This window comes from Aethalodelphis obliquidens, unplaced genomic scaffold, assembly GCF_003676395.1.
Source record: "Aethalodelphis obliquidens isolate GAN/ISIS:26980383/991018 unplaced genomic scaffold, ASM367639v1 scaffold71, whole genome shotgun sequence".
NCBI lineage: Eukaryota > Metazoa > Chordata > Mammalia > Artiodactyla > Delphinidae > Aethalodelphis > Aethalodelphis obliquidens.
The window spans coordinates 9,459,387-9,593,957 of NW_020838015.1; the positions used below are offsets into that span (position 1 = coordinate 9,459,387).

General features: G+C 48.6%; 6 protein-coding genes, 2 long non-coding RNA genes and 1 other non-coding gene across 25 annotated transcripts; 6 read left to right on the forward strand and 3 right to left on the reverse strand.

Moving 5' to 3' along the window:
• Nucleotides 1–4,820: 4,820 nt before the first annotated feature.
• Nucleotides 4,821–16,979, forward strand: SUV39H1 (SUV39H1 histone lysine methyltransferase). 3 transcript variants are annotated; one of them, XM_027091237.1, is made up of 6 exons: nucleotides 4,821–5,014; nucleotides 7,147–7,292; nucleotides 8,581–9,243; nucleotides 14,332–14,478; nucleotides 14,561–14,690; nucleotides 15,432–16,979. In XM_027091237.1, the coding sequence occupies exons 1-6, from the start codon at nucleotides 4,996–4,998 to the stop codon at nucleotides 15,563–15,565; spliced, it is 1,239 nt and encodes a 412-aa protein (XP_026947038.1). In that variant the 5' UTR covers nucleotides 4,821–4,995; the 3' UTR covers nucleotides 15,566–16,979. The 3 variants fall into 3 exon arrangements, 2 of the variants coding, with proteins under 2 accessions (XP_026947038.1, XP_026947037.1); XR_003429630.1 differs by lacking the exon at nucleotides 4,821–5,014 and adding an exon at nucleotides 15,010–15,125 and having other exon boundaries at nucleotides 7,022–7,292; nucleotides 15,432–15,548; XM_027091236.1 differs by lacking the exon at nucleotides 4,821–5,014 and having other exon boundaries at nucleotides 7,025–7,292.
• A 45,073-nt stretch (nucleotides 16,980–62,052) lies between these two features.
• On the reverse strand, nucleotides 62,053–83,706 carry LOC113611991 (uncharacterized). 8 transcript variants are annotated; one of them, XR_003429680.1, is made up of 6 exons: nucleotides 78,735–79,085; nucleotides 72,420–72,516; nucleotides 72,226–72,326; nucleotides 70,237–70,338; nucleotides 63,178–63,251; nucleotides 62,053–62,669 (listed from the first exon to the last, which is right to left on the reverse strand). It is a non-coding gene; the product is annotated as an uncharacterized LOC113611991 (long non-coding RNA). The 8 variants fall into 8 exon arrangements; XR_003429681.1 differs by lacking the exons at nucleotides 62,053–62,669; nucleotides 63,178–63,251 and adding an exon at nucleotides 68,184–68,481 and having other exon boundaries at nucleotides 78,735–78,884; XR_003429682.1 differs by lacking the exons at nucleotides 62,053–62,669; nucleotides 63,178–63,251 and having other exon boundaries at nucleotides 70,216–70,335; nucleotides 78,735–78,856.
• On the forward strand, nucleotides 62,171–72,058 carry GLOD5 (glyoxalase domain containing 5). The gene is given in 5 exon segments (XM_027091534.1): nucleotides 62,171–62,233; nucleotides 66,961–67,098; nucleotides 70,153–70,271; nucleotides 70,273–70,303; nucleotides 71,580–72,058. Coding segments are annotated over 5 exon segments (480 nt in total). The 3' UTR covers nucleotides 71,709–72,058.
• GATA1 (GATA binding protein 1) lies at nucleotides 77,353–84,255 on the forward strand. Its single transcript, XM_027091532.1, has 6 exons — nucleotides 77,353–77,505; nucleotides 81,257–81,495; nucleotides 82,002–82,379; nucleotides 82,489–82,634; nucleotides 83,168–83,293; nucleotides 83,740–84,255. Exons 2-6 carry the CDS (start codon nucleotides 81,276–81,278, stop codon nucleotides 84,106–84,108), a joined length of 1,239 nt encoding a protein of 412 aa, XP_026947333.1. The 5' UTR covers nucleotides 77,353–77,505; nucleotides 81,257–81,275; the 3' UTR covers nucleotides 84,109–84,255.
• A 34-nt stretch (nucleotides 84,256–84,289) lies between these two features.
• On the reverse strand, nucleotides 84,290–91,199 carry LOC113611992 (uncharacterized). The gene is made up of 3 exons (XR_003429683.1): nucleotides 91,091–91,199; nucleotides 85,246–85,509; nucleotides 84,290–85,116 (listed from the first exon to the last, which is right to left on the reverse strand). It is a non-coding gene; the product is annotated as an uncharacterized LOC113611992 (long non-coding RNA).
• Nucleotides 91,130–110,216, forward strand: HDAC6 (histone deacetylase 6). Of its 8 annotated transcripts, none has more exons than XM_027091525.1 (29): nucleotides 91,130–91,307; nucleotides 92,327–92,491; nucleotides 92,576–92,704; nucleotides 92,840–92,928; nucleotides 95,279–95,363; nucleotides 95,452–95,492; nucleotides 96,445–96,541; nucleotides 96,688–96,785; nucleotides 97,776–97,880; nucleotides 98,005–98,073; nucleotides 101,654–101,780; nucleotides 101,877–101,942; nucleotides 102,034–102,093; nucleotides 102,172–102,261; nucleotides 102,775–102,881; nucleotides 102,971–103,038; nucleotides 103,282–103,453; nucleotides 103,547–103,675; nucleotides 103,847–104,015; nucleotides 104,326–104,459; nucleotides 104,992–105,060; nucleotides 105,170–105,362; nucleotides 106,858–107,007; nucleotides 108,332–108,506; nucleotides 108,617–109,083; nucleotides 109,167–109,271; nucleotides 109,405–109,551; nucleotides 109,649–109,777; nucleotides 109,993–110,216. In XM_027091525.1, exons 2-29 carry the CDS (start codon nucleotides 92,381–92,383, stop codon nucleotides 110,059–110,061), a joined length of 3,450 nt encoding a protein of 1,149 aa, XP_026947326.1. In that variant the 5' UTR covers nucleotides 91,130–91,307; nucleotides 92,327–92,380; the 3' UTR covers nucleotides 110,062–110,216. The 8 variants fall into 8 exon arrangements, 7 of the variants coding, with proteins under 7 accessions (XP_026947326.1, XP_026947327.1, XP_026947329.1 ...); XM_027091526.1 differs by having other exon boundaries at nucleotides 92,351–92,491; XM_027091528.1 differs by lacking the exon at nucleotides 91,130–91,307 and adding an exon at nucleotides 91,323–91,477.
• Nucleotides 110,217–111,053: 837 nt separating this feature from the next.
• On the forward strand, nucleotides 111,054–114,724 carry ERAS (ES cell expressed Ras). Its single transcript, XM_027091471.1, has 2 exons — nucleotides 111,054–111,691; nucleotides 113,936–114,724. The coding sequence occupies exons 1-2, from the start codon at nucleotides 111,559–111,561 to the stop codon at nucleotides 114,679–114,681; spliced, it is 879 nt and encodes a 292-aa protein (XP_026947272.1). The 5' UTR covers nucleotides 111,054–111,558; the 3' UTR covers nucleotides 114,682–114,724.
• Nucleotides 114,725–115,906: 1,182 nt separating this feature from the next.
• On the reverse strand, nucleotides 115,907–121,482 carry PCSK1N (proprotein convertase subtilisin/kexin type 1 inhibitor). Its single transcript, XM_027091317.1, has 3 exons — nucleotides 121,269–121,482; nucleotides 116,623–117,095; nucleotides 115,907–116,235 (listed from the first exon to the last, which is right to left on the reverse strand). Exons 1-3 carry the CDS (start codon nucleotides 121,380–121,382, stop codon nucleotides 116,043–116,045), a joined length of 780 nt encoding a protein of 259 aa, XP_026947118.1. The 5' UTR covers nucleotides 121,383–121,482; the 3' UTR covers nucleotides 115,907–116,042.
• Nucleotides 121,483–129,898: 8,416 nt separating this feature from the next.
• Nucleotides 129,899–129,970, forward strand: TRNAE-CUC (transfer RNA glutamic acid (anticodon CUC)). Its single transcript has one exon. It is a non-coding gene; the product is annotated as a tRNA-Glu (tRNA).
• The last annotated feature ends 4,601 nt before the right edge of the window (nucleotides 129,971–134,571 follow it).

Sequence of the window (134,571 nt, forward strand, 5' to 3'; positions counted from 1 at the left end):
ATTCCCATTTCATTTATTTAACCTTATAGGTATACATTCATTTATTCCCTCAGTCATTTAGCCTGTACTTCTTTGTTTCCTTCTGCCCTTTTTTCTTTCCACAGATATTTATTACCAGGAACTACTTTAGGGGCTAGGGATAAGGCAGTGGGGAAAAAACAACAAAAATTCTTGGTCTTGTGAGGTCAACATTCTAGGGCAGAAGACACACAAGAAACAAGGAATTAAATCGAAACAAAAGATAGTTATAGGACTTCCCTGGTGGCGCAGTGGTTAAGAATCCGCCGGCCAATGCAGGGGACACGGGTTCGAGCCCTGGTCCGGGAAGATCCTACATGCCGCGGAGCAACTAAACCCGTGCTCCACAACTATTGGGCCTGCACTCTAGAGCCCACGAGCCACAACTACTGAGCCCGCGTGCCACAACTACTGAAGCCCGCGCACCTAGAGCTCGTGCTCGTCAACAAGAGAAGCCACCGCAATGAGAAGTCTGCGCATGGCAACGAAGAGTAGCCCCCACTCGCCCCAACAAGAGAAAGCCTGCGTGCAGCAACAAAGACCCAACACAGCCAAAAAATAAAATTAATTAATTTTTTAAAAAGATAGTCATAGATCATGATAAGTGCTATGATGTGCTGAGGGGAAGTGACATTAAGATGGAATGTTCAAGGAAAGCCACTTGGAGGAGGTGACCGTTATTCTGGATCTAAAGAGAGTGGAATCAACCATGTGAATATTTGAGGAGAAGGGCATTCCAGGCAGAGGAAACAGCCAGTGCAAAGACCCTGAGGTGGGAAAAAGCTTGGTGTGAGGCTGAGTGTGGTGAATGTGTGAGAGAGTTATTTGTTCAATCACTTACTTATTTTTTTTAAAAGTTCAATCAACATAATATTAGATCAAGAGAGTACTCGATGGTCAGACTTCCCCATTCTCCATGCACACAACTCACACACTACGATCCTGATGGGCAGGATCTCCCTCTCAATTTTAAAATTTGGTTCTGCCCAGTTCCCAGTGCAAACCAAGTCCTGGCCAATGGCAATGGAAGAAGCAAAAACTTAATAATCAGATAGATCTGCTCTAGAACCCGGGCAAGATGCCTCACCTCTGAGCCTCAGTTTCCTCATCTATACAATGGAGGCAACAATATGTAACCTTTTCCAACTGGGATCCCACTGGGTCACCCTCGTTCTCTAGAACTTTCTCTCCAGGAAAAAAAAAAAGCACAACTCAAAACTGTCCGTGGTGTTTAAAGCTGTTTCCAAAGGAGTAATTAGAAACTCTTGTACATCAAAGCCTAGAATAGAGGTGGCTACTCCTTCCCATTTCTGAAACCTGGTGGATTCAAGATCTCAGATTTCCTACCTTTAGAGGAAGAAGAAAGCGGGGAGGAAGATAAAGGTGAGGAGGAATTCAAAGAGGGCAGACTTCTTCCATCTGCAAGACTAGTGGAAGAATTTCTGAACCATCCAAGGGCAGCTTGAGGGTTTAGGGGAGGGCAGAGGTGTGGGGAGTGGAGCTGGCTTTGCCCCTTAAGAATTCTCCCACAGCCGTGGAAGCTGGAGAAGGGGGGAGCCTCAGGTTCCCTTTAATTCTTTCATTACTCTTCATCCCCTACTCCACTACCCACCCAACCCTGGTCGGTTCCCGTGGCGAGCACTGAGTCTAGGAAGGGCCTATCATATCACTTCTCCCCCACCTCCCCTCGCCAAACCCAGAGTTCTGTAACCCCTTGGGCAGGCTTTGTCCTGGAAAAGACCTTACATCACACAACCTCTGAAGCCCCAGGAGCACAGGCTAGAGCAAGCACAGACCTGTGGTAAAAGAGTTGACTGTGGGTGAGTTGCTTGACCTCCCTGGGACTCAGTTTCCTCAGTCTTTAAAATGAAGATAAAAATTAAAGTAGATGGTGTCTGCAAAGTTCCTGCCTCCTTGTAGGCATCTATAAGCATCAGATGCTGCTACTGCTGTTGTTACTATTGTTATTACTGGGTGTCCCTGATCTTGAGTCACCATTGATTACAAAATGCATCGTTATTCTATGTATCGCTAAGAAAGACAAAAAAGTACTGCCAATTAAATTATGACCCATCAGCGCTTGTAAGACACAGCCTGATTCCAGAGATGTTAAAAAATTAAATGCTTCTGGAGCCCTGGCTGGTGATGTTGTTCCTTAACCTGCATTCTGGCTCCACATGTATGTTCACTTGTGAAACTCATGACATGGGTCACCCATGGTCTATGAGCTTTCTGTATGTGTGGTACAGTCCATGTGAGGTTTACATTAAAAGCAGGTCAAACTTGTGCAGCTTGGAATGGATAAAACCTTGTGTTGGCCTCACACTGGGAGATGCAGTATACACAGCTAGGCACTAAATTAATTCTGAATGAACAGACAAGTGGCTGGGAGTAGGACACAGTAATAACAGGGTAGCCTCTTACTTTGAGGTCTCTTGAAAAGGTGCTAGTCCAGAAAGATTCATTTTCTTTTGTTTTATAAATTTGTTTATTGTATTTATTTTATTTTTGACTGGGTTGGGTCTTCGTTGCTGTGCGCGGGCTTTCTCTAGTTGCGGCGAGCAGGGGCTACTCTCTTCATTGCGGTGCACAGGCTTCTCATTGCAGTGGCTTCTCTTGTTGCGGAGCACAGGCTCTAGGCACGTGGGCTTCAGTAGTTGTGGCACGTGGGCTCAGTAGTTGTGGCTCGCGGGCTCCAGAGTGCAGGCTCAGTAGTTGTGGGGCACAGGTTTAGTTGCTCCACGGCATGTGGGATCTTCCCGGACCAGGGCTCGAACCTGTGTCCTCTGCACTGGCAGGCGGATTCTTAACCACTGCGCCACCAGGGAAGCCCCAGAAAGATTCATTTTCTAGATGAGTAGGAGATGCCCACCCAAGGTCATTCATCCGAGGTTTTACAGATGCAGAAACTGCCTAAGGTCACACACTTTAGTAAATGGTGGAGCTGGGATTGAACCCAGGTACTTGGGCTCTAGAATCCAAGCCTTTACCCACTACACTGTACTGTTTGGGGAAGACCAAGGGATGCTTCCCAATACCCATAAACCTCTACATTTTCCCCTAGATTCAGGCAGAAAGAGGTCATGCCTTAAACCACTTTCGTGGGTTGGACAAGCCTCCTGGACTCCTGGGATTGGGAGGGTCCTGCCTGCCGGGGGAGACTGGGGGCATGTGAGGACCAGCATCGGACTCTGTTCTAGAAGGAATAAGGGAGGGAAGGGGAATCTATGGTGGGACTTCACTGTTAACTGTTCCACTCACGGCAAGCAGGGACTAATGGAACCTCAGTCTGACCAGCCATTTATCCAACCGGTGCACAGGTGGACTGGCAGGCACAGAATAACCGTTTGGTTAACTGTATAACCGTTTGGTTGACTACATAACTCATGGACTGACAGGGAGAGGGGCAATTTGAGGAAATGACAGTGCAGTTTCCTGACACTGTGAGCTACTGAAAATCGAACTGAATTACAGCCCGCCTGGGACAGGCTGGGGCTGGTGACCTGATGGTGCAAAAGATGGGCAGCCTCCTGAGGGACTTACAGGCTGGCTGACTGATGATCCACGCTGCTGCTGCCTGCCTCGGTGGCAGGATGTTGCAAATGGCTGACTTGTTAGGAATCACACCCAGCCCGAGGGGCTGTCTGGATGTTACACTGTCTGGCGATGTGTAAAGGAGATCTACCCTGAGGGAATTTCAGGCTGACTGATGGACAGATCTGTGGCCGCCTGATAGGCAACTGTATCTGGTGACTGACTGTCTATCCTGACCAAATCACAGCATGCTTGACAGACTGTGTGGCCAGTCGGATGCTGAGAATGGCTACCTGGCTGACTGATATGAGGGGCAGACTGAACGAGTCACAGACCAGCTGACCCACTGAAAGATGAGTATAGCTGCCTGACCCCATGGCTGTCCATGGATAGAATCACAGCCGCCCCAAGAGGGCCCCGGGGTCAGAGGCTGCTGACTGACCGACCAATGGGGGGCATGCCTTGCCTGAGAAATGACAGATTGTTGACGACTGACAGGTTGCCTGGAGGCTTTAGCTGCTGTGACTACGTGCTCTGAGGGAATAAAGTGCCTGATCATGGTGTGAATGAGGAGGAACCTGAGGGAATTACAGAGTGACCAACTGACAGTGGAGAGCGTGACTGCCAGGGCTACATTAGATGCTGACAATGAGAGCCTGTCCTGACATAATCACAGCAGCCCGAGGACCCGGCTGTGGCTTCCTGGGCGGTGGTGAGATGATTCTCCCCAGAGGATTCGGAGCTACTCCCAGAGCCAGGGTAGATAGAGAGCCCGGCTGCTGGACCGACTGTCGGTGCTATGAAGGGACAGTCTAAGGGAATGACAGGCTGGCTGACGAGCAGCGAGTAGTGTAGCTGTTGTCAGAGCCGTGTGTCTGCCTTGAGGGCCTCGCAGCTGGCCCGAGGGCACGAATGGATGCTGCTATTGACAGACTGACAGCGTGAATGGGGGGCAGAGGTCTGATGAGACAGTGGTCGTGGTGATTGTCTGATTTGAGTCGGGTGACTGACTGAGCAAGCTGTATGTGGAGGTAATCCACCTGGGGAGTCACGGCCTGCTTGGGGTTAAAATGTGGTGACGGACTGACGGCGGTAATTGGGGGTCTGACAGGACGGAGAATCCCCCAGTGCAGCTGGCTGACAACATGATTGGCTGACAGCGTGACAGACAGACCGGCTTACGGGCAGGGCCTCCGGCAACCTCAGCTGCCGCCGCCGCCGCCTCCGCCTCCCAGACGCACTCTGGGAAAGCGCCGGCGAGCACCCGCCTTCTGGACCGAGCCGGGAGGCGGGGAGGGATCCGGTCACGGCTCGCCGGTTGGTCCGCGCGGGCGCAGCTCGCGGCGCGGCGCGGCCAATAGGCTGCGCGTTCTCGGCCACGCCCGCGCGAGCTCTCCTCTCGCGAGGCCGGTTAGGCCCGAATGTAGTTAGCCGTGGGGAAAGATGGCGGAAAATTTAAAAGGTGAAGCAGTGGCGGCAGCGACGTGGGCCCGCTGGCCGGGCCGGGTGGGCTGGAGGGGTGGCGTCGCTGGCTCGGGGCCCCGGCGTCCGAGGCCACGGGGTCGGGAGCCGGAAGCTCGGCGCCGAAAGGCTGGAGCTCGGGGCGCGCGGGCCTGGCGCGCGGGGCTGGGCGGGGCTGAGGGGAGGGGGCGCGTGCCTCGGAACGCGGCGGGCAAGGGGCTAAGTGGGGACACGGGAGGGGCGCGCGCGCCGCAGGTCGCGACCGGACGGCGCGCGCACGCACGGGGGTTTGTCTGGGAGGCCGCGCCCGCGCGCGGGAAAATTGGTCGCCGGTGACCGTTACCCTCTTGGTGTCCACGCGAGACGCCGGAAGGGGAGGGGAGGGAAGGGGACGGACCTCCTTTTCAGAGTTAGGGGACGGGGGACTCTTCTGGGTGAGGGTATCTCCTCGCAGCGTGGTGGGGGAGGGGTTTGCGGCAGAGAGGGCTCGCCCAGGAAGAGGGGAAGGGGGCTTCCCTAATGGGAGAGCTGGACTCCCCCATGCGCGGGGAAGGAGGGGTGACTCAGTGTGTTGGGGAAGGTGGGCCCCTCTGGGTGAGGGAAGCTGCGGGGAGGATGGGTTCCACAGGTGTGAGGGGGAGCTCTGAGGGTAGGAGAGTCCATCTGTGGTCAGTGCGGAGACAGCAGCTGATGTGAGTTGGGACCACGTTAGCGGGGCTTCAAAAGCAAGTTAAGGATTTGAAAGGGAGAGGCATCACAGGGAAAGGAAGGCGTGGGTACAGGCCGAGTCTCCACTAGGCCTGCCTAAGTGGAGGGGGGGAAATGCACACGTAATAATTTTGCAAAGCTCTTGTACATTTGTAGGTTGACATCTAGAGTATTTCATCATGAGTTTAGATGTTTGGTTTTTGTAATGGAAGGTAGAAAATATTAAACATTTTTAAAAGATGAAATAGGATAAGGACTGACTGACTATATTTGGAATAAGGGTTTTGTGAAATGATTTGATAAAATGGCTTCTAAAGCACAGTAATCAAGAATATGCCTTGAACCGAAAGAAGCCTTTTTAAGTAAAAAAATCTGTGTGTCCTGAAAACTTTTGGTAGCCCCCCAAAACATTCCAGGTATATTTAAAGTAATTACTGTCACTAACCTATATTGTTCTGTCTGTTCTTGAATTCAGAGCACACCCCTTTGGGCCAGCTTTACCCTTCACAGAAATGTGGATGAGACAGAGAAAATCAAAATGCAGTGTGAAAAAATATACCTTGTGGGTTTAAGGCACCTGCACTAACCATTTGGGGAAGCTTCCTGTAATCTAATACCACTCCACAATCTCTTATTCATAATTCTGAAATCCAAAAAGCCCTGAAAACTTAAATTTGGTATCATTCAGTGGTAAAACTAGGCTAGATGGAGGGACTGTTCAGTGCCACTATCTTGCAGCTTTATTTCTTCTATGTTTGTGAAAATTCAGACTTTTGCTACAGAACTATTAATGTATTTGATTATGTCTTGATGCCCTGACCACACTAGGGGTGTGTTAGGGAATGTATGGGATATACCTAGAACTGCACTTGTAAAATCTAAAAAAGAAATTTGGATTCCAAAACATCTGGCCCCGGGAGCTTCAGATAAAGGATTATGGACCAGTCTTTCTAGTTACGCCTTTGTTTGGTGCCCTGGAGGTTTTAATCCCATCCCTACCCACACACCTTGGAGAAATGCACCCTACTGAGATGGAGGGGGTTGTTCTCTTTCTTTTGCAAAGTGGGGAGAAGGATGATTAGGTCTTGAACTCCAGGCAGGTTTGCAGGCAGTTTAAGGAATGGTATAGAGGGAGCTGGAAGCTCTGGGAATAGATTCCTTTAGGACAATCCATGCAGCAGATCCCACTTGGAAGTCTGCTGCTCCAGGGAAAGCCTTGGACAGTGAGCATTGAGATGGGAGTGGCACATTTTTGTTGTAGAAGGGTCTTAGCATTGGGAAGGCCTGTGGGAAGGCCTGTGGATTAAATTTCACTGACTCTGAGGTAGTCCTTTGGAAGTCCCAGGGAAGATTTGGGGTCCTCTTTGACCCCTGGCCTTGCCAGGATGCCCAGCAATAGTTCCTTCATGGCCCCCTTTGTTCTAGGCTGCAGTGTGTGTTGCAAGTCTTCTTGGAATCAGCTACAGGACCTGTGCCGCCTGGCCAAACTCTCCTGCCCTGCCCTTGGCATCTCCAAGAGGAATCTCTATGACTTTGAAGTCGAGTACCTGTGCGATTACAAAAAGATCCGCGTGAGTCTGGGGTGACCATGGCCGGGGCAGGGGTGACTCAAGGAAGCTGGCTTCCTGCCCCCTTACCCCCAATTACCCACATCTGTTTCCAAAAGTAATTTTCTCCTCTGATCTTAAAAAAATAGGATTAGTAGGCCCTCTTATCATCTCCATTTTACAGGTGGGAAAACTAAGTGGCTTTCCGAGAGGGGCAGGAGCCAGAATGAATCCCCAGATAAATCTCTCCTCCCACCTCCCTAGGAATACAAACCAATTGCAAAGATTGAGATGTTGACCCCAGTAGTGGAGATAACGACAGCTAATGGTTATGAGCACTTTGCCTGCCAGGCACTTCCTTTCAGAAACTCATTTAATCCTGCCAGCAACATTGTAAAATGGGAACTGTTATTGTTGCCAGAGGAGGTAATGGCAGGATGGTTGAGAGAGCAGCCTGGAGCCAGCATGCTTGGGTTCAGATCCTGGCTCTGTAACCCCGGGATACTTACCCAAATTCTCTGTACTTAATTTTCCTCATCTATAAAATGGGTATAATTAGTAGTATCTACCTCATATAGAGTTGTGAGGGTTAGATTAGTTAATACATGTAAGTTGCTTAGAACAGTACCTGCTACATAACGAATGCTAGAAAAATGTCAGCTTTTTTTTTCTTATTTACAGATGAAGAAACAGGCCCAGCAAGGTTAAATAACTGCCTAAGTTTACACTGCTAGGGAGCGGCAGTTTCAGGATTTGTCTAGTTGTAGAATCTGTGTAGTTAAACTCTATCCTATAGCTGCCGCTCAGCAAGAAAAGATCCCTCTGGCTGCTGTGTGGAGAACAGACTGTAGGGGCAAGGGTGGAAGCAGGGGGACAGGTGAGGAGGCTGCTGCACTCCAGGCGAGCAATGACGGTGGTGACGGTGACAGAGGTGTGAAGTGTAGGATTCTGGATGTAGCTTGAAGGCAGGGCTGACAGGATCTCCTGAGAGTGGATGTGGGGAGTGTGAGAAAAAGGAGTCAAGGATGACTTGGAGAGCTGGACTGAACAGCTAGCAGGAGGGAATATGTTTGGGAGATTAAATTAAAAGTTGGGATTTAGACAGATAGTAAGCGGGAGTGAGGGATTTGAACCCAGTGAGCCTCACTCTAGAGCCCATGCTTTTTAACCACTGCACAGAGTCATTCCAGGAAACGGGGGGAACAGTTTGGGTGTTGTCCACAGGCGTTGGGATGGAAGTCCCATGAGGGCTGGCCCAAGGGTCTCGTCTATCACTTACAGTGACCTCATCCCTCCCCACCCCACCCCCCAGGAACAGGAGTATTACCTGGTAAAATGGCGTGGGTACCCAGACTCAGAGAGCACCTGGGAGCCACGGCAGAATCTCAAGTGTGTGCGCATTCTCAAGCAGTTTCACAAGGACTTGGAAAGGGAGCTGCTCCGGCGGCACCACCGGTCAAAGCCACCCCGGCACCTGGACCCAAGCCTGGCCAACTACCTGGTGCAGAAGGCCAAGCAGAGGCGGGCGCTCCGGCGCTGGGAGCAGGAGCTCAACGCCAAGCGCAGCCACCTGGGACGCATCACCGTGGAGAACGAGGTGGACCTGGATGGCCCCCCACGGGCCTTCGTGTACATCAACGAGTACCGTGTCGGTGAGGGCATCACCCTCAACCAGGTGGCTGTGGGCTGCGAGTGCCAAGACTGTTTGTGGGCACCTGCTGGAGGCTGTTGCCCTGGGGCGTCACTGCACAAGTTTGCCTACAATGACCAGGGCCAGGTGCGCCTGCGAGCCGGGCTGCCCATCTACGAGTGCAACTCCCGCTGCCGCTGTGGCTATGACTGCCCCAACCGCGTGGTACAGAAGGGCATCCGCTATGACCTTTGCATCTTCCGCACGGATGATGGACGTGGCTGGGGTGTCCGCACGCTGGAGAAGATCCGCAAGAACAGCTTCGTCATGGAGTACGTGGGAGAGGTAGGGAGACGGGGCTGTGCGCAGCTCTCCCCACGTGTGTTCCCACCGTGCGCGCCCAGCTCTCCCCACTGTGTGCCTGCAGCTTCCCTGCTTTCCCTGTGGGAAAGGTGTTGAGGGGGTTAACCTGAGTGTGAGAGGGACATCCTGGCAGGGGCGAGTATTCCAAGCTGGTAAAGGCACGTTGAAATACCTCCAGACTGGGTTGACTTCATAAGGGTACCTAGCAAAGAGGAAAGCGGGAACTGAAATCCAGGCAGCGTTCCTTTTAACAGGCCGTGTGGTCTGCACAGGATTGCGTCACCTGAAAAGGCACTTCCTCTTCTCATTTCACGAGGGTCCAGCTTATCACCAAGCTGTGTCTACCCAGAAGGAGCACCTTTTACTTATCTGCACAAAAGGAACACAGTCTGGAGTAGGACATAGACATGCCTTGGGGAGGTTGGCTACCTCCTCTTTTAGCCGCGCAGGACACTGGGGAAAGGCGGGCTGTGTCCAGCAGGCTAGCCGCTGGACCAGACGAGCCCCACATCTTAATGGCTTTGCATGCTATAAGTCCGTTTGCTCTACCAGTGTGGGCATTTGGGTCGTATCCTTCCACACGACGGCGTGGCCACCTAGGTTCTTTCCCTCTTGTGCCTGTGCCATGCCTTAGAGTCGCCTCTGATCCTCAGCATTGCCTGGCAAGTAGGCTGGGGGTTGCAGAAGGGGAGATTTCTGAGAGGCCAGGCCTGGACGCGGTGCATATCATGTCTGCCCGCACCTACTGGCTGGAACCGAGTCACTGGCCTTACCTCAGTGCAAAGCAGCTGTGAAGTGTGATTCAGCCATATGCCCAAGTGGAAAACAAAAAGGGATTTGGGTGAATAACTAGCAAGTATCTGCAACAGCAAGTGTCATCTTCTAAGATGGGACGTGGTGGGCATTTGGAGTGGGGCAGTTCTTTGTTACGTAGGACCGTCTCATGCATTGGGGAACATTTAACATCCCTGGACCTTGACCATTTAAATCCATGAGTGTGCCTTGTCACGATGACAACCCCAAACACCTCCGTATTTCTGTGGGTCTCTTAGGGGTATGACATGGCTGGGAAGTGACAGAATTGGCCTAAGGGACGCACACCTGAGGATGTCTACACTGTAGTGATAACACTGATGAAGAGGAGAGGCTCCTGCTCTGAGGAACTGTAAAGTAGAGAGGGTCATAGCCCCCGGGGCTGGGAGCGGGGCAGAGACCGTCTAGAAGCAGAGCAGTCCACACTGCAGAGGACCCTGACAGTCTGGACAAGGAGATGTCCACACCCCAGATAATCCCAGTGGTTGGGTGGAGGAAATGTCCACATGTTGAAGGACCTGACAGTCTAGAGGAAGAAGGAGGTGACCACAGCCCAGAGGGTTCCTGACAGTCTAGAGAAGGGGGGGTCCTGACAATCTGTAGGAAGAGGTGTCCATGTCCCAGAACGACCTGAGGAAGAGAGCAGGCTCTCCAGAGGACCCTGGCGGTCTGACTTAGGAAGTGTCCACACCCACACTGCCCTGACACTCAGGAAAGTGAAGTGTCCTCACTCCAGAGGGATAATGACAGTCTGAAGGAGCTCAGGTCTACACCTAAGAGACTCTGACAGCCTGGAGGAAGTGTCCACACCCTCAGCGCCCTGACACTCTGGTGGAGATGTCCAGACCTTAGAGGGACAGTGACAGTGTGGAAGAGATGTCACACCCCAGAGCTATGTTAGCAGTGCAGGGGGTGAGGTGTCCACACCCACAGGAGTCAACAGTCCTAGAGGAAGTCCAGAGCAGTGGGTATCCCTAGCTTCACTGCACTGACAGTCTTTGGAGGAGCTGTCCACAGCACAGGAGAATCCTGACAGGCAAGGAGGAGGAAGAGTCTTCATCTCACTGGCACCCCAAGGTCCCCTGGGCCCAATACTTTTCCCACCATTCTTCCTTAGTGTCCTTACTCCTCCACGCTGTAAACATGGCGGTTTCTGGGGACCCTGCGGTGCTGTCCTACCGGGTGTTATCAAGGGCATATCCCCGACCCGTTCACCACACTGTCCTCCTCCAATCTGGACCTCCGTTCACTCTCCACCTCTGCACTGACAGTCCTTCCACGTGAGCTGCCCTTCCACGTTCTGTCAGAACATCTCCACCCTCACCCAGCAGAGAACATAGCCTGTTTTATCAATTCTGAAACATGCACTTTCTTCATATTTTAACAACTCTGAAATGAAAGTGAGTCTCGCTTTAGTTTAATTAAATGATGGCATATCATCATTTAATTAGCAGCAGTTTTTCCTTTCTCGGGAAAGGGCGCACAAAATCAGGGAGCCTGTTAGATTTTGACAAGCTACGGTACTCATAACCACTCCTAACACAAAAACAAACAGAAATCCCTCTCACATCTCTGATCTTGTTGGATTTTGACAACAGCCCCTATCAGGTTGGGATGATTGTCACTGTCATCTCCATTCGACAGATGAGAAAACTGAGGCCCAGAGAGGTATAGTAAAGTGCTCAGTCACCAAGCTAGTAAAGTGGGTAAAAAAGGCCCAAATGTCTAAAACTGGTGTGCTGCCAAACCTGGTGGAGTGTTGTTTTTTGGATTTGGGGGGGCGGGGTTGGCTGAGGAAACAGGGGCAGGGAGAGAACATTCAGGATCCCATATCTGGGACGGGGCAGAGCAGCAACTGGACTCTGAGTCTTCTGGTTCCCATTCCCATCAAAACCCTTTCCCGGCTGCCAGCTTCTAGCCCATCTGTCTTCCCCAGTCACTCCAGAGAATTGCTGGGGAGCAGGGAAATGGACTGATTTGTTCTCAGGTTTTCAGGGTGGACCACCCCTTACAGAGTGGGAATGAAAAGAAGACAGAGAGAAGGAACCGTTTGTGCCCTGCAGGGTTTGCAGTGTGACTCACTCCTGGGGAGACTGGGGGAGCAGGTAGGGGCAGAACAGGCAGGAAGATGGAGACTGAGGAGGAGGTGGGCATTCCCTCTGGTTGGGGAGGGGCCCAAAGGGAAAAGCTGGCCCAGACACCACCCAGTATGCTCATGAGCCCAGGAGAGGCTGTCCTTTGATCCCAGGCTTCTGAAGGCAGCGGTGGGTGGGGATTGGGAGCTTCAGGAAGGCTGCACAGAGAAGTGACATCTTTGGGAGCTGATGTCACAAGGAAGAGTATGTGGGAGGTGGAGGGAAACTGACCTTGATATACTCTTCCTCAAAATGCTTCTGTGGCTCCTGTTTTGTCCCTCAGGAGAGTCCCCACTTTTCAATCTGGTCAAAGTCCTTGTGTGATCTGCAGTTTGCTTTCATGGTGTATCTTTTTTCCACTGCCCCTTAAACTCTAAGCACTGTGGGTGTCTGAGTCCATCTATGTTACCAGATAGTGACCCACGAGGGCCAGACTGGACCTGGTCCCTGTGACTTCCCCACAAAATTGACCCCTGAGGGCCAGGACAAAGCCTGGTTCCTGTGTCTCCCCCACCCAACTGTAACCCCTGAGTACTGGGACCAGGCACAGGGTAGGCCTCATGAAAATCCACTGAATGAATGAGTGAACAAACAAAAATTGAGGGTATGGGGGAGCCAGGTTCCTCACGGAATGGAGCTGGAGTATGGGGCAGTGAGCAGTGCGGCCTGAGGGATAGGCCTTGGTCTTCTAAGGGGGTTGTTGATTGGCATTCAGCACGGAACAGAGGCTGGAGGTGATGGTGGAGGAGGCAGGGAGGAGGCTAGAGAAAACGGAGGCTGGTCAAGACCAGAAGTAGGAAGAGCAAGGTCACTGGCTGGCTTGAGGATGAGCAAGGAAGGAGGCCCGGGTGGGTCTTGGGCTTATGCCCAGTGTGGCAGGAGGGTGGTGGTGGGCAGTGGGTCTCTGATGAAGGGAGAAGGAAGGAATAAGGGGTGTGGCGAGAAGAGAGTGCCTGAGTTGCCTATAGAACCACTGCTGGACAGAGGTCAGGTCTCCAAGCTAGAAAGCAGGATACAAATAATGGGCATCTGCTGTGTGTCTGCTGTGTACTGTGCTGGCACTTGTGTCTGAGGGCCGGGCAGAAACCCGGGAGTGGAGAACGAGGCCGGCCCTGGTCTAGGGGCACCCAGGCTGAGGAGGGGGCAATCTTGGCTACCGCGGGACCTCACCCAGAGGCATGGGCCCAGAAGAGGGGACATGAGGGATGGAGAGGAGGGATGGAGTGTGGCAGGGGCTGGGGTGAGGAATCCGTCACCAGCATTTGGGAGGCAAGGACAGGCTGGGCTAGGATAATGGTCCAGTTACTAGGACAGATGGGGACCCATCTGGGGAGGAGGAAATGCCTACTGCTGTCTTAAATACCAGTTGTTGGCAGTGTGCGGTGTCAGGGCTGAGCGAGGTGCTCTACTCTGTGCTCTGGTCCCCTTTCTTTCCTCTTCCATCTCTGAGTTTTTGGCCTTGGTCTCTTTTTTGTGATCTCAGACTCCTTGGGGTCTTGGGCCTTTTTTCTGGACCTGGATCTTTTGCATTAAGATTCTGTCTGTTTCTAACTCTCTGGCTCTAGCTCTCTCTTCTGAGTCCCTTTCTCATTCACTCAGTCTCCCTTTTCCCAGGCCTCTCTCTTCAGCTTACTCTCCATGTTCCTTTTGCTGTCTGCACCGCCCTGCACTGGCTCGGTTCTCTAGTGCTGGATCCTGCAGCGCCTCAGGCTCTCTCGCCCTGGATCAGTCAGCCTCTCTCACCCCCACTCTCCCCACCCCTCTCTGTTGAGTACTGGGTCTTCTTCTTTCTCACCCTTGATCTGGGTCCCCTCACTATGTCCTACTATGGGTATCTCACTATGGGGACCTCTGTCTGTCACTCCTGGACCTTGTGGCCGCCCTCCGCCTACCGTTGAGACTCCCAGTGCCCTCCAGAGGGCTGAGAAGGGCTGACACACCCTGTGCGTCACTGCCTCGCATGTGTCCACACCGCCCAGCCCCGCTGAGCCAGCTGCAGGGTGCGGGTGCCTCCTTGCTCCCTTGTTCTCCTCCAGGGGGGCCATGCTAGGGGGTCGGGAGCTGTGCTGGCTTTCCTGAACCTTCTTGGCCAACCTCCCCTCCCCTGTGGCCTTCTCCTCAGATCATTACCTCAGAGGAGGCAGAGCGGCGGGGCCAGATCTACGACCGCCAGGGCGCCACCTACCTCTTCGACCTGGACTACGTGGAGGATGTGTACACCGTGGACGCCGCCTATTACGGCAACATCTCCCATTTTGTCAACCACAGTGTGGGTACCCCGAAGGCGGGCGGGGGGTCGGGAGGAGCAGGCTGGGCCCCTCCTCACCCTCCCACTGTTCTTTTTTGCCCAGTGTGACCCCAACCTCCAGGTGTACAACGTCTTCATAGACAACCTTGATGAGCGGCTGCCCCGCATTGCTTTCTTTGCCACAAGAACCATCCGGGCAGGCGAGGAGCTTACCTTCGATTACAACATGCAAGGTGGGGGTGGCAGGGGACCGCGGGCAGGGACACACGATGACGTGGGGCACAAGGACCCTTCCCCAAGGAACTTTAAGATGTTCTTACTCCCAGTCTCATATCTGGACTCCTGGACCCCTGCCTACCCTTTGGGGGTCCCTTAATTCCCAGCCACTGGACCCCAATTCTGATACACTCATGCCACCTTCTCCCAGGGCTCCCGGGGGAGGATGTTTGGCTCAACAGTTATGACACTCCTCCTGACTCCAATCTTGTCTGAATTTCCCCAGTCCCCCAACCCTCCCCACTCCTAACCCCCTTTGGCCTTCCTCATTCTAAGCCTCTGGACACCCTTGTGGCCTCCAACCAGTCCCCTTCTTGACCAACTAGCCACCTCTGAGACACTCGAGGGGGGATCTTTGGCAGGAGAGTTCAGATGCCCCTCTGGATGCCCAGGTGACCCTCCATTCCTGACCCCTGCCTGACACAACCCTCTTGGTTGCCCCTGACAGCTCCCTGACACCCCTCCTCCAAGAACCCCCAATCCCTGGCCATCTTCCTAATACCTGAACACCCATCTAGTGCTAAGCCCTGGCCCTTGCCTGAAACCACCAACCCCATGACCCCTTCCTGACCCAGACCTCAGACCTGCTCCCATCCCCTAAGATCCCTGGGTCCCGTGGTAAAAAGGGCAGTGGGACAACTTCATCTAGGCCTTCTATCTAACAAGTACCCCCCCCACCCCCGGCTATGACTCCACAGTGGACCCCGTGGACATGGAGAGCACCCGCATGGACTCCAACTTTGGCCTGGCCGGGCTCCCCGGCTCCCCCAAGAAGCGGGTCCGTATTGAATGCAAGTGTGGGACTGAATCCTGCCGCAAATACCTCTTCTAGCCCTTTGAAGTCTGAGGCCAGACTGACCATGGGGGCCTAAATATGCGTACCCCACCCACCCACTGCTGCCCTCCTGTTGAGGAACGACTGCCAGGGCCTCCTGCCTGCCTCTGCCTGCCCCCACCTGCCCCATGCTCGGCGCTGCGGGGCCATGGGGAGGACAGACTACAGGAGTTCCCTCTCCCTGTCCCAGCCCCATCCGTGGGTTGCACTTACCCCTGCCCACCTTCGGAAGTGATTTTTCAGCACCAGGACTTTCTGCAGTTGGGATTTCATCGCCTAGCAAGGAGGTCCAAGGGCTGAGCCCCAGCCCAGACCCAGAATAGAAAGACGTTTGTTTTTGCACCTGCTTCTGCCTGGAGCTTGAGGGGTCTGTTGCAGGCCCTCTCCCCACTACCCCAAGGGTGTGGGGAAGCGGCCCCAGGACAGGCTGATACCAGAGCCCAGGGTTCCCAGCCCACTGTCTCCCCTACCACAGAAACGTTGTGCTAGTGAAAGAAAGGGGGTCTCCAAGGCTGGGGTCTGAGGCTGGTTCCTGCTTATGCTTGCATGCTCCTAGTGTTGGCCTAAGAGCCGTAGGGTCTCTTTTTCAGGGCTGTGCGTCTGAGAAGTGGACACCCACATGCCACTGGAAGGACAGTGGATGCCCATGGCCTGTTGGCCAGTGAAAGGCAGTCCAGACTTTCCCAGCCCTTAAGGTGGGCTGGGACTGAGCTTTGCCTTTGGGAGTACATAGAAGGTGCCCAGGGCTCTCAGGAGCTCAAAGGGTGCTGGGAGCTCTAAACCTGGGGTGCGACGACTGCTGGGAGTACCCAGAGCTGGAACTGAGACCTGGCTAGGCTGTAGATAGCACTTAGGACAAAATGTGCATTGATGGGGCGTTGATGAGGTGCCAGGCACTGGGCAGAGCACCTGGTCCATGTGGATTGTCTCAGGGAAGCCTTGGAAACAATGGAGGTGGATCCCAGGAACGGGCCCATGTGGCAGAAGGCAAAGCGCAGGCCAAGAATGGGGGTGGGGCTGGCTTGCCCACGAGGGTGTGGTGAGGCGAGGGGAGCCTCTGCTGCCTCCCAGCCCTGGCCCTTTGTGCTCACCTTGGGTCCACTGGTCTCAAAAGTTACCTGCCCACAAATGTACAAAAGGTGAAGGCTCTGATGGCTGCCTCGCCCCTTGCTTCCCCTGTGAGGTCTTCTCTAGGAAGCCTTCCCTGACTACCTGTGCGTAGTGTCCCTACGTGACATTGTGTGCCCTGCCACCAGATCTGTGTGTCCGTTTATATGTCCGTCTGTGTGTCCGTGCTCCCACCCCAGACTGACCTTCAGGCATGGACTGAATCTGATTCTTCTCTTGTATATCCCTCAGCCCTACCCAGCCTGGGATGGGCATCAATAAAACAAATTATTGACTGAACAAACCAAGGTGTGGGGATTGAAGACCTTGTGTAGGTGGGGGTTGGGGAGGTGAGAGGCTGGGAGCCGGGGGCGCCCAGGAACGCAGTCCTCCAACCTCAGCCATTTGACTAACACTCCCCACAGTGCACCACTTGCACCGTCGTCTACATAACATCCTGACCTAAAATAAGCTTGCTTTATACTTAAATTTTATAATGCACTGAAAAAGCAAACTAAATCCATTGCTGTTTAAATGGACAAACCATTATCACTGGCCATAAAAACCAGAGAAATAAATACAGTGGAGATAGATACAGAAATAAGACACAATTCTAGCTGGATCCTCCCTGCTCTTCAAAGTTTTGAGCCCAAAGTCTGCCTACTGCATTCAAAGAGAAAAGTTTGTGTGTGCTGGGGGAAGGTTTTTCTGCAAATATTTATTGAGCACCTATACGTGCCAGGGTATAGAGCAGATAACAATGAGATGGTGTTTCAAGTATATGTACTTGTTTTTATCACCCCTCAACCTGAACGTGAGCCAGTGCCCTTTGGTTTTGCTCAGAGACTGCACATGCTGTGGCACATACCCAAAGATTTCAAAGACCTCACACACAGGTGACAGAATCCTCAACAGCTCAGAGACCTCAGGGCACCTAGGGCATGAGCCTCCAAACAGCTCATAGACCTTATACATTGGATATTGACCCCAAACCTCAGGGACCTCACACCCTGGGACATACATCTCCCTACAGCTCAGCAATCTCATACCTAGACACAAACCCCACATCACTGAGGCTGCACTGAAGCCAGGGGACACAGACTTCCAAAGAACTCCGAGACCTCAGATGCTGCCTCATACACTGCATTGGATTCATGGGCTAGAGATGCACAAACATCTCAAATACCTCACAATCTGGAATACTGCTCCCCAAGCTATTTGGAGCCTTCACACCCTGATCATCGAGTCCCAAACTGCCCAGAGGCCTCATAGCCTCAGATAACCCCCCCAAAACAGCTGAGATGTGACACCCCAGACATGGACCGCCCAAACACCCGAGAGACTTCATACTCTGAACACAGATCCCTAAGTTATTCCAAAACCTCATACCTTAGACATGGACCCCCAAGTTGCTGAGACACCCCGGAACACAGAGCACTAAACACCCCAGAGCCCTTGCTCCCTAGAACACAGTGCCGCAAACAACTCAGACTCAAGTCTTGAACACAGACCCCAAAGAGCTTAGAGATCTCAGAGCCCAGAAACAGACACAGTTCAGAGAATTCCCACTCTGGGAAACATCTATACATGGTTCAGAGACCTCACACCTTCTGACACAGACCTCTAAACAGTTCAGAGTCAGGGCATCCTAGGAAAGACTACCAAGCAATTCAGAGACCTCACGCTTTGCAACCCACATACATACCCAAAGAGTTCAGAGACCTGAAAATCTCACTACAGGCCCCCACAAAGCTCAGAGACTTCACAGCTGGTGATAAAGACCCACCAACTTCTTGAAGAACTTACAAACTTGGGTAAAGATGGAGAAATGGTTCAGAGACCTCAAACCCTCTTCTCAGACCACCAGACAGCTGAGAGACCTCACAACACGAACATGATGCTAGACAGCACCAAAATCACATCCGCTGGGACACGGGACCTAACCCAGCTCAGCAACGTCACACTCTCGACAGATTCCTGTTCAGAGATGTCACGTACTGAACACAGATTTCCCCCAAATAGAGCCTTCAAACACTGAGACAGACCCCCAAACAGCTCAAAGGCCTCTTATTCTAGTTCACAGAAGAGCTCAGAGATCCGAAGATCTGGACATGGATCCTTTACACAGCTTCTAGACTTCAGGTCCTGTGATACAGACCCCAGATAACTCTGAGGTCACACGTCCTGGACACAGACCCCAAACAGCTTAGAAACCTCACATCCTAGGCTAACATCCCCAGCAAAAATCACAGACCCGCAAACGACTGAGAAATAGCACACCTTGGACTCAGACCTCAAAACCACTCAAGGAATTTGCACTTTGTACTCATATCCAGAAAGATTTCAGATACCTGACCTTTATGGACACAGATCACCAAACAGCCCAGAAACCTCACAAACCTGGGCAAAGTCTGCTACAAATGGCAGAGAGACCTCATAACTGGGACACAGACCCACAACAGCTTGGGGACCTCGCATCATGGAGGCACAAAAACGGCTCAGACACAGCACATCCTGGCTACGTGTGCCCACACACAAGCACCTCACATTCTGGGACAGAAACCCCCATAGAGTTCATTAACCTCACAGCCTGGAAAGTAGACCCACAAACAGGCCAGAGACCTCACATGCCAGACATACAACACCAAAATGCTCAGAGTTAACAAACCTTACACCCTAGGAGACAGACCCCTACACAGCTCAGAAACATAATAACCTGGACACGGACGCCCAAACACCCAAGAGACATCATAAACTGGTGACAGAACCCCAAACTGCTCAGAGACCTCAAACCCTGGAAACAGACCCCCTAGTAAGTCAGAGGCCTCACATCCTGGGACAGAGACTCCCCCAACAGGAGCTACCTCACCCTTGGAAACATACCCCAACGGTTAGGGATCTCAATATCAAGGGATACAGAGATCAGAGATCTCACACTCTGGGACACAGAGGTCTGAACCAGTAGAAAGACCTCAGCAGAAAGACCTCAAACTCTGGAAGCAGATCCTGAAACTGCCCCGAAAAATCACACCCAAAGACAAAACCCCCAGCATCAGAGAGAGCTCACTCCCTGGGACATGGGCTCAAAACGGATCAGAGGGGTGACACCCAAACAGCTCAGCCACCTCTCCCCTGGAACGAGAGACTTCTAAGTAGTTCAGAGACATCATACTCTGCACAGAGACCACTACAGAGTTGAGAGATTTCACACACCGAATAAAGACCTCCAAATAGCTCAGAAAACTCACTAACCGGCACCCACCCACCCCCATCCCCCCATTAAAAGCTCAGAGAACTTGACCCTGGAACAAACCTCTAATGAGTCAGATAGCTCACACCCTGGGACTGAGGCCTCCAGAAAAGAAGACTTCACACCTGAAAATATGTCCCAAACGGGACCACAGACTCTAGGACAGTCACCCAAACAGCTCAGTGAACTCACCCCTGGAATGTAGACCAGAAGAAGCTCAGAACCCCCAAATCCAGGATTCAGAAATCCTTCTGAGACTTAGGATATAGACCCTAAAGTATAATTCAAAGAAAATATGCTGGATGCAGAACATTGAATAACTCAAGAGACCTCAAATTGTGAGACATACACACCCAAACAGATCAGGAAACTCACGCCCTGGGACACACGCACACACACACACACACACACACACACACACAAACAGCTCAGAGAATTCAAATTCTAGGAAATCATGCCCCGAAAGAACAGACCTCACATCCTGTGACATACTCACATAAAGATCAAAAACCACACAGGCTGAGATATACACCCACAAACATTTCAGAGAAACAGCATCCAGGGACATATAACCACAAACAGATCACAGACCTCAATCCCTGCAACATTTGCACATAAAAATACAGACACGTCGCATGCCGGGATACATGCCAACAAACAGATCAGAGCATTCATATCCTGGGAAATACACCAAAGAATGGACAGACTGGGTACTCACACCCACAAAGAGACCAGAGACTCAAATCCTGGGACACAAACCCAAAACACCTCTGACACTATGGAGAACAGTATGGAGGTTCCTTAAAAAACTACAAATAGAACTACCATATGACCCAGCAATCCCACTACTGGGCATATACCCTGAGAAAACCATAATTCAAAAAGAGTCATGTACCAAAATGTTCATTGCAGCTCTATTTACAATAGCTAGGAGATGGAAGCAACCTAAGTGTCCATTATCGGATGAATGGATAAAGAAGATGTGGCACATATATACGATGGAATATTACTCAGCCATAAAAAGAAACGAAATTGAGTTATTTGTGGTGAGGTGGATGGACCTAGAGTCTGTCATACAGAGTGAAGTAAGTCAGAAAGAGAAAGAGAAATACCATATGCTAACACATATATATGGAATCTAAGAAAAAAGTCATGAAGAACCTAGGGGTAAGATGGGAATAAAGACACAGACCTACTAGAGCATGGACTTGAGGATATGGGGAGGGGGAAGGGTAAGCTGTGACAAGGTGAGAGAGTAGCATGGACATATATACACTACCAAACGTAAAATAGCTAGCTAGTGGGAAGCAGCCGCATAGCACAGGGAGATCAGCTAGGTGGTCTGTGACCACCTAGAGGGGTGGGATAGAGAGGGTGGGAGGGAGACGCAAGAGGGAGGGGATATGGGAACATATGTATATGTATAACTGATTCACTTTGTTATAAAGCAGAAACTAACACACCATTGTAAAGCAATTATACTCCAATAAAGATGTTAAAAAAAAAAACAACCACCTCTGAGACCTCACATGCTGGGACAAAGAAAGACAGGTCAAAACCGTGTGACCTGGGACACAGAGTCCCAAACAGGTGAGACACCATACACTGTTGACGGACATACAAAAACAGACCCTCACATCCTGAGACACACCACCACTAGGGATCAGGTGTCTCACGTCTTGAAGTACACCCACAAACAAATGTGACAGCCGGGGACAGGGACCCCCACATGGATCAGAGAATTCACACCCTTGGACATACACCCACAGACAGGTAATAGACCTTGCAAGCTGGAAATACACACAGCACTAGATGAAATACCTCTCATGCTGGGACATAGACCCTAAAAGAGGTCAGAGAACTTATGTCTTGGGACATATGCCCACAATCACAACAGAGACCTCAGACCCTGAGACACAAAACATCAGACAGAGAGCATACACCACGGAATGTACACCCACAAAGGGATCAGATACTGCCCACCCTGGGACATACATCAAAAAAGACCAGAGAGAGGCACATTCCAGGAAATATACTTTAAAATCCTGGGAAACAGCAAAATGTACACGCAAAGTGGAGAGAGACACACATTCTGGAATACTCACCCACAAAGAGATTAGAGACCTCAAACACTGGGACATTCGCCCACAAGCAGATCAGAGACCACACAACCTGGGACACATACCAACAAACAGTTTGGGATTTCACATCCTGGAATAAACAGCAAGAAACAAATCAGAGACCTCAAAAGCTTGACAATACACATGAAGATATCAGGGCTATCACATACTGGGACATATAGCGACAAAATGTTCACAGACCTCACATACTGGGAAATACACACAGAAACAGATCAGAGGGAATCCCCTGATGGTCCAGTGGTTAGGACTTGGCACTTTCACTGCCGGGGCCCAGGTTCAATCCCCGGTTGGGGAACTAAGATCCTGCAAGCTGCGTAGCGTGGCCAAAAAAAATAAAAATGAAAGAAAGAAAGAAACAGATCAGAAACCTCGCATCCTAGGACACACACCCTCAAATAGATCACAGACATGAAATCCTGCAAAACACCCACAAACCATTTACAAACCTTGCATCCTGGAACATACAACAAATCAGAGACCTCACATCTGGCGACTACACCCAAAGAGAATACAGATAACACATCCTCAGACAGACACCCAGAAGCATATCAGTGACCTGAGGTTCTGGGAAGACAACAACAAACAGATCAGAGACCTCGCATCAGCAAAATAAACACGCAAAGTGGAGAGAGACACACATTCTGGAATACTCATCCACAAACAGCTCCCCCAAAAATCACATATTGGGAAATACACCCACAAACACCTCAGAGACTTCACATCCTTGGACATTCACCAACAGACCAGACACATCAAAACCTACAAATCAGGCTTCCCTGGTGGTGCAGTGGTTGAGAGTCCGCCTGCCAATGCAGGGGACACGGGTTCGTGCCCTGGTCCGGGAAGATCCCACATGCCGTGGAGCGGCTGGGCCCATGAGCCATGGCCGCTGAGCCTGCGCGTCCGGAGCCCATGCTCCGCAACGGGAGAGGCCACAACAGTGAGAGGCCCGCGTACCGCAAAAAAAAAAAAACAAAACCCTACAAATCACACATGGAAATCAGTCCTCATATATAGGGGGATACACCCACAAATAGATCAGAGGGCTCAAGTCCTGGGATGTACATTGACAAAAAGATTAGAGACATCACAACCTGGATACAAAACAAACAAACAAAGACTTCAAAGCCTGCAACATCCATCCACAATCAAGTTAGATACTCCATGAGCTGCAAAATACACCCAGAAAATACACCGGATGGCAGACGGGACATCTCGTGGTATAGCCCACAAACAGGTCAGAGGATCCAAGCATTGTAACTTCAAATCTCTCTCTCTGACCTCACAACATCTGCCATCACATCACCTTTTGTGACTTTACTTATGTCACCACATAGTCCTCCCTGTCTCGACACACACAGTCACTTGGTCTTCTCTGATCCTGAAGGTTCTGCCTCTCTCATATAAAGATTATACTGTGACCATACTGGACCCTCCTAAGTACTCCAGGATAACTGCCCCAATCTCAGGGTGCTTACTAATACATATCTGCTAAGTCCCCTTTTCCAGGTAAGACAACACATTAACAAGTTCCAGGAATGGGGTGAGGACATATTTGATGATCCATTATTTGAGCAAACAGAATATACATGCACAAACAAAAAGAAACCTCACATCCTGGGACATACATCCATGAAGTGCTCAAAAAATTCACATCTGGAACCACTCACCTCCAAAGAAATCAGAGACCTTCCACCCAGGGACATACATGCAAAAGATGAGAGAGCCGCACATTCTTGGTGCTGTAACAAATCACCATAATCTTATTGTCATAAAACAACACAAATATGTTATACATTTCTGCAGATCAGAAGACTGGCAAGGAGTCTTACAAAGTAAAAGTCAAGGTGTCAGCAGAGCTGGCCTCCTTCTAGAGTTCCTAAGCGAGAATCCAGTTCCTATAGGCCGCCTGCATTCCCGAGCTCATGGCCCCTTCCTCCATCTTCAAAGTCAGCAGTGTTTCATCTTCAAATGTCTCTCTCTTTGTATTCATCTATCTCTATCTCCATCTCTCTTTGATCTCTGCTTATGTCATCACGTCACCTTTTCTGACTCCACTTCTGTCACAACATTGTGTTCTCTGACTCTTGCCTTCATGCTTCCCTCATATAAGGACACTTGTGATTACACTGGGCCTACCCAGGTAATCTGGGATAACCTCCTCATCTCAGGATGTCTAAATTAATCATACCTGCAAAGTCCCCTTTTCCATGTAAATTAACATAATCATAGTTTCCAGGGATTAGGAAGTGGACCTCTTGGCGGGGGGCTGTTATTCAGACACCAAAGACATACATGCACAAACAGCTCACAGAGCTCACGCTCTGAGTCATACACTTCCAAATAGATGAGACACCTCCCACCCTGTCATATTCCTCCAAAAAGAACAGAGAGACATACATTTTGGAACACATACCCCAAAAGTGCTCAGAGTCCTCAATCACTTGGAATTAAACTCACCATCTGGGACATACACACACAAATTGCAGAGAGAAACACATTCTTAGACATAAACCCACAAAGAGCAGCAAACTGAACAGACCTCACACCTTGGATAAACCCACACAAAGAGATCAGGCACTCACATACTGTGACAAACACTCACAAACAGATCAGGGACCTCACAACCTGAGATAGATACCAACAACCAAATCAGAGATCTCAAATCCTGCAATATACACCCACCATCAAGTCAGAGACCTCATATGCTAGGAAAAAAAGGACCAGAAACCAATCATAGACCTGAGATCTTACAACATATGCCCATTAAAAGGTCAGAGAGCTTGTATTTTGGGACATCCTCCCAAACAGGTCAGAGGTTTCAAAACAAGGGAAATGACCCACCGGAAGCTCAGTAACCTCACAGCCTGGACATACACACCTTCAGATCAGGTAAGTATATAGATATAGACATAGATATAGATATATAGACACAGACTCACACATATATCAGCAAACAAACCAGAAATCTCATAAGCTTGGAAGTATCCTCCCCAAATATCAGAGATCTGACAACCTGGAACGTGCACACCCCAAGAGCTCAGAGAACTCACATCCTTGGGATGAACATTCATAAAGAGTTCAGAGACCGAACACTTCCTAGGACAAGCCAAAAGCAAATGGACTAGAGAACTCAGGTCCTGGGAGAACACCCTCCTACAGGTTGGAGACTTCACACTCTGGTTCACTGGCCAGTGAACACATCAGACATTTCACACCATCAGATGCTACCCACAAACAGATCAGGGCATTCACATCCTGGGACACAGACCAACAAAGGGATTACAGACCTCACCACCCGGACATGTAGCCACAAACAGATCAGAGACCTCAAACAAATAGTTCAGAGGCCTCACACCATGTGATATACACCATCAAACAGATCAGGGAGCTGAAATCCTGGGATATGCATCCACACACAGATTAGAGACCTCACAACCTGCACATGAAGTCACAAAAAGACCACAGACTTCAAACTCTGCAACGCATACCCACAAATAGATCAGAAACCTCAAGCCCTGGATCATATATAACAAACAAATCAGAAAGTTCACATCCTGGGATATATTCCACAATGTTGAGGTCATAGATACCTGAGACCCACAAATGGATCAGAGACCTCAAGTCCTGCAACCCACAATCACAATCAAGTCAGAGATCTTTCAGGGTAAGAAAACACCAGAAACAGATCAGAGACCTCACATACTGGAATGTGCTCCCCAGATCAGCTCAGACACCTCACATCCTAGGACACGCACACACAAAGAATTTGTGGAGACCTCACATTCTGAGACATATCCCCACAAACAGCTACAAGACCACAAGTTCTGGGACACACATCCTCAAACATTCAAAGACCTTTCAATATGGTTCATACACCCGCACACAGATCAGAGACCTCCCACCATCAGACACACACTCACAAACAGATCATGGAGTTCACATCCTGGCATGTGTACCGACAACCAGATAGAGACATCACAACCCGGCACACTGTTCATTTCCTATCGCTGTTGTAACAAGTCACAATCTTAGTATCATAAAACAACACCAGTTCATTACCTTACGTTTCCACAGGTCAGAAGCCAAAAAATGGGTTTCAATGGGCTAAACTCAAGTTGTGGGCAGAGCTTCATTTCTCCTGGAGGCTCTCTGGGAGAAGCTGTTTCCTTGCCTTTTCCAGTACCTGAAGCTGCCTGCGTTTCTTAGCTCGTGGCCCCTTCCTCCAACTTTAAAGCCAGCAGCGTTTTCATCTTCAAATCTCTCTCTCTGATTTCTATTTCTGTCATCACATCTGCTTCTCTGACTGACCGCTCTGTCTCTCTCCTATAAGCACCCTTGTGATGACACTGTGCTCACCTGGAAAATTCAGGATAATCTCCTCCATCTCAAGATGATTACTTAATCACATCTACAAAGGACTTTTTAACTTGTTCCAGAGATTAGGACATGGACAGCTTTCAGGGACCTTTATTCCACCAACCCCAGATATACTTCCACAAGCAATTAAAAACACCCCATCCTGAGATGTATGCGCATAAGTAGCTCAAAGACCTCACATTCCATGCCATACAATTCCAAGTAGGTCAGACACCTCCCAACCTTGGCCATACATCCAAAAAAGAAGTGAGGCACACGTTCTGTGTCATCTACCCACAAACAGGGTAGGGACCTCACAAACTGGTACATATAACCACAAATAGAAGACATCTCACATCCTTGACAAACACACACAAAGAGATCAGAAACAAATACTGAGATAGAAAGGCAAAAACAGAACAGAGACCTCATCTGAGAAATGCGCCCACACACAGAAGAGAGACCTTGTATCCCAAGGCATACACCCACGATCAGATCAGAGATCTCAAGTCCTGCAACACACACCCACAATCAAAGAAGAGACCTCACATTCTAGGAAAAACACCTCGAGGCTGACTGTATACCTGACATCTTCACAGAACACCCACAAAGAGTTCCGAGGGTTCATGTCTTGGGACACAGACCCACAGAAAGATCAGAGACCTCAAGCCCTATGAAATACAGCCATAATGAGCTTCAAACCTCACACCTGGATATACACAGCGAAACAGATCAGAGACCGCTCATCCTGGTATGTATATATGCATATACATATGTATTTTTATATATGTATATGTATATATGTGTGTCTATATATGTATATACATACATCACCAAATGAATCAGAAATCTCCTATTTCAGAAATACCTGTGAAACATCCAAGACCTACCAACCTAGACATAACTCACAGACATCTCAGAGACCTCATATACGTACACACAAAAACAGTGCAGACAGACTTAGAGAGCAAACTTATGGTTACCAGGGGGGAAGGGTGGGGGGGGTGGGATAGTTAGTGAGTGTGGGATTGACATGTACACACTACTGTATTTAAAATGGATAAACAACAAAGACCTACTGTATAGCACAGGGAACTCTGCTCAATATTATGGAACAACCTAAATGGGAAAAGAATTTGGAAAATAATAGGTACATATATATGTATAACTGAATCACTTTGCTGTACATCTGAAACTAACACAACACTGTTCATCAACTATACTCCAATATAAAAGAAAAAGTTAAAAAATAATCAGTGCAGAGACCTCATATCCTGGGACATGCACTCACAAACAGACCAGAGCCCGCATGTCCTGGGATGTACACCCACAGAAATCTCAGAGCCCACAATTTTAGGGGGACACACACTCTCAAACAGGTCAGAGATCTCTCGCCCTGGTTCACACAGCCACACACAGTTCAGAGACCTCCACCATCAGACACACACTCACAAACACTGTGGAGTTCACATCCTCAGACAGCCAGATAGAGACACTGCAACCCGGGACACCGTATTCGTTTCTTATTGCTGTTCTAACAAATCACCACAATCTTAGTATCATGAAAAAACACAAATTTACTTATTATATTACATTTGTGTAGGTCAGAAACCCCAAAATGGGTCTTACAGTCCTAAAGTAAGGTGCAAACACAGCTGTCTTCCTTCTGGAGACTCTAGGGAGAATCCATTTTCTTGCCTTTTCCAGTTTCCAGAACTGCCTGCATTCTTGGTCCCTGGCCCCTTCCTACACCTGCAAAGCCATAATCACTTCATCTTCAAATCTCACTGATCTCTGACTCTGCTTCCATCATCATATCTCCTCCCCGATTAGGGCTCCCTGGTCACATGCCCTTTGCTGGGACCTATTATTTGCCCAACTACAGACATATGTGCACAAACAATTAGAAATGTCACATCCTAGAATATACTCCCAACAACAGCTCAAGGACTTCACAAGCTGGGACACATACCCACAAACATCTCCATCATGAGATCACTGTATCTGACCTGGCCCATGTCATTACTTTGTGTTCCTGACAATAACCATCCTGTCGCCCTCATTTCATTGGATTACATTGGACCCACCTAGAAAACCTAAGAAAATCTCCCCATCTCAATATGCTTAATTTAATCACATCTGCAAAGTACCTTTTAACACATAAGGTCACATCTTCACAGTTTCCAAGGATGAGAACATGAGACAAGGATTACGACATCTTTAGGAGGCCTTAAGTCAGCAGAGCAGAGACATACACACACAATTAGAGACCTCACATCACAAAACACACACCTCCAAAAATCTCAAAAAGCTAAAATCCTGGGGCATGCACCAGAAATAGCTCACATCCCTCATCCGGAGTCACACATCTAGAAAGTAATCAGAGACCTTCTACCCTCAGACATATATCTGAAGAGAGCAGAGAGATGTACATTGTGGGACACATACCCACAAACAGACAGACCTCACACCCTTGACTAACACGCCAAAGAGACCAGAAGAAAAAACTTTACATACTGTGATACACACACAAATGGATCAAAGACCTCATCTGAGAAATACAACCAAAAATGGCTCAGAGACCTCAAACCCAGCAATAAGAACCTACAACATGTTAGAGAGCTCATATAAAGTAATGAGCTCATATAAGTAATTAAAGATACTTGACATCTTGGAGAATATACCGACAAGGAGATGAGAGAGCTCAAATCCTAGGGCACATATCTGCAAACAGATCAGAGACCTCAACCCTGAGATATACATCCAAAAAGAGCTTGGAAACCTCATACCTTGGATATACACACTTTAACACATAATAAACCTCTCATCCTGTTATATGTTTGAGCATATAAATCAGAAATCTCATACGCTTGCAAATAACACCAAAAGCATCAGAGATCTAACACCCTGCGGTATACAACCTCCAACAGCTCAGGGAACTCACGCCTGGGATGTACATCCACAAAGGGCTCCGAGACCTCACGTCCTAGGACCTGTATTCAGAAACAGATCAGAGAACTCACATCCTGGGAAAACATCCTCAAACACATCAGAGTCGTTCTAACCTGGTTCATTTACCAGAAAACAGATCTGAATCTTCACACCATTAGACATATACCACCCCGCCCCCTCCTGACACACACACAAAGATCAGAGAGTTCACATCCTGGGATACACCTCAACAAACAGATTAGAAACCTCAACAACCTGGACATGTAACACAAAGAGACCACAGACCTCAAACCCTGCAACCTATGCCTTCAAAAAGATCAGAGAGGGGCTTCCCTGGTGGCACAGCGGTTGAGAGTCCGCCTGCCGATGCAGGGGACATGGGTTCGTGCCCCGGTCCGGGAAGATCCCACGTGCCGCGGAGCGGCTGAGCCCGTGAGCCATGGCCGCTGAGCCTGCGCGTCCGGAGCCTGTGCTCCGCAGCGGGAGAGGCCACAACAGTGAGAGGTCCACGTACCGCAAAAAAAAAAAAAAAAAAAAAAATGAGAGATCTCACACTCTGAGAAATATACCAACAAACAGAACAGGGGACATCACGGGATATACTCCAGAACACATCAGAGACCGTATACAACCAGACACCCACAACTAGATCAGAGATCTCAAATCCTGCAACGTACACTCACACAAGTATGTCAAAGACCAGACATGCTATGAAAAAGAGCCAGAAATAGATCACAGAACGAATATCTTGTGACATATACCTGCAAAGAGATCAGAGAGCTCATAGACAAGGACAAGTATTCACAAGAGATCAGAGGATTTGGGCCAAGGGACGTACACTCACAGCGAGCTCTTTGAAACCTCACAACTTGGATATTCATAACTAAACAGATTAGAGACCTCATATTCTGGTAGATGTACCACCAAGGAAAGCAGAAAGTTCACTATCATCAGAAATACCTCCAAAACACACCAGAGACTTAATAACCTGGAATGCAAACCACAGACATCTTAAAGACCTCATATACTATGGGAGTTCCCCAGCAGTCCAGTGGCTAGGTCTCAGTGCTTTCACTGCCATGGACCTGGGTTCAATCCCTGATCTGGGGAACTAAGATCCCACAAGCCACAAGGCTAAAAAAAGACCTCATATACTGGACATACACCCTGAATCAGCTCAGAGACCTAGCATCCTAGGACACATACAGATTAGAGACCTCACATTCTGAGACGTAAACCAACAAACAGCTCAGAGACCACAAATTTGGGGACACACACACTCACACCATCAGACGCACATTCACAGATGATGGAGTTATCATCCTGGGATGTGCACTTACAACCAGATAGAGACATCACAACCCGGGACACTGTGCTCATTTCCTATCACTGCTGTAACAAATTACTACAATCTTAGTGTTGTAAAACAACACTAATTTATTATCTTACATTTCTATAGGTCAGAGACCCAAAACTGAGTCTTACAGAGATAAAATCAAGTTGTTGGCAGAGCTACCTTCCTCCAGGAGGCTCCAAGAGAGAATGCACTTCCTTGCATTTTCCAGTTTTAGAGGCTGTCTGCAGTCTTTGGCTCATGGCCCCTTCCTCCATCTTCAAAGCCAGCAGTGTTTCATCTTCAAATGTCTCTCTTATCTCTTTGCTCTCTGCTTCAGGTGTCATATCTCCTTCTCTGACTCTGCTTCCATCATGACATCACCTTCTTTGACAGCTCGCATTGTCACAGTGTTATTTCTGACTCTCACCATCCTGCCTCCCACACGTAAGGACCTTAGTGATTACACTGGGCCCACCTGGATAATCCAGGATAAACTCCCAGCATTAAAGTGATTAACGTAACTGCATCTGCAAAGTCCCTTCTGCCAGAAAGTTAACATAGTCACAGGCTCCAGGGATTGAGACATGGATATCGCTGAGGGCCAGTCTTCAACTGAACAGAGACATACGTGCATAGACACATATCTTGGGATACACACATCCACAAACTAATCAGGGAGCTCACACCTGAAATACACACCCACAAACAGATCAGGGACCTAAAAACCTGGAAAATATAGGCATAAAGAAATTACAGGGACTTCCCTGGTGACGCAGTGGTTAAGAATCCGCCTGCCAATACAGGGGACACGGGTTCGAGCCCTGGTCCGGGAAGATCCCACGTGCCGTGGAACAAGTAAGCCTGTGCACCGCAACTACTGAGCCTGCGCTCTAGAGCCCATGCGCCGCAACTACTGAGCCCACGTGCTGCAACTACTGAAGCCCATGCACTACAGCCCGTGCTCTGCAACAAGAGAAGCCACCGCAATGAGAAACCCACACACCACAACGAAGAGTAGCCCCTGCTCGCTGCAACTAGAGAAAGCCCACGTGCAGCAATGAAGACCCAATGCAGCCAAAAATAATAAATAAATAAATAAATAAGAAATCACAGACCTCAAATCCTGCAACATAAGCCTAAAAACAGTTCAGAGACCTCACGTGCGGGGTAGTACACCCAGAAATAGATTAGCGTTCTCACACCAGCACATATACTAACAAACATGTGAGAGTCCTCAAAGCCTGGTACATACACTCATAAAGAGTTCAGATATATCACTTGCTGGAATTCACTTCTAAACAGATCAGAAACCTCACAATATATACCCACAAACCCATCACGGCCCTCCCTCCCTGGGACATACACACACAAAGAGCTCAGACACCTCACTCTGGGACATTCACCACCAAGCAGATGAGAGACTTCAAGTCCTGGAATATAAAACAAACAGATCAGAACACCCACAACCCCAAAAAAATTCGTGAGCAGACATCACATACTGGAACATAGGAATGAACAGAGAAGGGACTTCATACCATGAAACACAACCACAGAGAGGTCACAAACCTTACACTCTCTGGACATACACACCCTAAGAGATCTAAGACTTCATATGCTATGGTATGTACCCAAAAACAAATCAGAAATCTCAAATCTTGGGAAATAATCCTCCTAGCAGATCAGAGAACTCACAGCGTGAGATGTACACCCATTAAAAAGTAGAGAGGGCTTCCCTGGTGGCGCAGTGGTTGAGAGTCTGCCTGCCAATGCAGGGGACACGGGTTTGTGCCCCGGTCCGGGAAGATCCCACATGCTGCGGAGCGGCTGGGCCCGTGAGCCATGGCCGCTGAGCCTGCGCGTCCGGAGCCTGTGCTCCGCAACAGGAGAGGCCACAACAGTGAGAGGCCTGCGTACCGCAAAAAAAAAAAAAAAGTAGAGAAACACACAAATGATCAGAGACCTTAAATCCTGGGAATTAGGCCCACAATGAGATCTGAGACCTTACATCCTGGGATATGTACCCTAAAACAGATTAGAAATCTCACCCCTGGACAAACATACCCAAACAGATCAGAGACCTCACATCCTGGGACAAATGCCTACAAACAGCTGGGGTTCTTACATCCTGGGACATAAATGCACAATCAGATCAGGCCTTACACCCTTGATAAACACACACAAACAATCAGAGACCCCCATTCTGTGATGTACACCCACAAAGAGATTAGGAACCTCACAACCTGGGACATACATACATAATATACCAGAGAACTCAAATCCTGCAGTATCCACCAAAAACAGATCAGAGACCCCACATACTGGGAAAAACATTCAGAAACGAAGCAGAGTCCTCTCAAATTGGAATATATCACTCAAAAGAGAGGAGACAGCTCATATCCTGGGAATACACCTACAAATAAATTAGGGGCCTCACATCACAGGACATACACCCTTACACAGGTGAGAGACCTTACCTCTCTCATTGGGGAAATACATTGAGGAATAGATGACAGCCTCACGTCAAGGGATATACACCCCTGAAAAGATAAGAGACATCACATGATGGGACATATACTTGCGAACAAGTTGGCAATGTCAAACTCTAGGAATTAAACCCATAAATCAGCAACCTTACACCCAAGGACTCACAACCACAGATAGGTCAAAGACAACATTTTTTTACACACACCCATGTAAGAGACCTCACATATAGGAACATACAATGACAAACAGTCACAGACCTCACATCCTGGAACATACAATGACAAAAAAGGTCATAACCCTCAAAAGGTCATAAACCAGTAAATAATCCCCCAAACTGATCAGAGACCTCACACCATGGGACCTATACCCAAAAAGACCTCATAAGCCTCACACACTGAGACATAACCCACAAGAAAAAGAAACCTTACCACCAGGTTCATTCAACCCACAAACATATCAGAGGACTTACATTTTTGACATACACCCATGAACAATACCTCACATACTGGTAATTATAGTGACAAGAAGATCACAGATCTCAGATCCCAGGACCTATATGCACAAACAAATCAGTGACCTCTCACTCTGCGACAGACATCCACAAACATATCAGAGCTCTCCCATTCTGATGAATATACCCACAAATAGATCAGGACCTCACAACTGAGACCTACACACACAAAGAGATTGGAGACCTCACATCCTGGGATATTGCAGAAACAACCCAGATACCTAAAATTCCAAGACATAAAGCCACAAACACAACACAGACACACCTCGGAATTATAACCATAAGAGATGAAAGACTTCAAACTCTTGATACGGCTATGAAAAGATCAGAGACCTTACATACAGAGACTTATATGGACAAACAGATCAGGGACTTCTTACTGTGGGACATACACCCAGAAACAGATCAGAGTCCTCATGCTCTGGGAAATACACCCACCAACAGACCTTGACATACACCAAGGAAGACAGACTTACACAGTAGTGTACAGCAACAAAACAGATCAGAGACCTTACATTCTAGGAAATATACCACCCAACAGACCAGAGAACTCACACCTTGGGATATATACCAACAAGGAGCTCAGAGACTTTTCACCATGGGACACACATGCCCAAAGAGGTCAGACACCTACATCATAGGTCATACAGCCACAAACATACTTGAGAACTCACATTATGCAACACCCCCCAAAAAAAACACAGGTCAGAGACCTCATTCCCTGGGACATATGAACACAAAAGTATCAGAGAGCTCATATCCTTGACATATACCCATGAAGAGAGACCTCACATACTGAGACATATACAGGGACAGAGAGATCTGAGACCTCATTCTGGGACATATACCCAGAAATAGATGACAGATTTCACATTGTGGGACATACACCCACAAAGAGTTCAAGGAACTTACATACGGGGAACTATACCCACAAACAATTTAGAGACCTCACACCCACACCCACAAACACAGCAGAGACCTCACACTCTGGGACATACACCCTCAGATAGAATAGTCCTCATATCCTGCAACACACACTTAACCAACAGATCAGAGTACTTATACCCCCAGAAAACCACAACCAAAAAAGCTCAGAAATATAACAACCAGGGAAATATATCCACAAAGAGCTCAGAGACCTCATATCTTGGGACATATATCACAAACAGATCAGAGAGCTCACACACAGGCACATATACCCACAAAGAGATCAGAGCTCTAACATCCAAGGGCATAATCCCCAAAAACAGATCAGAGACTTTATACATTTGACATACACCCAAGAAGAGAGATCTCACATCCTGTGACATACAATGACAAACAGATCAGAGGTCTCATACCCTGAGATATATACCCTCAAGCAGATCAGAAACCTTATACCATTGGACATATACCCACAACAGAGCAAAAACCTCATGCCCTGGACATATACATCCAAATAGATCAGAGAACTCACATCCTGGAATATACACCCACAACCAAATCAGAAATCTCTCATCCTGGGAAACAAACACCCAAACAGATCAGAGAGACATCATAACCTGAGACACACACTCAAAGAGCTCAGATACCTCACACCCCGGTATATATACCCATGAACAGAGACGTCATATACTGCAACATTCAGTCACAGTCATGTCCGGGATCCCACACATTTGGGACGTACATCCACAAAGAGCATAGGAACCTTATAACACCCATAAACCGTTTAGAGAGCTGAAGCCCTAGGACACAGATTCCCCCTGCCCTCAAAATCAGTAATATCAATATCTGGACACAGACCCTCAAACACCACAGAAACTTCATATCCAGGCCCAAACAGCTCTGACACCCAGTGCCCTGGATGCAGCCTCTAGTCACCTTGGTGATATCGCTTTCTAGGATATAAAAATCCATATAACTCAAAGAAGAAACAAAACCTGTACACAGTCCTTCAAAGAGTTCAAGGCTGTGAAACCTGAGACACAGACTCCCAAACACCTCAGTGCCCTCATATCCAGAACAGACTGCTAGAGGGCTCAGAGACTTCAAATCCTGGACCCAAGTACAATGTATTTTAGAGACGTCATACCCTGGGATTAAGGATCCCAAATAGTTATGATCACATTCTAGACATGAACAGAAAAACAGCCCAGAACTCCCTTAATTTTGGACCTAGATCCTCAAATAGTTCAGAGATCTAAAACACAGAGAGAGAACCCAAAGAGATCAGAGACCTAAAAATGTGAAACACAGAATGCTTAAAACATGCAGATATGGATACAGGTTACAAAAAACTCAGGAAACTGGAACCCTGAACAGAGACTCTCAAAGAGCTCAGAAACACCACAAATTACCCCAAAATTTAGCAGCTTAAAACAATGGTAAGCATTAATTATCTCACACAGTTTTGGGGAGTCAGGAACTCAGAGCAGCTTAGCTGCATCATTCTGGCTTTGGTCTCTTGGGCTACAGTCATTTGAAGGCTGGAGTGGGGCCAGAAGCTCCACTTCCATGTTGGATCACTCACATGGCTGGTGAGTTAGTGCTGGCTTTTGGCTGAGGTGCTTCAGTTCTGTGGTACAGGTGTCTCCCCAAGGGGCTGCTTGAGTGTCCTCACAACATGGTGGCTGGCTTCCACTAGAGCAAGAGATCCAAGAAAGAGCAAGGCAGAAGCCAAAATGCCTTTTAAACTTCCCTCTAAGTAAACACTGCTCTGCTGCATCCACAAATTGGTAAATTTTATTATCATTTTCATTTCATTCAAACTATTTTTAAAATTTCTCTTCAGGCTTTTTTGACTCACTGAGCCTCTGCACCCTCCCCCTCAGCCCCTGCCTCTTGAATAAATGCACAAATCTGTCTCTCTTATAACCAGACTTACAGTTTTCACAAAAGGAACAATGTTTTTTCCTCACTGTGTACCCTTGCCTCATGGTATACAGCCTATTATGTCTGTTCTCAAGAGAACAGCTGAAGTAAAATTGTGGATTTCGTAGAGATGGAGACACAATTCTGGAGAGTGTCTACTCTTTCTTGAACCCAACATACATTTATAGTAAATGATATGTGCACGTTACTCCTACATTCCAACTGAGACAATCTCAGACCCACACTGGCCCCTGGCCAGAGAGGGCACTTACCTGGATTGCATCCCTCCCCTGGCCCCTGAATTCTGCTTTCAGAAGTCAGGGGACCGTAGGTGCGTGGATTGTACATCGTCCTATTGACTCAGAGAAGTCTTGTAAAACCTCAGCAAATTAAGGTTTAGAAAGATGATCCAAAAAATTAGACTCTCCTACCATCCAACCAGGACTTGGGGGTTCCAGACTCTGAAATAAGGTCTACCAGGCTCCAAAACCTATGGGTACTGGGTGTGAACTGGTAGTACTAGGTGTGAACAAGGCCTGAGGGGAGATGGACCCCAACATCCATATGAGCAATGTCCATCCTGAGAGACAGGGGTCTCCACTCTGGGGCTGATGTCAGGAGACACAACAAATACCTCCCTATAATATGATCTCCACAAAGAGTGTCAAAGGAGACCCTGTGACCTCCAGAACAAAGGGCAAGACAGGTTCTGAAGGAAGCCGACCACCTATACTTCATGATCCAGACGAGGAAGCTGGGCTTGCTATGAATCCATGTGAAGGAGTTCACAACCAGTCACGTGACCCCCACCTCTCACTGCCTTTATGAAATGGCCAGGGATGGTGGGGGTGCCACAAACACCTCATGTCTGGATTTTGGTACATGATGAGGTCACTCATTCCTGACACAGCACCCCAAAAAGCTCAGAGCTTTCAAACATTGGGGCAGAGACCCTGAGACAGACCAGAGACTTCCCATCATGAGACACAGATCCAAACATCTCTCAGAGAACACAAACCTCAGAAAAAGACCCCTAACTGCTCAAACACGTCACACCCTAGCCCCCAGGGAATATGTGGCAATATCTAGGCACAGTTTTGGTTGTCAAGGCTGGGAGGGCAGAGGTGCTACTGGCATCTAGTGAGTGGAGATCAGGGGTGATGCTTGTCAGTGCTCTTTAGCCAAAGACCCCCACCCCCAGGAACATACCTGTAGTTAAACAAGTTGGGCTTATTACTCATTGCAGTGAAGAAGAACGTGGGGAACCATGGGACATCTTGGTAAGAGGGTGTTCGAAAGAACGGATCACAGAATCTGGGCTTCAGTTGAGTGGTTTGGGGGAGGGTCTAAGGAAGTGGGGGCTCACTCTAGATTGGAGGCTGTCAGAAAGTGAGGGAAATTTTGATTGGGTATCTCAGTAAACCTTTAAATCTATGGGGAGGGAAAACTAGAGTAAGGATAAAGCTGAAATTGATAGAGGAGTAGCAGTCACTCATTTTAACCAAAAGAGGGGAATATTTGGTATCTTGTGGGTGGCAGAGCGAACTTGTTTTTGTCTGTGCTTAGATAACATTATAAAGTGGCTTTGCTTTGTCTCATTTTAGCATGGTCTCAGAATAACCTTGTCTGAGGTTAGTATTCTGTGAGATTGTTTATGTCTAATAAGAGAATAACATAGCCTAGCTGTGAGTGCCAGGGTAGCTTCTGAATGTTGGGGGCTGCTCCCTCTCTCTCTCCCTCCTTTCTTTTCTTTCTCATGCTAAACATCTGTTATGGGTTGAATTGTGTCCCCTCAAAATTCACATGTCGAAGTCCTAATCCCTAGGACCTCAGAACGTGATCTTATTTGGAAATAGGGTCATTGCAGATGTAAGACGAGGTCATACCGGAGTGGGGTGAGCCCCTAATGCAGTATGACTGGTGTCTTTATAAAAAGGGAAATTTGGGCACAGAGACACACACAGGGAGAACGCCATGTGAAGATTAAGGCAGAGATCAGAGTGATGCAGCAAAAGCCAAGGAATATCAGACTGCCAGCAAACCACCAGAAGCTAGGAGAAAGGCATGGAACAGATTCTCAGCCCTCAGAAGGAACCAACGCGACTGACGCCTTGATCTCGGACTTCCAGCCTTCAGACTGTGAGAAAATAAATTTCTGTTGTTTGAGATACCTAGTTTGCGGTACTATTTTTTACGGCAGCCCTAGCAAATGAATACAACATCCTACAATGCCCTCCGTAAAGAATTTTCCAATTCAAAATGTCAGTAGTGCGTGGTGATCATTTTGTAATGTATAGAAATATCAAATCATTACGCTGTACACCTGGAACTAACATAGTGTTGTAGGTCAATTATACTTCAATTTAAAAATGTATTACTTAACCGCTTATTCTTTTTTTTAGTGTATTCGTCTTTTTTGTTGTTTTTAAGTTTAACGGTTGTTTTAATTCTGCTTTTAATAACAGAAATCTATTCACACTGGCTTAAAACACAGAGGTTTTTTCTTATTCTTTCACACATTTTAGTTAGTTTTTTAATTTAATTTTTTATTTTATATTGGAGTACAGTTGATTTACAATGTTGTGTTAATTTCAGGTGTACAGCAAAGTGATTAAGTTATACATATACATATATCCATTCTTTTTCAGATTCTTTTCCCACATAGGTTATTACAGAATACTGAGAAGAGTTCCCTGTGCTATACATATCCACTTATTCTTGATTTGGGGAAAATTCATCTAGAATACCATAATCCAAACATTCATGGTCTGAGTTTTCACTTACATAATAAATTTCAGCAATATCCAAAAAAGAAAAACACAAAATTGTCAATAGTGCGGAGGTTGAGAAACCCTGCCTTAGATACAGAACCCGAAAGTACTTACTAACCTCAGAATCTCTGATAAAGACCAATAAAAAGTAACTGAGAGTACACACAGCTTTGGACATAGACCCCCAAAGTGCTCAAAGACCTCACACCCTGAATACAGAAGCCTAAACAGCTCAGAGAAGACATGCCCTCAAGAGACCCCTAACAAGTCAAAGACAACATTCTCTGGGGCAGAAACCACCAAGAAGATGAAAAACCTAGCATCTAGAAACAGACATCAAATGCTCAGAGATATCATAGCATGGGACACAGATCCCAAGAGAGCTCTGGGTCTAAAGAGCTCAGATATTTCACACCTTGGACACACAGCAAATAGGTGAACAACACCTCATGAACAATAGTATCATTCATTTCCTGCTTTTAAAATTGTATTATGGTTATGTAAGTTCTTTACATTAGGGGAAGCTGGGCAAAGGGTATACAAGAACTCTGCACTATTTTTGCAATTTTTCTCTAAGTCTAAAATGATTTTAAAATAAATTTTTAAAGAAAAAAAAGATCAAAGAACATAAAAGGGAATTTATAAAACTTAAATACATCTTTCCACAAGCTCAGAAAACAATATTAAGCCCCTTTAGTAGTCAGAGAAATGCCAAAAACAAAAATGAAATTCAACTTTAAGGAAAAAAAAAACCCCGGCATACCCAAGGACAAAGACCCTCAAAGAGCTTAGAAACTTCACACCCTGGGACAGAGATCCACAAACGTCTGGAAGACCTAAACCCCTGTGATGCAGACCCCCAAAACAGCTGAGAGAAATTTCGCAGTCTGCTCATAGATGTCATGCCCTGAACTGAGATTCCAAAAAATGAGATTTCACATTCTGGACACAGTCCTCCAAACTGCACACAGCATATAATAACCACCTTATGAGTTGACTGAATTGAGAACCACTCTCCTCCTACTCACACTCAGCCAAACACCTCCCCTGCCTGATGCTTAAAATCCCATCATTAAAAAGTTTACTCCTTTGACTTAAGACTTGCCTCCCTTCAAAATTCTCCTTTAACTGCCACACATCCCTCTATCCTAGAGCATGAAATCACGCATTGCTCTCTAGTCATTTATGGCCCAACCCCTCACCCTACTCCTACACACACACCACCATCACACACCCCAGTCAGGCCTGGTCCAGAGGGGGCAGGAAACCTCCAAGTCATCCTCTCTGCGGGGAGGAGGGGATGGCTTGAAGAAGGATCATGAGATCGCCTTGAACCTTCGCTGCAGGGCTCAGACCTACAGAGGCAGCCTGATACAACGATGTCATGAACCCTGGAGAAGAATTTTTCTCAGTGCTGTTGTGAATGGTGAATGGATCCTCTAATCAATATAATGGGATGTAATAAGCATTGTTTTAAAAAGAGAAAGAACAGGTAGAAGAGAATAGAAAAGATTACCCGACACATTCTGTGCCAGCCAATAATGCCAGCTTCTTTTACAGGTGCGCAAACTGAAGTTCCTAGATAGGATTCGAACCTATAGTCTCCAGTAGCCAAAGCCCTGCCTCAGCAACCCCGAACTCCAACCCGGGAACCATAGCGCCTGCGCCGAACCAGCAGCCAATGGCAGCCCGGAGCCGGAGGACCCAGCTCGCAGCCTATACGTGATTCCGGAAAACCTCGGTACCCTGGAAGAGCTTGGGTAAACAATCTAGCGGCGGCCAGTCAGAGACTCAGAGCAGGACTTGATCCCGCCCTACTCACCCAGGAGCCAATCACCGCTCCGCACCCTTCCACCCACTCCACACCCCCGCTGTTGATTAGAATCGGTAGAGCCAACGCAGGCGGGACCAGACGGCGGCTTCCAGATAGGTGGGGGCTCTATGCTGAGGGTGGGGTTACCCCCACCCTGGCCCCCGGGGCCAAGGCCAGTCAGGGCATCGCCATTCTCTCCGTCTGGGGTAGGGGCCGATCCACGCGTGGGATCTTTCGTGTCCCCAAACATACAGTGGTTTCTTCCAAAATACACGACCCCTCACCTCCGTGGTACCTCCCAGAGCAGACTGTTCCATCTTCGCATCACGCAATAGTGTGTCCCGGAGCTGCAAAGTCTCATCCTTAACTCTTCATTCCCAACCCTCATGCCTTTCGTGTATGCGATCTAAGAAGGGCTGTTTCATGTCAATGTCCTGAGGGTCATTCAAACTTCGGTTCATGCCAAAACAACTAGACTCTCTCTCTTTTTCATATCTTCCTCTCCCGGCCCATGTTCCATCCCCGTCTCCCTCTTACATATCCCTCGATAGACTGTTCCAGCCCCATAATCTGATGATCTTGTTGAGAGCCATGCCAAGGGATCCGACCCCTTGCTGCAGAGCAGTGGCCTGTAAGAAGGCATTCGTTCCCCTGATGCCACTGATGGAAGTGTGAATTTGTGTGCCAGTATCTATCAAAATAAAAAAATGACACCCCCTTCCCACTAGAATGGCAGTACCAGCAGGGTGTATATGGATTTCTAGTTCCCCTGTGTCTCCGCAGCACCTAAAACTGTACCCTGTACACAGTAGGTGCTCAAAGGGGGGGTTGTTGAATAAGTGACTCCTTTGACCCGGCAGTTCCACTTCTAAATATGTGTTCTAAGGAAATACACATGCACAGGTCTGTGTGCACAAGAATGGGAGGAGCACACAACTGGCGGGGAAGGGTGATTCATCTTATGCCATGGAGTACGGGCTGGCTGTGAGACAGAATAAGACCCCAACACTGGAAACATACCCCAAATCGCTCAGGGTTGTCACATCTTTGAACACAGAGCACAGAAGAGCTTGGAGAACTCACACGATGAGGCATAGATAACCAGTTAGTTCATAGATCTTATCCTCCAGTCACAGACTCCTACAAACATCTCAGAGACTTCACTTCCTGGGACACCAAAACACCTCAGGGATCCTCCACACCGGGACGTGAACCCCAAATAGTTCACATACCTCATACCACGGACACAGGCCCCAAAACAGCTCAGACACCTTGCCACCTGAGATTTACATTAAAAATATGGACAGGACTTCCCTGGTGGCGCAGTGGTTTAAGAATCCGTCTGCCAATGCAGGGGACACGGGTTCGATCCCTGGTCTGCGAAGATCCCACGTGCTGCGGAGCAACTAAGCCCACAAGCCACAACTACTGAGCCTGCGTGCCACAACTACTGAAGCCCGCGTGCCTGAGCCCGTGCTCCACAACAATAGAAGCCACTGCAATAAGAAGCCTGTGCACTGCAACAAAGAGTAGCCCCACTCGCTGCAACTAGAGAAAGCCCACGTGCAGCAGTAAAGACCCAACACAGCCAAAAATAAATAAATAATAAATAAATAATTTTTTTTAAGAATCTGGACAAAGACCTCACGCTCTTGACATACACCACAAAACAATGCAGAGGCCTGGACACAAACAGAATGAGGGTGCCACACATGTACCTGCAGGAAGGACTGTCTAAAGGACATAATGTTAATGGGCAAGCAAGTGGGAAAAAAACGCTCAAAGATATAAGATGAGCACGGCCCTACAAAGTGCTCTGAGACCTCACACCCAAACAGCTCAGAGAGCCGTGACACAAACTTTGTGCCCCAAATCATAATCACTTCAGTGATCCCACTTGCTGTGATATTGACCCCAAACATCTCAGAAAGGTGACATCCTGCACATAAGTTCCTAAGCAACTCAGGAGCCTCACACCCTGGGACAAGACACAGAACCAAAAATAGTACAGCAAACTGAGACTCTGGAAACAGAGCTCTGAACAGCTAATGAGACTTTATACTCAGGAACACAGACATCCAAACACTCAGAGACCCCACACCCTGGAAGAAAGTTTCCAAAACAGTGCAGAGACTTAATACCCTCTAACAAAGGCCCCTAAACATCTCAGATACCCCAAAACCCTGAGACACAAAGTTTACAACAATGTAAAGACCTCATATCTTGGACGCAGACCTGGAAACATTTCAGAGACCTTACAACTTGGCACACAAGTTAGATAAATAAATAGATCAAAGATTTCAGACCCTAGAAACAAACCCCAAATAGCCTATGAGACTTTATACTTAAGCACTCAGACACTCAAAAAACACAGACACCTCACACCTGGGAAAAGGGACACTGATACAACTCAGTGACCTCACTGCTTGGACACAGACCCTAATAGATCAGACATATTACTCTCTGCAACCGAGACCACCAAAAAGTTCAGAAACCTCATGCCTGGAAACAAAACCCAAATTACTCAAAAACGCTACATCGTGGAACTCAGGATGCACATGAGCTTGGAAAACTTGCACACGAAGACCAAGAATCCCAAACCACTCACAGATCTCCAGACACAGGTGCCCAGAACCTGATAGACTTTATACACTAGACACAGGCCTCTAAAACATTTCCCAGATCACACATTCTGGGAAAAAGACCTGCTGAGAGAATAGAGATGCCCTACCTAGCATGACACATCCCCATAAATAATTTTGGAAACTAACCCCAAATAGGGCAGGGACATCACAATCAAGAAAGTAATCCCTACCCTCCTACACTGTTGGTGGGAATGCAAATTGGTGCAGCCACCATGGAAAACAGTATGGAGGTTCCTCCAAAAACTAAAAGTAGAGTTGCCATATGATCCAGCAATCCCATTCCTGGGCATATATCTGGAGAAAACTCTAATTCGAAAAGATACATACACCCTGTGTTCATAGCAGCACTATTTACAATAGCCAAGACATAGAAACAACCTAAATGTCCACTGACACGTGAATGGATAAAGAAGATGTGGAGGGAGACGCAAGAGGGAGGAGATATGAGGATATATGTATATGTATAGCTGATTCACTTTGTTATAAAGCAGAAACTAACACACCATTGTAAAGCAATTATACTCCAATAAAGATGTTTAAAAAAAAGATGTGGTATATATATATACAATGGAATATTACTCAGCCATAAAAAAGAATGAAATAATACCATTTGCAGCAACATAGATGGACCTAGAGATTATCATACTAAGTGAAGTAAGTCAGAAAGAGAAAGACAAATACCATATGATATCACTTATATGTGGAATCTAAAACTTACCTACGAAACAGAAACAGACTCACAGACACAGAGAAGAGATTTGTGGTTGCCAAGGTGGGGGTGGGGGAGGGGTGGATTGGGAGTTTGGGATTAGCAGATGCAAACTATTATATAGAGAATGGATAAACAAGGTCCTACTGTATAGCACAGAGAAATATATTCAATATCCTTAATAAACCATAATGGAAAAGAATATGAAAAAGAATATATATATATATATATATAAAACTGAAACTGAATCACTTTGCTGTGAAGCAGAAATTAACACTGTGAATAAACTATACTTTAATAAAATAAATTATTTTTTTAAAAAAGGAAGTAATCCCTAATAGGACAGAGAAACCATGCCCTGAGACTGACATCTCTGAAAGGAAAAGAAATTTCACATCCCAAACGAGCTCAGAATCCAAAGACCTTGGACACCTCACACCCTGGAACACATAGGCTGAAACAGCTCTGGGGACTCACACCTTGAACACAGACCCCAAACAGCTCAGAGACTTCACACGTCAGGACACAGACCCTGAAACACCTTAAAGGCATCACACCATGGCATGACACACTCAACAAAAATACCTCAGAAACCCCAGGCTCTGGAAATATACCAGAAATAAATACAAGACCTCATTCTTGTAATTGAGACCCACACAAACATCAAAGACCTCACACGTGGAAACATCTGCCAAAAGGCTCAAAGATTTCACATGATGGGATTTAGATCCATAAGAGTTATGAGGTCTCATATCCTTGACAGAGACTTCCACAAAGTTCAGAAACCTTAAACTCTGAACCCACATCCCCCCAAAACCCAAATCCTCACATGCATGGGGAAAAATACATCCCAACAGCTCATAAAACTTACACTGAGACAAAAAGAAATACAAACACCTCAGCAATCTCATTCTGTGGTACTAGACTCCCAGACCACAAAGAACTCACACACTTGGACACAGAACATAAAACAATTCCAAGTCCTTGTACACTGATTCCCAAGAAGCTCAGAAATTTCATAGGCTGGGACAATGACTCAGAAACACTGCAGGGAACTCACACCCTGAGACACAGTGTCCCAAAGAGCGCAGAGATCTCACACTCTGGGCATAGCAGAAAACATTTCTGAGGCCTTAAGCTTTGGACCTGGACTCTCTCCACCCCCTACTCCCACCCAACCTCACAGACCTCGCGAGTTCACAGAAAATCCAGAACAGAGATCTCACATCTTGTCACACAGAATACTAATACCTCAGAGACCTTCAGACCTGAACACATACCCCAAAAAGGTTTGACAACTCTTACCCTAGGATACACAACCCCCCAAGGGCTCAAACAATTCACTCTGGGGCATAGATGGAAAGTACCTCAGTGATCTCATCTCCTTGAGATTCAGCTAACCCAAACAGCTCAGAGGACATGACACAAAACCCCAAACAGCTCAGAGATCTCATGCTCTGGAACCCCAATCCATGAACAGACAGTGATCCCACACAGTCACACAGATGGCTAAATAGACCCCATCCCTTGGAAACAGAATAGAGGTCAGAGACATCACACCCTTGACAGTGACTGTCAATAGGAACAGACTCTTCACACCTGGAAACATCCCAAATGGCTCAGAATTCCCATCATGTGACACAGAACCCCAAAGAACACAGAGACTTCATAGCCTGAACTCAGATCCCCAAATATTAGAAAGTTCACATCCTGGGACCCAGACCCCAAACAGCTCAGAGAACTCACACCCTTGGACACAGGCCACAAAACAATTCAGAGACCTCAGGCCATGAACACAGATGCCCATGAGTTCACAGACCTCATGTGTTGGGACCAGGATCCAAAATTTCCCAGAGATTTCACACTATGGGGTACATGCCCCCTAGAGAGTCTTTGCAGCCTAGACATAGTCACCAGTCACCCAAAGTGTTCAGACATCTCACACCTTGGACACAGACCACAAAAAAACCCACAACAAACAAACCTATTCAGAAACCTCCTACCTTTGTAACAGATTTCAAACAGGCTCCTAAATAGCTCACAAACTTCATGGAAACCAATTGGCAAAGAAATCTCCAACTTGAGACATAAACCTGATCAAATTCTAACAGACCACTTAGTAGTCAGAGGCATCACACCCTTACAAAGAAACCACCAAAAATGTGAGAGACCTCACACTTTGGAACATACCCCAAGTGACACAGGGATTTCATGGCATGGTACACAGACCCAAAGGAACTCAGACACCTCATACCCTTCAGACAGTTCAGATCCCCAAACAGCTAAAAGACCTCATTTCTTGGACCCTGACTAAAAAATAATTCATAATCATCATAACATTAACAAACAACCCAGAGAAACTCAGAGACCTCATGTGTTGGGACACAGATACGGAACCACTTCCAAGACAGCACATTGTGGAACACACCCAGGGACTCAGTAATTCAAACAGCTCAGAGAGCTCATATCTTGGGACAGAGTCCCCCACCCCAACGACTCAGTGGCCTCATGCTATTGGACAAAATCCTACACATGCTGTAGTTCAGAGACCTCAAACTCTTAAGAAAAAATGCATAAAATTTCAGATATCTCATACTCTGGACACACATTCCAAAAGAGTTCAGATACAACATACCATAAGGCACAGAGCATCAGCCTTGGAATTAAGATTTTCCAAAAGGAACAGAAACATCATGCCTAAAAGCATACCCCAAATGGTTCAGGAAACTCACACTATGCAAGACAGATGCCAAAGGAGTTCTGAGAATTTACATTCTAAGATCTGGACACCAAAATAGCTCAAAGACCTCACACCCAAGTATACAAATTACAAACACCTTAGAGCTGTCATTCCTTGGGATTCTGGCTCATAAATGGCTTAGAGACTTCAGTCACTAGAAACAGTACTTTAGTAACATCACACCCTGGGACTGATACCCCGAAATGGAAAAGAAACTTAACACCTGGAAATATACCCCAAACAACTTAGGGAACTCACGTCACGGGATACAGAAACCAAAGGTTCTCAGAGACCTCACCCACTGGACAGACACACACACATAGTTCAGAGTTCTCAAATTCTTTGCCACAGGTGCCCAAATAGTTGAAATAAATCCTAATTCAGATAGAAACCCCCAAAGAGTTGAGAGATCACATATTCCGGAAAATGATCTTCAAACAGTGTAAGGATCTTCCACCTAGAACCATGATACCCAGAACCACAATACACAACTGTAATCTGAAGAGTGTGGGGAGGAGTTGGGGTGGGAATCTCTGGGGACTTGTTTTTCTTTTTTCTCTCCTGGCTTTCCCCCAGTGGTGGCCCCAGCCCAGAACCATATGGCAGTAGCGTAGGCAGCTAAATCTCCAAGAGAAATGACATCATTCCGGCCAGAGGACCAGGAAAACAGGCCCCTGAAAGCTGGAGAATGTGGAGGGCAATGCCATAGAAGAGAGAGCTGGAGAAAGGAATCCCCTAATTCTGTGCATAAACTTACACAAGCCTCCAGCTTGCTCCTGCGCTGTACATGCATAAGCAGACCCAAACAGGATAGCAAAGCTTTGAAAATGGAACTGACATCAGAACTACTGTCCACAAAAGGCGAGACAAAACTTGTGGTTTGAACCCAAACAAGGGGATTGTCTGGTAAAAGAAATAAATCATTACTTTAAGGAACTTAAGAAGACCTAGGGACTACCCTCATGGTCCAGTGGTTAAGAATCCACCTTCCAATGCAGGGGACATGGGTTCGATCCCTGGTCTGGGAACGAAGATCCCACATGCAGTGGGGCAACTAAGCCCACGCGCCGCCACTACTAAGACAGCACGCCACGACTAAGACCCAATGCAGCCAAATAAAAAAAAAAAAATTTTTTAAAGTGACTTCCCTAGTGGCACAGTGGTTAAGAATCTGCCTGCCAAGGTAGGGGTCATGGGTTCGATCCCTGGTCTGGGAAGATGCCACGGAGCAACTAAGCCCGTGTACCACAACTACTGAGCCTGCACTCTAGAGCCCGCGAGCCACAACTACTGAGTCCGCGCACCTAAAGCCCGTGCTCCACAACAAGAGAAACCACCGCAATGAGAAGATAGAAGAGTAGCCCCCACTCGCCGCAACTAGAGAAATCCCGCGCACAGCAACAAAGACCCAGTGCAGGCAAAAATAAATAATATAATAATAATAAAATAATTAAATTTTTGAAAAAGATTATGAAAAACCTTTATCAGATAAGATGTTTTTATCTGCAAGTAACAGAAACCAACTTGAACCAGCTTGACCAATAAGAGTCAATAAGATCAGCTCACAAAAGAGCAAGTGGGCTTTGGGCTCACTTAATGCTGACCTAGAGGCCCCAGATTCCTCTTACCTCTCTCCCCTGAAATATCCCGAGGCTAACAAGACTTCTTGGCGTCCATAATTACTAACATTTGCAAAGTACCTACTACCTTGAGTGCAGGAAAGGGAGGAGGGGACTCCAGAGTGGCTAAGCAAATTGCCCGAGGTCATCCTGCCAGGGTGTGGCAGAGCTGCGATCCCAGCCCAGGCCATCCAACGTTAGAAGCCAGGCTCTTAACCACTGTCAGTCCACACTGACCTGTGCTGGTGGGGGCACCCCGGTCCAGAGACCTGCCTTCCTGAGTGAGTGAGTGGGGGCTGGCGGACCAAGTTTCCCGGTCTGGTGAGGGGCTGCGTCTCTCAGGCACAAGCCAGCCCTCAGCCTGTCCATCACACACGACTTTGGAGCTGCACTGGGATATTGTCAGGCTGCCCATTTCCTTATCTTGCCTCTGCCTGGCTGGGCTAATCTGAGCCTCTGCAACCCGCCTATTGCTCTACGGTCCAGTCTGCTACCCTCAACTCCTTGGTTTTCCCACGTTAAAATTTTTCATTCTCATCTCCAAGAGCTTTACACGTGCCACTGGCACATTCTGTCTCCCGGTCTTCTGTTCGGTTAACTCCTTATCCTTCAGATTTCAACTGAGATGTTACCTACCCAAGGACTCCTTCCTGGCGTCCCCAACTGTAGGAGGTTAACTAATAGCCCTACAAAGTTATCCACCTCCTAATCCCTGGAACCTGTGAATGTTCACTTATACGGCAAAAAAAAAAAGACTTTGCAGATGTGATTATGTGAGGGATCTGGACACAGGGAGATTATCTTGATTATCTGGTGGGCTCTAAATGTAACCACAAGTGTCCTTATAAGAGGGAGGCTGAGGGAGATTTGACATAGACAGAAGAGGAGAAGATGCACACACAGAGGAGGCGGCAGTGTGACCATGGAGGCAGAGATTGGAGTGATGGGGCCACAAGCCAAGGAATGCCAGCAGCCACCGAAAGCTAAAAGAAGCAACAAATAGATTCTCCCCTAGAGCCTCTGGAGGGAGTGCAGCCCTGCCCATACCTTGACTTAGGACTTCTGGCCTCCAGAGCTATGAGTGAATAAATTTTTGTTTAAGCCACCATGTTTGTGGTACCTTGTTACAACATCCCTTGGACACCAGTATACCCTCTTTGGCTCTGTTGGTTGCCCCCCTTTAGAACATTCCTGATGAGGAATATTAATGCTTAGCTGCAGACTCATCCAGCAGATTATGAGCTCCAGGAGAACAGAAGTGGGTCTGCCAAGTTCCCTGTTGTATCCCCAGCACCCAGCACCAGTGCACCCAATAAATAATAAAAAGGGAAGAAAGGAAGGAAGGGGGGCAGGCCATCCACAAAAGTTCTGGTTTTACTGAGAGGGAAGCTGTGGGGACAAAACCTCAAGACGAGAAGAACAGCTTTGACTGAGTCCTGCTTTCAGGTGGCAGTGAAATAGTGGACAGAGGGAGGCTGGAAGGGGCACCAGAGAATCTGCCCTTCCCACAAGAACTCTGAGGCATGAGTAGGGACACTGAGTGGGCATCAGCTTCAAAGCTTCAGCTGCAATCACTGGAGGTTCCTAACTCCCCCATCCCTGCCTCCAAGGGCCTCCCAAGGTCCCAGGAATGCAGACCTCATCTTTCTCTTCTGTCTTTCTTGAGCCCACTTAGCCTCAGCAGTTTAGGGCTGTAAAGTCCAGCAGAGGCCATCCTATCTAAACTCCTCACTGAACAACTGGGAAAAATGAGGGACAGAGAGGGCCAGGGACCTTTCAAGGTCACCTAGTGTGACATCAGTAACAGAACTGAAGCTGGAAGCTGAAAACTGGACTCAGATGTGAGCCCCTGCTCTGCCCCAGGAGTCCCTTGTACACACTCAGAATGACCTCTTCAAGGACAACCAAAATGACCTTGATCCCAGAAGGATGAGAGATCCTTGCCCCTGCCAGGTGGAAGGAGACAAGAGCCAAGTAGCTTCTGGACCTTCCCCAGTGAAGGAGTCAGTGGACCTTCGCTGTCATGTAGTGAATTCCAGAGCCCAGCCCCCATGTCCAGGTCAAGTCTACAGGGCGATCAACCCATGGTGTGCCCTTTGAAACCTTTGACCTCAACTCCCTCTGGTACAGAAGAGAAACCAAGGCCCAGAGATTGCAAGGGACAAAACAAGCCACACAGCAACTCCAATGCAGAACTAGGGCTAGAACTCGACTCACCTTGCCTCCCACTCTGTGGTTCTATGGTAGATGCTTCCCACCGCCTCCCCTACTGTCCTTACCCCATTCCCTCCCTCTCTACTACCTCGTTCCCACTCTTTTCAGATGGTTGATGGAGATCCCCAGTCCTTAAAGAGGATAAGTTCCTCCCCCAGACCAAGTGAATAGATTATGATTGATCTAAATCAGTCATAGTTATTTAGCCTCCTTTGGAGAGTTATAAATTGGGGGAGGGGGACATTTGATGCTGCTTTGGCCAATGAGATATGAAGGATAATCTATAGGGAGGGTTGTCATCTCAAATAAAAAGACAATGCGTCATTAAGAGAGAGCCTTTGTCCAGATCCCTTTTTCCTGCATTGGATACAGATGTCAGGGCTGGAAGTGCAGCGGCCATCTTGTGACCACAAGGCAATAAGCATGAAGACAAAAGTCAGCATGCTTAAAGACGGTCAAGATGAAAGAGGGAAGGAAAAATTTGACTCTGCTTACAATATCATTGAGCCTGGGACTGCCCACCTCAAATTTTCTGGTAATGGGAGGACATAAACCCCCCTCACTTGAAGGCAATCTAATAGGGCTTTCTGTTACTTGCAGGGAGAATAATGCTTTACTGAGAAAGACACTTTTCACATAATCTCTTTTTTTTTTTAACATCTTTATTGGAGTATAATTGCTTTACAATGGTGTGTTAGTTTCTGCTTTATAACAAAGTGAATCAGTTATACATATACATATGTTCCCATATCTCTTCCCTCTTGCGTCTCCCTCCCTCCCACCCTCCCTATCCCACCCCTCTAGGTGGTCACAAAGCACCGAGCTGATCTCCCTGTGCTCTGTGGCTGCTTCCCACTAGCTAGCTATTTTACGTTTGGTAGTGTATATATGTCCATGCTACTCTCTCACCTTGTCACAGCTTACCCTTCCCCCTCCCCATATCCTCAAGTCCATGCTCTAGTAGGTCTGTGTCTTTATTCCCGTCTTACCCCTAGGTTCTTCATGACTTTTTTCTTAGATTCCACATATATGTATTAGCATACAGTATTTGTTTTTCTCCTGACTTACTTCACTCTGTATGACAGACTCTAGGTCCATCCACCTCACTACAAATAACTCAATTTCGTTTCTTTTTATGGCTGAGTAATATTCCATTGTATATATGTGCCACATCTTCTTTATCCATTCTTCTGTTGATGGACACTTAGGCTGCTTCCATGTCCTGGCTATTGTAAATAGAGCTGCAATGAACATTTTGGTACATGACTCCTTCTGAATTATGGTTTTCTCAGGGTATATGCCCAGTAGTGGGATTGCTGGGTCATATGGTAGTTCTATTTGTAGTTTTTTAAGGAACCTCCATACTGTTCTCCATAGTGGCTGTATCAGTTCACATTCCCACAAGCAGTGCAAGAGTGTTCCCTTTTCTCCACACCCTCTCCAGCATTTATGGTTTCTAGATTTTTTGATGATGGCCATTCTGACTGGTGTGAGATGATATCTCATTGTAGTTTTGATTTGCATTTCTCTAATGATTAATGATGTTGAGCATTCTTTCATGTGTTTGTTGGCAATCTGTATATCTTCTTTGGAGAAATGTCTATTTACGTCTTCTGCCCATTTTTGGATTGGGTTGTTTGTTTTTTTGTTAGTGAGCTGCACGAGCTGCTTGTAAATTTTGGAGACTAATCCTTTGTCAGTTGCTTCATTTGAAAATATTTTCTCCCATTCTGAGGGTCATTTTTTGGTCTTGCTTATGGTTTCCTATGCTGTGCAAAAGCTTATAAGTTTAATTAGGTCCCATTTGTTTATTTTTGTTTTTATTTCCATTTCTCTAGGAGGTGGGTCAAAGAGGATCTTGCTGTGATTTATGTCATAGAGCGTTCTGCCTATGTTTTCCTCTAAGAGTTTGATAGTGTCTGGCCTTACATTTAGGTCTTTAATCCATTTTGAGTTTATTTTTGTGTATGGTGCTAGGAAGTGTTCTAATTTCATACTGTTACACATACCTGTCCAGTTTTCCAAGCACCACTTATTGAAGAGGCTGTCTTTTCTCCATTGTGTATTCTTGCCTCCTTTATCAAAGATAAGGTGACCATATGTGCATGGGTTTATCTCTGGTCTTCCTATCCTGTTCCATTGATCTATATTTCTGTTTCTGTGCCAGGACCATACTGTCTTGATTACTGTAGCTTTGTAGTATAGTCTGAAGTCAGGGAGCCTGCTTCCTCCAGCTCCATTTTTCGTTCTCAAGATTGCTTTGGGGCTTCCCTGGTGGTGCAGTGGTTGAGAGTCCGCCTGCCAATGCAGGGGACACGGGTTCGTGCCCCGGTCCGGGAAGATCCCACATGGTGCAGAGCGGCTGGGCCCGTGAGCCATGGCCGCTGAGCCTGCGTGTCCGGAGCCTGTGCTCCGCAAAGGGAGAGGCCACAACAGTGAGAGGCCCGCGTACCGCAAAAAAAATTTTTTAAAAATTAAAAAAAAAAGATTGCTTTGGCTATTCGGGGTCTTTTGTGTTTCCATGCAAATTGTGAAATTTTTTGTTCTTGTTCTGTGAAAAATGCCAGTGGTAGTTTGACAGTGATTGCATTGAATCTGTAGATTGCTTTGGGTAGTAGAGTCATTTTCTCAATGTCGATTCTTCCAATCCAAGAACATGGTATATCTCTCCATCTATTTGTATCATCTTTAATTTCTTTCATCAGTGTCTTATAATTTTCCGCATACAGGTCTTTTGTCTCCTTAGGTAGGTTTATTCCTAGATATTTTATTCTTTTTGTTGCAATGGTAAATGGGAGTGTTTTCTTAATTTCAGTTTCAGATTTTTCATCATTAGTGTATAAGAATGCCAGGGATTTCTGTGCATTAATTTGGTATCTTGCTACTTTACCAAATTAATTGATTAGCTCTAGTAGTTTTCTGGTAGCATCTTTAGGATTCTCTATGTATAGTATCATGTCATCTGCAAACACCCCACTTTCACCAATGGACAGATCATTCGAAAAAAAATAAATAAGGAAACACAAGCTTTAAATAATAGATTAAACAAGATGGACCTAATTGATATTTACAGGACATTCCATCCAAAAACAACAGAATACATATTTTTCTCAAGTGCTCATGGAACATTCTCCAGGATAAATCATATCTTGGGTCACAAATCTAGTCTTGGTAAATTTAAAAAAATTGAAATCGTATCAAGTATCTTTTCCGACCACAACGCTATGAGACTAGATATCAATTACAGGAAAAGATCTGTAAAAAATACAAACACATGGAGGCTAAACAATACACTACTTAATAACGAAGTGATAACTGAAGAAATCAAAGAGGAAATAAAAAATACCTATAAACAAATGACAATGGAGACACGATGACCCAAAACCTATTTTGGGTTCTAAAAAGCAGTTCTAAGAGGGAAGTTTATAGCAATACAATCCTACCTTAAGAAACAGGAAACATCTCAAATAAACAACTTAACCTTGCACCTAAAGCAATTAGAGAAAGAAGAACAAAAACCCCCAAATTTAGCAGAAGGAAAGAAATCATAAAGATCAGATCAGAAATAAATGAAAAAGAAATGAAGGAAACGATAGCAAAGATCAATAAAACTAAAAGCTGGTTCTTTGAGAAGATAAACAAAATTGATAAACCATTAGCCGGACTCATCAAGAAAAAAAGGGAGAAGACTCAAATCAATAGCATTAGAAATGAAAAAGGAGAAGTAACAACTGACACTGCAGAAATACAAAAGATCATGAGAGATTACTACAAGCAACTCTATGCCAATAAAATGGACAACCTAGAAGAAATGGACGAATTCTTAGAAACGCACAACCTGCCGAGACTGAACCGGGAAGAAATAGAAAATATGAACAGACCAATCACAAGCACTGAAATTGAAACTGTGATTAAAAATCTTCCAACAAACAAAAGCCCAGGACCAGATGGCTTCACAGGCGAATTCTATCAAACATTTAGAGAAGAGCTAATACCTATCCTTCTCAAACTCTTCCAAAATATAGCAGAGGGAGGAACACTCCCAAACTCATTCTACGAGGCCACCATCACGCTGATACCAAAACCAGACAAAGATGTCACAAAGAAAGAAAACCAGAGGCCAAGATCACTGAGGAACATAGATGCAAAAATCCTCAACAAAATACTAGGAAACAGAATCCAACAGCACATTAAAAGGATCATACACCATGATCAAGTGCGGTTTATCCCAGGAATGCAAGGATCCTTCAATATACGCAAATCTATCAACGTGATACACCATATCAACAAATTGAAGGAGAAAAACCATATGATCATCTCAATAGATGCAGAGAAAGCTTTCGACAAAATTCAACACCCATTTATGATAAAAACCCTGCAGAAAGTAGGCATAGAGGGAACTTTCCTCAACATAATAAAGGCCATATATGACAAACCCACAGCCAACATCGTCCTCAATGGTGAAAAACTGAAACCATTTCCACTAAGATCAGGAACAAGACAAGGTTGCCCACTCTCACCACTCTTATTCAACATAGTTTTGGAAGTTCTAGCCATAGCAGTCAGAGGAAAAAGAAATAAAAGGAATCCAAATCACATAATCTCTTAACTACCCTTTGAGATGGCCAGGCTAGGTTCTAGCATGTCCTTTTTATGGACAAGGAAACTGAGCTACAGAGCGTATGTGGTTTAAATGTCTGGATCTGGTGGAAAGGCAGGCATTTTCTTTTCTTTTTTTTTTTTTTTGTCCGTGCCACACTGCTTGCAGGGTCTTATTTCCCCAACCAGGGACTGAACCCGTGCCCTTGGCAGTGAAAGCGCAGAGCCCTAACCACTGGACAGCTGGGGAATTCAGGCAGGCATTTTCTTTGGGGTAGAAATAACATTCCTTAAACAAGCACTGTCCCAGCACACTGTGTGGGCCTGTGTCATAGGAACATCAAATGGCCCTGAAAGTTGCATGGTTTGGGAAACCCTGGCTGCTGCCCCACTAGCCCCGGAGGCTTTGTCCAAGAAGAAGCACTGGGGCCAGCACTGGGGGGGAAGAGCATGGTAGGTCTCGGTTACAACAGCAGAAATTGCCTTCATTCTAAGGAGAAGAAGAAATCCACTGTTGGAGACATTTAGTGAAATCAAAGCTGTCTTTAATCCATCTATAGAAGGTTGTGGCTGAATTCTACCAACTCTAGATGTACCCCGAAGCCCATTATTAAAGCCAAACCAAGCTTCGGAGCACCAGCACTTCATTCACCTCTGGGCCTCTGAAGAACAGGGTCCCATGTCCAGGGTCCCCCCAACCCCGGCAGGGGAGCCAGTGTCCAGCTTGGAGGTTCAAATGCCCTCCCAGCCCCTCACCCTGGCCAGAGTTCTGCCTGCTGTAAAGGAAGGACAAGCAGCTCCTAGAAGCCAGTAGGACCTCCCAGAAGAAGCCTCTCCTGTCCATGGACTCCTCAGCTTGCAGAGCCCATTTCCACAGAGGATTCGATCCACACAACACTGTGTATGTGTTCAGGAATTAATTCTCTTGCAGTAACAAACCAACATCACAATGTCAATGGTTTCACACAATAATAAACATCACAGACTACTGTGAGTGTTCCTGGTTGATAGGTGGACTTCCATGTGGTGGCTGAGAACCCCGGGGTCCTTGTACACTGTGGCTTCACTCTGTGCTGGGGCTCTAGACCTCCAAAAGATGGACAAATGCAAATGGAGAAAACACCACTGTTTGTTAAGGACACATGTCATTTTAGCTCAAGTTCCATTCAGCAGGACTGGTCATATGACCCCATCCAGGTGCAAGTGGGGGTGGGAAATGTAATTTCTGGCTGGGCAGCTGCTTTGCAACAGCTCAACATTAGGGAAGATGAAGTATGACTTTGGGGGACAGCCAACTGTCACTGTGATACCCTGTCAGATGGGTATTATCCCCAGGAATCTCAGGCTGGTGCAAGCAAGTGACTTGTTCAAGGTCACACAGTTAGATCCGTGATTACAAACTTGGTGTCCACTCTCCCAGCTCCTTGCCCCATGCCACTGGACCAGCCAGTTCACTGCTTTGAATTTTAGGAAAAGTCTTAGGCCTGGTGCTTTATTTTACAAAGCAGTTTTAACTTGAGAACTTCACTTCACCCTCAAAATGTCTTGGCAAAGGAGGTGGGAAATAAGTGATCCCCATTTCACAGATAAAGAAACAGTAAGATAGGGGACTTCCCTAGTGGCACAGTGGTTAAGAATCTGCCTGCTAATGCAGGGGACATGGGTTCGAGCCCTGGTCCGGGAAGATCTCACATGCTGCAGAGCAACTAAGCCCATGCGCCACAACTACTGAGGCTGCGCTCTAGACCCCGTGAGCCACAACTACTGAAGCCCATGTGCCACAAATACTGAAGCCCACATGCTCTATAGCCCGTGCTCCGCAACGAGAGAAGCCACCGCAATGAGAAGCCCACACACCACAACGAAGAGTAGTCCCAGCTCGCTGCAACTAGAGAAAGCCCGCGCGCAGCAACGAAGACCCAACACAGCACCACCCCCCCGCAAAAGAAGTATATGTTACATTCAAAAGTCCTAAATACAGTAGATTTCAGTGTCCTTGCTCTCCTAATCTCAGTGGTGGTGTAAGACTGTACAATGAAATAAAAACATAAAAAAAAAGAAACAGTAAGATAAACTCTGAAGATAAGTGAGAAGCCCCAGGTCACAGGCACTACAGACCTTCCAAGCCGTAGATTATAGATGTTTCCTTTCCTCAGGCATCACCAATATGGACCAAAAGAGGCAGTCTTACGTGGTGATTAAAAGTGAAGCACACATTCTAGAGCCTGTCATGTGTGTGGCTTACGTGTGTTAAAAGATAAACTGAGGCACATTTAAATTTTCAGGAGTTTATTTGAGCAAACATTGGAACTGGGCAGTGCTTGGAAGTGGTTAGGAGTGCTCCACGACAGGAGCTCCAGGCAAGGCTTTTTTTTTTTTTTTGGTACACGGGCCTCTCACTGTTGTGGCCTCTCCCGTTGCGGAGCACAGGCTCTGGACGCACAGGCTCAGCGGCCGTGGCTCACGGGCCCAGCCACTCCGCACCATGTGGGATCTTCCCGGACCAGGGCACGAACCCGTGTCCCCTGCATTGGCAGGCGGACTCTCAACCACTGCACCACCAGGGAAGCCCCAGGCAAGGCTTTTATGGGGCAGATGTAGAAGCAAAGTGAGATTATTCGATTGGCTAGAGCTGAAGAGGGTGTTTATTTGGGAAAACCCAGTTGGCTGTTTGTGATTGGTTTTTCTTAAATTTCAATTTCTCGGATACAAGTGCATTGACTCTGGCTCATGTTGGCTGCAAGGCATCAGAGCCGCCTCAATCTAACGGGCTCCTTGTTTAACTACTTGAGCAGGTGGTATTTGAACTTTCCCTTCTTCATCAGTGGTCCCCGAATGCACACCTTCAGCATCATTCTCTCCCCAGCCTGGACCCCAGGAGAGTCCTCTCCCTATTCTGTGACACCATGAGTGTGCACACTACTGTGTGTGAGGCCAGAGGTGTCCCCACCCCAGTGTGTGACCCCAGGGTTATCCAAATGCCAATCTGTGTGACCACAGTTGTGTCCAAATATCATTATGTGTGACCCCAGGAGTGCACACCCCCCAAGCTGTGTCACACTAGCAGTATCCACACCCCAGTCCCAGTGATCATGAGTGTTCAAACCCCCTTATGAGTGACCCCGGGAGTGTTGACTCCCCAATGTGTGTAACTCCACGAATGTCCATTCTCCAATATGTGTGACCCCCATGAGAGTCCAAATACCCATGTGTGTGACCCCAGAGCCACCCACACCACAGCCTGTCACCTCAGCAGTGTCTGCTCCCCAGTCTATACCGAGGAGTGTCCATCAACTACTCTGTGTGACCGCAGGAGTGTCCACACCTCAGTCTCTAGCCCCAGGGGTGCCGACTCATCATTTCTTTGACCACAAGAATGTCCACATCCCTTTCACTGAGATTATAGTGGTGTCTACAACACAGCCTATATGACTGTAGGACTGTCCCCGCGTCAGTCACTATGACCCCAGGAGTGTCCCGTCCTCTGTGGAACACCACGGATACTCATACCCCAGTCTGTGCAACACAAGGAGTGTCCAGTCCACAACATGTGTGATTTCAGGAGTGTCCACTTCCCAGTGTGTTTAACTTCCAGAGTGTCCCAAACTCCCTCTGTGTGACCCTGGGAATGTTTACTCTCCAGCACGTGTGACCCTTGGAGTGTTCACGCCTCTGAGTGACCTCACATCTGTCTACACTCCAACCTGAGTGACTCCAGGAGTGTCCAAACCCCCATCTTTGTAGCCCCACATCTGTCCACACCCACTCTATGTGACCTCACTGCTGCCCACACCTCAGGCTGTCTGACCCCAGAAGCACACATCCCAGTCTGAGTGACCCAAGAGGTTCTATTCTACAATCTGTGTCCATGCCCCAGGCTAACTGAGCCCTGGGGTGTCCACACCCCAGTATGTGTGACCCTACGAATATCCACTAACCACTCTGGGTGACTCAGGAGTATCCACCCCCTAGCGTGTGTGAGCCCAGAAGTGTCCACGTACAGATCTGTTTGACCCCAGGACCATCCATACCCTAGTTTGTTTGATTGTAACAGTGTTGACAACACTAACCAATCTGACCCCGGAAGCATCTACACTCCACTCTGTGTGATCCCAAGAGTGTGCCGTGTCCAGTGTGTGTGACTCCAGGAGTGTCCACGCCCCAATGTGTGTGACTTCTGGAAAGCCCGACCCCCATTGTCCACTGTGTATTCTGCCTCATGTGGACGTCACACTCCTGTCTATGTGGCCCCAGGAGTGTTCACACCCCACCCTGTGTGACTCCAGGATTATCCACACCCCTGTCTCTGTGACCCCAAGGGTGTCCACAAACCAGTCTGTGTGGCCCTAGGATTGTCCACACAGCAACCACCCAATGGTATGTTCTGAGACGGTACTAGATTCCTCAGCGCTGCCATTCCTGCACACCCTGTGGGTGTGACCTGGGGGGTTGCTGCTCAGGCCTGATTCAGGGGATCGCTCTGTCCCTAGCTCCCTCCAACACCATAAAGTGGTCTCTTCTATCCCTATTTCCCCTCATGCTCTCCAGGGGACCATTCAGTTTCCATATCCCCCTCCCCAGCCACACGCACACGTGCACACCCACATCCCCAAATAGAGAGTCCCAGCCTCAGCCCCTGCAGGTCTTGTAGAGAGCAAAGGCCAAAGCAGCCAGCCTCCTGCTGCAGACCCTGCCCCACAGAAAGCAGTGGAGAAGAAGCCAGTAAAGGCACCACTGATGAGAGCGAAACCTTCCAGGACCTTGTGAAACATCTAAAATTGGACACCCTCCTCTGCAACTAGAATGTCAGCTCCACGTGGGCAGGGACATTTGTCTTTCTTGTTCTCTGATGTCCCCCCAGCACCTAGAACAGTGCTTGGTACACAGACCTCGCTCACTAGGTGTCTGTTGAACGAATGAACCCTTTGACCCAGCAACCCCACTTCTAACTTGAAAATGTACACACATGCACAGAACTGTGTGGGCAAGGCTGGTAGGAGCAAACAACTGGGAGAACCTTGTAAATGTCCATTTCTAGCCAATGACTGTTGCAGAGTGAAATGAATGGTGGGGGTTTACGATGTACCACAGAGCCCCGCCCGATGTGCCGCAGAATGAGTGGGCATTCTCTCACCCTGTGTGTGCCTCTGGGGTGGGGGTGCCTTCCACAGGACATGCTGTTGACAAGGAAAAGTAGTGGGTGGGAGATGGTTATGGTGACACTGCATGCGCGTGTGTGTCTGTGTGTGTGTGCATGTGTGCGGGCCTGTGTTTGGAAAGGAAACACCAGAAACTGACAGCAGTGGTCATTTTTGGAGAGTGGAGTGGGGATCACCTGTGTAGTCCATATACTTGATGTGTTGTTGGAACCTTTTATACAAACCTCTATTCACATATTATTTGTGTAACTCTTCATAAAGGAAAATCTTATGCAAAAAACAATATGCATAGCACAGAGCATTTGTGTGTCTGTCTGAGTGAGTATCTGGGGTGTGTCTAGGTACAAGAATCTGAAACTCACATGCCCCAGGGGCTGGACAGGTCATCCTCAAAAGAGAGGGCGCTCAGCTCAAGGTAAGGCGAACAGCAATGGGGCTGATGAATGTTCCCTCTTAGCAGTGAAGGCTGAGGGTGGGGTTGAGAGAGGGGTGGGGACGGGGAGGACTCCAGGGCTCACACCCCAAAAGGATTCAGAAACACTGCACCCTGGGACAGAGAACACTTAATAGCTTCGCAATCTTGGCTTGGAAACAGACCCATTATAAGTTAGAGTGGTTATACTCTAACTTGGACTGTTCCTAACTTCATACCCTGGACACAGACTCCCAAACAGATCAAAGATCTCACATTCTGCAGACACAATCTAAATAGATCAGAGGCCTCACACCCTAGAATAAAGGTCCCCCACAAAACTTTGGGATGGGTGGGTTTTCTATGTTATTACAAAGTAATCCCTTATTATGGATTGAATGTTTGCGCCCTGCCCCCCAAATCCATGCCTTGACGACCTAACCCCCAATGTGACGATACTAGGGGCCTTTGGGAGGTAATTAGGGTTAGATGAGGTCATTAGGGTGAAGTCCTGGTGATGGCATTAGTGCTCTTATAAGAAGACACCAGAAAGTTTCTTCTTTTTCTCTGCCATGTGAGGACATGGCAAGAAGGTGGCCATCTGCAAGCCAGGAAGAGAGATGTCACCAGAACCCAACCATGCTGGCACTCTGATCTTGGACTTCTGGCCTCCAGAATGGTAAGAAAATAAATTTCTGTTGTTTTGGCCACCCTGTCTATAGTGCTACATTATGGTGGCCTGAGCTGGCTAAAACACACCTTAAGCTTTTACTTTCGAGGCGCTGAGTTTTATGTCAGAGTCCTTATACCTGCCCCATCTACCTCGGTCAACACCAGCAGTCCCCGGTCCGTGGCCCTCCCATTCCTGCCCCTTGATCTCCAGGCACTGAGCCAGAGGGTTGTCCAGAGGCCGGGGGCAAGGAAGCCTACCATGCTGCGCCATCTGCCCTCCAGGCTGCCAGCCAGGATGTGGAGCAGGATTTCGGAGAAGCAGGTGAACAGCGTGGCCCATGGGGGTCTGGGGCACTGGTATTGGCACCAAGGCTGGGCGTTCCCAGCCGGGCTTGGTAACCTGCTTCCCTTTCATGCGGGCTATCCCGGTGTGCTTTCATCCATTTTCCCGTCCTCTCTTCCTTCCTCTTTCTAAGACAAGCAGAGGGCAGCAGAGGGACACGGAAAGTCCCTGTTCTAACACACAGTCTGCCATCAGCACGTCTGCCAGGAGTGGGCTGCTGCTTCACTCGGCTCCCGGCTCCCTCGGGGCGGTTCCGGGGAGCCAGTTCAGCCAGGGCCATCTGGATGGGGTGGGGTGAGGCGGGGAGGGGCCAGGAAACAGCGCTGACCTTGAGGTTTGCTAGAAGAATTCCAGGGGTCCCTGGCACCCTGAAGGAGACTTTGAAGAGGACTTTGTTGAAAGATAGAAGCCTTCCCTGTGGAGGAGGCAGGAGGGAGAGAATCATATTTTGGATACTCTAGTTTATATATATTTACATATATAATATACGTATATACACATACTGTTGTTGTGAGGAATAAAGTGGATTATATTTTGTGTAGTGCTTAGAACAAGGTTTGGCACACAGTAAGCTTAAGTGATTACTATGTCTTGCTGTGGAAAGGGAAGCTGCCTGCCATTCCAGTAAACAATGAATGTTGCCTGCCCTCAAGCCATCAGCCACTGTACCCGCAGCAGTGCGCCCTGGAGGAATTTAGGACAGAGAAAAACAGGATACTGGCCCTAGATAGTTAACATGCATATCTGAGAAATGATTTCAATGAGCCCAGACTCTTGCATCTTCTCATACATAAAGCACTAAAATCATTAACTTGGAATGTCTGCTTTTTGTGATTAGCAGCAATCTTTTGATGTTTGACTACATGGTTGTTTTGGGGTTTTTTTTCAGCAAAAATTCTTATATATCCAGGCTCCTCCCTTACCTCTTTGGGGCAGTTCCTGAGAGCTATCTGCGAGGCTGTCTCCTGGGCTACAGTCCTCAGTCCTCAGTAAGGTCCTGAGATAAAGCATAACCCGCAACTTTTAGGCTGTGCATTTTTCTTCAGTCATCTTTTTCAAAACCAGCCTCCCTAACCTCGCCTTGAAAACCTTGCATGATCTGGCCCTGTCTTCCCCTTCTCCTCCTGTCTCACTCTTGGATTCTAAGCCACATGGGCCTTCATCCAGTTCCTTAAGAGAGCCAGCTTTGCTTACCCTTGAACTTGCAAGGATGGAGCTCTGCATCTGCAAACCAGAATCCGGGGAGTGAAGGAGCTAGCAGGGCATTGAATAATGGGAGGAGTAGGTTGAGCTGATTTCCAAAAATTGATCAAAGTTGGGGGATGTGGCTAAAGCAGTGCTTAGGGGAAATCTGTAGCTCTAAATGCCTATAGATCAGAAAAGTTGAAAATCAAGTACCTAAGATTTCATATCAGAGTCTGGAAAATAACAGCAAATTGAACCTGAGAAAGTGGAAGGAAGGAAATTATAAAGATAAGAGCAGAAACTGGTAAATTGGAAAACAAACATACAACAGAGAAAATCAATAAAGTCAAAAATTGGTTCCTTGAACAGATTAATAACCTATTAGTAATTTCTGTTTTTTCCTCTTAATAAATTAAGAGAAAAAGTATAGAATACCAATATCAGGACTGAAAAGGGAGTGCTATTACGAATCCTACAGACATTAAAAGGTTAATAAGACTTTTTTAAACATACGACTTTATTTTCAATGAAGCCCAAACATCAGTCATTTTCTCATTCTACTGCTTCTGTGTTCATATGTATCCTCTATATCCATGAGGACAGCAGAACTCAGGAATTTTGCTAATGCCTCCTTCACTCATGAAAATAGAAAAGCATAGTACTTTTTTAAAGCTGGGGCTCAAGTGAAATCAACTGTTTAAAATGTAATGGTTTGAAATGGAATTGAACACAGTAGAATAGAACAGGATAAAATAGCATAGGGTGGAATGGTATAGCATGGTGGAATGGAATAGAATAGAATAGAATAGAAGTCAGATTTGTGCCAGGCACGGGGCCTAATTATTGTAGTAGATATTCACTAACTGAACAAATATTATTGAACATCTGCTAGTTGTCTGGGATTCAGTGGGGAACAAAACAGAAATCTCTGCTCTTACGAAGCTGATATTCTAATCAGGGAGACAGATATTAGCATGCGCAAAAGGCTTTGAGGCCCACACTGGTCAGAATGGCCATCATCAAAAAATCCAGAAACAATAAATGACGGAGAGGATGTGGAGAAAAGGGAACCCTCCTACACTGTTGGTGGGAATGTAAATTGGTACAGCTACTATGGAGAACAGTATGAAGGTTCCTTAAAAAGCTAAAAATAGAGCTACCATATGACCTAGCAATCCCACTCTTGGACATATTCCTGGAGAAAACCATAATTCAAAAAGATACATGCACCCCAATGTTCATTGCAGCACTATTTACAACAGCCAGGACACGGAAGCAACCTAAATGTCCATCAACAGATGAATGGATAAAGAAGTGTGGTACAGGTATACAATGGAATATTACTCAGCCATAAAATGGAACGAAATTGTGCCATTTGCAGAGACATGGATGGACCTAGAGACTGTTATACAGAGTGAAGTAAGTCACAAAGAGAAAAACAAATATCATATAATATTGTTTATATGTGGGGTCTAGGAAAATGGTACAGATGAACTTACTTGCAAAGCAGAAATAGAGACACAGATGTAGAGAACAAACGTATGGATACCAAGGGGGAAAGGGAGGGTGGAATGAACTGGGAGATTGGGATTGACATATATACACTACTATGTATAAAATAGATAACTAATGGGAACCTACTGTATAGCACAGGGAACTCTATTCAGTGTTCTGTGGTGACCTAAATGGGAAGGAAATCCAAAAAAGAAGGGATATATGTGTACATATAGCTGATTAACTTTGCTGTACAGCAGAAACTAACACAACATTGTAAAGCAACTATACTCCAATAAAAATTAATTTAAAAATAAGGGCCTGGGGGCTTCCCTCGTGGCGCAGTGGTTGAGAGTCTGCCTACCGATGCAGGGGACATGGGTTCGTGTCCCGGTCCGGGAAGATCCCACATGCCGCGGAGCGTCTGGGCCCATGAGCCATGGCCACTGAGCCTGCGCGTCCAGAGCCTGTGCTCCACAACAGGAGAGGCCACAACAGTGAGAGGCCCACGTACCGCAAAAAAATTAAAATAAAATAAGGGCCTGGGACTTCCCTGGTGGCGCAGTGGTTAAGAATCCGCTTGCCAATGCAGGGGACATGGGTTCGAGGCCTGGTCCGGGAAGATCCCACATGCCGCGGAGCAACTAAGCCCATGCACCACAACTACTGAGCCTGCGCTCTAGAGCCCGCGTGCCACAACTACTGAAGCCCACGTGCCTAGAGCCTGTGCTCTGCAACAAGAGAAGCCACCACAATGAGAAGGCTGCGCACCGCAACGAAGAGTAGCCCCCGCTCACCGCAACTAGAGAAAGCCCGCGCACAGCAACGAAGACCCAACGCAGCCAAAAATAAATAAATAAAATAAATAAAAAATAAGGGCCTGAGGGCTAAAGGTACAAGGATGGCCTTTATGAGGAACAGGCAAAAGAACAATGTGGCTTGGAGTTCAAGAGCAATGGATGAGGCCGTAGAGATTGGGGGTCATGGTAGAGAGTCTGGAAATTTAACAAGATGACCATGACATCATCATCGTCATTGTTAACTCTTACAGCACTTGCTATGTCAGGCATTGTCCTAAGCCCCCCCCCCCTTTTTTTTGGTCACCCCCCTCACACACACACACACACACACACCAGCCTGTGGGATCTTAGTTCCCCGACCAGGGATCGAACCTGGGTCCCTGGCAGTGAGAGCTGAATCCTAACCACTGGACCACCAGGGAATTCCCCCCAACTCGTTTTTTTAAAATTGTTCACAGCAGTCCTATAAAACACATATAAAATCATGCCCACTTTCCAGAAGGGGAAACCAAGGCACAGAGAGTAAAATGTCAGTCTGGCTCCAGAATCTGTTATTTTAACCACTATACTCTGCAACTTATAGTGCACAGGCATCTTATAATCCTGTAGCAGATGAAATGTAAATATACAAATTACTAAAGAATGCGAATCAAGAGAAAGATCTGGTGGGAGGTGTGCTGAAGGCAGGAAGTGAGGGGTGGGGCGGTGTGCCCTCCCACTGGGTGTCAAGGTTGATCTGTAGGCACACATGCCCAGAAACATTTATTGCATCTGAGATGCTCCCTTCTTGTCCTGTCCTCTGTTATCGTAACTGTAGAGTGAGAAAGGAGGGGACTGGGTTAAATTGGCCAATAAAGGGCTTGTACTCATGGGGTTGGGCCTCCTCTGTGTCTTATCATTTCTTACAAAAGAGATCAATTCCAGCTCAGGGAAAACAAGGGAGAGTTTGGTTTCGGTCTCCACTCCCCTATCTTCACCTCTATCCCTCTGGAAGGAGGAAAAGAACAAGAAAACAGTGGAGAGTGGTCATGGCAGACACATGGACTCTTATGAATCTACACATGAGCATTTAGTACTGAAGATTCCTCCCAGGACTTTCCCCTTGAAATGGGGGTAGAAGGAAGTATAGTCACCGAGGAGGTGAGAGGAGGTGGGGAGAAGGAAACACAGGAAACATGGGTGTGACTAGTGGCAGTGTGGTCTCTTCTCTTTTTTCTCTTTTTTTAGTCATGGAGGGACAACAGTCAGACCCCTTCCCTGTGTCTTATCCATAAACTTGACCACATTGTGATGACAGTAAAGAGCATCAAAGACACCTCTATGTTTTATTCTAAGATCCTGGGCATGGAGGTCATGACTTTCAAGGTAATCACTTCCCCAAATGCCAAATTGCAGGTGGGGTAAAACTTGATTATACTATTTTAAAAAGTAACTTAAAACTCCAAAGCGTACACACACACACACACGTGCGCACACACACACACGCGTGTGCACACACACACACATGCGCGCGTGCACACACACACACACACACACACACACACACACAAGAATCTGTGAGAAAAATTTAAAGGATCAATGGAGGAGATTCCAAACTCTGAATAGTAGGACTTCCAGAGAGAGAATGGAGAAAAAAGGAAGGGAAGAAATTACCATAGAATAATGCAAGAGAACTTTCCAGTCTTTATATGGAAAGGGTTAACTGAGTATCTGGCACACTGACACCTAGATATGTTCCTATGAAATTACAGAACATCAAAATAAAAACAAATCTCCTAGAAGCTTTCAGAGAGGTTAAAAAGAAAAGTAGTTCAACTACAAAGGAAAAGGAAATATGCAGATTTCAGATTTCCCAAGAGTCAGAGACCAGAAGACAATTGAAGAACAACTTCAAGATTCTGAGGGAAAACATTTCAACCTAGAATTCTGTGACCAAGCTATTAATCAAGGTGAGTACAGAATGAAACATTCTTAGGCATAAAAAGATGCAGAAACTTTGTCTACTTGCTTTGAAAATTACTTGAGAATATGCTATATCAAAATGAGTGCTTAATCCAGGAAAAAGAAAGACATAAAAGTCAGGACACCGTGGATCCCAAGAGGAAGATCCAGAAAGATACCTAGAAAACAATCAGTCCAGTTTGGATCAGAAGGAAAGGTCTCAAGAAAAAGAGCTTCAAGGTAAAAAGGAGGTTTCCAGAGATTGACTACAATCCTTGAGAATTTGGAACTTCAAAAGTGGGAGATGCACAGACACTGAATGTGTCTTAAACTGAAGGGGCCCATGGAATGGCAAACAGGGTAAAAAATGTAAAACTAACACAGAATGCTATGCATAAAAATAGAATTATGCAATATCAGACTGGATATATACATAGCAAGACAGACAGCTCTTAAAAGATCATGCTGAATGAAAAATGAAGAAGCCAAATCAGGTCTATAGCATGGTACCATTTATAACATACACACATAAAAAAATACACTTTTTACAATAACTTATGAAAAACCAAAGGATGAACATCAAACACATTAAAATCATTGCCCAGGGTGGGGACAGGAATGAAGAATGGAGATAAAAAGATTAAACATACAAATAAAACTAGAGAAGGGTCTTGCGTGGCCCAACAATGATAGTGAGGCATATGAAGCCTCAACCCCCGTTATTTGGACACACTTGAGTGAAATTTCAGTATATCTAGGATCAAGAAAAGTCCTAAGAGCTGCAGTAGTGGAGGGTGGGTGCATCATCTATAAAAAGAATGAAAAACAGATTAACATCAGACTTCTTATCAGCAATACCAGATTCAGGAAGACAACGAAGCCACATATTTAAAAGGCTGTGAGGGGACTTCCCTGGTGGTCCAGCAGTTAAGACTCTGCACTCCCAATGCAGAGGGCCCGGGTTTGATCCCTGGTCAGGGAACTAGATCTCACATGCATGCCTCAACTAAGAGCCTGTATGCCACAACTGAAAAAAAAGATCCTGCACGCTGCAGCTAAGACCTGGCACAGCCAAATAAATAAATATTTTTTTAAAAAATAAAAAAATAGGGACTTCCCTGGTGGCACAGTGGTTAAGAATCCATCTGCCAATGAAGGCAACATGGGTTCGATCCCTGGTCCAGGAAGATCCCACGTGCCGCGGAGCAACTAAGCCCGTGCACCACAACTACTGAGCTTGCGCTCTAGAGCCCGTGAGCCACAACTACTGAGCCCGAGTGCTGCAACTACTGAAGCCTGCGTGCTGCTACTACTGCGCATGCCTAGAGACTGCGCACTGCATAGAAGAGTAGACCCCACTCACCACAACTAGAGAAAGCCCCAACACAGCAATGAAGACCCAAAATAAATAAATAAAATACATTTATTTCAAAAAGTAAAATATTAAAATTTTTAAATAAAAAATAAAAGGCTGCAGGAAAATAACCTACAACCTCAAATTCTATACTCAGCCGAACTATCATTCAAGTGAAATAAAGTCATTTTCTGATAGAATGGATGTAGTATCCATCATGGTGAGATGAAAGGGACATAAAATGATTTTTTAAAAAATGGCAGAAGTTGAGAGGCACAGGAGAGGGAGGCAGGATGAAGAGGATAGTCGGGCCAATGAGATACTATGTTCGTCCATCAAAACATAAAGACGAAAGTGGGTTATTTTAAAATTGTAAAGGAACCAAAAGATGAGCTAAAACCGATGACAGAATTTCGTTGGGAGGGGTAGTAATGTGGATGAGCTAAATTCTCATTTATCTTAACAGGGAAAGGATAGAAAATGTCTGAAGTTGCTAAATCAAGACATAGTGGCACATCAGTTAGGGATTGTTTGGAGGCATGTGGGAGAAAATTTAACTACCAGCGGGTTAAATAAAATAGAGTTTTCTTTTTCTCTCATTCAACAATCAGTCCAGAGGTAGGCAGGAAGGGCTCGGGCAGTGGCTGGAAGGAGGAAGTGAGTGGGCAAAAAGCATCAGCTTAGTGGGGTGGGGAGGTTCCCAGATGCACTGCTCACAGCCTCTGCGGACATCTCATCGTCTCGTCTTACATGGTCACCCAGCAAGGAATGCTGGGAAATGCAGGTTTTTAAAGCTGGGTGTACAATAAACCCCACTGAAACTTGGGTTGTGTTTAAAAGAAAAGGGGAGAAATGTATATTAAGTAGACAGATTGCAGTCTCTGCCATGGGTAGTATAAACATATCATTTGGAGGTATGGAAATAATTTCCAGAAGAAACATATACACACGTTGAAAGCAGTTTGCCTCTAGGGAATGAGACAAGTGTGGGACAACGGGCTGCTGTTTTTCATCAAAAACCTTGTTCTACTTTTTATTTTTTAACCTTGTTGGGGTAGGTAGGGGGCTTTGCCTCACACTCATCTTGGAGGTTTAGTTCCAGGTTGTTTTCTCTCCCCAAATAGGGAGACCGGAAAGCATTGTGTTTTGGAGACCAGAAATTTAACCTCCATGAGGCAGGAAAGGAATTTGAACCCAAAGCCGCTCACCCAGTCCCTGGCTCCCTGGATATATGCTTGATCACAGCCTTTGAAGGAAATGGTCCAGCACCTCGCGGTGAGTCAGACTTCCATCCTCTTTTGAGAAAGCTGCTGCAGATGCAGTGAAAACAGAAGCATGACTCAAACTTCAGACATAACAGGTTTCATCACATCCAGATAAGATCTATGCACAATTGTTTATTCACTATTTTTATTGACATCATTTTTCCCTGTAAGCAAATGTATTTTTTTTAAATAACCTTATTTTATTTATTTTTGGCTGTGTTGGGTCTTCGTTGCAGCGTGCGGGCTTCTCATTGTGGTGGCTTCTCTTGTTGCGGAGCACGGGCTCTAGGCATGCAGGCTTCAGTAGTTGCAGCACGCGGGCTCAGTCGTTGTGGCTCGCGGACTCTAGAGCACAGCCTCAGTAGTTGTGGAGCACAGGCTTAGGAGGATCTTCCCAGACCAGAGATCGAACCCATGTCCCCTGCATTGGCAGGCGGATTCTCAACCACTGCGACACCAGGGAAGCCCACAAATGTATTTTAAAAGAAAACTTTACATCACCCTTGTGAAAAAAATTATACCTAAACTCTATTTATATAAATACATTTATGTAAAAAGAAAATGTTCAAGTAAATGAAAACCCATTATATCTTGGCATAAAGGGGAGGTAACTGTAAAAACAAACAGCTATAAAAGCATCACAATGCCATTAGATTATAGCCACTTCCATTGCCCCACTCTCTGGGCCTGACAAATTTAGATTTGGCAAGTGGTTAAGGACTTCGCATCCACCAGAGGCTTTCTTCTTTGTATAATCAGAGGACTGAAAGAGGATTGAAGAGGGAATAATTTCTGACTCACTGTTATTTAATTTAGTGTCCTTGTAATACTTAAAATGATTTCATTTGAAGGGGTCATTTGTTCTCCTTTTGGGGAACACAGATTGAGGTATTAAATACACTTCATGCAAATTGGCCTGGACTGCTTTGGAAAATATCAGTGAAAAAGTCTGGTTTGGAAGGAAAGTGGGTAAAGCATCGGGATTAAGGGTATGGACTTTGGCCCAGACTTGCCTGGGTTTGAATTCTGACTCTGCCACTTACTAGACAACACTAGGTACATTATCATCCCCATTTGACAGATGAGGAAACTGAGGTACAGAGCAGTTAGGTACTCTTCTTGAGGTCATAAAGCTAGTAAGTAGCTGGAGCAGGGTGAGGGAGGGGAGAATGGTAGGAGATGAAGTGAGAAAGATACAGGGGTCTTCTAGGCCACTGTAAAGAATGAAATTTTGGTCCCACACATGGACTGTGATGAATGACTTTTGTTCTCTCCTCCCATTTCAGGCTTGTGATGTCCCCATTGAGGAGGGTCCAGTCCCCAGCATGGGGGAAAAAGGGGGCAAAAGTATGTCCATCTACTTCCAAGACCCTGACAGAAACCTCACTGAGGTGTCCAACTACATCTCCTTGTGATGGAGGCTAGCTCTCTGCCATCTTGTCCCCTGCTATGTCGCCCTTTCCCTTCCTTCCTGCAAACCCTTGCCCAGGCCCAGAAACCTCTAAGAACTGAGGACTTAGGCACTTCACACATCCTGCTGGAAGATCTGAGGCAGGTTTGGGACCAACATGTCTGAGTGTCCTCCATCCAAGCTGCCCCAATAAATTAATAACTTTCAATTAATATGAGCTCTTCATTAATTACTGTTTCAGCTTTATGTATGGGTGTTTGTCTAGGACGTGAGGTCTCTGAGCTGTTTGGGGGTCAGTGACCAAGGTATGACATCGTTGAGGACCAAATTTAGGGTCATCGCCTTCGGATTCAAGGTCCCTGACAGATTTCTCCTTGTCAGTGAGCCCATCCTTTTTCACCCTTTTTGATTCATCTCACTCCTTCCAAGTGCTGCCTGCTGTTTCCTCCACCACATTGGCTTGACTGAACCCCAAGATCTCTGTGATTCCCATGGGGCCTTCACAGCCCAGATGATACTACCTCGTCCTGGAGCGCCTTAGCTGGTCTCATCCCCGGGGAATGTGGCACTTTCTACCTTTGGATCTGGTACATTCAGACTCATCTCAACTGAGGCTCAGCTCCTGACAGAGTAGACAGATGGGACAAGAACAAATTTCCTCTGTTTCTGTTCCCTTCCCCCACCATTTACTCAGTCAACCAACCAATAAACATACATTGAGCACCTACTGCGTGCTTGGCCCTGTTCCAGGCATTGGAGACACAGTGTTGAACAGAAGAGATAAGCACATCTATGTTTGTGGAGCTGCCATTCTAGTGGGAGAGACAGAAAAGAAATAATATTAAGTAAGGAAAATATCAAGGGTGTTAGAGGATAAGTGCTTTGGAGAAAAAGAAAATATGGAAAAGTGGTGACACAGATAAAAATCACTGGGGCAGTTTCCAATGTGTAATGGGATGGTCAGGGGAAACCTCACTAAGGAGACATTTGAGCACAGACCTGAAGAGATGAGGGAGGGAGCCGCGCCAATAGCTGGAGGAAGAGCATACCAGGCAGAGAGTACAGCCAGTACAAAGGCCCTGAGGCATGAAGGCGCCGTGGCTAATATGTGTGAGGAACAGTGAGGAGGAGGCCGTGCAGCGGAGCAGAGTGAGTGAGGGGGAGCGGCAGGAGGTGAGGTGGGAGAAGTGGAGGCACAGATCACGTGGGGCCTCACGGGCCATGGAGAGGACTCTGGCTTTTACTCTGAATGACAGGGGAGCCACAGGAGGGTCTTGAGCAGAGGAGGTCCATGATCTGACTTAGGATTTAACAGGCTTCCTCTGGCTGCTGTGAGGAAAATGGACTGCAGGGTTGAGGGTGGAAGCTGGGGGACCCTGAGGAGGAGGCCACTGCAGTGGTCCAGGTGAGCGATCCTGGTGCTGGCAGGGGAGGTGATTAAAAAAAAATGGTTAGATTCTGGAGATACTCTGAAGACGGAGACTGGATGAGTTCACCAAGAGAGAAAATGTCAACTAGAGAAGAGGCCCAGGGACATTTAGAGTTCTGGAACAAGAGGAGGAAACAGCAAATGAGGCCGGAAAAGAGGAAAGGGGAGAGTACGGTCCCTGAGCAAATAAGAGATGGATGAAGGAGTACATATGAGGATCTCCTGGAGGTGAGGGAGCCCCTAGTCCTGTGGACTCTGGTCTCTAAACAGTCTCCAGGTGGTAGTTCAGCCACGCCCTCTGAGTAAACTCCCAGGGAGCCCCCAAAATGTTGGGAATAGAGGATGGTTAAGGATGTGAGTTTCAGCACATGAAAGGCTTTGCCAAAGGCTGTAGCAGGTTTCCTGCCTATTTTTACAAAACAGCTTGTCTTGGACCCAGATGTTATATGCCCAGAGATAGATGATTTATGGAAGGAAGGAAGGAAAGAATGGAAGGGAGGAAAGAAGGAAGGAAGGGCAGCAAATGGGTGGATAAATGAATGGGTAGGTGGATGGGTGGATGGATGGATGGTTGGGTAGGTGGATGGATGGATAGACTGGTATCCCCTGCCCCAGGAAAAAACTCTTCCACGTGTGTGTGCACAGAGAAAGACATATGAGTTTGTAAGTTACAGGTTTGCTGTAATAAGAAAAAGACTGAAAACAACCCAGATGTCCATCAGCAGATGAATGGTTAACCAGACTATAGTATATCGATTCCATGGATTATTACTTGGCAATAAAAGGGAATGAACTTATGAGGCCATCATTACTTCATACCAAAACCAAAGACATAATTAGAAAAGACAACTATAGACCAGTATCTCTTTTGAATATAGATACAAAAATCTTCAACAAAATACTAGTAAATAGAATTCAGTAACATATAAAAGGATTATACACCATAACCAAGTAGGATTTAGACAAGAATAATCCAAATGCCATAGGCTTGGACCAAGCTCTGGAGCCCCAGAAGATGCCAGGAGGGAGGGAACAAGTCAGGGAAGGCTTCCGGGAAGAGAGGGGAAGAAAGGCCGTTGGGGCTGAGTCTCAAATGGAGGCCTGATGGAAAGGATGCTTGGCCCAAACACCCACCCCCACCCCTGCCCCCACCCTCGTCGGTCTCCCCCAAAGCCTGGCCTGGCCCTGCCGATTCCCTTATCTGCCCACTCCCAGCTGCCTCCCTGCTGGCTGAACTGCCGCCACAGGCTTCTGGGCCTATGCCCCCTCCACAGGGATGGGGGAGGGAATGGGGTGAGGCCTGGCCTCAGAGCCACAGGGTTTTGGCCCTTGATGGAGGCAGAGCCCTGAGGCCCCCACTCCCCACCCTTTACTTCCCTTCCTGAGCCCTTTCTCTGCTCCAGTTATGAAGAAATGGACTGTAGGTCCAGCAGCCAAACCCTTGTCTGAGACATGCCTCTAGCCTGCCCTTCCCAAGGGGGGGCAGCTTTCCCTACCTCATCCCAACATTGCAACCGCTATTTCTACTAATAGTAACAATGAGGAGAGTTACCACTACAGAGCTCACCATTTATGGCGTGCAGGCAGGCCCTGTGTTGAGTGGCCTTTCAACAACATTTGAGGTGGATTCTATGATTATACCCATTTTCCAGGCAAAGAAACTAAGGCTCAGAGGGTGGCCTCCCCAGGAATCATGCAACAAATCAGTCAGAGCTGAGACAAGAACCCAGGGCCTTAGACGAACATCATTTCTCTGCACCTACTCCCAGTCTAGAAGATGGGGGCAATTATATGCACTTATACCACAAGGACCTGGTGAGAATAGGATAAAATTATGCATGAAGAACATTTAGCACAGTGTCTGGGGTGGCAGGGCAAAATAATGCTGCTGTTGTTATTATATTAATGCTAAGAAAAGTATTAGTATCAGAATTATTATTATTATACCATTAGCATTGTTGACAGAATTAAAATGAATATTAGTTCTAGAATTAGTATTAATATTCATAAAGTACTCGTGTTAGATTACAGTTAGTATTATTATTACTGTCACTATGAAAACTAGCATTAGTGCTCATATCAATATTAGAATAGTAGTAATTAGAATTAGTACTGGTATTGGTGTCAGCATATTATTAGCATTAGTACTAGAATTAGTAGTAGTGCTGATAAAAAAGGGCCAAATACTATCCTTCGTATACAGTAGGTACTCAATGAATAAATAAGAATACTTAATATTTATTGAGATTTCAGAATCAAATGAGTTAAAATCACTTAATGGATTAAATCTCATTTAGTCACCCTAATCACCCTATGGAGTAGCCGCTATTATTACCCCATCTCTTCAGATGAGGAACTGAGGTCCAGAGGGGACAGTAACTCACCCAAGGCCACACGCCAGTCGGTGATAAGGGCAGCCTATAAATGAGGGTGGACTGGCTCCAGAGTGGATGTCCTGAAACCATCGCCACTTGAGTCAGAGGAGTCTTTGTCCTTGTTCTTACTGACAAGGGCTTGGCACAGAGTGGGGCACAGAGCAGGAGCTCAATAAATGGCCTTGCTCTCTTTCCTCCTCAAATCTCCCATTTTGCATATGAGGACACTGAGGCCCAGAGAGGTAAGATGAGGATGGTAAACTCCCTCTGGGGTGGGCCAGTGACTGAGCAGACCCTACTGACCCAGGGCTCCATCCTTGCCCTCTGCCCTTGGTGGGTCTCAGTCTCCTCATCTACAGAATGGGTGGTCAGGGGAGCTCCCTGTCCCATGGAGTCCCAGGGCCATTGACTGGTTAGTCTTACCCACTACAGGGACCCAAGTTGGACACCTACTGCATACATGTGTGTTCAATGATTTTACATGGGGAAAGTGCCCAGAACAGGCCAGGCACAGGTCTGTGTCAGCAATGAGACACTGGTCCTTGTCACCGTTGTTACTATTTGGGGGAGGCAGGACAGGGCAACAAGGTGGGGACTGAGGCGCAGGGGTCCAGTGACTCTCTGGAGGTCCCTCTCAGCAAGTTGAGGGCAGAGCCACAGGCCACATGGGTCCACATCAATCCACACCCCCTCCCACCCCACCCTGGCACCATCTGCCCAGGGCATACCCCAGGCTGCTACCTGGGGTCTCATGGACTTCCTCTCAGACTCTCTGTTTCTGAATCTCTGTCTCTGTCCCCCTCTCTACATCATCTTTTTCTCCCTTCTCAGTTTCTCCACCTGTATCCTTGGCCTCTGTCACTTTCAGGCTTTACCTTTCCCCTTCTGTCCATCTCTACCTGCCTCCCGCTCTCTTTGCCCCTCTTTCTATCTGTCCGTAACTGTCTCCGGCTCTCTCTGTGCATCTCTCACCCTTCTGTCTCTCATTCCTTTCTGTGCCCTCTGTCTCCTCCCAGCTCTAGGTCTCTTTCTCTCTGTTTATCTGCATCTCCCCATTCCCATCTCTCTGTCTCTCTGCCTCTCTCCCTTCTCTATCCCTTCAATCCTCCTTCCCTTCCCCCACCCTATCCTACTCAAGGGTCCACAGAGGAACCAGCCCCAAGTCCCACCTGTTTCCCGCCTCCAACGCCGCATGGCGGGCGAGAAGTTGAGGCCGCTGTCCCTGGGTGTCCCCCACCGAGCCCCGCCCCCCATCCCAAGACAGCCTGTTACCACCGCGGAGCCAACAGCCACACTGGCCTCCATCTGATAAGACTTATCTGCTGCCCCAGGGCAGGCCGGAGCTGGCGTAAGCCCCAAGTGGGGCGCTGAGTGAATGTGCCTCTGCCTCCCGCCAGTCCTGGCCTGGTCCCCAGGGTGGGCCTGGGTCCTGAAGATGTCCCACGGACATCTTGATTCAAATTCCCATCAAACCTCTTTGAGCCTCATTCTTGTCACCTGCAAAATGGGTACAGTCACATACCTCCTCTCCCTTTGGCCAGGAAGACACATACATAAGGGCCCAGCCCACACTTGGCTAAGCACACAGTAGGGGCTTTACAAACACTCACTGAAAAGCCCAGAGAGGTCATGAAACCACATCTGCTATTTTCATTTTATCTTGGCTTCAGCCCATTTTGTTTGGCTGGACACTGAAATCCACAGAAGCCCAAGTCAAACAGGGTCCAAGAATCCATGAGGTGGGCAGGTGGGGTGGAGGAAGGCCCCCACTGCCCAAGAGGTGCCCCACCAGGAGGGGGGCCCGCCCCCTCCCCTGGCCCGCCCCACCCACTGGGGCACCAGCCACTCCCTGGGGAGGAGGGAGGAGGGAGAGGGGAGGGAGGGAGGGAAGGAGGAAGGGAGCCTCAAAGGCCAAGGCCAGCCAGGACACCCCCTGGGATCACACTGAGCTCGCCACATCCCCAAAGCAGCTGAACCCTCCGCACCAACCAGCCCAGGTCAGTCTCAGCCCTTCAAGAGCCCCCAGCAAGGCAAAGCCTGGGCCTGCTGCCCCTTACTTCAAGGCTATTCCCCCAGCTTGCTCTAGGCTCCCCAACCCACCACTGGTCCCCAAAGTGTCTACCACCCCTGAATCCCCTGACAGCTCCTCCAGACCACCTCTGTCTTTCCAATCCCCATCTCTACCCCAAATCTACTCCCCAAACCCCACCTCTCTCTGCCCTGCCTCCCATCCACTCCTTCCAAGGTATCTATGCTCCCCCGATCCCTTAAGTCTGCCCACCATACCCCACCTCTGACCCCTGAAACATGCTTTCATCCTGCCAAATCCTACCTCTGCCCCAAATCTGACTTTCACTCACCCAAACTTGTCTCTGTCTCTGAATTCTCCACAAAGGCTCACTCTTGTCCCCCCATACCTATTTCTGCTCCCCAAGCCCTTGTCTACTCCACAACATCCTTGTCTCTGCCCCCAATCCTCTCTCTGACGCCCCAAACCTGTCTCTGGCCTGCCAAACCCTAGCTCCACGCTCTTACCCCCATCTCCACCTCTCAAACCCCATATTTCTTCCCTGTGACTTCTCTCTGATCCCCTAAAACCATCTCTGCCCCAACCCTTTGTCACTCCAAACACCAAGTCTACCCCCCCAAAATCTGTTCTGTCACATGAATCCTCATGTCTGCCTTCCCTAAACCCCATCCTAGCCCCCAAATATTTTTGTGTCCCCCCAGGTGTCCTCTCTGGCCCCAACTCTTTCTGTACTCCAATTTTATCTCTGTTCTCAAACTCCTCCTGTGCTCCCATAAGCCATCTCTAATCATCAGACACATTTCTGCCTGCCTGTCCAAATTCCACCTCCGCTCCCCTCAGACTTGGACCCTCAGACTTTTCCATGACTCTTGGAATCCACCCCGACCCCTAAACTACATCTCCAGCTTCTCAACTTTCTCTCAAACTTTGGCTCTGATCCCCAACCCTGTCTCTGCTTTCCCAACTTATTTCTGATCCCCAAATGGGACCTTTCAAGCAGATCCTTCTCTGCTCCTCAAACCCATATCTGCTTACCCCAAACTCCACAGCTGTTCTCCAAACTCTGACTCCTCACCCCCATACCTAATCCTCAAACTCCACCTCAAACTCTCCCAAGAGTTATCTGCCCCCATATCCCAGCTCTGCTCCCTTCAGTCCCGAGGGACCCTCCCTTGAGGGCTGGGATAGGGACGTTACCTGGGGTGAGGGGCTGGGCGGAAGGAGAGTTGAGGGTGCCGGCCTGCTGCCTGCTGCCCGTTGGGGCAGCACTTACTCTAGTGGGGCAGCTGATAAGGAGCTTTCATATCCCCCAGCCTCGAGATAAACTTTATCTCTGTCTGGAGAGTGATAACTGGGGGTGGCGGGGCTGGGCCCCTGCCATGGGAGGGGTGGGCAGTCCTGGACCCACCAAGGTACAAGGTGCAGGGACGGGGGGCAGTGGGGCTGGAGGGAGATTGGGGGTGGTGGTGAGGTGAGAATGAGGGTATAAAGGAAGAGTGGTGATAGAGACAAAAAGAGTAAGAGACAAACAGAGACAGAGAGAAGGGAGGAAAGAACAAAGAGAGATGGAGAGAGAGAAAAGAAGCAAAAGACAGAGACATGAAGAGAAAGAAGAAAAACAGAGACTCAAAGAAAGAGTAAGAGAGACAGAGAGACAAGAAAGAGGGGGAGACCCAGGAACAGAAAAGGAGAGCGAGACAGGAACTCAGAGAGAGATACAGATAGAATCATGGCGAGACAGAGAGGAAAGAGATGGATGAGGAGATGAGGAGGCAAGACACTCTCCCTAGGGAGAGACAGCAGGTGCCCTGGACCCTAGAGGAGGTTGGTGGTGGGCACACTGACAGATCCATCTCTAGCCCAGCACAACCCCTAACCCCGGGCCCAACTCTTAGCCTGTCTATACAATGGGTCACATAAGCGGAGGAAGATGGTCTTCTCTATATTTGTCACTCCACCCTACAGACAGGGAGACCAAGGCCTTCAGATTCACTGGGCAAGTCAGGGGCAGGGGTAGGTTTCTTGCCTCTTCATATGGGGCTGTGTGCAGGAGGGTGTGTTCATGGGTACGTGAGTAGTCAGACAGACATGGAAATAAGGCCAGAGGAGCCAGAGAGAGAGACTAAGGAAGAGACAAACAAGCAGAAAGAAACAGAGTGGGAGAGATGTACAGACACTCAGAGAGATGAATGGAGAGGGAAAAAGAGAAACAGAAAAAGATACAGAGAGCAAAGAAAGAGATAGAGAAACAAAGAGATAAAAAGAGAGATAAAGAAGGAGAGAGACAATCAGACAGAGACATGGGAGGACAGAGAAAGGGAGGAGGAAAAACATTAAACATTTATAAAAGCACAGAAAGAGAGAGCAAGATGTATCATGGTAGCATAGAAAAATGGGAGGGAAATACAGAGAGCCAGACTTGAGAAGAAACAGGGTCAGGAAAAAAGAGACACAGGGAGACAGAGATACACACAGGGAAGGACAGAGGCAAACGGGCAGAGAGACCAAGCTGCCTTCTCCTAAGTCTTAGCTCGAGCCCTGTCACCACCTCCTATCCGGCAGATAGGGAAACTGAGGCCTGAGGATGGTGGGGACTGAAGGAACTTGAAAGCAGAACTATGGCAGACCTCCCCAGGGGACAGGGTATGGGTAGAGGGAACACCTCCCACCTGTCCCCCTCCTCAGAGGAAGCCAGTGGCCTTGGGGTGATTTCAAAAGTTGGGCGGGGATGGCAGAGATAAGCAGTGGGGGTACTGACCCCCCCATGGAGCAGGGAGGAACTGAGGGGCCCTCCGTCTGCAGACCCAACGGAGGTGGGGGAGGGGAGAGTCAAGCCGGAAACCATGGGGTTTCTGAGAAAGTCAGAAGGCAAGATGCAACAGATAGGGATGAAGTTGGGGAGCACAGGAGGGTGAACCCCAAGGTCCAGGGGGGTGACCAAGGAGTTCAAGGGACTCTGGCTCCACACCCCAGCCTACCCCACCTCGATTCTTTTAGAGGCGCAGGGGAGAAAGTGTGGGGGCAGAGGGGAGAAGAGGAAGCGGAGGAGGAGGAGGAGGAGGAGAGGAGAAAATGAGGAGAGGGAGAAAGAGATGAGCAGAAGGGGAGGGAGAGGAGAAGGATGAAGACAAAAGATGGGAGGGGAGGGAAAGGGAGGAGAAGGAGAGAGGAGTGGAGCAGATATAGAAAGGGGAAGGGGGGAGGTGGCTGAGCAAAGGGGAGGTGGAGGAGGAAGAGATGGAGGGAGAGAAGGGGGACCAGGGAGAAGAGGAGGAGGGGGAGAGGAAGAGGGGAAGAAGAGAGAAGAGGGAGGGAGGCAGGAGTAGAAAGAGAAGGAAGAAGGGGAAGAGGAGGAGAAAGAAGGGCAGCTGAGAGGAGGGAGGAGGGAGAGACGGGGGAGGGAGGAGGGCGAGGAGAAGAAAGGGAAGAGGAGGAAGAGGAGGGTACAGAAGACGGAGAGGAGGAGAGGAAAGATAAGTGAGGAAGAAGGGGAAAGGAGCAGGATGGGAGTGAGAGGATGGAGTGGAAGATAAGGGAGAGATGAGGGAGGGGAGAGAGGAAGAGGAGGGGGAGAGGAGGCAAGAGGAGGGTACTAGGGAGATGGAAAGGGGGGATAAGAGGATTGAGGGGATGGAGTGGGAAGAGGGAGAAAGGAGGGAAGAAGGGGTGGAGAGGGGAGAGGAGGGCTTCTGTGTTGAGGACCCCTCCTGTTCTCACAGGTCAAACCCCAGAGGCCCCATGGAGTTCCCTGGCCTCGGGGCCCTAGGGACCTCCGAGCCCCTGCCCCAGTTTATGGACCCTGCCTTGGTGTCCTCACCACCAGAATCAGGGGTCTTCTTCCCCTCTGGGCCTGAGGGCTTGGATACAGCAGCCTCCTCCACCACCCCCAGCACCGCCACGGCTGCAGCTGCTGCACTGGCCTACTACAGGGATGCTGAGGCCTACAGACACTCCCCAGGTAACTTCTTTGGGTAGCTGTCTTGGCACTGGCTCTGTGTTATTGGGGTTGCCATGGAGACCCTTAGCTAAGGCAGAATCCTACTAAGAAGTCATCCTGAAAATGGCCGGAAGCCTTCACGTGGCTGTGCTGACCCCTAGTTAAGTCCAGACCTGGGAATGCCAATGCTCCCCAGCCTGCCATCTTGGGATAGCCATACTGGGAAGCAATGATGGAAGTAGGTGGTGGCCCGAGTTGCCAACTGATCTATGGGCTCCAAATCCCAACAAGTCATCCTCAAAGCCCACTTGGAAATGGCTGGAGGTTATTTCAGTTGCCAGAGTGACCAGTGGGGCTCAGGACCCAGGAGTCACCCAATGGCCAGTAGCTATTCTGGTCACCTGCAGAAAGGTTGGAAACTTGGCCACCATGTTGGGGCTCTTGGGCATCATTAGACCCTGAAAGCAAGATGACTTTAGACTGATTGCTCTTCTTCTTTCCTCCTCCTTTTCCATACCCCCCAATAGTCTTTCAGGTGTACCCACTGCTCAACTGTATGGAAGGCATCCCAGGGAGCTCACCATATGCTGGCTGGGCCTATGGCAAGACCGGGCTCTACCCTGCCTCGACTGCATGCCCCACCCGCGAGGACTCCCCTCCCCAGGCCCCAGAAGATCTGGATGGGAAAGGCGGCGGCAGTTTCCTGGAGACCTTAAAGACAGAGCGGCTGAGTCCAGACCTCTTGACACTGGGGCCTGCACTGCCTTCATCAATTCCGGTCCCCAGCAGTGCCTATGGGGGCCCTGACTTTTCCAGTACCTTCTTTTCTCCCACTGGGAGCCCCCTCAATCCAGCAGCCTATTCCTCCCCCAAGCTTCGTGGAACTCTGCCCCTAACCCCCTGTGGTGAGGTTCTCTAAAAGGGACTGGGAGGTGGAGGCTGGTGGGGGGGTGGTGGTCTAGGGCGAAGCTGGACTGAGCCTGGCTCCCTCTTCCCCTCTGTCCACCCCACCAGAGGCCAGAGAGTGTGTGAACTGCGGAGCAACGGCCACCCCACTGTGGCGGCGGGACAGGACGGGCCATTACCTGTGCAACGCCTGTGGCCTCTATCACAAGATGAACGGGCAGAACAGGCCCCTCATCCGGCCCAAGAAGCGCCTGGTAAGACCCAGGCCTGCCTCCACCGCTGTGCTCACCCTGTGCAGGGATTCCAGTCCTCACGCTCTACAAGAACCCACATCCTCCACCCCTTCCCCATCCACAAAGGAAGCCAGCTTTGTATGGGACCGCCTATCCTCAACCTATCCTCACAGTCTGCAAGCAGGAACCCCATCCTCTCCCTGCACTGCAGTTTTCATCCTCGGCTTCACACTGGGATCACCTTGGGGCACTTCGAAACCACTAGGGCCTGGGGCCCTCCCCACATGTATTGGTTTAATTGGTCTGGGATGCCGTCTGAGCAACAGGACTGTTTCTAACTCCCCAAGTGATTCCAGTGGATGGCCAAAGTTGGGTACTACTGGTGTATTCCCCCATATAATACCCAAAATCCCTATCCCGGCCAGGAAGTCCTGTCCTCACCCACACAGAGCCCCCAGCCTTCGCCCTGTCAGAAACCCTGCCTTAACCTGACCCTCACCTCTTTTAGTCCTCCACCCACCAGTGTGCTCATCCTCACATTCTCTCTCCCCCAGATTGTCAGCAAACGGGCAGGTACCCAGTGCACCAACTGCCAGACAACCACCACCACACTGTGGCGGAGAAACGCCAGTGGCGACCCTGTGTGCAATGCCTGCGGCCTCTACTACAAGCTACACCAGGTGCCCTGGGGCCCCTCGGAGCCTCCCTCCTCTCCTCCCGCTTCCCTTCCTTCTGCTCCTCCCTTCTCCCTTCCCTTCTCCGTTTGTTATTCTCCTCCCTCTTCCTCCATGCCCCCTCCACCTTCCCCACCCCTCTCTCCTCCACTCCTTCATCTCCTTTCTTCCTCCTGCTCCCTCCTCCCTCCTCCTCCCTTGGCCATCAGCTAACTTCCACTCCCCCGTCCTAGACCAGGGGCAGCTCCCATTAGCCTGAAAGGCTTTGCCAAGCTCAGGGCCTCACAACCTCGGGATTCTTGAGGACGATACCTGTGCCACACCAGGGGCGCACTCCCTAGTCCTTGAACCAATTCCCTATTCTTAAGAAGTGGGGTGGAGAGAGCATCCCTGGAGGAGACGTAGAGGCAAGATGTGGAGTTGGGAAACACCCATGGCCTCCCTCTTGGCAGGTGAACCGACCACTGACCATGCGGAAGGATGGTATCCAGACTCGAAACCGCAAGGCATCTGGAAAAGGAAAAAAGAAACGGGGATCGAGTCTAGGAGGTACAGGAGCAGCTGAAGGGCCAGCTGGCAGCTTCATGGTGGTGGCTGGGGGCAGCAGTAGTGGGAATTGTGGGGAGGTGGCCTCAGGCTTGACATTGGGCCCACCTGGCACTGCCCACCTCTACCAAGGCCTGGGCCCCGTGGTGCTGTCAGGGCCTGTTAGCCACCTCATGCCTTTCCCAGGGCCCCTGTTGGGCTCACCCACAGGCTCCTTCCCCACAGGCCCCATGCCTCCCACCACCACCACTGTGGTGGCCCCACTCAGCTCATGAGGGCACAGAGCATGGCCTCAGGGCAGGGGTTGGTGTCCCTCCCCTCTTGTAGCCAGATGTCTGTCCAACCCAACCCTCTGGGCCCCAGACAAGCCTTGGCGTGGACATTCAAAGCTTTTGTAAAATAAAACCACCAGAGTCCTGAAACTGAATGTGTGAGTCTGTGTGGGACTAAATAAAGAACAGTGGTGGGGGGTTGTGTATCAGTGTCCGTGATTCTTTGATGACAGTGTGTGGCTGCCGTGTATGACCATGTGAGATGGCACGCAACGCTTCACGATTGTGACAGAATATGTGACACCGCGTGGGACGGCGTCCAGGTTGTATGAGACAGCACATGCAGCCACACGTCGTGGTGAGAGCTGGTGTGCAGCGGGCAGTAGGGATGAGGCTGTATGAGACGATGTGCGTGACTCCAGATGCCTGCAAGAGGCCAGGCACGGGTGACTGTGTGAGCAGACGTGGAGGTGTGCCCGTGACAGCGTGTGCTGAGGAAACACATGGGGTTGTGCACCACTCGGGGTGACCTTTGAGACAGCACGACAGCATATGCACTGGGCACAGAAGTGGATCCATACACATTTTGGAAAGTTGAACAAGAACTACTGTGTGACAGTGTGTGAGGCATAACAGTGTGACCGTGAGGGTCTGCGTGTCAGGATGTCTCTGTGGGTCTGGTGATGAAAGTATTTCTGTGCAAGTCTGTGTGTGTATGTGAGCGTATTGTGTGGTGTGGGCCATGTCAGTGTCTCTAAGTGGCTGACAATGGGAGCAGCCCTGTGTACGCATATTTATTGAAGTGTTAACATGTACAGTTTCAGTTGGTGTAAGCTAGGGACCCTCTTCCAAGGGACATTAGACATGCTGAGGACAGGAAAGGGAGGAAGGGGTGGGGCAGGAATGGTAGCTGTCAAGAAGGTCAGAAGGCCAGTATGGGACCATGAGGTTGTCCAAGGGCCTTCCTGTCACTCATCTCTTATCTCTTTCAGCCCAGCTCAGCCTGCAGCCCTGTGGGAAATGGTAGAGAACGAGAGGGGTAGATTAGGAGGACAAAATAGCCTCTGGGGGTGATATTTAGACCCTGGAGGTCGGGGAGCTCCCCACAGTACCATCTCCCTCCCCAACGCACCTACTCACCTGGGTAAACTGCTCCCCCCAGAGTGGCATCTGTACTTCCATTTAACAAACGCTTCCACAGAAACAGTCACCCAGTCAGGTGACATCCTAAGCCAGATAGGTTAAGTGGCTCACCCGAGGCCACACAGCTGATGGCACAGGGTTAGCCAGGCTCCATGGCTCAGGCTTCCCAATGGCTCCTAACAGCAAGCAGCGCCTTTGACTGAGTGCTCACTGTGGGTCGGCAATGGCTGAGAGGCTTCAGTTGCTTTAGTTCATGAATACCTGAAAAAAAAAAGACTAACGAAAGTACACTCATGCTCCTTTTACTAATGAAAAACTGAGGCTCAGAACTTGCCCTGACCACGCTGAGTTTAAGAAGTGGATTTTAGATGGGCGACCCTCCCCTACCAAAGTGAGCCTTGCTCACACTTAACTGGGCTGCTTCTCTTTACAGCTTCTCCCCCCTGAAGCCCCAGAGGTGGGGACTGTGGGCCCGCACATCCTGAACACAGTATGCGTGAGCAGCTGTCCTCAACAGAACAGCACCCCTTCAGCAAGTCACCACACTAGCCCACTCAAGAATCACAGTAGTCCACACTCCTTACAGAAGCGCACCCTGGCCCTGTAAAAGCCTCCTGCCTGGCTGCCCCATGGAATCCCAGCCCTCTTACCCTGGAGGAGCCCCTGTCTTCGTCTTGAACAGAAACCCCTCTCAGGGCACTTCCCTGGTGGTCCAGTGGCCAAGAATTCACGCTATCAATGCAGGGGGCCTGGGTTCGATCCCTGGTCAGGGAACTAGATCCCACATGCATGCTGCAACTAAGAGTTCGCATGCCACAACTAAAGAGCCTGCATGCCGCAACTAAGGAGCCCACCTGCCGCAACTAAGACCTGGTGCAACCAAATATAATAAATAAATATTTTTAAAAAAGAAACCCCTCTCAGAACCTGTGTGGAAATGTGCCTGGCCCCGCCTTGTTCAGGAACCCCAGTCCTCACTCCCTATAAGAACGGGTGCCCTAGCCTGGTACAGGAATCCGGTTCTGGAACTCTAAGGGAAACCTTTCTCTAATTATCAACAGGAAACCCATCCTGAGTCCGGACAGGAACACCAGCCCTCACCTTGCACAGGAGTAACCCCAGTCCTCCCATATGGCACAGGAACCTATGCCTTACTCTGGTTAGGAATCTCTGAGCTCACACTGTAAGGAAGTCCCTGTACCACCCCTAACAGAAATGCCTGTCTTGACCCTTTCCCCAAGCCTCAATCTCTTTATAGGAATCCTGTCTTGACCTTGGACAGGACACCTCGTCCTCACACTGTACTGGAGCCGTGCCCTCCAGGTAGCATTTTTAAAATACTTTGCTCATAAGAAAATCTAGTGAGTGTAGAAAATCTAGACTGAGTGTAGAAGCCCTTGCCTCCACGGTTGACGACTCCCGACGATGTCACTCTGCACAACAATCCTGATCTCGTGACCCACCCCGTAGAGTACGAAGGAACCCATGGACTAACTCTCAACATGAACCTCAGTCTTGAACTTACACAGAAAACCCTTTCCTGACCCTGTGTCAGGGACGCCCGTCCTGACCCTCTACTTTAAGCCCATATCTCATCCGATACAGGCACCTATGGCCTGACCTGGCACAGGACTTCCTTCCCAGACACTGTACAGGGCTTCTCATCCTCATCCTGTGTTAGCTCCATGGCCCTGACCCTCTACAAGAAGCCTTGAATACAACTGTACTGGAACTTCTGACCAGACTCTCTGCAGAAAACCTTTTCCTGACTCTCAACAGAAATCCTTAACTTGACTCATTTATAGGAAACTCTTACCTGATCCTTTACAGGAACTCCTAACCTTCCCCTCTGGAAATACTCTCCTGACCCTGCACAGGAAGCCCTGTGACTCTCTATGACAGCCCCTGCCCTGGGCTTGTCCCAGAAGCCCCACACTCGCCTTGCATAGGAGCTACTGTCCTGAGCCAACAGCAGAAACACTAACCTGAATCTCTGAAGGTGACAGTGTCCTACCTCTGCACAGGATCTCTGTCCTGACCCTGCGTGGGACCGCCCTCTGAGTCCCAGCAGGAACTTGTGTCCTGAGCTGGTACAGAAAACCCCGCTCTCACCCTCCACAGGAACCTCTGACTTGAGAGACATCCAAGAAATGAACCAGTATAAAAACACCTGGAGCTTCCCTGGTGGCACAGTGGTTGAGAGTCCACCTGCCAATGCAGGGGACATAGGGTCGTGCCCCGGTCCAGGAAGATCCCACATGCCACGGAGCGGCTAGGCCCGTGAGCCATGGCCGCTGAGCCTGCGCGTCCGGAGCCTGTGCTCCACAACGGGAGAGGCCACAACAGTGAGAGGCCCGCATACCGCAAAAAAAAAAAAAATTAAAAACACCTGTACTGCATAGAAACCTCTGCTCGGACCTTGTTAAACAATCCAGAATCTGAATCACAATGATCACCTGTCCGGAGCCTGTACAAGAACCCCAGGCCTAACCCCTAATAGGATCACCTGATCTGCGTCTCTGGGAACCTAGCTCTGATCCCATGCAGAAATACCTGGCCTGAGTATGTTGTGATCCTCTGGCCTGACCCTCTACAGAAAACCACCCTTCTGGCCTCTAAAGGAACAGCCAATCTTAATCTGCACGAGAAAAAAATGCGTTCACATTCTTCCCTCTCACTCTATACAATGCCTCCAACCTTCATATTTTTCTACAAACCTGCCTTACCAGATAATAGAATCATTCTCCTGACCCCAGACAAGAGACACTAACTTGACCCTATAGAGAAACCCCTACACCTACACAAGAACCCCTGTGCTGATCCTTAAAGAGAATTCTCTATAGCAGCGCTGTCCTAAAGAAATACAATTTGAGTCACATGTGTAATTTAAAATTTTCATGTAGCTGCATTAAAAAGCAAAAAAATAAAACAGGTGAAGTTAATTTTAATGATATATTTTACTTTACCCACTATAGTTAAATACAGTTGACCCTTTAACAATGAGAGGGTGGTTAGGGGTGCTGACACCCCTAGGCAGTAGAAAAATCCGTGTATAACTTTATAGTCATCCCTCCATATCCTCGGTTCCTCCATATCTGCAGTTTCACATCTGTGGATTCAACCAACCTCAGGTCATGTAGTACTGTAGTATTTATTGAAAAAAAGCTGCATATAAGGGGACCCACTCAGTTCAAACCCGTGTTGTTCAAGGATCAATGGTATTTCATTTCAATATGCAATCAATATAAAAGTTATTGACATATTTAATTTTTATACTAATTTTTTTGGAAATCCAGTGTGTATTCTACACTTACAGCACACCTCAAGTTGGACTAGTCACATTTCAAGAGCTCAGCAGCCCCATGTGGCTAGTGGCTACCACACAGGACAGCATAGCTCTGTGAAGTCTATAGAATCCTGTAGCAGGCACTGCTATAGGCTCTTCAAACCTGTCCCTTTTCTTCCTAAGCTCACACACTTTTCCAACTTCCCTTACAGTTAGATGTGGACATGTGACAGAGCTCTGACCCATGGAGTGTGGGCGTGACATATCACACTTCCAGGCCTGGCCCCTAGAAGTCTCTCACACAGTCCCCCACTTTCTCTTTCCCCATCTACCTGCTGAATAGTGAGAACTCCAAGGGCTCAGAGGAGAGCAGAACTGCAAAATGGAAGTTGCCTGGGTCCATGAATGACCAGTAATAAATATTCACAGTGGATTCTGTATGAGTAAGAAACATGTATTGGGGCTTCCCTGGTGGCACAGTGGTTAAGAATCCGCCTGCCAATGCAGGGGACATGGGTTCGAGCCCTGGTCTGGGAAGATCCCACATGCCGCGGAGTAACTAAGCCCATGTGCCACAACTACTGAGCCTGCACTCTAGAGCCTGTGAGCCACAACTACTGAGCCTGAGTGTCACAACTACTGAAGCCCGCGCGCCTAGAGCCCGTGCTCCACAACAAGAGAAACCACTGCAATGAGAAGCCCGTGCACCACAATGAAGAGTAGCCCCCACTCGACAAAACTAGAGAAAGCCTGTGCACAGCAATGAAAACCCAACGCAGCCAAAAATAAAATAAATAAATTTATATAAAAAAAAGAAACATGTATTTGTGAAGCCCGAGATTCTGGGTTTTACAGCAGCTAACATAATTTAGCCCAATTAATAACAACCTCTTGACTGAACTGGACATGAACACCTAATCCTAATATCTATATGAACACAGATCTGAACCTGTACAGAAACACCTGTGCTGACCCTGAATTGGGCTGCCTAATTCTTCATAGGAATCTGTCATGATGCAGTCTAAGGAGCCCCATCCTGAATTTGTATGGGAACCCCTAGTCTGGAGCTCCCTAGAAACAACTGGTCTGCCCTGTATAGAAACCCCTGCTTAGTTCAGTAGAGGAACAACACTATAGAAACTATAGGAATCCCTATCCTCACTCTGTCCAGGAACATTTGCTTGACCCAGTACAAGAACACCAGAAATGACCTGACCCTGTCCATGAACCCCTGTCCTCACACCTCACACAAAAGGAATACCTCGCCTCAGGAAACATGTAACCTCTGCACTCAACCTGTAAAAGAATCCCAGCCAGAAAAAGGAAACCAAAGACTGACACCCTACAGCAGGGATCATCAAACTATGGCCTTCAGGCCAAAGCTAGACTACAGCCTGTTTTTACATTTTTTAAGGGAAAGAAAGAAAATAAAGGAGACAAGGGGAAGGAAAGGGAGGGGAGGGAAGGGGAGGGAGAGAAGAAGGAAAAGAAAGAAAGGAAAGCAAAAAAGAAAGGGAGGGAGGAGGGGAGGGGAGGGGAGGAAGAAAGAAAATGTCACAGCAGCAGTACGTGGCTTGCAAAGCCTAAAATATTTACTATCTGGCCCTTTATAGAAAAAGTTTGCCAACCTCGGCTCTACAGGAACCTCTCTTCTGACAATACAGAAAAAATAGGCCTTGGCCTTTACAAGACTTCCTACTCTTTTACTTTGCAGGCATCACAACCTCAGAATGTTCCTCAGTGTGTATCATTGTATATATGTTTTCTTTGGTGTATCTGGAGGTTTAAAAGTCTTAGGGCTGTGACCCTCTTCCACTGGGACAAAAAGACACGTTCAGGTAGAAAAAGAGTGGAAGGGAAGAGAAGGCTGGAACTGGGGTTTGCAAGAGGGTAAGAGGGCCCGGCTACTGGGCGGCGGGGCTGTCAATCTGTTAGTTAGTCAGCGATGCCGAACCCCAGACCGCTTATCTCTCCCGCCCCAGCCTACAGCCCGGTAGGAAATGGTGAAGAATGAGAGAGGGAGATTAGGAGGACAAACCGGCCTCCTACGGGTCTGACATTTAGGCATTTAGACACAGTGTGGGGGGGAGTTCGGGGGTGGTGCACAGTGGCAACTCCCCCTACCCTCTAGGCACACACTTTCTATTACAGCTTGGGGGCAGAGGTGACCCAGTGGAGGGAGCCGACAGGGAGAGCCGCCGCCCAAAGAAAAACTCCCCTCCTGAGGTCCATTCTGGCTCCGGCACTATAATTACCACAATTTTCCAGATGAGGAAACTGCAGCCTAGAGATGCTCAGTAACTTGCTCAAGGTCACATGGCTAAGTCGCATAACCTCAGTTTCCTTATCTTCAAAACAGCTTTAAGGAACTACCTCATAGAATTGTGGCCTGCGACAATGCCTGTCACATATTACTTGCTATCACCACAGTTATTTGCCTCTACTAAGACTCCTTCCGCTCCACCATTCATTTTCCCGGCAGAATATTAATAGCTAACATTTGGTGAGTGCTTCCTGTGTACCACCTTAGCGAATATGAACTCAGAAAATCCTCACATTTATTAACATCACCACTCCCATTTTGGCCGCCACCAGCCTTGTCCACTTCCCACCGCGCTCCAGGCCCACCAGCCCGCCCTCACTACGTCATCACGGCGCGTCCCGCGGGAAGCCACTGGGAGGAGAGAAGACGCCCCTTTCTAACGGCCTTGCTTGCTTGCACTCTTGAGTTAATCGCACGGTACAGTTGGCGCCGGTCCGGAGGGCTCCTAAGGTAACACTTGACAGGGACGGAGGGACGGCGGCCATGGCCGCCAGGACGACAGCGGCGGTGGCTGGGGGAGGGGCGAGGTTGACCCCGAGCGCATCGTCCAGCCGCTGGCGCGCGCTTCATACGGACGCAGCACGGCCTGCGACGCCAGCTCTCGCGCAGACCCGCAGTTTGTGAGTTCGCGGGAGGTGTGGCCCGCACGAGGGGCGCGGCCTTGCGGCAAGACCCCCAGTGTGGGAGGGATTGGGGCGGGCTGTAGAGAGCCCCGGCCCAACGGAAAAGAGGGTGCTCAGGGAATTTTGAGGCGTAAGCCAAAGGCGGAGTTTGAAAAAGGGGCTGCGCCTGCGTCGACGGCGGGGGCGGGAAGGGGGAGGGGCTAGCGGGAGGTGGCTCGGAACTGGCTGAAGGAGCTTGGTGAGGCGTTAGGGATTGGGCCTGGGTAGGGGGTGGGGCCTGGTGGAAGGAAAGGGGCAGTCCCCTGAGGAGCTGGGCTTGTTGAAACGTTAGGGGCGGGATCTAGCCAAGTGGAAGGTGCCGGTCGGGCCGAAAAGGGGTGGAGTTAAGTGGATCGTTAAGGGTGGAGTCGGGGCCCTGGCTGGGTCTGGCTGAGTGAAAGAGTGGGTGATTATCCCGGGAGATTGGCTGGAATGGGCAGGTTTGAGAAGGGGTGGGGTCTGGGCGAGGCTTTGAGGAATGAAAGGGTCTGGGAATGGGGCTTGATAGAGCGGAAGGGGCGGTGATTAACTGGAAAGGGAAGGCTCTAGAACGGACTGAGCCAGGGGGTTAATTGCTCTGTGAAAGGGCAAGACTTTGAAAGGAGAAAGAATAGTGTTAAAGGGGTGGAGCCTAGTGGAATGGGCGGGACCAGGTAGAATAGACACCCTGCTGGAGGGAGAGAGCCTTCAGAGGCAGAGTTTAGAAGGTGGTGTGGAATAGATAGCAAAAGGGATAGAGACTAGCGTAGGGGGCGGGGCCTGGGAAGGGCTGGGATGTAGGGTTTTCAGGGCGTTGGGCCCTTTCAGAGTCACCTCCACCCCACCCCCAAGAAACGCGTGAGGGGTGAAGTCTCCCCAGCCATGACCTCCACCGGCCAGGATTCCACCACAACCAGACAGCGAAGGAGTAGGCACAATCCCCATCCCCCCGCCCACGACTCCAGCGTCACCTCGGTGAGACCCCAGACCTCGGTGAGGCCCCACACCTGCCCTGATGAGGGGGAGGGGGAGCAGCGGACCGTGCGTTGGACTCTGACCCTTCTCTCTGTTTGGCAGAAGCGAGGTGTTAAAAAGGGTGCCGTACTCCGCTCCAGCCCCAATCTAGCGGAGGTAAAGAAGAAAGGCAGAATGAAGAAGCTTAGTCAAGCAGCCGAGCAAGACCTAGTCGTGGGGCTGCAAGGGCTGGTGAGAGGGGCCTGGCCGCAATTTAACCTCCTGTGACAATCAAAACCCTGAGCTTCTCCATCCTGGACAGTGTGGGATGCTCCCTCTGACTCAGGCCCTCAGTGCATCAGTCTCTCCCATTTTTTTTCCTTGCAGGATCTGAACCGGGAGGCCAGGACACTGTCTGGCACTGGCTTGGTGTTCGATGAGCAGCTAAATGAATTCCACTGCCTCTGGGATGACAGGTGAGGCTGGCTCCTCCAGGCCATACCCAAGCCATACAAAGACAAACACTTAGAGCCCATTAGAAGAACGAATCCTGTCTTAATCTAGCCTAGAGAATGGAAGCAGATGATTTAGGGAGATGGGGCTCAGGCTTGAATGGGTTGTTTTCATTTAGTCAACAAACATTTATTGAGTGCCTTCTGTGTGCCGGAGATGGTGATACAAATGTGTCAGACAAGACCGACAGGGAGCTGACAGATGAGTAGGAGAGCAGGTCACTAAACCGCCATCAGCAGTGTGAGGTGTTTAATGAAGGAGGACCTAAGACCAGAGCTTTCAAGAGTGTTTAATAGAGGACCCTAGACTAGCATCCAGGGTTCCCAGAAGGATTCCTTGAAGAAGGGATGTTTGTGCTGAAATGGAAGAATTACACTTCCCATTCAATCACACATTACAATCCATCAGCAAATTCTTTTGGCTCTGTGTTTGAAATGTATTCAGTATCTGACCTTTCCTCACCGCCTCCACTGCCACCACCATCATCACTCACCTAGACTTGCAGAGGCCTCCCTGTTTCCACCCTCACCCCTGCTGCCTGTTCTTCACACAACAGCCTAAAAAAATATGTACGAGATGATATTCTCTCTCTTAAAGTCCTGCAAGGGCAGGGTGTTACCCTGAAGGTAAAGTTCAAATTCTTCATCCTGGCCTCTAAGGTTCCATGTGATCTGGCTCCATATCACCACGGTGACCTCGTCAGCCAATCCTCCCCCTCATTCGCTTTGCTTCACTTCACACACACTGATCCCCTTGCTGTTCTTCCAACATGCGAGGCACTCTCTCATCTCAGGCCTTTACCCTGGCCAATCCCTTTTCCAGAGATTCATTTCCACCTACTTGTCTCCTAGTTAACATTCACATCTCAAGGAGACCCTCCGAGAGGACTTTGCCTAGCCACTCCCCTTCCCCCACACCTGAGCATCAAGATATTCCTAGCCCATGCGATTGTTTGTCCATTATTATACTTATGTGTTTACTAGTTTAGTATCTATCTCCCCTATCCCAGTGGAAGACTCAGGATGGCAAAAGACTTCATTATTGAATACATATCTACCGTCTCCTGAGGCGCTAGGGACAGGCAGTACACAAAACAAACAAAACTCCTGCCTTTGTGGAGATTACATTTTAGAGGAGGGAGACAGATAGTAAACAAGGAAAAAGCAAGTGATAAAGTGTGTTAGAAAGAGAAGTGCTGTGGAGAAACACTGAAGCGGGAGGGAGAGTAGCAGAAAGTGCAGTGGAGGGGACTCTTCAGTTTTAAATACGATGATCAAGGAAGGCCTTACTATCTGAGCAGGGATCTGAAGGAGGTGAGGGAGTGAGCTATGGAGGCATCTGGGAGAAGATTGTCCTGGGCAGGAAGAAGAGCTAGTGGAAACGTACTTGGTTTGACTGAGGAACAGGGAGGAGCCCAGTGTAGGAGAAGTAGTGAGTGATGGAGAGAGCAGTAGGAGATAGGGGTCAAAGAGGGGATGGGGGGCTTCCCTGGTGGCGCAGTGGTTGAGAGTCCGCCTGCCGATGCAGAGGTCACGGGTTCGTGCCCCGGTTTGGGAAGATCCCATATGCCGCTCCGCCTGCGCGTCTGGAGCCTGTGCTCCGCAGCGGGAGAGGCCACAACGGTGAGAGGCCCGCATACCGCAAAAAAAAAAAAAAAAAAAAAAGAGGGGATGGGGCAGGTCGTCAAGGGCCTTCTGGGGCATGGGGAGGACATTGGCTTTTACCCTGAGTGAGCTGGGAGCCAGGAGAATTTTTTTTTTTTTTTTGCGATACGCGGGCCTCTCGCTGTTGTGGCCTCTCCCACTGCGGAGCACAGGCTCTGGACCCGCAGGCTCAGCGACCATGGCTCAGGGGCCCAGCCACTCCGCGGCATGTGGGATCTTCCCGGACTGGGGCACAAACCCCTGTCCCCTGCATCGGCAGGCAGACTCTCAACCACTGCGCCAGCAGGGAAGCCCCAGGAGAAGTTTTTGAGTAGAGGAGGGACGTGACCAGATTTGAGTTTTAACCAGTGTCTGGGCTGCTGTGCAGAGAAAGGACTGTTGGGGGAGCAAGGGCAGAAGCTGGGAGGCCAGCTGAGTGCAATAGCCCAGGTGAGAGATTATGGTAGCAGCAGTGGGGGTGATAGGAGAGGGCCAGGCTCTGCATATATCATGAGAACAGAGACCAACAGACGCCAGGGATGACTCCAAAGTTTCATGCGTCAGCAGCTGTGGAAGGGCAGATGGGGAAGATTTGCAGAAACAGATGTGGTGCTCACCAGTGTCATATATATCTGTATCTATATCTGTATTTGTATCTCTGTCAACCCAGCTTCCCTGAAGGCCCTGAGCGGCTCCATGCCATCAAGGAGCATCTGATCCAGGAGGGCCTCCTGGATCGCTGTGTGTCCTTTCAGGTGAGTCCCCCAGCCGACATCCTGGGCAGAGGGCAGCAGCTGGTGGGACAGCCTGAGCCTTAGCACTTTATTCCTCATGTCTCCCCAGGCCCGATTTGCCGAAAAGGAGGAGCTGATGTTGGTTCACAGGTGAAGGCTTAGGGGCCTTGTAGGGATGGGGAGGAGGCTGCCCTGGGCCAACCAGGGCAGGCCAGATGCTTTGGGAAGGAATGTCATGGGCTCTGTGGTCTTGGGCAAGTCACTGAGCCTTTCTGAATCTCAGTGTCATCACCTGTAACTTGGGGGCTAGTAAACATGAGCTCCTCAGGAGGGCTTGATATGTGTCGGGTGCTTAGAATGGTGCCTGACATATCATCAGTCCCTGATGAGCTCTTTTTGTTATTATAATCTGATGTGTAAACAGATGATGGATATGTGGACAGATCAGGGGGTTCCCCCAGGGGGCTGAAGGAACCCAGAGTAAGAGTCCTGATGTGGTATGGCTCAAGGAAAGTTAGTGTGGCAGAGGGGGTATCTTAGCTGAGCTTTAAGAGGAGAAAAAGAATGAGTCCCATGAAACAGAAGGCTGAGGAAAGGGAGATGCAGACAGCTGGAACTGTCTGGTCAAAGACCTGGAGGTACTGGGCTTCCCTGGTGGCGCAGTGGTTGAGAGTCCACCTGCCGATGCAGGGGACACGGGTTCGTGCCCCAATCCGGGAAGACCCCACATGCCGCGGAGTGGCTGGGCCCGTGAGCCATGGCCGCTGAGCCTGCGCGTCCGGAGCCTGTGCTCCGCAACGGGAGAGGCCACAACAGTGAGAGGCCCGCGTACCGCAAAAAAAAAAAAAAAAAAAGACCTGGAGGTAGGATTTGATGTGGCCAGAGTAGAGGGCAAGGGTTGTTACTGGAAATGAGGCAGGCTGGGGAAGAAGCAGGGAAGGTATCCTACATCCCAGCTATTCCCTGGATTGACAGTTGAGGAGGCCTGACTTGTCCAGGGGTTTGGTGCATGGAGGACTCAGCTGGGAAGGGGATAGGGCCCTGGTTCAGGGCCAGGGAGGGAGGCGGGCCCCTGAATCCCATCCCCCATCTATGTACCCAGTCTAGAATACATTGATCTGATGGAGACGACCCAGTACATGAATGAGGGGGAACTCCGTGTCCTAGCAGATACCTATGACTCAGTTTATCTGCATCCGGTATGGATGAGAACTGTGAGGGCAGAGGGTGGTGGCAATCCCGGGGTCCCCCATCCCTACATCCACCCCACCTTGGAGCGGGGCAGCTGAGTGGACAGGGCTGCTATCTCCCTCACTCCCTCTCTGGCTCCCCACTGTCTCTCCAGAACTCATACACCTGCGCCTGCCTGGCCTCAGGCTCCGTCCTCAGGCTGGTGGATGCAGTCCTGAGGGCTGAGATCCGGAATGGCATGGCGATCATCAGGTAGGACCCACTAGCATAAGGCTTTTTTACTTTACAAAAAATTCCTTTCTCAAATGTAAAAGGTAATGGTATGGGAAGTATATTCACATGGTTCAAGAATCAAATGTTAAAAAAGGTTGGGGGTCCGGTACAAGTAAAAGTCCTCCCCACCCCCGTCTCCAGACACCTGCTTCCTCTCCTGGAGGCAGTCGCTGTCACCAACGACTCTTGTGTCCTCCCAGAAATAGTCTGTGCCATTCATGGAATAAATACCATATTTTGTTGATTCTAAGATGTATATTTTTTTCATATTTGAAACATCTTGAAATCCAGATGCATCTTATAAACAACGGTGTCTCAGAATTCCTTTGGCAGCATTTTCTGCTTTGTTATTGGCATGTAAAATCACAGTACATCTTCTCATCATTGGCATCTCAGAAGTGATGAAATGCAGAAGACGTAGCTTTTCCCCTACCTCCCCTTTTTTAGCCACAAATTATGGTAGCACTCGACACACTCCCTGTATCATGCGTTTTTCACTTATATATCTTGGAAAGCTTTTCTCTTAACAGTGTATAGCCTAGACCCATGTAGAACGCCATTATACAAATGCACAGTAAGTTAACCTGCCTGCTACCACTGGGCATTTTGGTTCTCTCCAATCATTTGCTGTTTCCAAAAAATGCTGCACCAAATATCATCCATTTATAAACATGTTATTTCACCCTTTTTGTTATATAGGTTGTGGACTAAGTCCCCAGGAGCAGAAGGACTTGGTATGAGGGTGTATGCATTGATAATTTTAATGAGCATTATCAAATTTCCTTCAGAGAGAGAAGAGTAGACTGGGGGTGAGGATCTGAGGGACCCAATTACTCAGTTCCTGGCAGATGTGCAGGCATCGGCACTGGGGGAGTTGGTGGTCCAGGATTAGAGAGCAGGGAAGAGTCCATCTCTGAAGAGGAGGACCCCTCACCACCATCAATCTGTGGCCTTCCCTGCCCTTCCCAGGCCTCCTGGACACCATGCCCAGCACAGTCTCATGGACGGGTATTGCATGTTCAACCACGTGGCTGTGGCTGCCCGCTATGCTCAACAGAAGCATGACATTCAGAGGTCAGCAGCAAGCAGCAGGGCGGGTGTAATGAGGGTGGCACAGGGTTGGGTATCTTGGTCTAGGCACTTCCCCCAGATGCTCCTTGATCTTCTTACATAGTGCCCCCCTCTCTCTCACTCACAGGGTCCTTATCGTGGATTGGGATGTGCACCACGGTCAAGGAACACAGTTCACCTTTGACCAAGACCCCAGGTATGCCCGGAGTACCACCCTAGATGTTAGACTCCCAGCCACCCGCCACCTTTACAGGCGCAGCCAGAAAGGGCCCAGGAGGGAAGGGGAAGCATTCACATTTGTTGGGCCTGCCCTGGCAACAGGCTTGGTACTGCCCTCTGTGTGTCTGCTGTCTCTTAATTTCACTCTGAGGCAGGGACTGTTGGGTTCCCCATTTTACAGATCAGGGAACTGAGGCTTACAGGTTAAGAGGTCATAGAGAGAAGAAGTTGAAGAGACGAGATTTGAGCCTACAAATGCTTGGAGATCTCGTTCACCAATTTATCCTGGAGCTGGAGTGAACCTCAAATTACTACTTTATGTTTTCTGATTATGACAATACTGCAAATTTTATTTCTTTAAAAAATTAAAGGGAGTTAGTTCCCTGGTGTCCTAGTGGTTAGGATTCCGAGCTTTAACTGCCTCTGCTGGGGTTCAACCCCTGGTCGGGGAACTGCGATCCTATAAGCCACATGGCATGGCCATAAATCAAACAAAAAAATTAAATATCGAAACGTCTAAAGCAGTGAGTCTCCTGTAATTCTTATCACATCAAAAGTAACTGTTGATAGTTACAGAATTTTTCCTGTAGATGTACGAATATTCATCATTATCATTATTATTATTAACATACTACCACTACATTTTCTTCAACAACTTGCTTTTTGCATTTAACAGCATGGTTTGGACACCTCTCCATGTTAGTTCCTCTGAAAAGCATCTTGTTCTTTGTAAGAGCTGTACAGTGTTCCATTGTATGGCTATACCTTTGGCCATTTAACCCCAGGACGTTTATAGGTCTTCCTAGTCTTTGCTCTACAGATAATTCTACAGTGAATAGTCTGGTAAATATATAATTTTATACTCCTCTGAGTATATCTGTAGGATGAATTTCCAATTCGTCAGAGGGTCACTGTGCTTGAAAGTCTAGAATCTAGTGCCAGACTTCCCTCCAGAAAGAGAACCACCTTACCCTTCCTGCAGAAAGTGATTGAGCCCATCCTTGTCAGTAGGGGACACTACTAAATAGTTGCTGTTTTATCCAGCCTTTTATTGAATTGACTGCATAAATTCCACTTATTCTCATGGTTCCTGAGCTCCTGTGGCCCATTATCTAATCTAGGTTGGTTGTTCTCCAGACATTGCTTTATTATTTTCCACCATTCAGTGTTGCTGACAGATGTCTAGATGTCAGTCTGATTTTCATTCCTTTCCGATATATTTTCCTCTCTGGGAGGTTTTAGGTTCTATTATCCCTGGTGTTGTGAATTTTCACCCTGCCCCTCATTCTGCTTACCAGTGGTAGATATTTTGCATCTGAAGACTCATGCCTTTCTTAAATCCTCAGAAGTTTTCTTCTATTAGATTGTTGATGATTTCTTCTACTGTGTCCTCTCTGGTCTCTCTGTTAGTCAGATGTTAGACTTCCTGGGTTGATCCTCTGTGTCTCTTATTTTTTATCTCATGTCTTCTGTCTCTTTTTTCCTTTTGCTCAGTGTCCTGGGAGATTTCCTCAACTTTACCTTCCATTCCTTCTTTTAAGCTTCAAGAGCACTTTCTTCCTCTCTGTGTTTATGCTCTACTAAGCTTTAGTTTAGTTGTTTTCCTTGTCTTCATAATAGTATTTTAAGGGCTATCCAATTTGTCTCCAGCCAGGACCCGCCTGATGGAGTTAAGAGATTGAGAGATGGGGAGCTGGGAGATTGAAGGTCATGGATAGATTTTTTTCATTTATACATTCTTATTCATAAAGAAGAATGCATTGAATATATTCACAATTCTTCATATCTATGCATATAGTCATATATCCACAAAATAACACAGCTATTGCCTCCAATGCACTTTTAAAACGAAAAAGAATGATTATTGATATTAAGGAATTCTTGTTATTATGCCTAAGAAAATTAACAAGAATTCATTTAGTAAACTAAAGCTTAGTAGTTAAAAGAAACAAGTAAATTTAGTGAATTGGTTATTCAGTGAATTGGCTATTCAGAATTGATTTTGTGAGCATTGACCTGGATCTGTGCTTGACTTCTCCAGAAGGGAAACCTCAGATTGTCTTGGGTGACTTCCCAACCTGTTCAGCATGGGAGAGGGCCTGCTGTGGCCCCTGGAGCCTCAGACTACTTTCCAGAGATGTGTTGAAGTCTCTAATTGTCTGACATCCTTTCTCCCACTTTCTGTCTTCCTGGGTTGATATTTGTTTAAAATTCCTTTGCTATCTTTTGACTAGGATTGTAGGATAATGAGGAGGTATACCTGTGCTATCAGTCCACCATTCTTTTACTGGAAGTCAGTTGAGCTTATTTTAAAATCTCCTTCTATTTGCTTTATAAACTTAATTTCCTGGGTGTTAGTTCTTCTGTTTGTTGACTTTGGTGGCTCTCTTGTGGGGTGGACTTTCTTCAAATCTTTTCTTTATTCCTATCTTTCCTGATGATAACATTTATGTTCTACTGTATGTTTATCTGTTAGAGTCAAAAGTAAAACAGTCATCTCCCATCTCCTCAAGACCAGAGCTTTCACATGGTCTTTATCCCCCAATTCCAAAAATCCTTGTATACCAATTGCATTTAATTTCACAACTGTATTATCAACATTTATTAAAATGTGACTGTTAAGTTTGTCTAGATTTATTGCTTACCACTATTTCTTGCATTTCCCTAAAAAAGGAAAAAAATGCTGCCTTAAGTCCTTTCTGGAACAAGGCAGGGGGTGGATGAACAGATGGATGGAAGAATGGATGAGAGATACTCATTTTGATCGCCTCAGTCAGAATCAAGCCCTCCTACTTGGCTTACTATCAGAACATATACCATTGTGTCTTTTCAGTATCTGTTCTGTGTCAGCCCCCCTCACTGCTCTGAGTGCTCAGTTTCTCACCTAGAAAATAGAAGAAATAGTAGAGGTAGCCTGTAAGGTATTGGAGACAATGAATTGCCCCCTCACTGGCCTCATGGAGCCCCAGCCAGCATCCCCACTCCAAGCTCCACGTACAGAACCAAGTCCCACCCCTCCTAACCCCTAGGCCCTGAGTCTCCCCACTTCCTTCAGGGAAAATACTAAGCTCCCTAGCCTTGCCTGGCGTTCTTTTCAGCCTTAGCTGGCTCCCGCCAACTAAGAGTCTCATGCCTCTGTGGGCCTCCAGTGTCACAGGGTTTGTCCTGCTGGTGGGTGGGCAAGCATGATCTAGAGTCCCCCACAGGGTCAGGAGCCCTAGGGGGTGGGATAGACTTGATAGCTCTCAGGGTGTCAGAGCTAGAACTGGGTGGGCACTGAGAGGGGCAGCAGTGTTTGCTGAGGGAGCAATTTCAGTAAGAGAGCAAATGAATGAGTGAGTGAGGTAATGGATAAATAAATGGAAGAATTAATGCATGAGAGGATGAATAAGCTGGCAACTGAATGGAAGAATGAATGAATGTATGAATTAAAGAATTCATGGGGAAATTAATGAGAGAATGAATGAATGGTTGAGTCAACCGTGGTAGCTGTGGGTTGGGGGTTTCTGGGGGGACCGATTCCTCAACCCCCACCTCTTTTTTTTCTCTGCCTCTAGTGTCCTCTATTTCTCCATCCACCGCTACGAGCAGGGTCGGTTCTGGCCCCACCTTACAGCCTCCAACTGGTCCACCACAGGTTTTGGCCAAGGCCAGGGATACACCATCAATGTGCCTTGGAACCAGGTCAGTATCTGCCCACCCTTTGCCCCCAAAATGAGGCCCACCCCTGCCCTTCAGGGCAGATGGCAGGACATCCCCATCATGCCTCCCTGTCTGCAGGTGGGGATGCGAGATGCCGACTACATCGCCGCTTTCCTGCACGTCCTGCTGCCAGTTTCCCTTGAGGTCCTGGGGGTCTGGGGTGTGTTGGGGCAGAGGCGATGTTGAGGGAAGGGCCGTGAGGGCAGGTGGCCTCATGTAGTTCCTTCCCTCTCAGTTCCAGCCCCAGCTGGTCCTGGTAGCTGCTGGATTTGATGCCCTCCAAGGGGACCCCAAGGTAAGGCAGGTGCACTGGGATGGCAGGAGGGCAGAAGGGGGCCGCACAGAGCAGGGCTGACCCTCCTCGTCCCTCCAGGGCGAGATGGCCGCCACTCCGGCAGGGTTCGCCCAGCTAACCCACCTGCTTATGGGTCTGGCAGGAGGCAAGCTGATCCTCTCACTGGAGGTGAGTGACTCACTTCGTCTCTCAGCCCGTGGATCCTGGAAGACATAAGAACAACTTTCAGTCCTGTCCCAGCAATTCCACTTACTAGCTGAACAACCTCTCCTAAGTCACTCAGCTTCCCTGTGCCTCTGCTTTCCTTATGTAAAATGGGCATTAGAATAGTAGTAATCATCCCATAATACTGTCCAGCACATGAAATGAAGTCAGCCTTCAAATGCCCTGTTGCTTGGGCTTCCCTGGTGGCGCAGTGGTTGAGAGTCCGCCTGCCGGTGCAGGAGACATGGCTTCGTGCCCCGGTCTGGGAGGATCCCACATGCCGCGGAGCGGCTGGGCCTGTGAGCCATGGCCGCTGGGCCTGCACGTCCGGAGCCTGTGCTCCGCGGCGGGAGAGGCCACAGCAGTGAGAGGCCCGTGTACAGCAAAAAAAATGCCCTGTTGCTTGACAACACCCTACTCTTCTCTGGTAACATCTGGTTCTTTCCTGCCCTCCCTCATGTGAACTCCTTCTCCCAGGGTGGCTACAACCTCCGCTCCCTGGCTGAGGGCGTCAGCGCCTCGCTCCACACCCTTCTGGGAGACCCTTGCCCCGTGCTGGAGTTCCCTGGCGCCCCTTGCCCGAGGTGAGCCCAGGTGGAGGAGGGGAGAAGTAGGCCCCTCATTACCCACTCAGGGGCCAGTTGGTCACATTTTCCTCTCCCTTGCCCTCCAGTGCCCAGGCGTCTATATCCTGTGCTCTGGAAGCCCTTGAGCCCTTCTGGGAGGTCTTCGTGAGATCAGGTAGTTGTCAGGGAGTGCGCTGGGTGGGGGGTTGGGCAGGGAAGGAGCTGTGGGAGGAGACTCCTCCAGACCCCACTCTGACTTTCCTCGATGCCTTGGTGGGGGAGGGTCAGGCCCTCTCTCACTGGGCCCTGGTTTCAGGCCTCCCACCCCTTTTTAGGTTTGGGTAAACTGAGTTCCAGAGTATTAAGGGGATCCAGGGTGGGGGAGTAGGAGTAGGGTGAATGTGGCCTCCCCATGCAGCTGAGACCCTGGAGGAGGAGGACACTGTGAAGGGGGACGATGTGGAGGAGAAGGAGGCGGAGGGACCATGGCAGCCCCCTGAGCTCCCAATCCTGACGTGGCCGGTGCTGCAGGCTCGCACAGGGCTGGTCTATGACCCACAGATGATGGATCACTACAACTTGTGGGACAAGTATGCAGTCAGAGAGCCGGGCTAAGTGGGAGGAGGGGAGGGAGCCCCCACTTCAAGCGCACTAAGCCCTGCCTCCGACTCCCCCACTCCTAGCCACCACCCCGAGACGCCTCAGCGCATCAAGCGTATCATGCACCACCTGGAGGAGTTGGGTCTTGCCGGGCGCTGTCTCACCCTGCCCGCACGTCCAGCCACGGACGCTGAGCTGCTCACCTGCCACAGGTCAGACCCCTGTGGCCAGGTTGGGGTGGGGCCTCAGAGCACGCAAGCCACCCTGGGGGCTGGAGCCTGGGCTTGCCTCTATTACGTGGAGCTGCTGCGAGACACAGGAGAGGACGTGGAGGGGACAGAGTTACCTGGCTGTCCCCTTGAGTGCCCCCTCTGTGCCTCCAGTGCTGAGCACGTGGATCGTCTGCGGGCCACGGAGAAGATGAAGACCCGGGAGCTGCACCGCGAGGGCGCCAGCTATGACTCCATCTACATCTGCCCCAGCACCTTCACCTGTGCGCAGCTGGCTGCTGGCGCCGCCTGCCGCCTGGTGGAGGCTGTGCTGGCAGGAGAGGTGCCTGCACTTTGGGGAGGGGACCTTGGGCTCCAGGAGAGGAAGTCCTGGGGGTGGAGGGTGGGGAAAGAGGCGGCTCTGAGAGGTGGGCCAGGCCTGAGGAAAGGGGGCATGCAATGGGAGGAGATCCCAGCTCACCAGAGGCCTGGCTCCTGGGGAAGTGCACCCAGTGGGATGGGGGCTACAGGCTTGGGGGCCCCTAGCAGCTGGTGGAATAGTAGAGGGACAGGAGAGATGGAAGAGGAGAGGAAAGGGAAGGGAAAGCGGGGAGGGTGGGTGGTCTAATCTTTGTTCCCTGCCCCTCCCCCAGGTTTTGAATGGCATTGCTGTGGTGCGTCCCCCCGGCCACCATGCAGAGCGGGATGCCGCTTGCGGTTTCTGCTTCTTCAACTCTGTGGCTGTGGCTGCTCGCCATGCCCAGGCCGTCAGTGGGCGTGCGCTGCGGTAAGTGCTCCCTGTCCCCACCGCCTGGTGCTTACGCAGCAGGCCCTGTAATACAGCCCCCAAAGTTACCCCGAACCACCCAAGGGTCCAATTGCCCAGCACTTCCAGAAAAGGACCAAGGATCTAGCCTTTCAGTGCTTACCCAGATAGGATCCCCAGATTGCGGCAACCAGGTGATTATAAAACAGCATCTAGGGTCCCCTTCCCCAGAATTTCTGGCCCTGGTGACTATCCCAACAGAACCCAGGGTCCGGCCTCTGGTGCTTCCTTCAAAAGACCCACAATCTAGCCCCTGGCACTTACCCACACAAGGCCCGGGATCTGGCCCTGAGCACTTGCTCGGGCCCACAGTGAAGCCCTTAGGACTCTGATAGGACCCACAAGCCTGCTACCCAGTGCTTTCCCCAGGGACCCAGGGTCCTCCCATCCACAATAAATGCCCCTGCATACAGACTCCAGGGGTCTAGTCCCTGCCCTCCCCCAGGGGGCAAGTGTCCTGGGGTAACTGAGAAGCTGTCCCCTCCCTCCTCAGGATCCTGATCGTGGACTGGGACGTCCATCATGGTAATGGAACTCAGCACATATTTGAGGAGGACCCCAGGTGAGGGGCTGCGGCAGGGGGTGGGGTGTGGTCAGGGAGGTGGGCGGGCCATGCCTCATGGGTGCCTCGCTAACCAGGCACATCCCTCCTTCCCACCGTGTTCCTGCAGCGTGTTGTACATTTCTCTGCACCGCTATGATCATGGCGCCTTCTTTCCTATGGGGGACGAGGGCGCCAGCAGCCAGATAGGTCAGGCTGCAGGCACGGGCTACACCGTCAACGTGGCCTGGAATGGGCCCCGCTTGGGTGACGCCGACTACCTGGTTGCCTGGCATCGTCTGGTGCTTCCCATTGCCTATGAGGTACGATTTAGGACGCACGTGACAAGACTGTGTGGGTGGCAGCAGGCGTGCATGTGTCCGATGTCTCAGTGACTGATCCTGTGAGAGGACCTGCAGGTGGCTGCTGTGATGGCTTTGGGGGAGGGGATGTGACTCTGATGGCCTTTGGGTACGTTTGTGCAGTGGCTGTATGTGACTGCCTTCTGTGTGTAACTGTGAGGACTTGGGAGTGTGCGGGGGTGGTCTTGCCTGGGGGCGTGCCTGGCTGTGTACCTGTCCTGTGTGTACACCATCACTAGTGCCTATCTGTGTGTGATGGTGGCCCCATGTGACTGCCATCTCTGTGGAACTGCACGTGCCAGGTGGAGAGGGGTTCGAGCACGTGTGAAACTCTGCACGGGGAGCTATTTGTCACTACCGCTGCTCTGTGTGGTGGGTGTGATATTGTACGTCATTGCACATTGCTCTCTCTGACAGCCAGTGTGTGACTTTCTGCATGTGGAAGGCTGTGTGTGACAGTCATCTCTCTCTCCTATGGCCTATATACATTTCCCTGACTCTGTGTGAGTGGCTGTAGGTAACTGCCTCCTCCGTGTGTAAACTGTGTGTATGTGTGGCAAATCATGTGTACATGACTAACTCTGAGGGTGGATGAACGTGAGCGCCATCTCTGTGACCTCTGTGCAGACATGCGTGTTCAGATGTGTATGTGTGTCTGTGCACAGTTGGCTGTGACTATCTCTGTGTGTGTGTAACTCTATGAAATAGTGTGTGTGACCATGTGCAAGCGACCACCTCCTGTGGGTGCAACAGCACATGTGACTATTGTGACTGTGGTGGTGGCATGTGTATGACTGTGTTTGTACAGGGGTAGCTGTGGATTACTGTTCCCTCTGAGAAACTGTGTGTGCGTGTGTGACTAGTACTATGTATAGTCTGGTCTGTGTGAGACTGTCTGATTGTGTGTGGGTGTATGTGACTGTATGTGACCATCTTCTGTATGTGGCACCTGTGTTGTCATCTTCTGTGATGGAAACATGTGTGCACCTTTCTTTGGTACCATGTGTGTAAAACCCTGTGTTGTGCCCATGTGTCCCATGTTTGACCCAGGGAGGGGAGTGTGTGCCTCTTGGTCTCACCCTTGGGTGTGTATGTGAGGACATATCTCTCCGTCTCATGTCACTATCTCTTGACATGAGTCTCCACATCTCACAACTCTGCTTCATGACCCTGTCCGTCTGTTTCTCACATCTCCATATCTCTGTATCTTGGGTCTCTAAATCTGTGTCTGATGTGTCCACGTCTCTGAATCTCTCTTGTGTCTCCATGTCCTCCCCTCCCTATTTTCAGGGCTCTGGTCTTGTGTCTCCCGGGCTCCAGGTCCCATGTCTCCATCTCTCTGACTTGCATTGCCATGTCTTCGTTTGTCCTTGTCTGTGTCTCTAGGTCTCCCTGAACTGCTGCCTCCCCATGCCCCCACCCTCATGCTCATGTGTCTCTTCTCTCCCTGCCTCAGTTTAACCCAGAACTGGTGCTGGTCTCAGCTGGCTTCGATGCTGCCCGGGGGGACCCACTGGGCAGCTGCCAGGTGTCGCCTGAGGGCTATGCCCACCTCACCCACCTGCTGATGGGCCTGGCCAATGGCCGCATTATCCTTATCCTAGAGGTAGCTGTCTCGGTCCCTCTTCCTGCGGTGGGAGGGTGGTCGGGAAGACTTGGATGTCCCCACCTGGGGTTGTGGGCACACAGTGGGCATTAGTAATAACACCAGCATTAGCAACTTTAATTGAGCACTCACTATGTACAAGACACTCTTCTTGGCACTTTACGTGCATTATTAATGCATTTACTTAACAAAGCAGCCTTGTGAGGTAAGATCTACTGACCTCATCATTTTCCTCTCTCAAGATCAGGGAAACTGAGGTACAGAGAGCTGCGGTGACTAGCTGGAGGTCACACATTTAATAATGATGGAGCCAGGCCTTGAACCCAGGCAGCCTGGCTCCAGAGTCTTTACTTTTCACCTCTACTTGAACTACCTCCAACAAAATCCTGAGACAAAGGAAATTCACTGACCTTTTGTAAAGTACTCAGTGCCCCCACCCCCTGTGCCTCAGTTTCCTTGTCTGTAAGGTGTGGATGGCCAATCGTGGAGGGGCGCCTGGCACATGGTAAGCCCTGTGCAAGAGCTGTGGCTTCTTATGGTTATGCGTTGTTCGTACATTAGTTTAACCCACTCAGCAACCTTCTGTGCTGTCATTTGTACTCCTTCACAGATGAGGACAATAAGTCACAGAGAGATTAATTGGCTGGTAAGATGTCCCACTGTGTGCCCAGGCCTGCCTGTGGCAGGGCAGGGTGGTGGACCCTTTCCTCAGGTAGCCCAGGTTCCAACCTCAGTGCTGCCTCTTACCAGCTGTTAAGACCTCAGACAAGTCATCTAACCACTGTGAGCCGCAGTTACTTTATCTGGAAAAAGAGCAGAGACTGGGGTTCCTGTAGAGTGTGAGAAAAGAGGGTTCCCATACCAGGTCAGGATAGAGATTCACATAGAGAGAAAGACCAGTTGTTCCTGTACCAGGGCAGGGCAGCGCCTTCTGTGGGTAGAGCCAGGGGTTCCCATACTGTGAAGGCAGGTTCCTGCACGGATTCAGCACATGCGGTTGTGAGGATTCAGTGCTTAGAATAGGGTCTAGCACACAGCAAGCACTTAATGAACGTCAGCGCTTACTAATGTTGCCATCAGTACTGTCATTCTTGTGGTTATTATTATCTTGCACTTTATGTCACAATTCTGTCCCCCTCAACAACCACCTCACATAGTGGGCGCTGTCCATCTGACAGATGTGGGTTCTACTTACTTGTCCCCAGTACCTACCCTCCAGACTTGCAGGACCCCAAGGGGAGACTGGGAGGCAGGACATCTCATGTCCCAAATTCCCTGAGGACCCCCCTCATCATACCTTTCCCTCCTCTTTTCCTTAACAAAGGGTGGTTATAACCTGACATCCATCTCGGAGTCCATGGCCGCCTGCACCCACTCCCTCCTTGGGGACCCGCCACCCCTGCTGACCCTGCTGCGGCCCCCACTGTCAGGGGCCCTGGCCTCGATCTCTGAGACCATCCAAGTCCATCGCAGATACTGGTGCAGTTTGCGGGTCACAAGTGAGTGGGTGAGGGGAACTGCGGGCAGTGGGGGCTCAGGGGAGGACAGGGATTAGAGGTGGGAGAAGGGATAGCACTCACACTCAAGGATCTCCCTTCCATGGTTCCAGAGGTCAAAGATAAAGAGGGACCCTCCAGTTCTAAGTTGATCACCAAGAAGGCACCCCAGGCAGCCAATCCTTTGTCAGCCAAGGGGATGACCATGCCAGAAGGGAACATTCTGGAGGCAGGCACAGGGAAGGCCACCTCAGCAACATCTGTGAAAGAGTCCACTCCAGGCCAGACTACGTCAGAGACAGCTGTGATGGAGTTCACTCAGGACCAGTCATCAGAGACAGCCATGGGAGGAGCTGCTGCGCTGAACCAGGCCACCTCAGAGGCAGCCACAGGGGATGCCACGCTGGACCAGACCACCTCGGAGGAGGCTGTGGGGGGAGCTGAGCTGATCCAAAGCCCTCCAGCCTCATGCACTGACAATCAGACTCCTCCAGCGTCACCCATGCAAGGAGCCACAACCCAGATATCCCCCAGTAAACTGACTGGAAATCTCAGGACCTTGGAACTAGACAAGGCACAGGTAAGGCCCACCACACCCAGGTAGGGGGAAGAAGGGACAAGAATCAGGCCTCACGGATTCATCTCTTATCTCTGTGTGTATAGGAACCCCCAGAAGAGGAGGAGCTACTAGGAGAGGCAGCTGGAGGTCAGGACATGAATGAGTCAGTACTGATGCATGTCACTGGAGACCATGCCGACACTGACCAAGTGAGCTCTGGGAGAGGCTAGAACAGTGGCTTCCTTCTCATGCCCATTTGTGCCTCCACGTAGGAGCATGGGCTATAGGGACATATAATGGGGAGGTGGAGTCCCTACCTTACTCAGTTTCACCCACCCCCAGGCCATGTTTTACGCTGTAACACCACTGCCCTGGTGTCCCCATTTGGTGGCAGTATGCCCTGTACCTGAAGCAGGCCTGAATGTGACCCAACCTTGTCAGGACTGTGGAGCCCTCCAGGAGAACTGGGTGTGTCTGTCTTGCTACCAGGTATGCAGCCGAGGAAAGGGATAGGGTGGAGGTTGGCCCAGGAGCAAACCACAGGTGGGTGCTGATTCCCCACCCAATGCTCGCTCCCCAACCTCAGGTCTACTGCAGTCGTTACATCAATGCCCATATGCTCCAACACCATGAAGGCTCGGGACACCCGCTGGTACTCAGCTACGCCGACCTGTCTACCTGGTGTTACCACTGTCAGGCCTACGTTCACCACAAGGTGGGCCCTGGGCAGACCCTCTAATGTGTGCACACTCACTCACACTCCCCCCTGCCCCCCCACACCTTTTGTGATTGCATAAGGGGCGAATGGAGACCCTTCTGCATGTGGGATAGGCCAAGAGACAGGGCGGTTGAGGGCTGGAGTGGGGGTAGCCTCCTGGCTGAGGTAGAGGGGTGCTCACTCTTACCTCCCCTCTCTTGCCTCCTCCTCAGGCTCTCCTAGCTGTGAAGAACATCGCCCACCAGAACAAGTTTGGGGAGAACATGCTCCACTCACACTAAATCCCAGAGTGTGCTCCTCTTCTTCACCTTCTGAGACCCAAGATAGACCAGCCTTAGTTCATTCCAAGCTATACCTTTGATGAGGGGTAGCCTCACTCCATCCCATCCTGAAGACCCTTTACAACTCCCCCAGGGTGCTGATTTAAGTGTATATATTTGTAAGAGGACTGTGATCAATTATAGATCTCCCACTGCCTGCTCAAGGGACTCCATCTACTCTGCTCCAGAAGGCAAGAGGAGCAGCTCAGTGACCCCAAGAGGGGGCTGATATAAAGATGATACTTTGGAGGGGAGGGGGATCAACTGGCAGGTATGGCGGGGTTGCATATGTAATAAAGTACAAGCTATTACAAAACTTGGAGAAAGCTTTTAATCTTGAGTGGGTAAAGAAGCTCACCCTCCTGGCCAACAGGGCTGATGAGTAATGAAGGAATGAGGGTGTGGGTCTTTATCAGGTCAACCCCCTGCTCATCCAAAAACTAACTGGAAATAGAGCAAGCAGCTTGGCTGGCTCCATAAGAGATTAAATGGTGGGAATCTGTGAGAAAATGAGCTCCTGCCTTAGAAATAGGAGCCTCACAGCCAGTCCCAGCTACACCCTGGGCTGGGAAGGCAAGAAAACTATCATGAAGTGTCTTCATTAGGCCTCCGTGTCTTCATCTGTCTTTGTCTTGATTGGGGGTTGGGGGGTCCAGGTTTAACATACTTGGATTTGGTCGTCATGGGTAGCTTCCTGGGGGAAGGAGTGTCTACCACTGACCAAGGGTGGGGAATTGTGGGATAATTTTAGGGTTTTATTTCTCCCACATAATGAGAATTGCTTCGGCAACTCAAAGGAGTCTGGGCTGAGGTTTCCTGGACTTTTCTTCCTGGCCACCCTCTGACCCCAAGATGACCACCAGAGCCCCACCCAATCAAGAAGAGGAGAATGGGACGGGGAAGGGTCAGCTCAGTCATCCATTTTGAAGGAGCATTGTGGTTGCCCCTGCCCTCACAACTCCTGCTTACATTTTATTGGTCAGAATTGTGTCACATGACTGCCATAGCTGCAAGGGAGTCTACAAAATGGTGTAGCTTGGAACACGTCCATCTCAAATCAGGTTCTTTCTGCCTTTACAAAATAACCCCTCCTCTGCAACTCTCTCCCTCCAGGACCGGACGCAACTCTCTCCCACGCTACCAAAAAGCCCACTTAAGGCAGCACAAGCTCCAGGGCCTTAGGCCCTCACAAAACATTTGGCAAAGTCTGGACGTTCAGGTCAAAAATCTGACACACCCCCCACGCAGTAAAAACACAAAATCACGTCCCAGGTGGGGATAAGGTAAGGAAGAGGTGCAGCAGGATGCACGGGGCACACAGCGGGGGTCAGCGCTCACAGCGCACCCCAAGAAGACCTCCTTTGCGCACACTTGCCTGGCGGGCAGTGACCCAGCACTCACCCCGGGGCGGGGGACAGGGGTGAGCCGGCGGAGGGGTCCAAGGGCGGCTGGCTGCGCATGCGCACTCCCTCCCCGCCCATCCCCACCTCGCCCCATACCCCCAGCTGGGACCAACGTCTCATTCCCTGTCAGTCCTGTCAGAGCAGCAGAGGGTTCGGGTCCCAGCGCCACCGGCCTTCCCGGGACACAGGTGAGCCGGGCCGCCCAGGCCCCCCAGCACCGACCTGAGAGGTCCTTCCACTTAGGGCTGTGGGGGTATGGCCGAGGTCGGGTGTTGGGGACCCTCCCCTGTCTCCTCCCATCCTCAGGGGCCAGCAACCCTGGACCGCCTTTGTAAGGACGGGCCTGGGTGAGGGTGTGGGCGCCGAGCGGGGAGCCGGGAGCTGAGCGGGGTGGTCCAGGCCGAGCACGGGGTCACGGCTTTGGGATGAAACTGGGGGTCCCCCCTCCCAGCCCCACGCTGGCCAGCCACCCAGGCTTAGGGGATACGTGTATGGGGCCCGGGCCAGCCTGGAATGAGGTGGGGCTGTGCTTGGGGGGGCGCCCCCTGCTCCCCTCAGGTCAGGGAGGTGACACAAAGGAAGGCGTACGGGTGTGGGGGAGAGGCCCCCGACAGTACTCCACTGGCACTTGGCACTGCGCTGCTTCCGTATTCCCGTGTCGCCCTGCCATGGGCTGTGTGACCTCGGGCCAGTCACCGCGGCTCACTTCCCCGAGCCTCACGGCTCCTTGTTGACGAAGCGGCCATGGCACCGTCGGCCTAGCGCCCCGCCAGGTGTCGGGAGGTCGGCCGGCGCTCCGCTGCCAGTGTCCGGTGCTCTCGGTGTCAGCCCCAGCGACCCCCCGCCCAGAGCGAGGGCCCCCTCACCAGGCCCTGCCTCGGGTGACGGCACCCACCTCTCCAGTCGCCTGGACTCCCTCCCCTTCTTCCCAGTCCCTCAGCAAATCTTGTCAGGCCTGCCTTCGGAACATCTCTGAATCCCGCCCGGCTTGTCCAGATCCCCCACTGCTGGCCCGCACTACTGCCCTGGCCTCCTTGCTGCCCCCCTCCCCTCAGCTCTGTCCTCTGCTTACATCTCCTCATCATGGCCCCCTTCTTCCTGGGCGAGCACATTCCACAACTCTTTTCAGGGATCCTCTCTGGGCTGAGGGCCCCACAGCTAGATACCCACCTGGGACCTAGCCCCCCAGCCCTGACCCCCGGATCCCAAACTCCACAGAACTCCCCCTCCACCCCTACCCCCTGTGGATCCCTCAAACCCACCACCTGCCCCCCAGCTGCCACTGTCCCAGGGCTTCCTGGGATACTTGGGGCCGCAGCCATTATGATGCATTTCCTGAGGCCACACACCGAACCAAGACCAGGATGTGTATTGAATGGGTTAATGGTGACTTAGTATTAATAGTGAACGCTAATTGAGTACCTGCTGTGTGCCCATCCTCTTCTAACTACATGGTAATTTACTTGCTTATCTTGTTTATTGTCTCTTTCTCGCTTTCAGAATCTAACCCTCCCAAGGGCAGGGACTTTATTTTGTTCTCAGCCATATCCCCGCCCCCCACCCCACCCCCCATCCCCGCACCCATCACAATGCCTGGCACGCAGGAATGTCCTCGAATTAATGAATGAAAATTAAATTATAATAGAAATACCTAACATTAACCAAGCACCTTCTGCCTGCTTATCACCTATTGCTGAAACATTTTTTACTGATTTATCTTTGTTGTTGTCTGTCTTCCTGACTAGAATGTCACGTTCATGAGGGCCAGGGGTTTCTTAATCTGTTTTTTCCCCACCTCTTTGTCCTTGCCCCACAGTAGGTTCTCAACAGCTGTATGTTGAATGAGTAATAAAGACTAAATTCCAATGACAATGGCTAACAGACCTCATCATTTGCTTACCTATTTGGTTTATTGTCTCCATCTTTTAAAACGTAAACTCCTGGGGGCAGGAATGTTGCTCGGCACAAACTATGACTAGCAGTGTGCCAGGTTGGGGTCCAATGGTGACACAATCCGAAACCAAAACCGACGAAATCCCTGCCCTCCCTCCGGAATGGGGAGGGACTGCTAATGGGCAGGGGGTGTCTTTTCCGGGTGACTGGAAATGTTCTAAAATTAGACTATGGCGATGGTCACACAACTCTGTGAATGTACTAAAAAACATTGAATTGTACACTTTAGCTAGGTTAACTTTACGGTATATAAATTAATTAAGCTGTTTTTAAAATCTCACAGCGTTTATGTTGTAAAAGGGAGTGAGAGAGAATAAACAACATAAATAATGTATTATAGTATATTAGGTGATTAGCACACACTAGGCACTCAATAAATGTTGATTCGATGACACCCAACTGTCCCCTTGCCCCTAAATGGTCTCACCTAACCTCCAAACCCCCCACCCCCATTGTCTTTCTTCTCTTTCCACCTGCAGGGCCTGCTGTCCACATCTCTTCCCTGAGCTGCCCACTTGGGGCCATGGCGCTGCCAACAAAGCCTAGCATGATTGATCTGGGCCTGGGCACCTGGAGCCCTAGCTCCCAGGAGCAGAGCCACAGGGCTCGGGCACCCTCCAGGGGTGTTGGCAAGCAGCTGCCTGAGTACAAGGCCGTGGTAGTGGGCGCGAGTGGCGTGGGAAAGAGCGCGCTGACCATCCAGCTGAACCACCAGTGCTTCGTGGAAGACCACGACCCTACCATCCAGGATTCCTACTGGAAGGAGATGGCCCTGGACCACGGAGGCTGCATTCTGAATGTGCTGGACACGGCGGGGCAGGCCACTCATCGGGCCCTGCGTGACCAGTGTGTGGCGATTGGGGATGGTGTGCTGGGTGTCTTCGCCCTCGATGACCCCTCGTCTCTAGCCCAGCTGCAGCAGATGCGGGCCACCTGGGGCCCGCACCACACCCAGCCCCTCGTCCTTGTGGGCAACAAGTGTGACCTTGTGACCACCACCGGAGATGCTCGTGCTGCTGCTGCAGCCCTCGCAAAGAGCTGGGGGGCCCCTTTTGTGGAGACCTCAGCCAAGACACGCCAAGGTGTGGAGGAGGCCTTTTCCCTGCTCATCCATGAGATCCAAAGAGTCCGGGAGGCCATGGCAAAGGAGGCCATGGCAGGGCCAGGTGGGGATAAAGGCCGGCACCAGAAGGCCATGTGCCGCTGTGGCTGCTCCGTGGCCTGAAGTTCTTGGTCTAGAAAAGTGGACCCTCCCCCAGACCAGGGTGGTGGTTCCTTCACTTGAGACCCGCCCCCCCGCCCGCCCCCCCCACCCCGCTCCCCGACCCCAGCAACTAGCTGTGTGGGACACTGTCGGTGTACTGGGGATAGATGGACCCTTCTCCTGGGGAGGTTTTCTTTTGGTGATGGGCTTTTTGGCAATGTGGGGCCGTAGCGTTGGTTATATATTATGTCAAGTTGATTTTGTGCAAAATTAAATAGTGTTCTTAGGTTTCAAACCTGCCTCCATGCCAAGTGTTATGTGGGTGGGAATGAGACTGGGGAGAATGTTACTTGAATTGTGAGAATTATTTCATTCAAGAAATGTGGGGGAGACCCCTGTGTACCAGGCCCTGCTTTGGGTACAAAAGATATAGAGGCAAGCAAGACACTAAAAACCCCTGCACTTGTAGATATAACATAAGGCTATGTATTAAAGGCAGGCAAAGGAATAGAGTGACAGGGAGGTCAAGGAAAGCCTTACTGAGTAGGTGACATTTGGGCAAAAACTTGTGGATAACTAGGGACAGAGGGAATAGCCAGTGCACAGGCCATGACCACAAACCAGTTACCACGCCAACTCCCAATACCTTCAGGGCTGGGGTAAGAGTACAGATAGAGTGGCTTCTATACTATATAACTAAACATTACATATCAAACTAACAAATACATCCTATGCTCCTACCTTGACTAATACACTTTCTCAAGGCCCAGAGAGTTCCATGCCAGGAGGTGATGGTGTTGGGAGGGCTGACCCCTGGCCGGGAGTGGCAGCCCACTCTGTTTCTCTTCCTGCTGGTAGCCCCTCCCCATATCAGGAGGCAGGAGCTCATGTGTGCAAGTGGCCGTGCCAGCACCGCCCAAGCTCTACTCACATGCCGCACAAACAGCCACCCCTTGACCACCACTTGGTCCCCAGGAGGATGGACCCCCCAGAAGATGCCGCTGAAAGTGGCTTCAAAGCCTTCTGGGCTCCCCATTCCCAAGCGAGGCCTAGAAACGGCACAGAATCTGGGTGGGCACTGCCATTGTCCATATGGATATCTCCCCAGTGAGGAGAAGCGAAGACTGAGGCAGGGGTTGTCTCAAAAGTGCAGGATGGAGGGCAGGGGCCCCTTTTCCCTCGTCTGAGGGCAGCAATCTCCACCCAGTCCACCGTCCCCCTAGACACTGCCACTCAAACAAGCACATAGTTGCTTCAGATCATATTTATTGTGGGGTCAGGGGTGGGGATCTTGGGGTTCCAGGGCAGCAACAGTGGCTGTCGGGGTGTCAGGGGCGGGGCGGTCCTGGGCCGCCGGAGTACGCGCAGGATCCAGGCGGTGCTCAGGGCAGGAGGCGGCGCGCTGGGGCCTGGGGTGCGGGGGTCTCCAGACGCTTTACGCGCAGCAGGGCCCCCAGCACGCCCTCAGGGGGGACCTCAGGGCCCAGGTCCTGGTCAGCGGCTCGGCGGAGGCGACGCGGGGCAGCCACAGCTTCGGGGTCTGCGCTTCCCGCGAGGATCCGCCCCAACAAATACCTGCAGGGGAGCAGAGCGGAATGCAGTGAGGACGTGTCCGTGCGTCAACGCCCCGGCCCTAGGACCTGGACAGCGCCGCTACCCCGGACCGCCTGGGGACCTGGCAGCCTCCTCCCACCCAGGCATCCCACTGCTTCCTGGAGACAGATGTCTCCGCCTTCCATCCCTGAAACTATAGTTTCCCCCCCTCCCATTCGGACGAAGGAAGCCGGCCAGGCATCTCTGCCTCCACACCCTAGGTCCAGGACTAGAAAATTCCCTCCCAGGCTTCCAGGACCTAGGTGTTCGCACCTCCATCCCGTGAAGCAGGCCCCCGCCGCTCCTCGCCCTCCTCCTCCCGGGATATAGGCGCCCTCCCCCGCCCCGACCACCCCTTGTGGGGGGGACCTCAGCAGCTCCGGATCCAGGTCCGGCGTCTCGTCGCCGGCGTCCTCGGCATCTGGGCCCGTGGGGCCGTCGTCGTAGACTGGGGGCCGGGGTCTGAGTGCCGGGGCGGGGGCAGGGGCGGGAACAAGCTGGGCTGCGAGGGCGGCGGGGTCCAGGCGGGCGCGGAGCAGGGCTCGGGCGAGCTGCGCGGCTGGCGCGTCGGGGTCGTCCTCCAGGCCCAGCGCCGGGTCGTTGGTGCGGGGTGCGCCCCAGACGCGCAGCAGCTGCGCCAGGGCGCGCGCTTGCTGATCCTCAGCCTCTTGCGCCTCAGCCCGCGCCCGCTCCTGCCGTTCGGCCTCCAGCAGGTGCGCCAGCGCCCGCGCCAGCTCCTGCACAGCCCCCGCCGCCTCTCCTCGAGTCGCTGCCCGCCGGAAGCGGCGGGGAGCGCTGGCCTCAGCCTTGGGCGGAGAGGCTGCGCCCAGGCTGCGGGGCTCCTGCGGGAAGACAGGTGGGGAGCGAGAGGTCGTCAGCGCCCGTCAGGCCAGGGACCCCCAATCCGGGGGACTCCGTGGATCTCAAATATCCGTAGATGCCAACATGCCAGCAAAGGCGCTGTGGCCCCTCAAATATGAGTAGACACCCCTAAGGTCAATGGAGACCCCCAAATATCTCTGGACACTCTTAGGACCACCAAAGACCCCTAGATTCACCAGCCCTAACGATTTCCTAGTGACTCAGAACTTGCCCCAGGGCTGTTGAAGACCAGGGTTTTTTTTTTTTTTTTTTTCCGGTACGCGGGCCTCTCACTGTTGTGGCCTCTCCCGTTGCGGAGCACAGGCTCCGGACGCGCAGGCTCAGCGGCCATGGCTCACGGGCCCAGCCGCTCCGCGGCATGTGGGATCCTCCCGGACCGGGGCACGAACCCATGTCCCCTGCATCGGCAGGCGGACGCTCAACCGCTGCGCCAGCAGGGAAGCCCAAGACCAGGGTTTTTTTGTTTGTTTGTTTGTTTCATAGGAGTAGCGATGGTAGATATGACAGCTATGGATTTTTCTATATCAATGCTGTGGACAACAGGAACCTGTATTTGCATTTTATAGATTCCAATTGTCCACTTGTTTTACCCAAAAGGTAGCAGACTGTTCTGCACCTTGCTTTTTGGAATCTATATTTAGATCAGTACCTTAAGAGCATCCTTTCTCTCTTCCTTCCTTTCTTCTGTATTGATTCTCTTTTGTATGGATGTATAATAGTTTATTTAACCACCCCAATTGATGAACATTTAGGGTGTTTCCAATCTTTTGCTATTCTCATAAATAATGTTGGGATGAATAACCGTGTCCATATATCATTTGGCATGTGTGCAAGTCTATCTGTAAAATAAATTACCCAGTGACTAATTTTCAGTTCAGGCAGTTTTGAAACAATTTCAATAAGTTTAAAGAAATAAAAGACTATCAAAAGTATGAGAGAGAGGGCTTCCCTGGTGGCGCAGTGGTTGAGAGTCCGCCTGCCAATGCAGGGGACACGGGTTCGTGCCCTGGTCCCGGAAGATCCCACATGCGGCGGAGCGGCTGGGCCCTTGAGCCATGGCAGCTGAGCCTGCGCGTCCGGAGCCTGTGCCCCGCAACGGGAGAGGCCACAACAGTGAGAGGCCCGCGTACCGCAAAAAAAAAAAAAAAAAGTATGAGAGAGGAACTAATGACCATTAAAATAACCACGAAGATTTGAAAAAGAAACATCTAGAACATCTAGAAAAACACTTTTAATGAAATCAAAAATTAAATGGGCAAGTTAAACCGCAGATTCGATTGCAGCGGAAGGAATAGGATTGAACAGAGCTTGGAAAAAGATCCACACACACTGACACTTGCTACGACAGAGGAGACACTGCAGAGCAGTGGGGACAGGACCAACTCCTTCAATAAACTGTGCAGGAAGAACAAGTGATCCAAATTTGGGAACAATGGAAAGGAAAAGACAAATAAACTTAACTACATTCAAATTAAGGATTTCTTTTTATCCCAAGACATCCTGAAAAGAACGAAAAGTAAAACCAGAGTGGGAGAAGATGCTTGTAGCACAGTCAATAAAGGATTAATGTCCAATAAACAGAGAATGCCTAAAAAGCAGTAGGAGAAAAGCAAACTAATATAAAAATAGGCAAAATTGATGATCAAGTATTTCACAAAAGAGGAACCAAAAACAGTTACTAGGGCTTCCCTGGTGACGCAGTGGTTGAGAATCTGCCTGCCAATGCAGGGGACACGGGTTCGAGCCCTGGTCTGGGAGTATCCCACATGCCGCGGAGCAACTGGGCCTGTGAGCCACAACTACTGAGCCTGCGCATCTGGAGCCTGTGCTCCGCAACAAGAGAGGCCGCGATAGTGAGAGGCCCACGCACCGCGATGAAGAGTGGCCCCTGCTCACCGCAACTAGCGAAAGCCCTCGCACAGAAACGAAGACCCAACACAGCCAAAAATAAATAAATAAATTTTAAAGGAAAAAAAACAAAAAAAGTTACTAAACAAATGAAAAATAGTGAACCTCATTAGTAATCAGGAAAAATGCAAATTAAAACACCAGTGAGATACACTATGCAGAATACGTCCAAAAGATTGCCAAAATTAAAGTCTGATAATGTCAAATGTTGACATGGATATAGAAAAAATGGAAGCTCTTATACATTGCTGCTGGGAACTCAATTGTTAAGATAACTTTGAGGAACAATTTGGCAATGTCTTAAAAGATGCACATATCCTACGCCCCACTCCTGGGTGTTACACCTCAGACTAGCTTTTGCACATATACTGCTGGACACAAGTGTATGAAGAACTACAGCAGCACTGTTTGTAATAACATAAAAGTGAAGGGAGGGAAAAAAAAGAAAGAAAAGCTGGAAACAACCCAAATGTTGTTGCTGACGTATTGAGAATGTATCTATAAACCATGATATACTCATGGGATAAAATATTATGCAGCATGGGCTTCCCTGGTGGCGCAGTGGTTGAGAGTCCGCCTGCCGATGCAGGGGACACGGGCTCGTGCCCTGGTCCGGGAAGATCCCACATGCCGCAGAGCGGCTGGGCCCGTGAGCCATGGCCACTGAGCCTGCGTGTCCGGAGCCTGTGCTCCGCAATGGGAGAGGCCACAACAGTGAGAGGCCTGCGTACCGCAAAAAAAAAAAAAAAATGCAGCAATAAAAATAAATGAATTATAGCCACATACTTCAATGCGATGAATCTCACAACCAATGTAGAGGAAAAAAAAAAAAGCAAGTTACAGAATTCCACTGCAGACTGCCTGCGACTACTAGACACCCTGATGACTTCCTAGTGACCTCTAGTGACTACCAGGAGCCACACACCCAGTATGATTCCATTTCTGTGAGGAAAAACTAGACAAGATATTGTTTAGCGATACATACATATGTGATAAGCTGCAAACAAAAGTAAGGGATCAATTAACAGAAAATACAGGATAATTATGGAGGAGAGGGGCTGCCTTAGAGAGAGGCACCCAGGGGCTTCTAACGATTGGTCATGCTCGATTTCTTAAGCTGAGTAATGGGTACACAAGAGGGTTATCATTATTTCTCACATTGTATATACATATGTTTAAATGTATTATGTCATATATAAAAATATTTAATTAAGAAAAACACCATCCTTGACACAGACAGCCTTGAACTCTTCATGAAGAGGATGTACTCCAAGTGCCCTTGATGCCCACCACCCCTCAGACACCCCGGGGAATCACACACAGTCATGGCCTCACACACACTCATTTGGACTGACAGGCCTTGAGATGTCACATATGCAACTCAACACTGCCACATCCACACGCAAGGAACTGCACATGTTCATGCACACTGATGCTCACGCGGTTACAATCGCCAAGCCATCCAGATGCAAGAACAAGCACCACCCTTAAAGACATAACGCAGCACAGAAAGAGACATCATGGCTCCTCTCCCCACAATGACACAGCTCCACAAAGAAGCAGGGAGGAACAGCCTCGTGAACACACATACAAAATCCTAGTCACTCAGTTCAACAGAACCAAAATGGGATATGCACTCAGGGGTGCAAAGACCACTCTCTCCCAAACAAAAACAAGATCACACAGACACACAGAAAGACACGCCCATAAGTCACGCCATTACCATAGAATTCACAAGCACAGAGTGTCACTGAGAAAAGTCACACGCAGAAGCATCACACACTGCACACCCAGACCCACACTGGCACCTTTGTATGGACGCTCGGAAGCCCTTACATGAAAAGACGCACACAGGGAGAGCACACCCTCACGTCCCTATCATCACATCATGCGCACACAAACCATGCGCACACAAACCGATGCCCCTGCCTTAAATCGCGCTAGTCCCATGGACAGCGCCACAGGCGGCGGGCGGGCCGAGCCCAGGCGGACCAGCAGAGTGCGGTGGCCCGACTAGCCCCGCACACTGCCACCCGCACACCCAAGAGACCAACCCCGGCATGGCCTGGGTACAGACTGGCGTCTGGACCCCCGGCCACCCGGGCCAATCTCTCCGCACGTCCCGGGAGCAGGACCAGCGAGAAGAGGAGCCAGAGGCCGGGCACCGACCCTCGCTGGCAGCATCCTCCACCCCACCGCCACCCCGCGCCCGACCCGCGTCGCACCTTTACCGGCCTTGCGCAGAGCGCGGGGGGCGGCTCGAGTAAGCCCAAAAGCAGCAGCACCAAAAGGCCGACGCCCCCGGCCCGCGGCCCGCGGAGCAGCGGCGACCCCGCCATGCTGCCCCAGCGAGCCGGGCTCCGGACGGGCGGACTGGCTGGCAAGTGCGCAGCGCCTGGGCTAGCGGGACACGGATGCGGTGCTCTGCGGCTGCGCACGCCGGGGAACCCTGCCCACCCCCTCCCGCCACCCTACGCAGGCGCAGCCTAGGAGCTCCCGCAGCCCCTCCATCCCGCCCGTTGCCATGGAGATGCCCAAGGGGCAAGGTGGCGAGCTGGAGACTGCGATGGCGGTTACCATGGCGGTCGGAGGGCAGTTGCCAGGGCAACAGACCTTGCTGTCGCCTCAGCAGACAGGCAGGAAAAAATGACGCAGTGGAGGGGAATGAGGGTCTGGTGTTCGCCTCTCCCTCCTTGGGGAGAAGATATATGACTTTGTTCATTGGATAAACAGTTACGGATGCCCTATGGACCAGGGCCTTTACAGGGTGATGAGTTCATTCCAGGTGATGTGACCATACATAGGTCAGTTCACCATTCTAATGTGCAGCCCCTTACCTGCATAAAGGGGTTACTGGTAGCTGCTTCCCAGAGTGGCTTTGAAGGTTTAATGACATTCAGCAGGAGCTCAATAAAAGTTCCTTTCTATCCTCTCCTTGTCTGTTTGCCAGTATCTTCATCTCTCCATGGCTTTGTGTTTCTCTTTCTGACCCTATGTGTCCATAGCTCTCTCTGTCTTCCCCTCCCATCTGTCTCTCCCTGCCTCTTATTCTTTCTCTCCCTTCATCTCCACAACACTCCTCCCGTCTGTCTTTATTTTGTTGTATCTACTTGCTTTTCCGTAGATATATAGATAGATACATTGATAGATTTTACTCATATATTGTTCCAAAAGAATTTCAAGCATCAAAAGGATTCGAAGTATTTCTTTGCATTCCTTCATCAAAGGAAACAAAACTTTGGTAAAATTTGTGTATCCATAGGGGGAAAAATGTTAGGAAGGGCATGTCAGTGGTATGGAAGGGCATGTCACTGGGGGCAGGGAGAGATAACTGATGGTTTGTCACGTTCTCCTTTACACTTTTCTCAGTTGTCTGGGAAAAAAAGATTCAATGAATAGGTATTACTATTATAATCAGATAAAAATAAAGATATTTTCATTTTGGTTGGAATTAAAACAAAGTATGGTAACATGACATAAATCAAAAGTGAGGAAAAGAAAGATCCATTTATGTTGTGAATATATCTAATCCATTTATTCTAACTGCCTCTATCTCCTCAGTGTTACAAACAACTTTACAGTGAAAATCCTTATACACATCCCCTTTGGACCTGAAGAGTATATACCCAGGGATGATGTATTGGACATGCAATTAAGATGACTCCCATGATCCTTGCCTTCTGATGTTCACATCCTTGGGTAATCCCCTCCCTTTGAGTGTGTGTGTGTGTGTGTGTGTCCAAAGGTGACCAGATGTACATGATTACATGTAGATAATTATGTTAAAAATGAGGTTGAAATGATCAACTTGTGAGGCAACTCCCACTCCCTTGCTGGCTTTAATGAAACAAGTGGCCACTTTGGGGAACCTCACATAGCAAGAAACAGAGGGTGGCCTTTAGGAGCCTAGGGTGGCCTCCAGCTGACTGCCAGCAAGAAATTGAAGCCTTCAGTCCTATGACTTCAAGGAATTGAATTCTGCCAACAACCTGAGTGAGCTTGGAAACAGATCCTTCCCCAGTCGAGCATCAGATGAGATTGCAGCCCTGGCAAACATCTTCATTTCAATCTTGTGAGACCCTAAGCAGAGAAACAAGTTAAGCCACACCCTGACTCCTGACCCACAGAAACTGTGAGTTAATGTTTTTTCAAGTTAAGAAGCTTATGGTAATATTGTTACACAGCAATAGAAAACTAGTATAAATGGGATAATAAGACTTCTATAGAGGGCCTTCCCTAGCGGTCCAGTGGTTAAGACTCCATGCTTCCAATGCAGGGGGCACGGGTTCGATCCCTGGTTGGGGAACTAAGATCCCACATGCTGCACAATGTGGCCAAAACAAAAAGACTTCTATAGAGAAAATGTTAAACTTCACTAATAGTTATAAAAGATGATCTGAATAAATGAAGACACATTTCATGCTCTTGGATGAGACTATTTCATATTATAAATATTTCAATTATATCCAAATTAATATATAATTTCAATATAATCTTAATTTAAATCCCAGCTGAATATTTTAAAGAAAATCAATAAAACATTTCAAAATGTATATAAAGAGTCCACACAAAGCTTATACATGAATGTTCAAAGCAGCATTTTTCACAATAGCCCCCAAATAGAAACAACTCAAATGTCTACCAACTGATGAATGGACAGACAAAATGAGGTACATCCATACAATGGAATATTACTTGTCCATAAAAAGAAATGAAGTACTGATACGTGCTACAATATGGATGAAACTTGAAACTATGCCAAGTGAAAAAAGCCAGACACAAAAAGCCACATATTGCATGATTCCGTTTATGTGAAATGCCCAGAATAGGCAAATCCATGGAGATAGAAAGTTAATTCGTGGTTGCCAGGGGTTGAGGGGAGAAGAGAACGGAATGGCAGTGGGTGCAGGGGGCAGTTACTGCAAATAAGTACAGTGTGTCTTTTTGAGGTGATGAAAATGTTTTGGTGTTAAATAGTGGTGATGGCTGAATATACTAAAAACCATGGAATTGTACACTTTTTCTTTTTTAGGGCAATATATGACTTATCTTCATTTCAAGTAAAGATATCTTTATCTAACAATTAACAATGTCCTTTTATTCAAAAGTACCTTTAAAATACCATTTAGTCCCAACGACAATTTCTTGAGATGGAATTGTTCTCTTTACAGATGAAGACATTAATGCTCTGAGAGAATATATTGAATTGTACACTTTAAAATGATGAACTTTATGGTATGTGAATTATATGTCAATAAATAAGTATCTATATAAAAGAATAAAGGTCTGTGAAGAGCTAAATTAATTCTGAAAAAGAGAAGTAAAGAAGGCAGACTTTACTTACCAGGTATTAGGATGTGTTCTAAGGCCAGAAAGGTAGATGGTGCTTGGAAAACTGGAAGAAAATAAGCTGGAGCCCTACCTCACACCATATACAAACAGTAACTCCAGACGGGTTAAAGACCTTCATGTAAAAGGAAACACTATAAATTAATAGAAAAAATAGCCTATGTGACCTTGATATGGGGAGGGACTTCCTGAACAAAACTTCAAAAGCACAAACCACAAGGAAGAATGTTAATGACAGTATACACATCAAAATTTACAATTTCTGGGGAATTTCCTGGTGGTCCAGTGGTTAGGACTCCCTGCTTCCACTGCAGGGGGCATGAGTTCAATCCCTGGTCGGTGAACTAAGATCCCACAAGCCACACAGCACGGCCAAAAAAAATTTACAATTTCTGTTTAATGAAAGATCCTATACACAAAGTTAACAGACATAACAGCAAATATCTACTTGCTATGGCTGAAATTACCAGAGGTTAAACATCTGGAATATAAAGGTGCTTTGGGAAATCATCAAGAAAAAGACAGGAACCCCAAAGAAAAATGGACAAAGGATAGGAACAGACAGATCACAAAAGAGGAAACCCATGGGGTTATCAGGCATATGAAGACATGATCAATTTTACTAATGATTAGAGAAGTGCAAATTTTAGAAAAAACAGTGAAATATTACTTTACACCCATCATATTTGCAAAAATTAGAAAACCGAGTCACACGAAGTGCTGGCAGTCATGTGGGGATACAAGAACCTTCACGTACTGTTGGTGAGAGTCTGGGCTTGAGCAGCCATTCTGGACAGTTGTCTGGCAGCACTCAACCAAATTTAGCCTCTACACCAGAGTTGTCAAGTACCCAAGAGGGTCTACCACCCATAGTGAAGGGGGGCTGGGAAAATTCCCCCTGAGAAAGGGTATCTATGCTGAGAACTAAAGGTCCAGGAGGAGTTACCCAGGAAGTTGGGTATAAGGGAAAAGCATTTCAGGCAGAGGGAACTGCACAAGAAAAGGATCTAAGGTGAGAAGCAGCATGGCACATTCATGGCACATAAAGTAAGGCCAGTGAGCCTGGAGCACAGCAGGGACATGTTCTGATTTGCTGTATTTTGAAGCCTTCTGGGAGAGTGTAGCAAATTGGTCTAATGAGCACACACATCTGTTGATACCTCCCTTCCTTCCCCAAATTCTCCCAAAGCAACCCCAAAAATACCCTGAAAAGAAAATCTTCAGTGGTGCTTTTCTTTCTTTCCTTCTTTCTCTGTTTCATTCATTCTTTCTTTAATTTTTAGTTTATATTGAACTAGTTGATTTACAATGCTGTTTTAGTTTCTGGTGTACAGCAAAGTGATTCAGTCATATATATATATATATATATGTATGTGTGTGTGTGTATATATATATATATATATATATTCTTTTTCCAATTCTTTTCCCATTTAGGTTATTACAGAACATTGAGCAGAGTCCCCTGTGCTATACAGTAGGTTCTTGTCGATTACCTATTTAAAATATAGTAGTGTGTATATGTCAATCCCAAACTCCCAATTTATCCCTCCCCCCCCCAACCTTTCCCCTTTGGTAACCATAAGTTTGTTTTCTAAGTCTGTGAGTCTATTTCTGTTTTGTAAATAAGTTCATTTGTATCATTTTTTTTAGATTCCACATATAAGCGATATCATATGTTATTTGTCTTTCTCTGTCTGACTTACTTCACTTGTATAATAATCTCCAGGTCCATCCATGTTGCCAGTGGTGCTTTTCAAGGGAGCCATCAGGGGACCGAATATTCTCTAGGAGACTACAGATGGAGTCAAGCCATATGGAAAAGAGAGCTAAGGGAACCACAATCTAAATACAAGGGGCAAGGATGGACTTTTGCAGAAGTCCACCCTGAGTGGAAGCAGACTGTGTGGCTTCAGGCTGGAGCACTTAATTGCCAGTATGAGCTCCTCCAGAGCTCTGTCATTCTAATTCCTTTATTTAAAAAATATGTATATTTATTTATTTAGGCTGTGCCGGGTCTTAGTTGCAGCATGCATGCAGGACGTAGTTCCCTGACCAGGGATCAAAGCCAGGGCCCCTGCATTGGAAGCATGGAGTCTTACCCACTGGACCACCAGGGAAGTCCCTCTAATTCCTTTAAATAGCCTGTATTCACTGTAAGTCCCAAATTCACATCTCTAGCCTGGGCCTCTCCAGATTCAAAATCCAACTGCCTCCTCAACATTTCCACTTTGGTGTTTCATAGGCATCTCAATGCTAACTTCCCCAAAATCGAACTATTGAGCCACTGCCTCCAAGGCCTGCCCTTCCACGACAAAGACAAAAACAAAACAAACAAAAACTCTATTCCTCTCTCAGTCTCCCCTATCTCTGTAAATGGTCCCTCATTCACCCAGCTTCTCAGGTCAAAAACCATAAAGCATCCTTCTTTTTTACACTTTTATTGGAGTATAGTTGATTTACAGTGTTGTGTTAGTTTCAAGTGTACAGCAAAGTGAATCAGTATATATATATATATATTTTATATATAGTAATGTGTATATGTTAATCCCAATATCCTAATTTATCACCTCCCCCCATGTTTCCCCTTTGGTAACCATAAGTTTGATTTTGAGATCTGTGAGTCAGTTTCTGTTTTGTAAAACGTTCATTTGTATCATTTTTAAATTAGATTCCACATAAAAGTGGTATCAGGGGCTTCCCTGGTGGTGCAGTGGTTAAGAATCCACCTGCCAATGCAGGGAACATGGGTTCGAGCCCTGGTCTGGGAAGATCCCACATGCCACGGAGCAACTAAGCCCGTGCGCCACAACTACTGAAGCCCACGTGCCTAGAGCCCATGCTCCGCAACAAGAGAAGCCACCGCAATGAGAAGCCCGCGCACCGCAATGAAGAGTAGCCCCCGCTCGCCGCAACTAGAGAAAGCCCGTGCGCAGCAATGAAGACCCAACGCAGCCAAAAATAAATAAATAAATAAATAATTTTTAAAAAGTGATATCATATGATATTTGTCTTTGACTTACTTCACTTAGTATGATAATCTCTAGGTCCATCCATGTCGCTGCAAATGGCATCATTTCATTCTTTTAAAAACCATAAAGCATCCTTGATGCCTCTTTTTCTCACCCCCACATCTATTCTCTGAGGAAGTCCTTTTGGCTCCACCTTCAAAATAGATCCATAATCCAATCCCTTCTCATTCCCTCCACTGCCAGCACTGTCATCAGTCATTTGGACCCTTGCAGTAGCTCCCTCACTAGTCTCCCTGCTTCTTTCCTTGCCTCCTTACGGTTTCTTTTCCTCATAGCAGCCAGAGGTATCCTACTCTAACTCAAGTAATTTCTCTTATGTACTCAGAATTCCCTCCTGGCTCCCATCAGAATAAAAGCTAAAGTCCACGGTCCCACATAAAGCCTATGGTCCACAAGGCCCTGTGAGATCTAGTCCTTGTTACCTCTCTGACCTCCCATCCTACCACTGTCCCCCTCACTCTCTCTGCACCTGCACTGGTCTCCTTTCTGCTCTTCATACATGCTGAGTGTGCTCACAACTTCAGGCTCTTCGCTATTTGCTATTCTCTTTGCATGTGCCTTGTTCCCTCATTTCATCCTGGTCTGTTTAGATATCGCCCCTTCAGAGAGGCCTTCCTTGATATTTCTACCTCAAGTTTTCTGTCTCTAGAGTCTGCTTTATTTTACACTGTAGCACTTAACACTTCCCTTCATCATATTACCTCTATAATGCTTTATATATACCGTCTCCCCAACTACAGTGCAAGTTTCATGGGGATAGAGTCTTCAATCTCTTCACCATTGCATCCCCACACCTGGAATATAGTAAGAATTCAATAAGTATGTTTAAAGCATTGAGTTAATTTAAGAATAACCAATAATACAAAACGTAAGGACTAAGAACAAATGGAACAGGAAAAGAATGAGAGGAAACAAAAGTAATCAAAGGAGTATGGAATCTTCTTAAATATTGATGATACTACACTCGCAAAATAAGAATGGGCCATGTGAGGGGGCAAGGAGCATTGGAAAATCTTTGTATCTTTCTCTCAATTTTTCTGTGAACCTAAAGCTGCTCTAAAAAAGTATAGTCTTGGACTTCCCTGGTGGCATAGTGGTTAAGAATCCTCCTGCCAGGACACGGGTTCGAGCCCTGGTCTGGGAAGATCCCACATGAAGCGGAGCAACTAGGCCCGTGAGCCACAACTACTGACCCTGTGCGTCTGGAGCCTGTGCTCCACAACAAGAGAGGCCGCGACAGTGAGAGGCCCGTGCACTGCGATGAAGAGTGGCCACCACTCGCCGCAACTAGAGAAAGCCCTTGCACAGAAACGAAGACCCAACACAGCCAAAAATAAATAAATAAATAAATAAATAAATTTATTTTTTAAAAAAGAATCCTCCTGACAACGCAGGGGACACGGGTTCCAGCCCTGGTCCAGGAAGATCCCACATGCTGCGGAGCAACTAAGCCCGTGCACCACAACTACGGAGCCTGCGCTCTACAGCCCGCGAGCCACAACTACTGAGCCTGCGTGCCACAACTACTGAAGCCCATGCGCCTAGAGCCCGTGCTCCGCGACAAGAGAAGCCACTGCAATGAGAAGCCCACGCACCGCAACGAAGAGTGGCCCCCACTCGCCGCAACTACAGCAAAGCCCGCGTGCAGCAACAAAGACCCAACGCAGCAAAAAAAAAAAAAAAAAGTATAGTCTTGGGACTTCCCTGGTGGTCCAGTGGCTAAGACTTTGCGCTCCCAATGTAGGGGGCCTAGGTTCAATCTCTGGTCAGGGAACTAGATCCCACATGCCGCAACTAAGAGTTTGCATGCTGCAAGGAAGATCCCTCACACAGCAACCAAGATCCGTGCCACAACTAAGACCTGGCACAGCCAAATAAATATTAAACATTTTAAAAGTATAGCCTTTTTTTTTCTTTGCTGCACCACAGGGCTTGCGGGATTTTAATTTCCCGACCAGGGTTTGAACCTGGGCCCTGGCAGTGAAAGAGCCGAGTCCCAATCACTGGACCACCAGGGAATTCCCAAAAGTATAGTCTTTAAAAAGAAAAAAAGAGGCTGCTATGAAAAGAGCAATCGGCAGACACAGGGCTGAATAAATAGAATGGCCATAACTGAAAACAGAATTAGTAATTCGAAAAATAATTTTGAAAAAGTCTTTCAAGTATGAGGATCCAAAAAGACCAAGAGATAGACAATGGAAAAGGGAAGTTAAGGGCTATGAAATATTGATGCTGAAAATTCAACATGCATCCTCCTTTCCTCAGTGCATTTGCAAATGCTATACTTATTTAGAATCAGCTGCTCCCTTGAGCACCTTGTATAAATATCAGCCTTGTCCTCCAGACATTACTCTCTAACATTACACCCTGTTCATTCCCTTTATTGCATTTAGTGCAACCTGTATTTATATATTTGTGGGTTGTCTACCTCCTTCCCCCATTAGAATGAAAGTTCTATAAATAAGAGCAGGGGGAATTCCCTGGTAGTCCAGTGGTTAGGACTCAGCTCTCTCACTGCTGTGGCCCGGGTTCAACCCCTGGTTAGGGAAATAAGATCCCAAAAGCCATGCAGCTCAGCCATAAATAATAAATAAATAAATAGCAGGTATGCCATCTGTAATGGTCATGGCTGCATCCCCCTGTCACTATGTCCAACATAAAGTATGCATGTTGTATTTGATTAATTAATTGATTGATTGATCCTGGAGAAATTTAGAACTCCAAAGGTAAAGAAGCAGCTTCAAAAGATGTAAAATAGGTCACATAAAATATTACAGGAGTATCGGAGTTTTCTCAGTCAGCATAGTACTCTAACACAATGGTGCAATATCTTAAAAGCTATGAGAGGCAATTTTTAAGCTAAAACTCTTTACTCAGTCAACCTAGTATTCAAGTATGAGGGCAAAATAAAGATCTTTTAGGGTATCTACAATTTTGATTATTATGTACAAACCATCTCTGAAAGAATTGCAAAAGCGTGAACTGAAAGAAAAAAAACAAACAATGACAAGAAACTTCCCAATTTGGTGAAAAACAGGAATCTATACATCTAAGAGCTCAACAAACACCAAGTAGGATAAACTAAAGGAGATCCATATCTATACGCATAGTAGTCAAACTGTTGAAAGCTAAAGACAGAGAAAATCTTGAAAGCAACATGAGAAAAATGACTCATCATGTACAAGTGTATCACAAGAAGATTAACATCTGACTTCTCAACAGAAACCATAGAGACCAGGAGGCAGGGAGGTGACATATTCAAAGTGCTTAAAGAGGGAATTCCCTGGTGATCCAGTGGTTAGGACTCTGTGCTTTCACTGGCAAGGCCCCGGGTCCAATCCCTGGAATGACTGTCAACCACGAATTCTATATCCAGAAAAGATACCCTTTAAAAATAAAGGAGTAGATTTATGTTATATGTATTTTACCACAAGTTAAAATTTTTTTAAATAAATTTATTTATTTATTTATTTTGGCTGCGTTGGGTTTTCATTGCTGGGCGCGGGCTTTCTCTAGTTGTGGCGAGCGGGGGCTACTCTTCGTTGCGGTGCACAGGCTTCTTATTGCGGTGGCTTCTTTTGTTGCAGAGCGCGGGCTCTAGGCACACGGGCTTCAGCAGTTGTGGCACGCAGGCTCAGTAGTTGTGGCTTTTGGGCTCTAGAGCACAGGCTCAGTAGTTGTGACGCATGGGCTTAGTTGCTCCGCGGCATGTTGCATCTTCCCGGACCAGGGCTCAAACCCATGTTCCCTGCATTGGCAGGCAGATTCTTAACCACTGCGCCACCAGGGAAGTCCCAATTTTTAAAAAAATTTTTAAATGAGGGAGAAAGTGACAACATTTTGTTTAGTAAACAAAAACATCACTAAACAGACCCACAAGAAATACTAAAGAGAGTCCTTCAAGCTGAATTGAAAGGACACCAGGGGACTTCCCTGGTGGTCCAGTGGTTAGGACTCTGCCCTTCCACTGCAGGGGACACGGTTCAATCCCTGGTTGGGGAACTAAGATCCTGCAGGCACTGGCGCGGCAAAAAAAAAAAAGAAAGGACACCAGGTAGTCACTCGAATCTGCATGAAGAAAAAACAAAGAACACTGCTAAAGGTAACTACAGAGGTAAATATAAAAGACAGTATAAATATGTATTTTTTAACTCTTTTCTTCTGTTATCTGATTTAGATGACAAATACATAAAGCAATAATTATAAAACTGTTGACGGACTTATAATGTATAAAGATGTAATTTACCTAATGATAATAGGGCAAAGGAGGAGAAAAGGAACAGAGCTATATTGGAGCAAAGTCTCTGTATGTTATTGAAATTAATGAATAATAATTTAAATTAATTATTAATTACTCAATAATTTGAAAACTTCCCACAGAGATGCCCAGATCAAGATGACTTCACTGGCGAATTCTACCAAGCATTTAAAGAAGAATTAATAGCAAATTTTCACAAACTCTTCCCCAAAATTGAAGAGGAGAGAACATTTTTCAAGTCATTCTATGAGGCCAAAAGCAAAACCAGACAAAGGCAACCCTACAAAAGTACAGACCAATATCTCTTATGAATGTAAACTCAAAACTCCTCTTCAAAATTCTAGCAAACTAGGGGTGGTGGTGTGATGAATTGCGAGATTGGGATTGACATGTATACACTGATGTGTATAAAATGGATGACTAATAAGAACCTGCTGTATAAAAAAATAAATAAAATTAAATTCAAGAAAAACATTCTAGCAAACTAAAGCCAACAACATATAAAAAGGATTATACACCATGACCAAGTGGGATTTATCCTGGGAATGTAAGGTTGCTTAATATCTGAAATCAATTAATGTAGTAGGCCATAACAATAGAATAAAGTACAAGAACCACACGATCAACTCAACAGAAGCAGGAAAAGCATCTGACAAAATTCAACACCCCTTCATATGTTTTTATCGTGAATCAACATATCATCAACAACCTAGGAGTAGAAGAAAACTTCCTCGACATGATAAAGGACAAAAATCCCACAGCTAATATCACACTTCTTTTTTTTTGTCACAAGAAACTGATCTTTACTCAACAAAGTTCTACACAAGTGGAATCTCATGCCACCTCGGTGCCAATCCCCAGCACAACACAGTGACAAGTGGACAGACCCTGGAGGAAGTGGGGGGAGGGACGTGGGAATGAGAAGGACTGCAGATCCAGGCCAGTCTGGGTCCGCAGCCCTGGGCAGGGGAAAAGGTTGAGAAGCTGAAACTTCATTGTGCAAAAATCAACCAAAAATATTTTTAAAATTAAATAGTTTCTTAAAAAAAGAAAGAAGAAAAGGAAAGATAACTAGAACGCCTTTCCTGAAGGTGGTTGGAGCCACCCATCCTGGATGGAAAAGGGGTTACCAATCCCATCAGACAGCCAATCCATCCACATACCCCAAGACCCAGCAGAGAATGCTCCAAAGAACCTAACGTCCTACTTAATGGTGAAAGACTGAAAGCTTTTCCCCCAAGGATCAGGATTAAGACAAAGATGTTCGCTTTACCACTTCTATTTAACATTGTGCTGAAGGTGGTAGCCAGGGCAATTAGGCAAGAAAGGGAGATAAAAGGGATTCATATTGGAAAGGCAGAAGTGAAATCACTTCTGTTCGCAAATGACATGATCTTGTACATGGATAATCTTAAAGAATCCACAAGAGGGCTTCCCTGGTGGCGCAGTGGTTGAGAGTCCGCCTACTGATGCAGGGGACATGGGTTCGTGTCCTGGTCCGGGAAGATCCCACATGCCGCGGAGCGGCTGGGCCCGTGAGCCATGGCCACTGAGCCTGCGCGTCCGGAGCCTGTGCTCCGCAACAGGAGAGGCCACAGCAGTGAGAGGCCCGCGTACCGCAAAAAAAAAAAAAAAAAAAAGGGTTGAGGTAAACTTAACATTATGTGTACCTCAGTCTGGTCTTTGTGTCCCTGAGAATTGCTTTGTTTAGTTTCATCTGCCCAGAATCAGGAGGGTTTTTATTCCTGGCCCAATAGCAGTGATGACTGGCCTTTGGCCAAAATCTGGAGACACCAAGTCACACAAGCACCACCCTTCTGAAACACTGCAGTTCTCAGGAGGACTTCTCAGTCTAAAACCGTGCCCCTTGCAGGCCAAGCACTTGCTTCCTTCATGTTTTCTCACTGTAATGTCAACACATTATCTCTCTAAGTGGCAATTTTCACCAGGGAAATTTTGGAATTGAAATAACCACTTTGAGAAACTTTTGCCATGAACAAGATTGTCCATTTGAGAGATTCCTTACAACAAAAAGGGCAGAAAAACCACACGAAGAGCTTGTTTTATTTTTTTTAATATTTATTTATTTGGCTGCACCAGGTCTTAGTTGCGGTACTCAGGATCTTTGTTGAGGCCTGCAGGATCTTTAGTTGCGGCATGTGGGATCTAGTTCCCTGACCAGGGATGGAACCCCGGCCCCCTGCATTGAGAGCCCTGAGTCTTAACCGCTGGTCCACCAGAGGAGTCCCGAGCTTGCTTGTTTTATCTGTCTCAAGGAGAGAGATCATTTTGTTTAACATAGGAGACACCCTCCTCTTCATTTCTGTATTTGGGGATTAAGAAGTGCTGATTTTTTAATAGTATGCCTTGATAAAACTGTCAAGGGCCTGAATTATTGTTTAAATCAGCTGTAATAACTCTCTTTTGAGTATGTTTATGTCAAATCGCATTTTCCTGCAGCCAAAATTCTTCCCTTCTCCTTTCATAGGGAAATGTAACTAGCCTTTTACAGTGATAATTTCATATTCATCTGAAGCCACTACAAAACCCTTATCAAAATGGACAACAAATGAAGGAATTTCTATATAGCTTTCCATTACTTGTGTAAACAAAGAATGTTGCCTACCATTCCAGTTCTATGAGGATTAAGTCATTAGCCGTTGCAATCACTCACCTACGAGTATACCCTGAAAGGAATTCAGGGGGAAACATTCTATGTTTTGGATATATGGGCCCCTAGGTAGTTAAGATGCATATCTAAAGAAGAATTTCAATGACCCCAGATTCTTGCATCTTCCCATATATAGATAAGCACTAAAATCCTTAACTGAGATATGGGGTGTGTGTGTGTGTGTGTGTGTGTGTGTGTGTGTGTGTGTGTGTGTGTGTGTG

Coding starts and splice junctions, on each gene's coding strand:
- SUV39H1 (XM_027091236.1), top strand. CDS start 7,107: ATGCCCAGCAATAGTTCCTTCATGGCCCCCTTTGTTCTAGGCTGCAGT. Junction 7,293..8,580: donor GCGATTACAAAAAGATCCGC/GTGAGTCTGGGG, acceptor CCCACCCCCCAG/GAACAGGAGTATTACCTGGT. Junction 9,244..14,331: donor TCATGGAGTACGTGGGAGAG/GTAGGGAGACGG, acceptor CCTTCTCCTCAG/ATCATTACCTCAGAGGAGGC.
- ERAS (XM_027091471.1), top strand. CDS start 111,559: ATGCGCACTCCCTCCCCGCCCATCCCCACCTCGCCCCATACCCCCAGC. Junction 111,692..113,935: donor CCGGCCTTCCCGGGACACAG/GTGAGCCGGGCC, acceptor TTCCACCTGCAG/GGCCTGCTGTCCACATCTCT.
- HDAC6 (XM_027091525.1), top strand. CDS start 92,381: ATGACCTCCACCGGCCAGGATTCCACCACAACCAGACAGCGAAGGAGT. Junction 101,781..101,876: donor TCAATGTGCCTTGGAACCAG/GTCAGTATCTGC, acceptor CCCTGTCTGCAG/GTGGGGATGCGAGATGCCGA. Junction 103,676..103,846: donor GAGCTGCTCACCTGCCACAG/GTCAGACCCCTG, acceptor CTGTGCCTCCAG/TGCTGAGCACGTGGATCGTC.
- GATA1 (XM_027091532.1), top strand. CDS start 81,276: ATGGAGTTCCCTGGCCTCGGGGCCCTAGGGACCTCCGAGCCCCTGCCC. Junction 82,380..82,488: donor TCTGCCCCTAACCCCCTGTG/GTGAGGTTCTCT, acceptor CCACCCCACCAG/AGGCCAGAGAGTGTGTGAAC. Junction 82,635..83,167: donor TCCGGCCCAAGAAGCGCCTG/GTAAGACCCAGG, acceptor TCTCTCCCCCAG/ATTGTCAGCAAACGGGCAGG.
- PCSK1N (XM_027091317.1), bottom strand. CDS start 121,382: ATGGCGGGGTCGCCGCTGCTCCGCGGGCCGCGGGCCGGGGGCGTCGGC. Junction 117,096..121,268: donor TCTGCGCAAGGCCGGTAAAG/GTGCGACGCGGG, acceptor GTCTTCCCGCAG/GAGCCCCGCAGCCTGGGCGC. Junction 116,236..116,622: donor CTGGATCCGGAGCTGCTGAG/GTCCCCCCCACA, acceptor GCTCCCCTGCAG/GTATTTGTTGGGGCGGATCC.